Genomic DNA, 144179 nt, shown 5'->3' with positions numbered 1-144179 from the left:
GGGCACATGAGCCTGATGAACAGAAGTGAAAGAAGTGAACACAGGAAAGAAGCCAAGGCCCAAAGAAAGTAGATCTTTAATCTCCTGAACCAGCCCTCGCTTCTATCAGCGATTAATGATTTGTCATTGGTAGAGGCCATTGCCCGTTGCGCAATGGAGCTACACTAAACTGGCAAATAGCGGATTGCTGAATGGCACGCCTGTTAATGTGTCACCGTTCATACTTTTTTCAAAACCAGCTTTTCAGGTTCTCAGTCGATTTCTTTCTGAAATGCGTTTACTTGCTATTACAAGTACACTGGTCGATGTTGCAATACTGGACACACTCCGGTCAGAACTGGAAACTGGAGTGGCAACGTTTGCGTCACGGCAATGCAAACAGCCAATTATGTCTATTTTTGCAAATTCAGATAAAACATCCCGAACTATGTAACAAACTAGACTTCAGAATTATCAGTTTAATCCCATTAAATCTTGAGGACAACACCAGAATGCAAAGTGCAGAAAATGCGCACATCACAGTCGGACCATGATAATTACGCACTCTTGATTAGGACATTTTAAACCCCCCTCTTTTGTTGTGAGTACATGTGAGCATTTGCATATGGTAAACGGTCTGCCTCTATATGATTTAATTAAATCTATAAGCATAATCAAGACGAGATGTGATGCCCATGCATATTTGAATACATAATTTGTGTCTGATTATGTTCACAGTACTCTGCTACCACAGTACAGTCATTAACCACCAAAAGTAAAGGTACAACAAAGTCAAAATTTTTAAAGCTTTCTACCCAAATCCCCTAAAAGCATTTTACAGTGTGGTGGAAATGACGCTAAATCCATGGGACAGCAGTTCTTTATACAATAACTAGATTAACAAGAATAAATATTAAGATGCTCAATATATTTCAGAAAATCATTTGTATTTTAAATCAAATTGCTTTAACATTTCATTCAAATTGAAGCAGAGTTCAAGGTCCCAACAACAACAATCATGAGTTCAAGCCTTCACCAATGCAGACGAGCCATGAAAATTACAACAGAAAATGTATGGCTCTCTGCTGTGGAAAGATCTGAGGGAGTTTTAGTACCTGGACTTTTTTTTTTAAGCCGGGCGGGTCACTCTGACTCCAGACGTAGCTGCACCGCCCGGTCGGGGCTGAAATGAATGGAGCCCGGTGTCTCGGACATGAAAGGGTCTTGATGCAGTGAAACTCAACGCCGGGGCCACCCCAGCAGATCTGAGTACAGGCATCTACCTCATTAGCCGTCTCCCTCTCCTGTTCCCAGCGCAACAATGCACTTTTGTCTTTGCCCGTGCTTTGATCCTGTCACAGAAACACTAAGCTCTGGAAGCGTGTAAGAGACGACTAATAATCCCCTGAGGGCAGAATCTTGTCTACTTCTTACCACCTCTAGTCTGCAGCTTGCAAGGGACGCTGCAGGTTTTAGATTCACGGGGCTTTTGTCTCCGGCCTTGTGACACTGAAGCAGTGATATCGCGACTGTACAGACGTCCTCCAGCGTTCCATTGGTTGAATACATCGGTTTTCTTCTGATGCGCGAATGGAGCCGGGAGGAGTTTTGAAGAATATGTATGTCAGCATATGTATGTCACGCTGTGTACTTTTTGGACAAGGACTTTATGACCTGGAATAGGATGCATGGTGGATAACATTTGATGTTTAATTACTCTCCACCATAGCGATGCATGTGGTAGAAATGTTGAGGAAATGGGGTAGAGTTTCCTTTGTAAACATTCAAATCTAAAATGAAAATCTGTGAGCATTACTAAGGCTCAGAATAATTTGATCTGTTGGTCTTACAGAATAGGAAAGATATTCTGTTTGGAAATGAGACTCAGTGTATATAATCTTCATTTAAACAATAACTAATCTTCTCATTATTATATGCATGAAGTCCACCATATGTCCACCGCCATTTGTCACTCTTTCAAGTTGACAGTACTTTTTACAAAAAATACTCAAACGTGAATAAATATTTCATGAAATAGTGGGATAATCTTTTGTTTGTATTTGAAATGAAGTGTTTTTAACATGAAGCAGAGATCCAAAGTCTGGTCTTCAAGACCAGGTCCATAGAACAACAACATCTGACAACAACATAACCGCATAAATATGGGTGAAGACACCACTGTAAAGGGATTTTGAAGTCTTTAGCTGTGGAGGCGCAGCGTGACCCCATCTGAAAGTGGCTTCACACTCATGTCTCAGGCCTGTGCGTGCGGATCCAGGACCTTTCCTCTGCGCCGTGTCCAATTCGGCGGGAGTGTGTGCTTCAGGACTTTGTTCTCAGCACCACCTTGAACATTCGACCTTCAGACAGTACATCAAAACACACAAGCCTGGGACTTATCGGCAGTCCCACACAATAGCCGTGCCCTGGGGGGAGCAGCGTGACGCAGGCAGAGTCGCGTTGAACTGGCCGCTTTGCCGGAGAGCTTCCTGTCTGGCAGGAAGTCAGGGGTGTCCCGGGACAACATTTGTTATCACCTTTATGACACCCCTCACTGAAACGGTGCGTGTAAGCAGAGCTGAGATCCTGCTTTTGTGGAAGATTCCACATGTCACCACTGGGCGAGATTTATCTCTGCACCTGGTCTCTCCGCACAGGACACACAGTCGGCCACACAGCGAAAGGAGACAGATTTCTGTGCATCTTTCTGTTTTCTTCAATAATACAAACGTTAATGATCCTGATCAACGGTAGCAGTTTATACCAGAATAAGCAGATTTCATCGGAGAGTAGCTCCATGTCTGTCAGGCCATCTGTGTCCAACTGGAAATGTCCCTCCAGATTCCAGAAAGCTCATGCCAGTCATATCTGAGATTGTTGGCCTTCCACATGGTCCCGGGCTCACTGCTGAAGGAAAAGTGATCATGTGACACCCATACATTCAGTGCATGCCTTTCTGTCAGCTGTCTCACAGCCTGCTGCCCTGAGACGGTCAGCGGGTGGAAGAAGTGGGTCAAGTCAACGGCGGAATTCTAACTCCAGCAAATGTCTGGCGAGAAACAAATGCAGATTGTTCCATGCAATGAAATTTTGAACAAAAGTTCAGATATGAAACCTACATTGGGGGGGGCAGTGGTGGCCTAGTGGTTAAGGAAGTGGCCCCATAACCGGAAGGTTGCCGGTTCGAATCCCGATCCACCAAGATGCCACTGAGGTGCAACTGAGCAAAGCACCGTCCCCACACACTGCTCCCCGGGTGCCTGTCGTGGCTGTCCATTGCTCACCAAGGGTGATGGTTAAAAGCAGAGGACACATTTTGTCGTGTCACCGTGTGCTGTGCTGCAGTGTTTCACAATCACTTCACTTCCACTTATGTTCCTTCTCCCTAGAAGCTACTATTTTTGATAAGGGCCAAGCCAAATGAAAGCGTCAATTATTCAGGGGAACATTTTGACATGCCAGAGGGTAATTTCCTGGATAATGATTTTATTGCATATATTCACTTTTGGTTTGCACTGATCTCATTGACAGTCATTAATTAGCAGTGTTCAGTCTGAATGGGGAAAGTTGACTATGATTAATTCAATTATTCATTTACAGAATGAAAAAAAATCTCTTGATATAAAAAGATCAATATCATTGTTGAAATATAAAATAAAAAACACAACATATACATTCTTATACATACACACATAACTTTGACATAAGTGGTAATGTTTATTCACGTGTGCCTGTTTAATGTAATGCACCACCGAAAAGATGGTGGCTAATATAAATTTGGGTTGTTGGTGCACCATTTGCTAATCATCACATTTTCATTATGTAAGCCCATGTAAACTGGCAACAGCATTGAAAGAAAACGGATAAAACATGATAAAATTTCAAAATAAGTATTTCATGTATTTTTCGGCCACATTCATTATTTCCCACACGGTGTCGCTATAAACACGTCAATTATTTCTCTCTCTTACTCCCTTTTATTTCATTTACAGATTTCATTTACAGATTAGTAATTGAAGAGGATTTTCTAGTGACAATTTTTGTGTAAACAGGTTAATTATAAAAGGATATATGGGTTTATATTCAGAATTAATGTATTGTCTTAATTTTAAGTAACTGAAAAGTACAGTGTGAACTTTTTCCTAATCCACAACTGGTCAGAAGAGAAGACATGAAAGGACAGGCCAAGAACATGTTACCATATAAGGACACGTTTGTCTCAATACCCTTTTTTGCTCTATCGTCCAATCGTTGCGTAAGATGTAATGCATAATTACATGGTTGTCGTGGCCTAGTCGGTAACACACTGGCCTGTGAACCAGAAGACCCAGGTTCAAACCCCACTTTCTACCATTGTGTAAAGCAAGGGGGGACTGTCTCTGTCAGTAGCAAAAATGTAATAGTGCCAACCATCTTTGGCGGTAGAGAACATGGAATTTAGGATTTAAGCAACGCTGAGCTGTATTTGAAGAAAATTCCACCAATTTCAGCTGCATTCGGATGCTGAAGTGGGTTTGCGATCCCCTAGTAAACCCACTGGGGCTGTTGTGAATGTTTTATATCTTCACCAGGACACAGCTCCTCCATTCGCCCCAAATGAGGATGTCTTTATTTGGAAGCGGCCTGTCCTGTTTGTGTCCTTGCAGCTAATTTTTAGCCAGAACACTAGCATTTATTAAGCACAAATTAAAAGATTTTTACAATTTTAACAAGCCATGCTTTTGAACGTCATTATTATATCTACATATTACTATTTAATCTGAAACACTTTCCACATTTCCCTCCACGATGTCCGACTGCCGCCACTTTCCAAATCTACCAATAGAGGGCGCTGTAGCATCACTGATCAGATCTCTTCTAACATTTTCAATAAAGAGGTTTAAAAACTCCACAACCATCTTCTGAGAAACAACATTTATCCTGGACACTTTCTGAACAATTATTATGTAAAAGGTGTACACAGGGACAACAATTAGTTGATAAGATGTGCATATATTTCAAAATTTTACCTGGTATCAAAAAGGACTAAATATTTTAAATAAGTTTTTTGACAAGGACTAATATTTTGTTTCATTCAGTAGTATAATTTACTAATTATAATTACAGTTCATTGGCCTGTCTCAGTTATGTGAGAAATTCAGCCCGTCACATGGCAGCTCTGGTCCAAACAAGCCTCCAGCGTGAGCGTTTCGCGGCGGCCTGCTTGGTATGCACGCTCACAACCGCGCGATGGGCCGCCACTGCCTGTGAGCGGCGTGATTAATTAACATCCAGTTCATAACCCCCTAAATTAGTGCTGGAGCACAAGGGCTAATGAGCTGACTGTGAGTCGGGAGGTTACAATAACAACACCTCCCCATCTATCAGGCCCACCCCTCCGCCTCCGGGAAGCGTGCGCGCCGTACGCAGGTCTGTGGAGACGGTGAGGCACGGGCCTGTCTGCCACCGGCGACCACCGCACCGAGGGCACTCTATACTGCGAAGAAACTGAAAAAGCATGAAAAAAAAGGTCTAATGACATCGGTCGTGCCCTTCCATGGGTTGTCCCTGAACGCTGTCGAGATGGTACGGGCGGACATGTTTCTGGGCCTGTGTTCGATTTTGCTCCTGCCGGCTTCCCGTGGCTCCGCCGCCGGGCGCCGGCGTGGTGTGAGTCTGAGCGTGAGGTGATGATAGAGACGTTGGCACCAGCCGCACCTCGGGCGCGGCCTCCGCTGTTGCCTGCAACAGCCGTGTCTGTCCTCGCCCGGCGGCCTGTACTTGCGGATTTAAGGCCTAAAAGCAGGCTGCTGACCTGGCAGAGCGCAGCGTGGCGGCGACGGGCTTCGAAGTTGTCGAACTTTTGAGAGAAATTCGGAACACCGCGCCCCGGGGAATGATAATTGGTCGCGTGATTATTTCTTCAGCATTATTTAACATTTTCAGCCTTTGATGTTGTTGTTTTTTGCGACGTGGCCGCCAGCCATCGTGCTACATGTCATCCCGAGGTGATCTCCCCGCCTCAGAAACTTGGGCGGTTGGAGCAAATAGCAGCGACTTATTCCACCGAGTCTGCGCCGACGTCAGAGTCGTCATTTCACCCGTCGGATGGTGCCCTGAGTGCTGCGCTTGGCTGGAAAGTACCGAACAGATGCACACGTGGCACGAAGAAGGTCTGTGGGCCCGGCGAACCTGCAGCTCCGTCAGCGGCTGCCTGTCTGTGGCGCTTGCATTGCGGACCTGTTTGTTTGTTTGTTTGTTTATTTATTTATCTCTGTTCTTCGGGGCCATTTAAAAAAAAATTATTAAAAAATGCACAAAGTCGGTCTCGGGGACGGAACACCCCCTTTCTTCTTCTTTTAATTTTTTTTTTTTTTTACAAAGTGTCCCGCTATATTTATAAGATTGTATTTATAAACACATTTGCATATATCAAGATGAAAAAGTTGTTTGAATTGGGGGCAATTTGCATTTGGTGAAACATATGGCGCAGCCGCGGAAGCCATGGGCCATGCCTTCATTAACCGAGGCTCGTTTCATCAGCGCCTCGTGCTCCCGCTGTGATCCCCCATCGCGCAGCCTTCTGTCCCTGAGGTTTTGGTGACAGGGGACAATATGTCCCCAAGGTGAGGAGCCGGGGGATGTGTGTATGTGTTTGTGTGTGTGTGTGTGTGTGTGTGTGTGTGTGTAGGGGGGGCTGTATTCGTGAGCACCTTGGCTCCAATGATTATTTCATCAGACGTTTTTATAGTGCCGTGTTTTTTTTGTTTTTTTTTTTCTGCAGGAGAGCGATACAAAGTGGGCACTTAGCCATCGATTAAAACTCAGGCAAGCGCAGGTGAGGGGGCGGCACATGTGCTGTCCTCCTCCCTCCGTGTCCCTCTGTGTCCACTCCACACCTCTCCTGTTATCAAACCACGAGCACGAAGTCTCACACACACACACACACACACACGTCTCTGTCCAGTCGCCTTCTCTTCCTGGACTGTAAGTGGACGGGCCCCACACACTGTGGTCAAAATGTCCCCCCGATCTGCAGCGGTATTTTTAATCCAGGCTATATGCTCTATACATCCTTCTGGCTTGTTATATGTTGTTTTATTTTTTGGACATTTCGTAACTACACTGACCGCAGTCTAACCTGAGCTTTTTATTCCATGTGCAAACACCCAGGCCAAAAATAAGGATCTTCAGGATTTTATAATAACAGCGCAAACAGGGGGTCAGTCTGGTCATGTGACGCAATCACAATATACATTGCACAATGATAATAGTAAAAAGTTGTCATCCAAAAAATGACTCAAGTAAGAGATCAAAGATATGTAGTGATAAGTACGGATTTATTTTTTAGGAAAGATGCATTCAGACAGAAAAATATAAATGTGCTAATTCTGTTATCTCCTAATAATAATAATATAATAACCTCTTAAAGTGTGATTTGTAGTAACTAATGGATTAAATCTAAGCACACAAACTATCTTATATATGTGTTAGCATTGATACATAAAATAAAACAGCTAAGCGATAATGCTAATTCCCTCCTCTACAGAAATTGTGTCTATTTAGCTTATGTCACCATTTAATAAAAAGTGTACAAAAGCTAAAAGTGTCGATATGAAAGACTGGGACTCTGTATTTTTTCTGTAACCTTTTTTGAGCTCTGGAGACAGTCGCATCTGCCGTTTTTCATTGTGACAAATTTGTGCCACCACGCTTTGTGTTCGGTCATGTGACCGCCTGGCTACGTCTAATTGGTGAAACGATGTCATGTGATTAATGTTGCTCTGCGTCTCTCTGGCAAAAATAAAGCATGGAAACATTTTATTTTTAAAAAAGTAACCAGTCGAGTGTTGCCCAGTGTAGCAAAGTAAGAGTCTGTCATAATCTGTTTTTTATTCACAAATGAAATCAAAGTAAAAGTAAAAAGCATGGCGTTGTAAGCCTACTCAAAGAAGAACATTTTTTTTGTCAAGAAAGTTATTCAAGAAAATGTAATGGAGTAAATGAAATTTGTTACTGCCCACCTCTGGTACAGTCGTGCAATATAGAGAAAAAAAACGACCTCAAAGTACAAAGGAAAATTAAATATATTGGCCCAAACACAATTTTTTTGAACACTCATTAAAACACAGGCATCTGAATTGTGTTTTTGTCCAAATTACACCACTTTTTGAGGTGTATTCCGAGACAAAATATCTGGCCAACATCACAATATCACTGCTGTTTAAAACAACACAGAACATTAGTCTTTTACCACCGTAAACCTGCAGTATTGGCCTTTCAACACTTACACTGCACGCCAATATCAGGCAACTTCGACCCCACCACTATTATACAACACACACTAATTTGCAACAATATTATGGAATTTTGCTTCTATTTTAATTTTATGTACAGTGTTGCTTTTTATACTCCTTTTTGTTCTCTCACACATACTCTTATTAAATTGTGCATTATATTTGACACTTGACCATATTTATTGTGATATTGTGCTGAACTAATGTTAAATTTTAATGGTCGTAGAGGAGCGTTAGGTAAGATTTTGCTGCTTTTTGAACATTTGGCAAAATCCTTTACATCTTGAATATACCAGTATTGTATAAAACTAAATTTGCCATTTTGATTAGATTATTAAATGTAAAATGTGGCATGAAAGCAAGCTATACAAACACTACCCAAAGCTTGTTATTATTTATTCTTTTAAAGTGCATACCCTTTTTTAAAACCAAATTTATATGGAATTATTTTGTATTCCCGCAGGACCAGGGAAAATTGGCCAGCATTTTGCCCAGGCCCTGGAGAAATGAGGTTGTTAAATAAATTGGGGGCCTAAGAATAATGACTTCTCTGTTAAGTACACACACACAAAAAAAACTATCTCTAAATACTAGCTTAATTAATTTGTGTATGTTAATGATTATGTACAGAACCAATAAATAGACATTTACTCTCCTTTTTTTCCTCATGCAGCACAGAGTAACCCCAATATTTTCCAGGCGTTTAGTGAAAGTTAAAATGGGGGCATACAGTATGGCGGCGTTATTAAGCCACTCGTCGACACGTTCCAACTGGGAGAAGCATCCAGGTCTTTAATAAGTAATGATCGCCAAAGATCAGAGGAACCTTACAGTACAGCAAAACAAGTTAAGCATAAGCTTTGATAATGACGGTTAATAATTCAATGTGTGTAATTATCCCTTTACAGGAAACAATAGTGGCGAGTTGCTGAAGGGATGCTGGCAATTAGCCGGGAATCGGGGTCAGCAGATCAGAGCTCAGTGTTGCTGACCGCGCGGGGGCCGACGCCCCTCAGATACACTCCGCCGTACGAGCCACGCCAGCTGAAAACTGTCTGTTAGAACTTCTAACCCAAACGCAGCTGTGGATTTCAGGACATTAGCTAACATTTACATGATCCTGACCCGTTTCACAGGTCACAGATGGTTGAAACAGGTCATACGATACAATAAAAATATATCCCACGCGATACATGAAGAATATGTCTTAATACTGCAGATGACAATAACGAAGCAATATGCAAGTAAGATCTTAATTACGGGCAATACAGATGATGCGCACAATAACATGCACAAAGTGCAGAGCGTAAGAACTAACTTAATGATTGGAATCAGTCCAATGCGGCCTTGTAGTCTGAGGGGAATTCATGGTTTTATGGGTGAACGTGGCACCAGGCATGGAACAGCTGGATGCAGGATGAAGGCCTTCACCAACCAGCGATGGTGAAATTTGCCTAAATTCTCAATGATGGAGCACCATGTGGACAGTATACAAATGCTGCAGGGACAGAAATGGAGGTGAAATGTTCCCTCGAATCTGAAATGTCCCCTCCTTTTAAAGCAGGTTAATAAAGCCGCACAAATGAATGAAGCAGCCACCATGGCGGCTACGCCGCCATTGTACCTCCCACCAGATGCCAAGGGGGTCATTTGATTATAAATGGCAATAAGTAATGATCAAACAGTTGGTGACCCATGAGCTTTTGTCTGGGTCAGGGCTTTATTGAAACAGGATCTAAGTGATGCAAAGAGCCCCGAGTGAACTTTTGAATATGGACAAGTTTCGTCTTCTGTTCCTCGCTGGATGTAAATAGCATGTCGAGCCACGCGCCATTAGGAGCCCCACTTCCCTCGGCCTGTGTGCGGTTTGACCACTTTGCTTGACAAAGGGGTACCTTGACCCCGGGCTTCCTTCTCTTTTGTCAGGCCTTGATCTGCAAATTTGCCACTCAAATGGTTAAGATGGCGTTTTGCGAATCTCCGAATTTATTTAAAAAAAAGAAGAAGAAGAAAGAAGCGCCTTCCATCTGAAAAGCACCAATCTTCCTTTCACACGAGGGGGGCGTTGCGAGACCTTTTTTTCTGCGGCAATTGTCTGGTTAAATGAGTAATCATGACATCGGGAGGGATGAAGCCCACTGCGGTGTAATCGACGACCTTTGCGGCCCTCTCCGGGCGGAGGGTTCACTTCGTTTGTACAGCAGGAGGTGCGCTTTTGGGCCGCAGGCGTCGCGAGGATCCTCACGGCGTCTCCATTGAGGACGTGAGTGGCGGCCGGCGCTGAATCGCGGCGGACTCCGGCGCGGTGGTGGCGGCGGCGGCGGCTGGGCCTGGGGCCAGCGCGCTCACGCGTCCTCCCTCCCCGCCGCTGCCGCAGGAATAAGATCATAATCGCTCCTAAAGCCCGGAGAGCCTATGAACCCCTAATTGCCAGATGGCGGTGAATATCCCCCCCCCCCCCCCCCCCCCCCCCCCCCCCACAAAGTTCGCTTTTCAAAGTCAGACGGCATTAATTGTGGGTCTGCCCGGGGGCTGAGCCGGGCTGATCAGTGTGACAGAAGCACCCTGACCCTGATTAGATCCTACCCCCAGTTGGAAAGGAGGCAGCGAGGGTGGCGGGGCGTGGAGTGGAGTGGCGAGGGTGGCGCCCGGGAAGGGGGTGGGGGATCAGACACTCACCCAATCATTTGCCTATTGCACCACCTGGGCCTTCGCTCTGGGTGGGAGGGAGAAGAGGGGAGTTTCTATCAGCCTGGTGGATGTGAGGGCTCGCGGGGTGGATGAAGAGGGGGTTCTACAACATTCCCTGACTCCCTCCGCCCCACCTGCACCCACACCCACCTCCACCTCCCTTCTCCCGTCCTCTCCTCGTTTACATATCTCCCAGAGATGTAATTGAATTAAATAAAGCCCCTCGATTCTGGAGGGCAGCTGCCACAGCTGCTGTTTATGGCATGTGAAGAAGGCCCGCCACTCTGGGCGCACTTACATATGCTCCAAATTAGCGGGTCAGGGAGGCGGCGGGGCTCAATGACAGAGGCCGACGCTGCCAGCGCAACAAGGGGCCCTGCAGCTGCGGGCAATTGACGAAGAAGAGGCTTTATCAGCGCCTCATTATGTCTCTGTTTGGAGGGGGAGCCGGTGCGGGGCTCCGGGGTTAAGACCCTGGGGGAATTAGGGAACATTATCTATCCTATTAGGCCCCAATAAATGGAGGTAGATCGGAGTCGTGGGGGGACGTGCCAGCATCCACCCCCAGTTCAGAGGTCCCCTGACCCGCGCTTCCACGTCGTCCATTTCACTCAGAACTTTGTCATCCTGTCATGTCCCCCCATGACGTGTTTACCCACGTCAAGGGGTTTCGATTGAAAACTGTCACTTTTTCATTGTGTCATTAGTTTGCATAATGATTCATAATAGCCTGTTTTTTTATTTGGAGTGTGTGTGTGTGTGTGTGTGTGTGTTTCCGAAGCGTCACTTTTGCATGCAGCTCACTTTGCCTGTGTCTCCACTGCATTGCGGTGACATTTGAATAATGCTTGTCATAGGCTAATCAGCTGTCGCGAAGAAATACCTAATGACTTGTCAGTCAAAGCCTGTTTGGCAATTATGTTTTTTTTTGTTTTTTTCTTTTTACATGGAATTAGATGGTGTTTATGACAAACGAACTGTTATGTAATTGCAGTGAGTGTTCTCTTAGAGGTGCGCCATTTGATTAGCCACCAGTTTGATTGGGAGCTCTGAACAAATTGGCTCCGAAGTGAGCAGCATGAGAAAATAAGCTAAACGAAAAAGAAAGACGTTAGCAAACGTTAGGAAAGGGAATCTTGTTTTGTCTTATTATTATGAACAATAATAATAATTTTAACATGCTTTTGATTTGCTTGAGCTCATATCTTAACCTTTAAGCAGCACACAAGGGGATGAATACACTGGCAACATTCACCGATCAAACTTCAGAAAAAAAAACTAAAAATTTGCATCCGATTTGCAAAACAAAAAAGACGCGGTCACTGTTATTTTCATAAATGCTATTAAAAGCCGTGCCCCACTTTCTTCTCCCTCCCCCTCTCCGCTCTGGCCCTTTAATGCTCATCCCTGTGATCCGGTGGAAAAGTGGCCCGCCACGGCAGGTGCGCGCTGCAAACTTTCTCCCCTTCCGCGGGTGGTAGTATATGGGGGGGTCCGGGCCTGGACCCGGCGAGGCGTTTGGGGAGCTCAAAAGTCCGTGACTCAGCTGTTTGCGTTGCCACATTATAAAATAATGGCTGCGGAGCCCGCACCAAACAGCGCCATTTAAAAATGCATGAGCGCTACCCGAGCCTCCCCTCTCTCTCCTTAGAATAGAGCTATCACTGGTGCCTGTTATCTCCAGGACCCCCAGGTAGAAAATGGTAATGATACCACTTAACATCACTGCACATATGGAGGGAAAATGGAAATGCCAACAGCACCTCAACTATAAAGAAAATCAAATTGAAATATTAATCCGCTGATTAATATAACATTATGAGGGCCCATTCTCTTTGTTGTTTAACAACAAAGGGTTGCAAAATAAGCAACTGCCTAAGAGGTAAGGGGTTTAAAAGGGTCCCACAGAGGTGCTAAAATCCCTTTCAAACATCATTACGGCGCATAATGTATTCGCTTCCACAGTGCTGAGATTTGATATTGATGTTTACTCATTTATTTTTTAATTAATGTCCTTTGTTAATGAATTCTTTGATGAGAGGCGTTTTGTAAACCCTCACGCCCGATAGAAAGAAGGAGAGGGGGGGCGGCTCTCAGGTCCAGATGTCAGGACTGAAAATGTAAGGTGTAAGGGGAAAAAGTTGGGGCCTGAATTAATCAGATGATGTATTTTTATTAGTTTTGCGACTGCAACGTTCGTTTTCGCGTGGGAACGGCCCTGGCCAGGCGGTGGGAATTGCCAGGGTTCCAGAGGCGCCTGTAACGGGACTAATTAGACAAACTCAGGGATTTCAACGAGACGCTCTGGAACAAGGCGATGGTTCGTTGCGTGAGCTTTCGGCAAGACCGCTCTCTTCCTCTCATCAATATTGATCATATGAAAGGCATTGATAGAAATAATAGAGGCAAGTGAAAGGGTTTGTTTTGCTTGTTTGCACTGATTTAAAGTGAAATCATTACATTTCGAATACATGCTTAATGGACCCATTATTTCTGGACTAATAATGTTAAAAATATAATCAATGTTAGAATTTAAATCTGGCTGAAAAATTTAAGTACATGCCCTAACTTTTATTTGCATAGTTTTACTCTCAGGATTTTGTTCCTGGGGGTGACAAACTTGCATTCATTCTTTTAAAGGTTCTTCTGCACTAAGTATATTCAGAGACAAGCAATTTTTTTACATCAGAATATATATGATTTATGATAATGCAGTTGCAAAAGAAGAAAAAAAAAACCTTCAAAATCTGATCCCATTTTACAGTAGCATTGCAAATTAAGCAAGGAGTCGTATCTCTCAGGCATTTGACTCTTCGGAACAAAGAAGTCGACTTGCTCTGCCCATAAATGACTGATAGTGTTTGCAGTACCTCACACATCACGCTGCTATTTTTCTTTATAATCCTTCAAGCCAGTTTAAATGAAGCCAAGCCGCACAGCCTTAAAGGAACATTCATCACAGAGTGTGGAAGCCTGGTGCAGATGTTACGCAAGTAAATGATTGCTCCCACTTTCCAAAATTTCTCAACTAGAATTAGGGCTTTTCATCAGCCAATATATTTCACTTGTGATTAATTGCAACACTCAAGTTCGGATCATTTTTACACAAGAGAGAGCATTTTTGCTTTGTAAAATTGATATAAAAGAAATGCAAATCATTGGCGTTCTTGGCACCAAACATATGCTGCCACAATGCCAACAAGCCTGCCCCTGACAATCCCAGCTGGGGGCTTGTAAGACTTGCTTTTGGCAAAAGACCCCCCCCCACACACACACACCTCCTCTTTCCCTCCACCCGTTTTGCAAATGATCACCAATTAATACACAGAGCGTTCAAGTCTTAACTTGCACCTGTTCATATTTCACTCGAGATTTTCATATTGATTACTGTTATTTGTGCGACGGGCCTTTGACGAGCCACAGTTTATTTATTTTGCCCGAATGTGTACAGTTTTATTCTTTTTGTTCCCCACTGTAGCAGGAGCTGAATCGACGTCGAACCTACAAAAAGTATGATGCCGTATGTAGAACATCTTGGATTATATGGAAAGAATTGGCTTTGCAATTCTTTCAATAATTCAATTTTTTTTTATTCAAAGCCAAACAGAGCCCTTTGAGAAAGGTTATTATATTGAAGGCTATTATAAAGAAAACTAGCCTAATGTGCTACGTCCAAAACTCAGCAAATACTCCCTTCTTTATTCTTTGCTTTTCATGAGAGAGACATTTTGGGACGTTTTACTGTGTGTTTTGCAGTGGAGAGCCTATGCTGCTGGATTCACTGGGATTTGCAACCACAGATGTTCCGCCATTGAGAGCAGAAAGTAGCTCTGCGAGATACAGCTGGGACGGTCCTTTCATCCCGTCAATACGCAGCAAATCACATTCGGTACTGATAAACGACATTATTCTCTCCATCACAGTGTTGTGAAGCGTCTTCATTTCAATGTGCGTTTGCCAACTCAGTAGCATGAGGTGAGGTCTACGAAACCACTTCATATGTACAGGTACACAGAATATGACTGAACCGAACAGACGTATGTGCAGAGGAATATCACTACGGTGTTACAATAATTCACACGTTATAGCAATTATAGAGCCGGGTGAGATTCTGCACGTGTTTTAAAGCCTACGAGTGTCGTGACGGAGACAAGTGAGACTGTAAATGCGCAGCAGAACGCACACCTTCAAGTGAATTATTGCTGTTAGAACTCGACTGTTACCTCAAATTACCCCCGCATTCAAACAGTAAGGCAGTCGCAGGTAACTGGGGCAGCTGGATGTTGAATATATTAATATGATTTTGCACTCTGTGGGTTGTGGGCCTGGTGTAAATCTTTATTGCTGTAGGAGGGCTGGTGTTTTAAAACAATTCAAACACATTCTATAGCTGTTAACACTGGTAATAGGTTTCTGCTCGATGCGTTAGCTGTGTTGCCATGGCTACATGGTTTGCTTCACTACAGCAGACTGAATTGAAAAGCATTATTCTCTGTATTAAATACAACAAAATTTGAAGCGCTACTTCCTGACGATCCAAGAGTGTGTGTGTGTGTGTGTGTGTGTGTATATATATATATGTAGCAATATACACTGTGATGTATTGCTCAATGTGTTAATGTACAAATGTAAACGCATATACATAGTACAGTGAAAAGGTTCTAGTCAAAGGCGATCTGACCCAACAGTACCTGTATAGTACGAAATGGTTCAGGAAGGAAATATGTAAAATGTTACAGCACACAAATATTAACGAGTGGCAGTAATTTCATGTTGTTGTGTAGAGATGCTATACTCCCAACTCTGCCAACTCTGTAAACTAATGACCGATCTCTCTACAGATGGAGTATTGTACCAGTATTGTATTAACACTCAGAGACATATTTGATCAATGTAGTTTTTTTGTCAGGTTAACAAAATATTTTTTAAACAACGCTTGTGTTTCCACTGGTTCATATTGGTGCCTAAGACTTTTGCACACAACTGTATCTTTAGCATTTACAATTCTATGATGTAGAATTATGTGCGTTATGTGTTTTTGCACTACTTGCAGTGTGTGGCTGTGCATTGCATGGCTACCAAAAAAAATCAGTAACTAGTGGTGGCAATTAAAGCGTCAACTAAAAAAAAACATTACTTTTAAACAGCTTCTGAAATATTAATGCAGTATTGTGTGTTTTCCTGTAGTTGTAGAGACTGTGGATTAGTATAGGTACTGGATGAAGCCGTGTGCTAAAGCTTCGGGAAAACTAATGATTTGACCAAACCAGCCCTTCATAGAAAATGTTTTATTATATTTTTGAAATTTGGTCAATGGTAGTCATTTATAAGAGCACTAGATTCATCAATGATTATTGTAAAACTTTGTGTATTGAAGCCTACAGTGACAATAAAAAGTGTTGATAGATACTTAGCCAAGAAAACTGAAAACATTCATTTAAAGGTGTGCACACTTATATAACCAGCAAAAAGTGTTTTTGAGGTCCTTTTTAACTGGGGTGCGCATACTTTTTCATATCGGCTGTAGACCCTCTAATTGACACCATTTCTTTAGCTAGAAACACAACAGTGTTTATATTACTACACATATTACTAAAATATTAATGATCCCTGGACTGTGTAGTGGTTATTTTCTGCAATATCTTGAGGACACTAAGCTGCATAATATTTACATTTAATTTACAATTAATCTATTCAGTTTATTTAGACTCACTTTATTGAACTTCCATTCTCGTGAAAGTACCCGAGGCGTGGAGCCCTGATGTATTTAGCCACGATAGTGCACCGTTGGGTGGAACCGTAATCCGCTGATCCTTAAACGCGCCTGCTCCGGATCATGGCTTCACACACGACTGGGCCGCAATAGGTAATGATCCTCCGCCTGGCAGGCTGATCTTCGCCATACAACTTATGATGGATAGGAGGTTTTAATGAGCTCTTACAAGCAATTAAGTATAATCAGGCATCCCTGCTGCTTCGCGACGAAGCCTGGGAGAGCGCTGACAAACGGTGGGCCATCAGTACGGTAATCAACAGGACACACACCACAGCCAACCCGCTATTTTCAACAAAGACGACCAAGGACAGACACTCTTCCCCTTATTCATAATAATATAAAATGTTTCCCTCGTGATGCCTTATGGAGGAGTGTAAGTTACAGCAGAGAGCAGTTTAAGGGGCTTGTTTACATGTTCCTCGCCGGTCTGGGGGTAACATGAAAATAGTCGAGTAGAAGTGTGGTGTGTGTAGAAGTAGACCTAAAATATTATATTTAGGCCCACTCCATGCAGCATAGCATCACGACCGAACGTCATACCATGACATGATAAGGTGAGGAGCAGTCCTGTCACATATATTTAAAACACAGGGTTCCCTTACCTAAGTCTTGTTGGAACTGTGTATTACAAATCGGCCCTTTTACATTCCAGAACCAGTCTTGGTAATCAGTAACATGCACAACTCCTCTTTATTATTCATTAATTACACCATAATAAATGAAGAAGGAATTTAAGCTCATGAAGGGTCGATGTGTATTTTGCTTTAAACCTGTAGAACTCACGCCCCAAAACAGTTTCTTAATCAATTTGTGACATAATAAAAAAAAACAAAAAAAAAACCCAGCATCTATGTTTAATTGAAAGATGTTGAGGTGTTTGAAACAGCAGGCTGGGGGCTATGTCATGTGACGGTGGGCTCTGATTTCTCAGCGCGCTGTTCGCACCCGTTGCAGGCATCAGGAGCACCCCGGGGTGCTGCAACACCTCCCTCAAAGCCGTGACTTCCTAATGTATATATTTATATTTAGGCAGTTTATCCGACGGAGAGGCGGAGCGAGCGGCCTGTGCAGGGGGTCTCTGTAAAGACGAGGGGCGCATGGTGATTATTAATAGGCCGGCCTGGGAAGGAGGGTTAGGAAAAGCCTGGCCAGCAGTGTGATGCTCTCTCACGTGTGTGAGAAAACTAAGCTGAGGAAGCAGATTTATGAGACAGAACTGGCACGAGTTGCACACCCACACCCACCCACCCACTCACACACACACACACCCACACAGCACGGACACCATTTAGGCAAAACAAACAGTGCAGCGCCACCCTCGCGTCCACACGGGCACGCGTCCGCCTCGCGACTGACCCCTGTCTAGCGTCACCTCAGAGGGGCGACAATCAAAACAAGCCGCAAAATGCTTGATATTTGCATGGTTGCAAATATCAACAACAAAGTGTTGGCCGGTTACCTTCTGTTGCCATCCATCTGGCTGGGTGCCACCTGGAGTGCGCCCGCTCCATTGGATGCCTATTGGCTGCCACCCGAATGCCTGTCTGTCCCGTTTCTGCACCCTCGCTGCACCCAGATATAATCTACATCCCCACGATCCCTGGATATGAGTAAATGAATGGATTTTGTTTGTGCCCCGTTTTCAGGTCTAAATTTAGTTTCAATCAGCGAGCCCAGTAGACAGCAAACTTGTCCCCAGCCCCTCTGATTCCGTACAGATTGCACGAGCTAATTATGATCTAATAACTGGCAGACTGTCTGTCTCAATATTATTACAGGAAGAGGAGCTTTAATTAATAGCTCATCATCTGCCCTCAATATCAGTCATGTTGTTTTAATGATCATAATTCCGACATTAAATCTTAATAATATGTCAAGATCTTAAGGGAAGTCTGTCAATTTGCTGCTTCAATGAGAATTAAGTCAAGTATTGTTCAACTTGGGTCTGTTTTTCAGGGAGGTTAATTTTGTTACCGTTGTGCACGACATAAAAACAGGGCAGGCAGAGATTCCCGGCATTCTTCTGCTCCTGTCGGATCTGTGGAGGAGAATTGGACAGATTGTGCGTGTGGTTCTTTATGTGTCCCAAGCGCCTGACTGAAAAAAAATCATCAGATTTGAGGCGTGTATTTTATTTCAAATGAATGATTTCCAAACTAAATGCTGCATTTTCAGAATTTAAAACATGAGCACATTTAGTGACAATGTGCTATTTGAATTTATGACATCCCAAAAAAAGTCAGAGAATGTCACATGCCTCGTTTCTCCTTTCTTAGAAATAAGCTCAGTTGGGCTTCTCATCACGTTTTGGGAAGGGGGAAGCCAGCACGCAGCTTTCTTGCAGCAGCACACAACGTGGGAAGTGGGACTTCAGAGCAGAATCCAGAGCAGCTACCTGAACGATCCTGGCGTCATTTTCACATCTCTGTATGTGTTCAGTTAACTTGCATTTACATGACACAGCTACAAAAAATAAATACATTTAATGAATGAATGTATCATTTTTTTTTTCATTTGAAAAAGACAAAATCGTCAACGGTAAATTGTTGACAGCGACGCTCAGAGAGCCACTCGTGTAGAAACTGCCAGGCGCGTGGCTGGATCTGGGAAATCGGTGCGGAGATTTGAGGTAGAGCTCTGTCTGGGCGGGGGGAACCCGTTTCCTCCCCCCGGCTCTCTGTTTGTGGTGGAGGGGGCTCGCAGCTGAACAGGCAGAAAAGGGGAGAGGAAAGGAAGAAAGTAAGTGTGTGTTTATGTGTGTGTGTGTGTTTGAGTACGAAACAGTCTTTCAGAACCCGTAATGAAGCCGTGTCATCTGGTTCTGCTTGGTTCAGCTCCATATATTACAATGGAGCTAAAGAACAGCAGAGATGCGTGCCCGGAAAGGGGAAAGGCGGTAACGGGGGTGCCATCCCCAGAGGACGGGTTATAGGAAGACGGGCAGTGCTGAGGGTTAAATGGCCTGATTGTTAACTGGATTGTCCAAGACGAGCTCAGTATCATGTGCTGCTGCCAACATGCTGTAAGATTGATGTCCTTTGGCCATTGTGTCCAAGAACTTACAGACTCCGGATGCAGAGCACCTCATTGTGCGTCTGTGCGTGTTGTTTCGTCCTTGTCATTCTCACTCACTTGTTCGAGTCGCGAGGAAATGCATCTATTGTTAACAAACCAGACACAATTCATTGAAATGGTTTGTAATGGTTAGTGTAGCAGAGAACCCTTTTTTTCAAACTCGTGCCAAATACGGTGCTATGTGCCTAGCATGGGGCTTGGGGTCAGGCCAACTCATGATTTACATAGATACAGAAGAGACGAATAAGAAGATGACCCAGAACATGATCTTTAATGATAATGTTTTTAAAAATGGGAGGAGCCAGATTATTGACAGCTCTCACACATGCTACCGGTATTCAGTTTTAAAATAACATAATGCGGTGCACATTTACAGGCTTGAAATTTGGTAAAACATTTAATTTTTAACTTATTTAAACATATTTTTAGAGTCTTTTAAATGCCAGACATCCATTCCTTGTATTTATTTAATTTTTCACATTGAGTTTAACGTGTCTATGGTACTGATCCCTGGAGAATGAAAGGCTTTAACTCTCTTTTTGAACATAAATAAATCATCTCTGTTATTAAAACCTGTTTTTTATTGTGAAGCTTGTCTATCCTTTTTTTATTATTATCTGTAACAAAGCCTTCGTCGCCCCTTGCTCAAAATAGGCGCCCGACTAAAATAGCACAGTCATTTCACCTCTCGCAACAATTGATCAATTGTAATTACCTACCTGCAGATTAGGCCTGTGGTCTGGCTCGGCCCCTGGGGGCCTTTCTGACGGTGCCGGGGAGACTTCCAGTAACAGGTAACTCCGTGGGACGGTGAGTGGAGGGCACTTTTAATTGCTTTGTGCAGTGCGTAATTGAAGGTTCAAGTGTGCTGCCATGAGGAGTGTGACTCCACTTGGCCCCATCTAATTAGTCCCGTCACATGAGCCTTCTGTGTTCAATTTTCACGTTTCGCTCTCGTTGTGAGGTGAGAATACAACTGGAAATATAGGTTGGTGACTGTATGCCACTCACTGTGCCACATGCACACACATCTGAAGCCATACGGGGAAGACGATTCTCTTTCCAATTCCAAGTGTTGGATGGGATTGGACCATAAACAGGCGTGTGACTCACGCTGAGAGGTCATGTTTGTTGCCGTTGGTGCCGGCGTGGTTTTTCAGGGCCCTGCTGTCAGAAATGTTCTGTTTGTTTCGCATTTTCTAATTTCGAACCACAGAAGCCTTACAAGGCCACACATTCGCACATTTTATTTAGCCCGCTTTCTCAAGATCTCATGGAATTCATGTCATTGTCACAACTTCACAAATGTTGCTTTTGCGTGATAATGAGTTATTTGTTTTTCTTGTGATCTGAAAAAACTTTTGCCCATTTACATGGGCTAAAGAACGAAAAAAATACTAGAATAGCACAAAACCTATATATGTACGCACTGTGCCGTATGAACCACTGGTTGTGACGGGATTTGCAGATTCTCAGGAAAAAATTAGTTTGTTATGTTGAGATCTGGAAAAAAAAGTATTATCACACATCATATGAAATCTTGAAATCTATTATCATCACAAGGAAGTATAGTTTTGTTGTGTCAATATCTTCATGGGAAATTGTCATGGGAAAACTGAATTTTTATTTTTTCTCGCAATCATTCATTTATTTTTCTTCCCACAAAGAAAATGGCTAAAGACATTTTTGAATTTTCTTTTTTTTTTTTTTTTTTTTGTAGATGCAATGCTAACAGCATTCAGAAACATGATGTTAATTCTTTGTGCGCGCTGCATTAGCACTAGCATAGCGTTCATGGAACCACGTGCCGGACCTGAACGTTCTGGAAGGGCGAAATGGCTCCAGAACAGAGCGCCCCTCTGCCACTCGGCAGGCTGGAACGGTGAAAGCCTTGGCTGACATTTCAGCTCAAAGAGACGCGATCATCACTTTTCTTCCCCCTCGCGTTTGCATGGCGTTGCGTGCCCGGACTTGGGAGCGAGCGTGGCCGACGCCCATTGCGAACTTCTCCGGCCCGCGAGCCTGGCAAAAAATGGAGGAGCGACAGTACGCGCCGGCCGGGTTCCATCTGAAGATAGCAAACTGCACTGTTGCTCACACCCCCGATCCCGGTGTTGCTGCTGGATGGCAGCCACCAGCAGCCAGCCAACCGAGTTAACAGACACTTCCGTTCGGCGCGCACGGAACCATCTGCTTTAAAGGCAGCAGATAAATAAATAAATGGATAAACGGAGGGATTAAATATACAAGGAGCGAAAGAAACAATGAAAGAAAGACAGAAAGGTACTGATGCTGGTGCGCCTCCTGGTTCCCCTCCCTGTACCACACAACCGCTGTACACTTCCTGTCTGGTGACGAGCCAGAAGCTTTTCTACTCTGAACTCCGATGTCACCACGTCCGGTCGCATTTGAAATCCCTTTTAGAATATTCAGGTTGGGACCAGAGGAACAGCGACAGGGAGGGTCACGTACACTGGCCTTCCTTTTTTGGGGTGCAGTTTCACGCTCCGGATTTAACACAAATGCAGTTTACCCAGCATTACATCATTCGGACGAAAACAGGCACGTGCTTATTTAAGAGCAGCACAATTGCACAACTCCTCGGTGGCTTCGCTTGTCTCAAACAAGGCGCCTTTCTTTTATTTCCCTATTTTCACAAGGACGTCCTGTGATAGCCGTCTCAGAGGGAATTTTGGCTAGATTGCATGTTGTTTTTCACTCTATTTCGAGATGTTTATGGTGAAAATCCCGCTTTCAGGGCAGCACAACTTTCACCCGGGGGCTTGTGTAGTACGACTTCCCTCAAAGCGTTGCCTTACAGCACATTCATTTCCATCATTAAGGAGTTAAGGTGCATCGCCAAAAAATGCATTATTTATCACAGTTGGTGCTGGGGCTGAACATTAGTATGACACTTTCCAGGTCTCTATGAAAACTTAGGCATAGCTGGAAATGAAATGGCATTTTTCACCGGACCTTCTCTGCGTTCCCGTTTAAAAGCTATTTCAGGAGCTTGGGAAGGATATAAATGCTCGTCAGCCTAAATATACCTCACTGGCATTCATCACAGACCAGTAGAGGCGGTAGAGGCGTAATTACTTCGGCCTCCTGGCCTGAGAGCAAATTTGCACGCCTGAGACATTCGAAGTGATAATGGTTGCACGAGGGCCAAAACTGTAACAAAACAGAGAAGAATTGAGAGCCCCGTGTTGCCCTCAGATGGCGTTGACTTCTCGGCCTGCGACGACAGATGGCCCCCGTACCGCACCGCAAACCTCACATTTAATGTGGAAGCGACTCTGCCCGTCCGGCGAGCAGAGATCAAACGACATTGTGGAAGGTGAAGAGACACACACGTCGCCAGATTCGCTGTGTGACACGTGGCAAAAGGAAGGGGTCTGCGGCATCGGTGGGGCTGATGGGTTTAACAGCCTCCTGCTTGTGTGTACAAAACGCCGGAGCAGATTGCTGGTGCTGCGCGCCAGACTCTTAATGCATTGTTTGCCTTGCTTGTGTGAGCGCAACCTCTCAGTCACCCCAGAGACCGGTCTTTAAAAACAGGGGAAAAATTCTACCTAGAACAAACAACAAAGAACAGAACTGTGAATAAAAGATTCAAAGATAGATAGATAGATAGATAGATAGATAGATAGATAGAAGTTATGTGGAGGATAAAGGCTGTAAGAACATGCCTGTACTTGAACTGTTTATGTTGTTCTTATAGTTTTTATATTTATTTTATGTTGTTCTTATAGTTTTTATATTTATAAAAAAATCTTTCTTTTTCAAGTTCAATTAGAATATTGTCATTCATTCAAATCATTTAATAGAAAGGCAAACATTCAAATGTTTTGGGTCGTTTTTATATCTTATTTAGCCAGTTGATAATTGAAAAAATGTTTCTAATAATCAGTGGATAACATTTTATGCTGAATTATTACCATAATTTTAATTAAAGTATGACCACAAATGAAGCCTTTTGCAATATTTACATTTATTTAGATGGACTAGTAATTTTTCAAGAGGATGGTCCTCATTCCTTAAAGGCAAAGATCCATCGAATTTTGGTTGCCTGGTGTTCTTGACCTTCCAATTTAAGCCAAAGAGGCGTCTTTAGATGCTGCACTGGCCGTTCTGCAGGAGGGCGTGGCACTCAGCAGCTGAGTGGCACCTTGGCAGCTTGGGATTCGAACCAGCAGCATTCTTCAACTCTGCGCTCTGATCATTTTACTTTCGCACTCCTACATCGGCCCACCAGCCCAGCGCTGTTCATGTGCGGTTGAGCAACGCGGTGAACAGCAGGGAAGGGTGTAATGGGAGTCCACCACAGGCCCTGCCCGGATGCGGCGCCAACACCTTCCTTTCAGGAGTTTGATCACCTGCAACCAGGGGCGATTATTCAAACGTACCGGGTACAAACCGGTGGCGCGTGTTGGCCTGTAACTGAGCCTATTTCGGTTGCTCCTCTGAATTACTTCTGAAAGATTGATGTGGGCCTGCTATCTTCACAGCGGCCGGGGGGGATGCTTCATATCGTGGCTTCTTCATAGGCAAACACATGAGAGCTTAAAAAGGCAAGTAAAGCAGCACCAAACACGCCGGCCACCCCGAGCAGCCATGTTTCATTTCACTCGCCAAACACGTCACCGCTGCGGCTCTCGGGGCAACAAAAACCATTTAACCTGGACAAACATGCAGTGTCATAAACCAGCCAACCCCCCCCCCCCCATCCCCCAAAATACAAACAGCAGCCCGGGCGGGGCACCTTCCAGTCGGGTAAGGCCAGAGGAGCGGTAAGGAAACGAGGGTCGGCGTACATCTGGTAGTCACACGGATGCGAACGTGTGTGTTATTAGGCAGACAGGCCGTGAGGTTCAGGGTTCACCACAGCCAACATTCAGCCCACGTCTCCATTTTACCCCACAACGCGTATTTAGTCTTTGCATTTCTCAGCCCGTATGGCTTTCTTTTTGCATCGATTTTAATCGTGCTGGTTTGAATAAACCACCGCATTTGAGTCCTGTCAGCGGGCGTGAAGTTCATCTGAACAGACGATGCTGCTGTCGATCGGCAAAATAAGCTTCCATTTACTGTAAGTACAGAACCTGAGAATATCACCCAGCTAAAAAAAATGTAAAAATGGCACTGATGTCACACCTCACACATCTTTTCGTCATCCTTCTGTCTCTTGAGAAAATAATTAGACCATGCAACCTTGATTTTTTGCTTCTGTTTTAGTTACAGGAAGAAAGGCAAAAGGAACTTTTTTTTTGCAATAGAAAACATTTCTGGTTGAAAAAAAAATAAAAAATTAATCGGCTAATTGTCTCCACATCGATGGAAAGTGGGCTGGCCCATCTTTTCAGTCCATCAGTGGGAAATAAATAAATAAAATCCACATAATATTTCACTGCCATAGAAGCCAGTTTATAGACCGTAATTGAATATTCAACCTTTAGGCAGGGCAACAAATTGGGCATGAATGAACTCAACGTGGAATCAAATTAGGCAGAAATGAGCAATCATCATTTGTATTACAATGCTATTTTATTACATAAAATAGCATGTGCATTCGGCACACAGCACGATCATCAGATCTTCGCCCCTTGGAAAGGCAAGAGGAACGCAGGGAGTAGCCACTGGATTCTGAACGACTATAAAATGACATGTAAATTCAGAAGCAGGGTATTTAGAAGTGTATTTATATAAATGTACATATTTTACAGAGAAAACATCAGAAATCTAAATATTCACCCTTTTTTAATTAAAATATGTTTTTTTTTTTTTAACTATCTCCTTTTCTAACTTAGCAAATAGCACAAAACAGACAGACAATCTAGCAAACAGACAGGCGAGTTTGATGAGTTATTAATAAAAGTCTTTGTGGGAAACTGATCTGTTTAGACTTATATTTATTTTCTCAATGGTTGATCTAAAATATAGGAATTGGTTTGAGGTTTTAAAGCTGAGATGAACAACTTGAGATGAGAAAGGGGTGAATTAATGAGGCCGTGAAACTTCGATGGCATGTGCAAAAAAATCTACTGCCGATGCACAACTCTGTGTATACTTTATATTTCTGAGCAGTATCGGAAATATGTACAATGGCGGATTCTCAATACTGGTGTTTCTGTACCTGATAGCAACTGTATGGCTCAGTTGTTCACCATTTTTTTTTTTTATAAAACGTTTTCCTGCACCATTTTAAATCAGAATTTATTTCACTTCATCAAGAGCGTGGTTCCAAGGCATCTAATTCCACACAACTATGTGGCAAAAATACCTTAATAAATTAAATTACAACACCAGACAAATGAAAATAATATGTTAAAAGGAACGGATCCTAAACAATCAAGAATCGCTTCTCAAGGAGATTCATATTTATTCAGTTCAAAATGCTCCACAGTCCCACGTGTCTAGAAGGCTCCATGAGAATCCCCAAAAGTCTCAGTTCCTGTGAGTATGTGGCATGCTGCAACAACCCCCTCCCACCCCTGGACCCCCAGTCCCTTTTAGTAATATAAACACCAAACCAACATCTAGCTACGCCAGTACACACTCCCGGTCACGGTCCATAAAGTGCTCACTTTGTCCTGGTGGGTGTGGCAAAGTTGTGGGATGAACCAGTGATTACAAAAAAAAAAAAAAAAAAAAAAAAAAAAAAAAAAAAAAGTCAAGTCTTTCCACCATCGCCGCAGCAGGAAAAGAAGACGTGTGCCGGGAGGGCGCGGCGTCAGTAGACGTAGCCCTCGCTGTAGGGGTGGGGGTTGCAGTAGGGACCCTCCTGCGCGTAGGCCATGCTCTCGTCGAAGTGCGACAGCGGGACCGTGTCCTCCTCGTTCACCTGACGCTCCATGTCGGTCTTCAGCACGGGCCGCTGGTTGTCGGGAAACGCCATGGAAAAAAGCGCCTCGGGGTCGCACACGAACTTGTAGACGTATCTCTCACCTGCCACCTTCACATCCGGGAAACGTGCAAAGCACAGCAGTCAGCACAGTGGAACCGACTACAACAACATTTACACTGCACACATTCACAATGCGATCACAAAATATATATATATAAAAAAAAACAAAAAAAAAAAAACACAGAGTTAAAAATGATCAGAGGCAAATGGCCCCTGTCATGGCTGCCCACTGCTCACCAAGGGTGATGGTTAAAAGCAGGGGACGCATTTTGTTGTGTCACCATGTGCTGTGCTGCAGTGTTTCACAATGACAATCACTTTGACTTAATCTCAGTTGAGGTGCTATTTAAATGACAATAATATAAAAAGACCACAGCAAAATCTTTCCCCACTTATTTTTCAACTAATTACAATCATGATTCCAACTATCATAGAAAACGTTTTGAAATAAAATTTGATTAAAATAAGTAATTTATATCTGTTTTTGTTTGACCTTTTCATATGATAAATTATAATAAAAAATGACTGACTGTAGCTTTTCTACAGAGTTGTAGAAATACATGTATGCCTCTCAGTTGCAGTCAGTTGTATTTTATGAATAGCTACACCCTTTACCATCGTTACCATGGTGAATGCAGTATTGTACATGTCTTCATACCTTCTGCATGATCCCTTTTTCATAGTAGTAGCGCAGCGATCGGCTGAGTTTGTCATAATTCATTGCTGGGCGGTTTTTCTGGATGCCCCAGCGACGCGCCACCTTTTAAAAGATAAAATACACAAATCATACGGAGCAATTTCACATATTACCGGCGGCATCATGTTACACAAACCACCATCACAATGTTATACTTTAAAATGTGTTTAATGAACGCCAGTGGATGGTTGTCTTGCCCCCGGATTGGCCGCGGCGTGATGTAAAAGCGGCGTAGAAGCAGTGACGTTTGGGGACAGACGGCGATTTCCAGAAAGGTGCGCTCTCCAGCAACACCCTCGTCAGCGCGGCAGATGTTGCGCCGCTCGTCTGCGAGACCCCCTCGCGACATCCTCCTCCGCCACGCACTCCGTCTGTCCCGCTTTCTGTTAACACTAAACGCCTCCTCTCCTCGTTCATTTCATTTTCTCCTCTTTTCACACCTGCCGGCACCGTGGCGGCTGAATTTACAGCCCCTGGCCGCCCGGGGTTCGGCTCTCGCCGGGTCACCTGGTGGCATGAAAGACCCCCCTGTTCTCGGCAGCTGCCCCGTGGCCCGTCGCCAGGCAGCGCGCCCGCAGCGGCACAAACGCGTCACTGTTCCCCTCCTTCAAAGGGCCTTTTCCCCGGGGGAGGGACGGGGGGCTTGGAGACATCTTGAAATGTTCTCCGGGACGGACACCCAGTCTGGTTAAAGCCAGAACGTTTCCGCAACGCGTTTTCACCCCCGTCGTGCCCCGGTGCCGTACCTCCTCCGGCTCGATCAGCTTGAACTCCATGCCCCGGCCCGTCCAGGCGATGAAGTGAGAGTTGGCCGGGTCGTCCAGCAGGGCCACCAGGAACTGCCAGAGCTGGAGGGAGCCGCGGCGCTGGTAGGTGGGTCCCTCGCGGTACAGACCCGACTCCTGCTTAATGTCACCTGTGGCAGGGCGTGGCGTACACAAACGCAAACTCAAACCATGTAGCATTCATAAAAACACATTCTATTATTACAGTAATTGTACTGACTTATTTCTCAGAAGTTAGGAGGCCTCACCTTCCAGCTTCTCAGGTACCACGCAGGTATCGTCGTAGAAGTGCTGTGCGACTTTATCAAACATGCAGCCTGCACAAACACACGTTAAAAGAAACGTTAAATCCCGTCTGTGCTGAAATATCAAAGTGGGGTAAGTCTCCGTACAGCGTTGGGCGCGCCGGTGCAGGTACCTTCTGCCCTGCTGGAATGAGCCAGATAGCCCTCTTGCCTCAAGTAGACAGAATGGCAGCTAGGCACTTCAGCTGGGCACAACAAAAGGAGGTTAAAACTTTGCGACTATGGTATTTCCATACAGATTTGTGAATGATAAGCGGCAAGCGTGAAGCAGTTTCGGTTATCGCTCCGTTCAGGTGGGCCGATTGAATAAGGAGCCCGGCAGCAGTTGCTAAGTGAAAGGGCCGATAAAAACGGCCAACCTTCTGCTCTGCCGAGGGCCCATAAACATTTTTTTTTTTCCTGAGCTCCATCACAGTAATGGGCTTGTCGGGAAAATTGCGGCTAATTTAATTAGCCGCTGCCTGCCCCATCCTCCCCAGAGAGCGCAGGCCGGCAAAACAAGCCTCCGTACGAGTGCTAATAAATTCACCCGAATGGCCGATCGGAGATGCAAAGCATGTCACCGGTCCCCGCCCATAATCTGATGTAGGGCGACTCTGGACGGGAATTAGCACGGGCGGGGATGCTGCGGCGATGATGCTAATGATTGCATTAGTCAGTCAATCAGCATCCGAGCGCCGGGGTCAAGGGGCGTGTTCTGCAGGACCGACAACACCACAAGTCAGTTGGACGTATGAAGATACGAGAATTAAAAAAAAACAATAGAGGAGGAAATGAAAACCCCCCCCCAAAAAAAAAAAAGAGGAGCGAGGGAAGTGGCTCTCGCAGCGTGAAGGGCTCTCGCGTTTCTCCGGCCGGCCCCGTGTTTATTAAACCCCCGCCGGCAGGAAGCAGCTGCGGAGCCTGGCGGCCCGCTCCGCTCCGCGCCGCTCTCCCTTTTTATGAATGGACTCGCCGGCCGAGCGCGCGCTTCATTCATGCCCGGAGGGGGGGCAGGGCCGGGCCGGGTTAAGCTCGGCTGGGCCGGGCGGCCGGCCCAGGGGCCCCAGGGGAGCGATTAGGGGCCCGGTTCTCCGAAAGGGGTGACCAAACAAAGCCAGGCTTACAGGAAATGAAGAGCCACACCGAGCACCAGACCCCGGTCCCACTGATAATACTTTAATTCTATCAGCGAGAGCTGCAGCCCTCCGCCAGCCGCCATCTGGATTTCCCGCTCACTCAAAACAGGGGTTTTCATTCACATGTCACCTCGCTCCGCGCGTCTCCACGCAGGACCGGAACGTTCCGTGGTACCTGAGTCGTAGGTGAAATCCCGCGGCTCCTGCTTGATCATCATGGAGGGGTGGTACATCTGCGCCAGCGGGGTGCCCGCCATGGCCGGATGCTCGAAGAGCGGGTCGGGGTACTCCTGCTTGAAGCCCTGCGGGGGGAACGGGAGGCTGGGCTCGGACAGCTGCCTGTGGTAGATGGGCCGGCCGTCTCGCGGCACGGGCTGGGGCGAGGGAAAGGAATGGCAGGGCTCCGACAACTGGCGCCGAAACCTGCATGGAGAAACGTCGCTGGCATCTTATTGTTCTGTTACGATGCAATCAAGACCCCTGTCCTGAGGTACTGGCAGCATTCATGCAGATCATACAGATTTGTAGAGTATATTAGATATGTAAATCGGTTCGGTATTTGCTCACATGTGTAGAAGCATGTGTGATAGTGACCTGTGGTCCATGGCGTAGGCGCCGTCAGGGATGGACGGTGCAGGGAGGAGGTGGGGGTACGTTCTGTCAGGTTTGGGCGTGGGCGGCGCGGCTGAGGGGGACACATGATGCAGTGGGGACACAGGGGTGCTGCAGGGGGGCGTTGTTGGGCTGGAGGGCTTCATTCCTGCGAGATGCTTCTGCTTGTAGGCACTGTGAAATGAGAGAGAGTGCGACAGCAAGATGAGCCCACAGGCACGAGGGCCCCGGAGGTAAAACCCGGTCAGGCCAGAGACAGCCGCGACAGATCCTCAGGCTTCTCACTGCTTCACCGCCCCCTTTAATTTTTTTTTCCCTACACCTCACTTGTATCATCTAAATGCATTTTGTTCTTTGCCCTCTAAGTAGACATATTAAAATGTACATTCTGTAGTCTCACTGTTTTTCATTCTGAGACATTGAATGACATGGAAAGAACAACAACTTTTTTATATGCTACAAAAAAATTATTGTATATCTAAAACATAAAAATCTATACGATAAAAATCTATTTTAATAAAAAAAAATGAATTGAATAAAATGAATTAATAAAATACATGGGAAAAATATGACAACTTTAACTGAATTGTTTATTATAAGAATATATTCATTAGACATACATACACGCACACACAAATTTTACTTTATTAGAAAATATAGGTTTAAATTCAACCATTTTTTGAAATTCAGAACAGCTCCATCATAACAAGAATAATGCCTTACAGGGCATGATTTACAGGGCTGAGAATGTATAATATAAAAAAAAATAGATTTAAGGTGTGCCCTAAGAGCTATGTTTACCTCCTGAATTAATTGCCTTTGTTAATCCAATAACCATGATTTATGCACAAATTGTTGCGTTGTTTCATAGTCGATACCTGGTAATTAACACAACATATAGCTCAGTCTTTAACACCTTGGATAAAAACAGAGTTTGAGAGGAAGAGCGCTGATTAGACGAGACGATTGTCTGAATAAAAATCCTGAAGAAAAGAATTCAAGAAAATGCACTCCTGCTGTCCTCTCAGGGCCCGCCTATGAAAGCTTGTTTAAAAAAATAAAAAATTAATAAAAACTAACTGTCAGGCTGTACCCTTTTCACGTAACCTTCAGCATTAACCGAAATAAATTGTCTATTGAAGTTCAATACGCTCATAAATGGGCCTTTAAAAACATGCCGCCTTTTGATCGGGAGGGTCCTGATGACTTCCAGGCGCAACTTTCAACAAGGTGTCATCACTATTATGGAAAGCGGTGGCCTCGTTCAAGTGCTGTTCGACTTGCGCAAGTAAACACCGGGAAACCAAATGCCATAAATCTCACGCCAAATCAATAGCAGATAGACCGTAACTTGGCAACCACATTCGGCATGTGTGCTTTTTAGTGCTTTCGGAGGGGGGAGAAAGCCATTTATTGCATTTTGTCAGGTAATTTGGGTTCTTATGTCTTTTTTTTTTTTTCAGGTGCGAGTCATTTAGTGCATTTACAGGTGCACCTGCTATTTTGTCTTTTTTTGAAAATGCGTGATTATCCACTGACATGTGACTGCAGAAATCAGGCCATTATTCTGCGTTTATTCAGCTGAACATAACTGATCTTGCAAATAATGGAGGAGGTGCGATTTCCACCTCTGAACAAGATCGCGGTGTGATGCCAAGCACCTCAGTGAACAAGGCCCAGCATGTGATCCAGCATCACCGTTCTATGACATGCATGAAATTGTGAGAAAACATTACAGTGCGACATCATAATGTAACAGAAATCTGTAAATCTGCCCAAAGCCCCGCCCGTTTTTTTTTTTTTTTTTTGCTTGTGTTTGACCGGCACCAACCTGATGTTGTACAGGCACTTCTCCCCATAGTGGAGCTTGTAAGGCCGCTCCTGACTGCAGGCAGTGCCCAACTCTGTGCAGGGACTGTGCGGCTCCTTCTTAATCTTCAGCTGCAGACTGTGGAATGCCACTGCATTGAGAGAAATGTAAAATAAATAAAAAAATTAAATATAAAATGTAACAAATTGAATCACATCAGACGCCAGTGGTGAGTCCTGTCCAGCTGACTTTGGACCAGGGCCCTGGGTGATGAGAACCTGCAGCTCCCATTGTTCCTACTCTCTCCAAATCTCATTTGTATCGCTATTGCATAATGGGAGCCTCTTCCTGAAATGCGATGATCTCCTGGCACCGCCGAGCGCCTCTCCGCTTTCAGACGTTTGCCAATACTGTCCAGACAACAAGAAAAGCCATCGATCACGGTGGTACCTGCTCATGCCATTCCCACCGAATGCGAAATACTGTTAAGTGCCAAATTATTCCTGATTAAAGTCCCGTCGTATTGGGCCGTGACTGCGGCTAATTCGATTGCCCTTGAGCCGACGCGCCCTGAATGCGTCTGAGGTGAGCTGAGAACAAACGCGGCTCTCACGTGGGCTCTCGGCACGCCGGGCCTCCGGCTGATCCTGATCGGCGCTGGGGCCCCTGGGAAACATTTATCCGTCTGCTTCGCTACGCAGACCGTCCTTAACTACACATCTGAGCACGCGACGCCTCGACCGGCCCATCTGCACCGGCACCACAGGCCGGTAACAAGAACCGAAGCGGCAAAGCCAGGCAGTGCAGGTCTGAGGATACTGGATGTCAGAAGAAATTAAAGAGCGTATGTTGCTCTTTAAAAAAAAAAAAAGGAGGTACAAAAATAAAAATTAGATTAATTCACAATTATAAATCACATATTTTAAAACAGAAATGTTTGGTGAGTGAGTGCCCTTTGCAAATATGAATTTATTTTTTTTTTTTACATATATATGAATAAATAATAATGAATAGAAATCTGCATATTTAGAAGATAATATAGGCTTTTTTTGTCTCATTAAGCTTGGAAAGGACAGATGCCATGATTGCTCGGGAGCATTTCCCCCTCCGACCGCACTCGGGTAGTTGCTAATGCTGCAAAATAATGTTAGCTGTGCCGTCGTTGCGCACAGTCACGCCTTTGTCTTTCGCACCTCCGCCTCTCAGCACCCCGCAAGTCTCAGGTAACGCGCTTGGCACCGAATTCCGACCCGGTTTCACCGCACTCTTTCCACCATCACAGGCTTTTATGAGCTTTTCGTTCAAGTCGTTCGCCGTCGTTAGCGGTCTAATAATAAATGCCGATTTGGTTGGGCTGATGGTAACTGGCATTAGCGGGCTGCCCCTCCCCCGTCAACAGTCCGCCTCCATATGGAACTACGGTGGCCTGAGCTGCCGGTTCTGAAGCCCAACCACAGTGCCCCTGCCCTCCCGCCATCTGCTTCTGCCAGCCCAACCTGCGCCCACACGCCAACGAGGGCTCTCGCGCCGGCCCAAAAAACGCACCAAACTGGATGCCAGGCCTGCGGGCCGGACAGGTGCAGGTTCAGCGGTCTGAGTCCATGTCACCTTTTTTTAAACCCTAGAGAACGTTCCCAGGCCGGGCCGTCCAGGCCGTCCAGGCCACCGAGGACACTGGTGCGCCGGTGCTGAGAGCAGAGCTGGAGGCCGAGTCTGAGAAAGATAAGCATGCGTTTTGAAGTCCATCCAACGCTGTTGGATCGTCTGCTGTGTTTCTCTTTCACAGTCACGAAAAAGGAAAAGTCACGTTCCGTCTTCACAAAATACTCCTAAAACAAAACCCGATCTATTTATACGGATATTCAAATGTCATCTGACAGGACAGGACTGGTACAGGCCGCTGGAGATTAAAGACAGACGTATATGGGCAGGGACGAGGCAGGAGAAGCTTCCGGAGACAGGGACAGAGCGCCCTGCGCTTTGATCGGCCGTGGAACGTGCTCCCTCTTGGCTCATGTTTAAAACATAAGCTCTCATCACACCCCGCCGGGCCACTCGCAGTCCATGCCACTTCCGACGCTGGCACCGCCTCCGCACTGACCGCCGGCGTGCCAAGTGTACTTCCTATGCCCATTTAAAGGAAAAACACCGTACTGTCCTGCATTCTCCGGTCGAGCAAATCCGGTGCGGAACGCCTGCCCAAACTTCCCGCTTTCCTTTAAAAAAATGATGGGAGATATATGGGAAAAATAAATTCTTACTTCTGTATATAACTTTCTTGGCACTTCTGATAATGATTCGGTCGTAAGTGATCGAGGAAAAAAGGAAAAGGAAATGGACAGAAGGCGACAAAAGGAGGTTGGACGACGCCAGGGTACTTACAGTTCTCACTCTGGAAGTCCGGAACAAACTGCTCATCATTGTCTGGAACTTGAGCTGAAGGTCAGAGACAAAGACGGCGAGAGAGAGAGAGAGAGAGAGAGAGAGAGGGAATAAATCAAAATGATCCTAATCATTCTTACAAACCCAGTAACACTGGATAACGTACCTGACGCAGAAAAGCACGATTACATCTGGTGTATAAAACAATGGATTCTTTATTCGAGAGAAGTGACTTCATAAGCTGGAGCACCCTCAATCTGATCAGCGCAAATTCCTAAAACCCGGTCTGACGGTGACTGAGCATCTGAGCCCTCGACTCGTACCTGCCGCTTCTGGCGAAGAGCGAACGCCATCCTGCGCGCACCGTTAAGGTGATGGAGCCTCCACGCAAGGCTCAATTAGCCGCGAGGGTGTTTATGTCACACGTATTTACACGCAGACGGAGCTGTTATGTCCCCAAGTTCAAGCCGGCAAATTGGTTGCAAAAAAAGCCAAGATGGGCTTTTCAGGCGCACAACACTATTAGCACGTCAGATTCCCATTTTCACGGAAAACAATCACATGTTGAGACACATGCATGCACACACGCATTGTTCTGTCTGTTTTTAACAAGGCAGAAAATATCTCTGTCTGCTCTCTCAGGAGGCTCTCGGGTCTGTCGAGGGGAATGAGGAAATCAAAAGAACTCGAGCAAAACAACGATGGGACAAAAGTACCGAAGTTCTGTACTGTGAATCGCTTGAAAAATGTTACAAATTCAGCATTAGGCCCACTTACGTTGTTCAATTCCACATTAAAGTCGAATTTTGATTTTATTTAAGTGCATAGCCTATTTCGTCCAAATACTGATATTTAATGGCAGCTGCAGTCTGGTTCATTTGAAAAAGTGCGGTTTGTGTCGGCGTAAGTGAGGTGAGCGTGTGTGAGGAGCTGAAATGAAAGGATGAGGGGATTATGAGGAGGAGAAGCGAGCCTGGTGCTCCTGCGCGCTGCGGTGAGAGGTATGAGTCAACATGTGAATGGGACAGCTGATCCTCGGCACAATTCCTGAGGACACGGCGAGAACTGGAACTCGGCCACCATTCACAAAAAAAAAAACAAGTGCGGAAGAGCGAGTAGAGCAGCAGAGACCCGGGCGCGGGCCAAGCCTGCGCTGGGGTTTCTGAATCAGCGTGGCGGGGGTGAGGCAGGGCCGAGCCGGAGCCTCTCCTATCGCTTCCTGTCGAAGGTGTCGAGTTCTAAAGCATCCGAGCGAGACTTCAGAACCCCTCCGCCTACCAGGATGTGGACGGAAGGAACGCATGACACAGCAGGGGGGATTTGGATGGGTCCGACAGAAGGAAATTTAAAACACATTTCCCCACCAAATCCAAATTCACACACACACACCCCCCCCTGACCACTGTTCATTTACTTTACACATTTTATACTTATTTTTGCATTTCGCCAACAATAATGGACCAGTGCGGACACACCTGTCAGAAGAGACACCCATCAACCCCTTACAGTACGCCGTGTCGGAAATACGCTCCCGCTCCCATAATTCTCCCCTATTTCCAATTACCTGATCCAATAAATCTTCCGCATAGGTGCCGGACTGTGGATGTTCCTTTTTATCTTAATGGACAGGAAGTCATTTATTAGATCTACAGTATGGCTGATGTGTGACGGCGGACTGTAGATATAACTGTAACTTCTACATCATGACCCGTTTTTTTTTTTTTTTTTCCTCTCCCCTGACCGAGACGATAAAATATTTAAAAGAAGACATCTTATTCTTTCAGAAGCCCTCCGGTACATCCTCTGTAATACAAACTGGCGCCCGGATGGTGAAGTATTCCCAAAAAAAAATCTATTTTAGCACACGTTTCATTTTAAAGCCCTACATAATACAGCAAGCATTTTTAAAGCGTATTAAAGAATGGATGAAGTCAGTCTAAGGTCATCAAATATTGAACCTCTCTTTCACCTATAGATAAGGCAAGTCATACATTTTATTCAGTTCTTTAAAACAAATGTAAAAAAACGACACACATAATGAAGTATTCGAGAATCTATAATGATAATAGTGACATCGGAAGAGAATTAAGAATAATTTTCTTCATATCATTTTAAACATATACAAAAGTATAATGTTTCTAATCATTTTAAACACACATCAACCTCTAACATATCTGTTATAGGTATTTCCTGCTATAGGGATAGAAATACGTCTTTCAGGGATACGTGTCAGGGAGGGCAGAGACCTTCACACCATTTCAATTAGTAGCTCCATGGGATTTACGCCTCCTCGCGTGGTTATATACCTGGACTTCACCTTCCAAAGACAGCTGCTGCACAAACTTCGCCTCATTCCTAGATCTTCACACTTAGTGATACGTGACAGTTCGCCACACGTATACACGTAACATGGCAACATACGATGTATAATTATAGCAAATATGAAAAAAACAGCAAACCAGCAGCTTGTGACTAAGCATCACTCATTTAAGAAAAGGTAACATTTCAAATGAAAATCACAGAGCTCAAAATTCTCCCATTTTACTCGACGACTCTGACGTGAATCACAAGATTGGGAACTTTGCTATCGAATTCAGATGATATAACCTTAATTAAAATTCTTCCCATGGACAAGACTGGAATAACTTTCTACATACCTTCTACATGACTGATCTCTCAGTGCATCTTCAGACTTTCATCAGATAACATAATACGTCACAAAGTGTAAAACTTACAGATCATTTAACTTAAATGTAATTATTACAACCTTAAGACACATATTCAAGTTTGAAAAGCAACCAGAATTATTTTTTCTAATAAAAGAAAAAATAATTACAATTCCCAGAAATTTTGTTATAAAAAAAACAAAAACAAAGCAAAAGTACTTTAGCGAATAAAACTCGAATTCTTCATAAAGTGGAGTCACGCACGGCAGAGAACAACTGAGAGGCAGTCCGTAAAATGAAAATATCAATACTCACTAACCTACAGGTCTGTGCTGCAAACAGGGTGGGAAGAAGACGCTCGCACTTAAATCCTGAAGCATCACGTCCAGCAGGACTGGCCATCAGAGAGCGAAAAACCGTGCGGGGAAACGACACTCCAGCCCAACCACCAACACTTTTCGTGCAAGGGTAAGAAAGAAAGAAAGAAAGTAAGAAGGAACGGAGGAAGGAAATAAAATGAGACGAATGCTGATGACGAGCGGCAGGAGAGACGCTGATGCAGGCGAGGGGGGGGGAAAAAGGTGGAAAAGCGTGAGAAAAAGTGAGCCGGTGGACAGCAGTGATGGAGTTCCGCCTTTGCCAAAATGTGAACAGGAGAGAGAGAGAGAGAGAGAGAGAGAGAGAGAGCTGTGCTCTGCTGCGCCGCGCCGAGATTTCTCCTGGTAATTTGTGATGACACTCCGGCTCGAGCGTTCTCAGTCTGCAGCTCCGAGACTGGCACTCGCCTCTGCCTCTAATGTATGCATGACACGCGAGGTGCCTCTTCCACCAAAAGCATTAATTGGACCGCACATTAGGAATGTTCCTTCAGGCTCATCTTCCACCGAGCAGCCAGCCTACCTTCACCCCTCCTCCTCCTCCTGCTCCCGACACCACCGACACCCACTCCCGTCGTTCCAACTCCCTCGCGCTCCCGCCCCGCACTTCTCCAACTCTTTTCTTTCTGAACAAAGCGCGCTTGTCGGGCTCGGGGTGCGCCGACAAGCCCGGCCGGCCGTCGCAGAACACCTACCTTCAGCCAGCCAGGTCTCCTGCAGCCGCCGGAGGTCCTGAAACAGCTCTGGAACAAAAAGACCACAACACACACACACACACACACACACACAGAGAGAGAGAGAGAGGGGAAAAGATTCGATTATAACTAAGATACGCAACTTTCCCCGTCTGTGAGGTGCAGGCTAGCGAGACGTCTCCACGTGGGAGTGGGGACGGAACGAGGCTCTCTGAAGAGCACCTTCAGAGGCACGGGGCCAGTAATTGAGAGCGTTCGGCTAACTGGGAGAGTGCAGGTGGCCGCGGCCAAATTGCATTTGGCGAGATGTTAAGAAGCCGTGAAATGAACTTCTTGCAGCCTTGAGCCTTACCCTCAGTGTCTAACGCCAGGTCGGAGTTAATGAATTTTCGTTTTCTGTCATTTGCCGCTCTCGCGTTGGATGTCTTCCCTCGCGGATTCTGGAGGACGGAGTGGAATGGAGGATGAGAGCGAGAGAAAGAGGGACAGTGAGAGAGAGAGAGAGAAAGAAAATCAATTTTCTCAATTAAAGGTTTGTGTTTTTGCAGCTCACTTCGAAACAACTTCAGAAACTGTGAAAAGAAGAAGTCTCATTCTTCCAACTGTGTAAGATAACTGTTTGGATAATGTTAACTTTAATTACTTTATTAGAAGATGGCAACTTGGCGTGAGTTATTGATATGACTCTATAATGTCCAACTCACATGGGATTTACTGTGAGGTACTTGTTGGTCGTAAAATCCGTCCATTCTGCAACGCTACTGCTCTGGGGCTTAATTGATGGGCAATTAACTGGAGCTCTTCTTTCAGCGTGCAGTCCGATGGCGCTCTAAAATGACAAGATGGCTTCAGTAATTTATTGTAAGAGGGACAGAGGGAGACAGATGCAGGAATAATGGCAGTAAATGAATGAATCGATGGATGGATGGATGGATGGATGGATGGATGAATGAATGAACTTTCTGGACGGGCGCGTGTAATATTGCTCCATTCAAAAAAGGCGCGCGTGCGCTGATAAACCGCAGCAAAACTGGCAACTTTTACCACTGAGATAAAAAAAAAAGAATCATTGTCGTGTAAAAAAAAAAAAGGTTTAACTGCTGAGACAATTAAAATAATAACCAGGAACGAGAGCCACTCACCCGCTAACGCGCAGCGGAATTCACTCGGCTGGTGTCCGTGTGACCGCGCACCACATTCGCTCAGCTGGGTCCGGGTGAAACCCGTGCAAAAAGGGAAGCAATGCACACTCTCACACACACACACTCCTATACACACACTCCTATACACACTCTCACACACACACACGCACGCACACTGGGGCTTTGAGGTCTCGCTGGCGCTCGCGCGGGCGTCTCGCTCTCCGGGGGCCTCCCAGCCAAACAGTCTGTTGCCAGGTCCGCCTGTTCTAAGCGCTTCTACAACCGCGGACGTTTTATGTGTTTTGCGTTTGACTGAATGTAGTATCACCACGGGACGTTTGGGCCCAAGTCCTGCGTGTGATTTTATCACAACGTAGAGAAACGATGCTTTGTCAAAGAGAGTACACAGCAGGCGCAGCACACGGTGCACCCAACGAAATGTGGCCCTGGAACCCGATGTGCATGCTTGGTCCTAAAGCCACCATGTTACGGGCTAAATTGCGCAGTCCGAATCGGGTAGTGGGGACGGTACTTTGCTCAATGGCACCTTGGCGGTTCGGGTCTCGAACCGGCAACCTTCTGATTACCTGTCCGCTTCCTTACCCGCCAGGCCCCCAGATGTACTTTAAAGGGACTGGTTTTCAATGCTGTGTAATCTGTACAAAAACATTATTTTGCTGTCGTACTATTTTGGGTTGAATTTGTTTAAGTGCTTCTAATGTTTTCCAGCAATGCGTTTTTGAAAGAACACCTTCTCGCCCGATCTGGCAACCTCGCCCGACCAGCGAGCGCTCGGGTTCCTATTGGCCAGATCCCATTCCTGCCTGTCGGTCAGGGCCGCTTTTCCCCAGCAGCCACTCTCCACGCTGACTTTTCAGCTGCACCTCGAGGAAATCCCACTGGCATCGCTTTATGCCCCCAAAATCAAATCCGTTGTTTACAACATCAATGCTACTCTAAATTGGTTTTGAATGACAAATATAATTGTCATCTGTTACCAGAGAAGCCCCAGCCTAACAAAAGGCTGAGCATATGAACAGTAATTCAGGCCCATTCAGACGCCATGGCTTTAGAAATGGCAGAAGATGGGCTTGTGAGGGACACATGGCACAGACAGGTAAATCTGAGCGAGTCACTGACCTGGAAGTGATGGTGAGGTGAATGAGCAGAAAGGTGGCATCACCCCAACCTTCATGGATCCTCTGGTGATGACTTTTTTTGATCAAAAGACTGCTCGCAATCGCAACAGTGTTGGAAACATCACGGCTAATTAAGATATCTAAGAAGCCTCAGTGGCAGCGATGCAGCCACGGACACTGAGAAGGTCCATTTTTTGGGGCCGTGAAGTAAATGAAGTGAAAAGACGTCACCAGAGAGGCATCTTCCTCCCGGGTCCAGGGAAGCACAGGTCAAGCAGAGGTCTAAAGGTTAAGAGAATGGCTGTCAGTTATCATGTGCACAAGCTGTCACCGTCGCGTTCATACGTGCCAACAGCCATAACTAATCACTGTCACTGTCACTGACTTCCACGGCTGATGTTGGAACCCGCTGTATGTCATTTATTTATTTTATTTCTATTTTATGTCACATGAGAACTGTTGTGTTTTTTTTTTTTTACCATGTAGTTTAAAGTGTTCTACAAATAAAAGATGGACTGGATTAGATTAGAACGTTAAAATAAATGACTACAATTGTGCAAGTTACTTATTGACATGTCTGCATTACTGTGTTAAGGACAGGCTGTGCGTTATTTGACACCCTTGCGTACAGTGCATCTTAAGGTCATTGCTTTGTCACAGTGTCTTGGTACTGAAGCTCAGAAAGAAGAATACATGACATAATGGCCTTTGACAAGTGAAAGAGTGCTTTGTGTTTAACCTCATTTTGTTTCTAGGCTTGCCCTTTTTAATCAGTTTACTTTAAATGTCTTAATATTCTTAATATTCAAACTGGTACCCTGTCAGGTGGTCAACTGGAACACTTTACAACTCTGATTTAGCAAATGAGATACACGTTATCCCTTGTTGTTGCTGTGTTGTTCAAATGCAAACTTCTCATTTTGGAATTAGTGGAATTCTGTTCGGTGTGTCAGTGTGGCATGTTGAAACTTGCAGACATCACTAATTCATGCATTAATTCGACCTCTCTCTGTGTTGAGTAACAGTAAGTATAATTATAGTATTTAGTGAAATGAAGAACTGACTGAATTTGAATTCTTCTTTTTCAACTTTATAATTACATCATAATTATAATTGACAACCTTTGGATGACCAATGACAGAAAGAGTCCATAATAGGTATACAGTATGTATGGATCTCAAAATATTTATTAATAAATACGTATTTTGATTATTTGAAAAAATAGGCAGTTAGGCATTCATTGCTAGTTAAAAATGACCAGTAAACATAAAACTCAATGAAACCAAGATTAGAAAGCATCAGTAGTGTGAGAACGCTACAGCGTTGGAAATGCTTCATATAGACCACATTTAGTAGGACGTTGCTGAGAAAACAGCAAAAAATATGTGAAAGCTTCTTCACTTGATCGCTTCAAATTACAGAGAATTCCCTGACTAATCAAGACTTTGCACAATATGCTGCACTACAGCACGTAAACACTGCAACACTGTTTACAATTAAGACATGTAAGGGCCATCTACTAAAATGATGAAAACCACGCATGTATATATGAATAAGTTCACTCTTAGGTCCATGGAAATGCAATGTGGCTGTAAATGGACATCGTTGTTTTGTACCACAGCCAAAACGAGCCAGGGCTTGAAACACACACCCACAGACTGAGCAATTATATGTACAGGAATTACATACATTACATTAAGCTGTAAGGTTGTGTCTATGAAGTTTAATGACATCCTCTGGCAAAGTTTGTCATTTTATTTATTTAAACTTTTGGATCTAAGAAACTGGATGTTACTGATCTAGCACCAAGATTGCAGTAACATATTCAATAATCACTCAGCTCTGATTTTCGCCCCTTTGGCAAAAGACGAAATGTCTTTATTATATTGAAGAGGATTTTTTGCTCTGGATTTTATTTGGATATGTGGAGCTAAACAAATTTGCATGTGTGATAAAAAAAATGATTCAGATACAAACCAATGACACAGACCTCAATAAAGACTGTAACATTCACATCTTCATTCAGAACATCTGGAACCTGAAGTCAAATAAATGTAAATGTGCTGATATTGGTTACATTATGCTAGCAGTGCTAATTCCAAGACTGGTCGCAGGCAGCTTTGCAACCATTTTTAATATTTTTATTCAGATTTTACCAAATCTACCATAGTACTACAAACACATATATCTATACATCAAGAAAATGAGAAATGCTATCCTTCTTATACTACGATGCTAACAACTATTCCATGTTCATTCCACGTTGAGTGTCCTCTACTTTGTCTAATTCTTCTTTTTTTTTTTTTTTCCTCGCCGTCGAGGTTTTTCAATTTCCTTTCGGGAGTCAGACTGGGAAGTGTTTTGTGTGTTTTTTTAGATTAGTTCTATTGATCTGTTTCCTACTGATTTTGACCATATCTGAATTTGTGGTTTGGTCAGGCGAATAATCTCACCAGTCCCTCAAATACGACGGTGGAGTTAACGCTTCTTTATCACAGCCTTGTTCAGGTTTCTCAAACTCTCCAGGTTTCCAGGATTAGCAACAGGAGAACAATGGTCCAATTTCATGTGAGAATTTCACAGGGCTCCGACGTACATAACATCTGGGGTAAAGCAGTCTGGCAGCAAAAACACAACTAAGCATCAAATCATTAAGCATGAACGTAGCAAATATCACCAAAATCAGCCGCACAAGCGTAAAGACAGAAATGACATTTGTATTTCCTGTGTGCGTAGATGCAGTAAATGGGCAAGTTTTGAACACTGGACCAGACATTTTGAACACTGTGCAGTGAAGGGCCAGTTCAATGCTGTGCGCTGACGTGAAAAAAGCCCATTATTTGCGACCTTTGCTAATTTTTGCCATTGATTTTCAGGATTCCTTCTTCCAATTTCACGGCCGGTCCGTCGATGACCATTTTACATGCTGCCTATCCGGGTCCCTGTTTGCTGTTGCTGCATGACCATGTGCATATGGAAATCCCAGAAAAGGCACACAAAATCAATGAATCCTAGAAGATCAATGCTCACAGCAGTCGGCTAATGCACTCAATATACAACTCTCCTTTTGAAGTGTCTGTGTATTTACAGTACAGTAAACTGCGTGGACTGACAGTGACTACATGACATGTACAGGTAACACGTTGCACACCAATATAACATGTAACTTGCATACAAATTTCCATTTAAGCATTTCCATGTGCAGTTTAATTCATCCAAAACAACCTACAGATACTGAATTCTAGCCACATGTCAAAAGGCATTCTCTAAGAAAAAAACGTATTACACTGACATCACCTCCATGGCCAAGTACTATGGCATGCAATAATGCATTAACTGTGCTTACAAAAACAGCTTATCATTTTTTTATTGCCACAGTTGCAGGTCCATACTATTTGCAGACACAAGCAAAATCAGTGAACTCATGTAGACACAAATGTTGATGGAGACCGTAGGCTCAGAAGCATGCTCGTTTCACAGTGCATGGCCCATCTTCGCCTGGCCACCACAGGAGAAGGGCATGTGGCAGTTTCCGCAAGGTGTAAGACACTGTTTTGACAGCACAGGTGTTAGGGCGACACAGTGAAGTTTAACAGCATACATGGCAAGCCTCTACACACACAGTGTGAAAGCGGTGGCATCTTCCCGTACAGACATATGCTCGCTCACTCTTTGCTCTCTCGACATGTTCTCCGGAGAATGGAGGAGAAGAAGCCAGTCGCTTGGGGTGGTCCCATCAGCATGCGAGCCTGGTTCTTGTGCACAATTTCAATCTGGTGAAAACAGAGACAAGTGGCAGCGTGGCATAAGTCAAATGTTGGATATGTTTAACAATAGAAAAGTAGGTAGGTGTAAATAGAAATAGATTGCTCAGGAAACGTTCTAAATACAACGTATTGTGAACTGTTTTTAAACTGGTGCTAAGCAAGGTGCTCTGGAGCGGGGCGGGTGTTGGGTTTGTTGGTTGGTGTGAGGTAAGGCATCCTTAAGAAATTATAGATAAGAAAAAAAAAAAAACACTTGGTATTTATCTGTATCGTTTTGCTGGTGTTCAACTGTATCGGTCACCTAGAACCTATTTAATTTGGAGGAGCCCGATGACTGACAACTCTTACTGATGTGAAAATACGTCAAATACTGTTTTTATTCTTTTGCGTGACCAAGAGTGAGTGACTGAGTGTGCCTGCAATGTGAACTGATGTATTCAGAGCTTCTTGGTTCCACAGAATGTAAGAATAAAATCCAGGAAACCAAATTGTATCATTTTTTAAGAACTGAACAAAAAGTCGAACATTTATGTCTGTTTTACCTTAAGTTAGAAAAAGCATAAAGCAACTTTTCATGATGACAATGGTGAACAAAGAAGTCATGAAGGTAAAAAAAAAGATTCATCAAACATACTTTACCTTATTAATTCAATTAATAATGAGGCTAATGTTCTCAGAATATTAATGTTAATATTCTGTTATCTTGAAAAACATGATTGTTTTTAATTATCATTAACAATGTAGTTTTTTTAATGAAACTTCTGAATTAGAGTCTCCCTAGCACCCTGGCTTCTTGTTGATGTCCTTGTGTTAATGAACCTGCCAAAATCCATAAACAAAGAATGTGCAGAAACAAGCAGGTATGCATGTAGTTTTGACAACATTGCATCATATTTTGTCATCTATGCAAGTGCAAAGGATGGTTGTGATCTATTTGCCACCAAAAATTAATATTTTATATTATTCTTGGTCAGATTCTGTTCAATGCAGCTAACCTTAGTTTCCAGTTCATGCCCCTAAATACGTGTTCAAATATGTCAATTCTCTTCTGAGCATAGTATGCATGACTTTTGCAAGCCTTACACCTCCCTATACCCTGGCATTTTTTCATTTTTGGGACCTCTTTTTTTATTTAAAATTAATTATTGTTTACTTGAAAGCCATGTTGCCATCTATGCCTATGCTACCGTTATGAATCAGACATTTTGGTTGGAAATTGTGTAAGGTGATGTTGCTCCACTGGCTTGGCTATATGGTGCTCTGCTCAGATCACATGCATTTGTCAGAGATGTGTTCGATTTAGCTGAGAAAACTAGAATAGTAAAGGATAATTGACATGCAGTTTTGTACAAAGATCCCACATCTGGATTGCAGAACAGAACCACAAAAAAAAACAAGAACACTCACCTGACCAATAAGTGTTAATCTGCCTTGTGTATGAATAAGATCATGCGCAGACACCTAGCAGGTATCCTATTTGAATGCACATCCTGGCTATTGATTGCTGGCCACTATCCCATTTGAATAGTGACGTTGCACAAGCATTTAGCAGGTTGCCTAATTCAAATTCAGCCTCATGCCATGGAAATACTTCAGCCCCAATTGTGTGCACATCTGAACCTAACTTTCGTTTCGTTCGAATCTTTACTGAGAGGTACAAGAGCACTTTTCAATTACTTGTGTTGTCATGCTTCCTTTTACAAAACATGGACTGAATGTGCCATATGTAAATGAAGGCTGCACTTCAACAAGGACGCTTTCAGCAGACCGCGACTTTTAATTAGACACAAACACAACTTTAATTACAGCAAACAAAGTGATTTGACTTTGGGAAAGTGAACAGAGTGAATGGCGATGAATGTAACAGTATCTTTTTTTTTTTGTTGTGGCCGTGACATTGTGATTGTGACAAGGGTTCCATTTGAGTTGTGCACAGCAGCTCAGGAAAAGTTCCTTTCTGCCGAACAACCTTTCTTTATAATGGCCTGTCATCAGAGCATGTTCACATGTCAGATGGCCACTGTATTTAGGCCATTGGCCTGTGGACAGTGGCTGGTTGAGCATTAGCAAATGCTTACCTATTATTGCTTCTAGTCACAAACAGTTCTATAACAACATTATTCTTCTATTGTCTCTACAATAATAGCACTACCAAGAAAAATTCCCTACATCAACTCTTTACTTACTGTACAGGGGCTCTGCATCCAGGGCTCTCCATCAATCTGCATGGGAAGGGATTTAGTGGTCCTGTCAAAATAAAGCAATGCATTTCTATATTGGGGCATTTCCAAATGCCTTTCTACATATGTCCGGAAACATCAATTTCATATTGACACAGATTTGAGCAAATGATTTTAATCACCAGTTAAAAATACTAATTGCCACATACAGTGCATCCATTTTTGTTATTCCAAAATGGATTCAATACATTTTTTTCTTAGAACTCTACACACAAGACCCCATAATGAAAATTTGAAAAAGGTTATCTTCATCCGTCTGAGAAAGTCTGAGGAGCAAAGATGTTTCTGAAAAAATACTTGATTTTACATGATTTGGAAAGGCAGACATCTGTCTATATCATATCTGTCCCACATTTCACTTGACAGTTAATGTCAGAGCACAAACCAAGCATGAATTCAAAGGTGCCTGTAGGAAGTCAAAGGAACTGCCTGGGCAGGATTGTCTTGAGGCACAAATTTGGGGAAGGTTACAGAGAAATTTATGCTGCTTTGAAGGTTCCAGTGAGCAGATTGGCCTCCATCTCCATCATCTGTAAGTGGAAAAACTTCTTGAACTTCTAGAAGGTCCTCTGTGGACGGAGGAGAACCTTCTAGAAGGACAACCATCTCTACAGCAATCCACCAATCAGGCCTGTATGGTAGAGTAGCCAAACGAAAGCCACTCCTTAGTAAAAAGCACATGGAAGCCTTCCTGGAGTCTGTCAAAATTCACCTGAAGGACTCTCAGACCACGAGAAAATAAATGCCAGGCGTCACGTTTGGAGGAAACCCATCACCGCTCGTCACCAGGCTAAAACCATCCCTACAGTGAAGCATCATGCTGTGCGTTTTCAGCTTCTGGTACTGGGAGACTAGTCAGGATAGAGGGAAAGGTGACTGCAGCAATGTACAGAGATTTCCTGGATGAAGAGCTCCACAGTGCTCTTGAACTCAGACTGGGGCGATGGTTCATATTGCAGCAGGACAACAACCCTAAACAAACAGCCAAGATATCGAAGTAGTGGCTTCAGGACGACTCTGTGAATGTCCTTGAGTGACCCAGAGTTGAATCCAATTGAACATCTCTGGAGAGATCTTAAAATGTCTGTGCACCGATGCTTCCAACCTTATGAAGCTTGAGAGGTGCTGCAAAGAGGAATGGGCCAAACTGGACAAGGATAGGTGTGCCAAGCTTGTGGCATCATATTGAAAAAGACTTGAGGCTGTAATTTCTGCCAAAGGTGCATCAACAAAGTTAAAGAGGTGAATACTTGTGTGATTTTTGACAAAATCAAAACAATTATTTTCATTATGGGGTGTTGTGTGTAGAATTCTGAGGAATTTTTTTTTTAATCAATTTTAGAATAAGGCTGTAACTTAACAAAATATGGAAAAAGTGATGCTCTGTGAATACTTTCCGGATGCACTGTATTTCCACATTTCTTAGGCATGGGAATGGGATTCTACTTAATTCCATTCCCCGCAGCGCAACTGTTCTGGCCCCACTGCTGTTTTAGAGACTTATAAACAGCATGGAGCTTTAACTATACAGCTTTTCAAAAATGAACTTTTCATAAAAAAACAAGCAGATCAAAAATCTTATTCTCAATAAAGTAATTCGCAAAATAGCCAGTAATTAATTCCCCCTACTGTCAGTAAGGTCTCAGCAGAACAACAAGGTACATCGTGGTCACAGACCTGATGGTGACGGAGGAGCATTGTGCCAGCCGCCTTCCTGCACTTTTTAACCCCGTGTAGATCTGCCCCATCTCCATGGCTCCCTCCAGCCCCACCACCTCAAGCAGCTGGTCCGAGAGGTCTTAGGGACAAAGGGGAACATGAGCCGAACACGTCAAGGTGGCCAAATTGCCTTATGAACAACTACTTGGCTCGTCCGTAAGCTTTGCTACAAAGGCTACTCGGGTTTATAAGCAAATCCAGCCTTGAGGTCAAATCGGTGCAAATGGAGTTGTTGTCAAGGTTCAGCTACCAGAGATTAAGCCTCTGAGCCATGTTTCAAGTGGCTGAGTACAATGACATCTTCATACCCGGGAACAGGACGTAGCGAGCATGGGACGCGTCTGTGGCCACAGCGAAGGTATTAAAACAGGTGCTGGTGCTACATGCAAAACTACAGCATAGACATTTCGCTTCCATCAAGGTGATGAGAACAAGAAACAGAGACATGAAGACAGTGGTGATGAGGAGGAAGGTCAAAGAGGAGAGAAGTTGTTAGACAGAAGTGTGGAATGGGGCTGAGGGGGCTTGATTTAGAGCATTCACAGTCTGCCTTCAGCTCTTTAAAAACACAAATTGTCTCTGCTGGGGGAGGGAATAAAAAAAAGAGAGCACAACAAGCCACAAACGAAACACCTATTAATTAGATTGTGACACTGTTGCAAAGCAATCTTGTGTTCCCATATAATTATTAATTTCTTTTTTGTTTTGAAGTTATGAGCATTGATTTTTCCCCTGTTGGAGGCCCAGTGTCGCGCTGGGACCATCTGTTCAGCGTGGCACCAAAGGCCCTGCCTCTCCTCCTACTCGCAGCCTCACACCCTCGACTGAGCGCGCAGCCAAGGAGAGCTGCAGCTAACTGTTCATTTCAGACGCCCATCGGTTACGTGCCGAATTTTACAGCCGCTACTTATCACCCTTCGGCTCTGCAAGATCCACTTGCAGAGTCACAGGAAGCACTGGTTGTCTTCAGAAAGGATAAATTGTTCCCTTTTCTGACCCATTGTCACATATTAAATATACCTACATCACCTGATGTGGTTTTATTTTATTGTATTTATTTATTTATTTGATCTAAAAAAAAAAAAGAACAGCAAATTCTAGTCCATAATAAAGAGTAAAACATGCAAATTATTTCTTGTTTAATAATTCATCTTGTATAACAGTTAATAACCTAAATGGGAACCAGGCCAACTTTTATCCCCACATTTTATACAGCTCCTACTTTCATAAACACTGTATTTTCACTGTAGTTACTGTTGACCTGATGCTCAAGAACTACTATTCTCTTTGTGAGTTTCCATGACAGCTCCAGGCTCGTATAATATAAAAAACTATATATTTAAGATAAATGAGGTGTCACTGTACAGTTAAAGACGTTTTACTATTAAAGGTTTAATTCAGGTTTACTTCTTTTGTTATTATCTGTTTTCTATCTTGTTTTTAATTATTTCGTGTGTATTTTATGTCACACTTGGTCCACTGTGGTTATGTAAAGCTGGGCTGGATCGAATTGGACTTTTTGGGGGCATTGCGAGTGTAGATATTATAGTCAGTTCCTCTGTCACACAACTTGTGACGTTGATCAGAATGCGATTTTTGAGCATGCATGGAAACATGGCATAAATCTTCCGCACAGATTGCGTATGTTTAACAGCATTTTCCCATGTGGGTGAGACCATGAACGCTACACCTGAATTTAGGTCCATGTGACCTTTAGCCAGGATGCGCTGCTCATGTCGCTGGCATCTCGTTCCGGCCTTTTTAAACTCTGCCGGCAGGGTGAGGCAGGGCAGCCGTGCCAGCGGTGGTGACGTGAGGAACACTGTGCAGCTTAGTGTCCAGGTGAGTGATAATAGTGTTTCCGTGTCCAAGCCATGTCTCTGACGCAGGAATGGAAGGCTGCGAGTGTCTGTCGAGCGCGCCTGACACACGCGGAGTGACAGGTCATGGGCTGGCGTGGTGGGGGTGCCCACTTTGCAGCGAGGGATGGAGGCAGAGGCCAGGTGAATAGGTGGGGTGGTCCTCGCTACCGCCCGTTGAATGGAAGGTCTCGCACGGAGCGTGTCAGAGGACATCAGTCCCCTGGCGGCCCGGCGGCCGCGCTGAATAATTCAGAGCGGCCCGCCGTACGGTTTCCACCTGAGGGGGCCTGTCTCCTGGCGTCACCCACGGCGGAGGCTTAACAGCTCGCGAAAGGTCATAGTTTAGCGGGGCTGATCCCGGGGCTAATGCACTGAGTGTTTACGGCCCCTCCATTGCGCCAGGACTCTAACCTTCAGCAAACTGCTGCCAAGGGCACGGGCGCTTTGGACACTAAGTGCCTTTTCTGGTCTGGCCTGAATCGTCTCTCATTTGTTGTCATTTCTCGACACGGAAATCAATAGATTTGATTTCTGGGTTTGTTCGTGTTTAATGGAGAGGGATCAGAACAGTCTGGAACCACAGCCTGAATTGTTGATGGGCTTTCTACTATTCCACAATAATAATAATAATAATAATAATAATAACAATATTATTATTATTATTATTACACCTTTGAACTGATCGAGGCTAAGTGGCACTGCACACCCAATACACCAGGACATTTGGACGGCTTGTTGGCTGGAGTGGGCTGCCAGGATGAATGTTGCTTCAGCACATTGCAGTGAAGACGCAGGATACAAATGGGGGCATTTATCAGCCCATCCAGCACACTGGCTGAAATGAAAGAGAGTGTTGAGGTGGGGTGGGACTCCACAGCGATCCTTACACCAGCTTCTGTATGTTTAACCAACTGCGGATGATGGTTAGACATGAATTCCTCTTATTGCATTTTTTTTTTAAAATAAACTGGTAGTTTTCTGTACTCAGCATTGCTGGGAAAATCTCAGGAACAGCCTGCTACACTGACAGTCCCTTTCAAATACATGATATCTCACTGGGGAAGCCCTGCCAGGGGTGTTTGAGGATCAGCTCTCTCTCTGTCTCTCGCTCTCTCTCTCTTTCTCTCTCGTCACGTTTCATGCCCATGTCTGGCTTTCCCCTGACACTTCCCACTAGAATCTCTGTGAGAGGAAAGAAGATGCTCTAAAGTGATCAAAAAGGGCATAAAAAAATCTAAGTGATTACCTGCCAAACTGTAACTAGAAGTAGCTAAAAGTCACAGCCACAGTTACTAAATTGTTAAATACAGTACACACCAAAAGTCTGGACAAACCTTATCATTCGTTGTGTTTTCTTTATTTTCATGACCATTTACATTGGTAGATTCTGACTGAAGGCATCAAAACTAGTCGCTCTGACTAAGGGTGTCTGATAAATGCCGTAAAATGTAAAACTATGAATGAACATATGTGGAGTTATGTATTTAACAAAAAGTGGAGACCAGACCTCCACAGTCACCGGACCTGAACCCAATTGAGATGGTTTGGGGTGAGCTGGACCACAGAGTGAAGGCAAAGGGGCCAACAAGTGCTAAACACCTCTGGGAACTCCTTTAAAGACTGTTGGAAAACCTTTTCAGTTGACGGCCTCTTGAAGCTCATCGAGAGAATGCCAAGAGTGTGCAAAGCAGTAATCAGAGCAAAGGGTGGCTATTTTGAAGAAACTAGAATATAAAACATGTTTACAGTTATTTCACATTTTTTGTTAAGTACATAACTCCACATGTGTTCATTCATAGTTTTGATGCCTTCAGTGAGAATCTACCAATGTAAATGGTCATGAAAATAAAGAAAAGAGAAGGTGTGTTCAAACTTTTGGTCTGTACTGTATGTTGTGAACATGTATGTATAATTAGATCCTTATTTAAAATCTTAAGAATGTAGACTTGTGCAAATTCATCTGTTCAGCAGCATGTCGCACCTTGTGCCATGACAGTGCATCAAGGCCGGCATCTCAATCTGCTCTGATTAGGCGTGTATCCCCGCAGGTACACACAGGCCATTACTGCAAGGACGGCAGTGTGAAACAGTGACGTTAAACACTCCTCCTTCAGCCCAAACAAAACCCGAGCCCCGTGATGCGTCTTGTCATTGGTGAAATATTCATGGCAGAGGAAGGTTCCCCGAGCCCAACACGGACTTTTAAGAACATGATCATTTTAGTTTCTTCTTAGGGGACTTCAACCAACGACGAAGACTTATAAGGTCATCACACATTTGTTGTCAATTCTAGAGGCTGAAGTGTATATGTCACAATGAATGAGACAATGAAAAGACAATCATCTCACATGAGTCTCATTTACACAAGGCAATGAGACCATAGAATCTGCAAACACGATGTGACAAAGGTGCAGGTGCAAAAATTATTGACAAAAAAGCTGTTGTTGGTAAGGTGAGTAGCATTTGCAGCGATACCTTGAATAGCAAACCTGAGCTCCTTAGGGTCCACAAGTGTCATCTTCTTCTCAAGAGTCTTCTTTCCTGTCCGATGATGGCCCCTTCTTTTCTTGCTCTCACCCCACAGGTTAGAGCCTCCATGCATGCTTGGAATATTCAAGATGGCTATTCCCTCGAGCGAGATGTTGCTGAAGTCCAGAGTGATTCCATCACACTTTACACAGGGTAGTGTAGGGGAAAAAGAGAATATATTGAATTTCCTTTAAGAATTGTGTGTGTGTGTGTGTGTGTGTGTGTGTGTGTGTGTGTGGGAGTATGTATATACATAAAAACTGTATTTTGTAATGTTTTTGAAAACATGCCCTTTCGGATGAAGGATACTCAGCAGTAAATGGTATTTGTGGGTGGGTAAAACAGAGCTGCCGTGTTTTAAAGAGAACCTCAGAGTAAGATGCTGATGAAATGCAAGCAGATTGCTAGATTGGCAAAAGATGAGATCCAGATTGGGCTGGAGGCAATTTAAAGAAACTGGAAAATACCAGATTAAGAAAAAATATATAGATTAATTGGCATCATTTCTAACAGCTACTACCAAAAATTTGTCTTCTAAAAAGAAATAGAACCTCAAAGTATCTGTCAAATCAGTTTTTATTCTCTAACGAATGTGAGAGAATAATACAAACAATATTTTTGTTGTTTTAATGTTGTTATTATTATAATAACAATTATGATATTATATTTACATGTCGGGTCAGCCTGAAGTCAAATTCCCAGCAGTAAAAAGTGAATGTGATGTCACACTTGTGACAATGTTACATAAGGTGCAGGATGGAACAGCACATTCCAGATTGTCCTCCAAATTCATACAAAGTGCACCTGACAGGCAGCTGTCACAACAGAGGATGACTTCAAACATGGCTGCCTTGTTGAAAAGTTGCAGAAGGACCACACGTCCAGAAATAAAGTCGGCCTATACTGAGCTGAAGTGATCTGGGCCTGGACCAGGCCTGCTGTAAGAGGTGTGGCCTTCTGATCGCCCGCATTCTGGGGTCAATTGGCCCCATCAGACGATGTGACCTGCTCCCTGTAGCTCCGTTTGAAGAGCTACAGTAACTAAGTAATGAAGGACTGAAATCTGACTGCTTAAACAGTGCTGAGATGGATCAGGCTTCATTATCACTTCGTATCGCACACAGCAGGTCCTACGCAGATAATTACCAGGGCGCTAGGTGAGTGTGAGTGGATGAAATTTGCTAATGTAGATTAGAGATGCTCTAAAGTGCCCTTACCCTCAAACTTGCTCACATTAGAGACATTAGCAGTAGTTTTACCATGCCGCGCACCACGTTTTATTATGTATGAATTAGCCCTGTGACATCTTAAACTTAAACCTAATTGAATTTTACAGGCTTGTCCCGTCGTGCATCAGGATATAACAGCCTAGTATCTTTAACAACCTTATATAAAGATACCTCTGGGAGATTTACACAAGCTGCACCACACTTTGCATCAGTTAAAATGTATGTTAAATAAACATTGACTGCTGCAATTTATAGAAATTTATACTGTACGAAGTAACAAGAAGTGGAAAAAATACATTAATTTAAAAGACCAAATTAAGACAAAATGTCCTTACCTCTACTTCAACAAAGTCATGAAGCTTCTTGCATGTTGCTGAGAAGGTCTCTGATGTTCCAAACTCAAAATACCAGAGTTTGTTTTTCATTCTGAAATGAGAGAGATGTGAATCTTTTAAATAACATGAAGTTACAAAGAAAGCTTCCAGCATCCAGCATGATGAGATGCTGAATATCAGATCAATCTCACCAAGCAAGAAAAGGTTTGAGAACCACTGCTCTGCACTGGGCCCTCCTGTTCCATTCTGTTTTGTCTGTTTTGTCCTTAGTTTATTGGAAAATTACTAAGACAATTAACTAATAAATAAGTGAAAAAGAGAATATTAATGTTGCAGAACTGAGTATATGTTGCAGTCAGGCCTTGTGATCCAAACTTCATAAGGACAATGGCACCCGGCCAGCCAATTTGAGAAGGGAGAGACTGCAGCACACGGTGCCGGTCTTCACCATTAACAGGCCCAGCGAGGGGCAGGAGAGGGTAATGTAACTGCCCCTTCAATTAAGTGTGGACGGGGGTGCAGGACCCCTGGCTTCCTCGAGCACATGGTCTCCATGATGAGTTTGATGATCAATGACCCTGTTAAAATAAGTCACCATCTGTCCCGAGTGCGATATACAATATTATAACACCGTGCTTGAACAAACATTCATGAAACACTGCCATGTAAAGAATAAATGTAAGACAGGTAAAAATTGTGAGCTGTGTGTGTACATATATCAGCATTTTGATAGAAAAATTATTATTTTGAGTAAAGTGCATTGGAAAATTCTGAAAACACACAAATTTGTTACAAGGATCTACAACAAACACATGTAATACAATGTAAGACTATTAGATTTCCACTAACAGCTACAACCGACAGTGATTTTATCAATCAAAAACAGATGAAATCAGATGAAATCATTGCTTCTGATGCTGCTTATGATAAAAAATGTAATTAGAAAAACATCTCAGAAAACATGCTGATGTGCAGAAGAGCAAGAGTAAAAAAATGGCTTTTCCCTCGCCAGAATCGGACCCTCAACCAGGATGTATTAGTATAAGCGGAGCAACAATTACTGAATTATTGATTTCCTCATTAGACTTTTTGTCAGAACCATTTAGTGCCTTTAAAAATGAGCTTTCATTAGCCACTTGCTGCAGAAACAAACGGCTTTGATTTACAACGTGCAACGTGGTCAATAGGTAGCAGAGCGGAGAGGGAGTTTCAGCATGGAGGGGCGGGGGGGGGGGGGGGGGGGGGGGGCTGCGGGGGGGGGCGACACAGCAGCATGCTGCGAGGGACCGCGCTGCTCAACAACACACACCTCTCGAACACGAATTACAACAGCTGCTCTGGGAGCACAGTGCAAACTGCGCCATCAATCTGTTTACCGTGCACACACACACACACATTCAGAGCAGCAATAGAAAATCTGAACAGCAGCGTGTTTCTGGGACGCGGTGTGGCCTTAAGTGCTTGTAAAACCTGGGTATTTATACGGTGGGTCATGTTCCAAAGCCGAGGGCAATGGCTGCATTTTATTTGACCTTTATAGAATTCAACTATTGAACTTCAGTGGTCAGCTCTAAAATTAGGTAATTACGCTGACTTGAGGCCAAATTATAAGGAATAAACGAATGGATTGAAGGTCCATTAGACTGGGGTTTCTGGTTAATTATTATAGGGATTATGGATGTGCAGAGCATCTACTAATTGTATTTGCTAGGCATTTGTATTTATAGAACTCATATTCGCTACAAGTAGGTTCAGCAGACTGATCATTTATTGTGTTTTTTCAAATCCATGTTGTCCTGAAGATTTAACGTCAGACATACTACCCTGACAGGAACAGAGGTAATTCAATTTTACATAATTTTTTGCCAAAACAAATAATGCTCAAAATTTTTGTCCAAAATAAATATTTGTAAACAAATCTGATTCAAATCATTAAAAAAAAGCTGATTCAAATACACAACATTTGAAAACTTCTATATCATTAGCATGTGTAGCATGGTGAACCTATGAGACACAAAGCTCTAATTGGCTTTTCCACAAAGGGGCAGACTGGGGGGCAGTCCATATTTCCACCGGGGTGCAAGGCCCGGAGACGGATGGATGAAGTGCAGATCTAGGGGCTGACTTTCCTCAGTCGATTCACTCCACTTAACCTAACAAGAGCGTCACTGCGACAAATCACGGGCCGATCACCCAGCTCATTAGGTGATTAGGAACGTCCCATCTCCTGAATTGGATTTCCATCCGTTCCTTTCCCGTCCGATGCTCAACAGAAGCCAGGGCCGATGAACAGGGGATCTAGGCTGACGGCAGCCATTGACTCCCCACCTGGGGATCAATGGGAAGCCACTTCAAGAGCTGGAGGGCTAGATTTACACATCAGCCTTGTGTTTGTGAGAGTTGTGTTTGTGACAGATTCATGATTCCAATAAATGACTTGCCTCTGCCATCTTAAAGTAAGGATGGCTCAAGATTTTTTTTCTAATACAGTTTGGGAGAATTTAGTGTTAATGCAGTGTTAAAACTGCATTCCCCTGATTTCACCTCAATACCACTAGCAGATAATTCACATAAAATCTGTTTTTGCAGTGTTGATGAATCTCTTTGTAACCCCCCCTGCCAGCTCTTTCTCACCTTGCATCACTTAACCTTTGGTCACTCCTAAGCACAGTAAGCACCAATATTTGCCAACTGCAAAATACATTCAAGAAATCCAGGTAAGAAATGACAAAACAACTGGTGCTGTCAATTACTAATTAATTGCATATTTAGCAAAGATCTAATATTGATTCTTAATTCTAATGACTATGGGTTATTATAACATTCCTAACTATTACAGAGACAAGTGTGGGAAAGAGGCTCAGGTTATAGGTCATTCGCGTGTACATGCTGAAGAAATCAACGGAGGTAGTTCCCATTCACTTTGAATGGGGTGGCATCCTTTGCCATTGTGGTTCCATCGCTTCACCTTGCTTGCAAAAGAAAGTGCTTAGCAAGCATAGGTCAATGAAGTCCATTTTTTCAGAACGTGAACCCATTTCCCAGTCGTTCAGGATTATTCAGTCGTTTAAGCCAATGCTTAAAATAAACTGATCTAGTTAATTTTGACAGCTCTTACATAAAATCCAAGATTGGTAATACTGATTCTATCAAACATTTACCTTCTGAGCATTTAATAGAGTGACTTACAATGGTTCATAGACGAGTTTACACACCCAGATGTGGGACGAAGAGTTTCAGAAGGTCTTTCCTGCCAGCCTGACAGTGGAAGTTGCCCACTAGGCGACTACCACCCAAATGGACCACAAGAATTTCTTTTGAGTTCTGAACAGTTTTCTGTCATTGTGATACACACAACACAACACACAGTGCACACAATGAAATGTGTCCTCTGCATTTAACCCATCACAAAAACCCCGAAGTGGCACCTTAACAGCTGCACATCTTCAATTAGGAGTTCGCATTCTTACATGCTAGACCACAACTGCCCCACATATTGTATTGTAACACTAGCTTAGTACCTCCATGATGGAAAACATTATAGCATTGTTAGTCTGAGATGTTGCATTGTCAAGCATGCCAAGAATCTTTAAAGATGATATTTATTACCTTATGGCTTAAAAATTTTGAAAATAAACTGCATTACCAGTTTGTACTGTTGGCATGTTTTGGACAAAATCTACAATTTTTGTTTTGTGACAAGAGTAGTGAAAGTAAAGTGACTGTCATGGGCAGCCATGACAGGTGCCCGGGGAGCAGTGTGTGGGGACGGTGCTTTGCTCAGGTGCACCTTGGCAGATCAGGATTCGAACTTCAGAGTACAGTGTAGTGGTTTACAGTATTCTCTTATGCCATACACATTTACATGTCTTCAAATGAGACCTTTTCTTATCAGAAATCATGTTTAGGCTAAAGTCTCTTCCTCCCCAGATGTGGGACAGAGAGATTCAGAAGGTCTGCCAGGCTCTACAGCAGCCACACACAAACATGCACATCCAGTACACCATCTCCATTTGCAATATGTGTATATCAACCCACTCTGTATGTAAAATATGACATTTATTTCTTTTATGTATGTACCGACATATGTTTTATTTTTTCTATCCAAGGACTATTTATTTGCATACATTGAATCTTATAGTATACAGTTGTCATAGTGTCTGTGCTATTGTCTTTTGCTGCTCTTATCTTGTGATGTCCACTTCCTGTCATGACAATGTAAATTTCCCACTTGTGGATCTATTAAAGGAACATCTTATCTTTTCTTAACTTAAATCAAAGACTTGAGTCTATCCACCTCAGTCTGTACTTGTTCATTTGGAAGTCCCTTCCTCACACAAGCTTTCTGTGAGGTCAAGGCAGCATATAATAAGATGATGGGGACAGAGGCTTCGCAGCAGTGGTGCCGTCCCCAGGGCAAGGCGGACGCTTGTCGCTTTCTGCACTCGTCCACGGACAGCGAAAGGCGCTCTGTCATTGATTTTCCCCACTGACACTTAATTTAACCTGAGATGATCTATGACCTTATTTTCGCACTAATTTCTTCTTTATCAGAGGTGATAAATAGCGCATCGACATAAGCACTTGTTTGTGTGTTGCATCAGTGCGCTGTTTTGTATAACATGACAGCACCCTGAGCGGTGGGCACCGCGGCCACGCCTGTTGACTCCGGGGCAGCTGGGTTTATTTTTAACACTGCAGTTAACTCATCTGACACTGTTTTAATATGAATTAAACAATGCAAAGCTGCTTACAATTATGCACAATAGGTACGATTACCCCTTGACTGCAAACGGTGCATGATGAATGCTGCTACCCTGCTGTTCATCACTAACCCAAAATTGAAAGGGACCCGCAAGCTGTTTAAATCAGCATCATCCCACCTCTCAGGGTCTGAAGATTGTTCCTATGGTGGTGTCTCACCGACAGCTGGGGGCTCTGCAGGAGCCGGTAGGTTGACCGGGGCTGCTGCGATCACAGAGGCTCGGGGGTGAGGGTGGGACAATGGGATGTGACTCTAAGGCAGTGTTGATAGGGTTTAGGTGATGATGCTGCATTGGAACATACGTAACAGCATAAAATGACCACAGGTTACATGTTGTTTATTTAAAAAAAGATCTGCCAGCAGACATTTGGATAATTCTACCCGACTGTGGGGCTAATTGACCTCTGCCCTTTTATGTTCCCTCTCCACCTTAGTCTTTCCTGTTACAAAAGAATGGAAAGAGGTAGGGCTAAGTTCTCCCATTTTAGTTAATATTAATACTCCTAATCATTCATAAATAATTAATAATACTTGTAATAATTGCATATAGGACATTATTTCTTGTTTTACACACTTGTAAGCATATGATTGTCCTTCCTTGTGCTTGTCCGCTGTTTATTAAAAAGGCCATGTATTTATATTTCCCATAACTTGCCAGGTTTTTTAAAATTATGAATTAATGTCTTTTCCCAGTTATACGAAATCATGGTAAGAGGAGGAATGACTGTCTACCATGTAATCATTTGCTATGATTGTGAGAATAAAGCAGATGGAAAACATGCCAGAGAGGAGCTACAAGATGAGATATATTTACAGAAGGTTGTTTCTCAAAATATGATAAAACAAAGTGCAGCATACTGTATATCTCATTCATCTCACCACTTACTTAGCCAATTAAAGTATGCCTCGCTAGGGATTCTGCAGCATTGCCAGGGGAATTTCTTCAATGAGTCCCAACATAATTTAACAGCAGCAGGCCTGGGCAAGTGAGTCTGAAGGGCCAACTCTGCCACAGAGTTCCTGGAATTTCAGTTAACGGTGACCATATTCGGAACAATTAAAAAGAGCCCCTGCTTTTCACCCAAACATTGGCGTCATAAGTGACAATTGGATAAAACTGTTAAGATAAAAGTAGGATAGTTCAATTAAAATAGAATAGGTAATCAGCAGTGTGTATGGAGAAGTTATATTATCATGAGGAGACTTTTATCATGGTGTCTAATTTGCTTGATGGAATTCACCCTTAAAATGGTCATGGTGGCATGTTAAGAGGTGGCACTGGCAGGGGGCAGGACCACAGGTGAGCCCTCAATAAATTACACTCTCGAGTGGCCATTAATTATAGATGACACCCCGGTTAGGCCACTGGCTTCATCTGGAATGGGTGTGGGATGTGGTGGGGAAATCAGTGTGAGTGTGAGGTGTGTGTGTGTGTGTGTGTGTGTGTGTGTGTGTGTGGTCAAACTGGTTTGATGTGGTTATCTTTTTGATACTATTCAGACTCCCTCTGATTCAGCAAAAGGTTAATTCAAGAATATTTAAGGACTGAGTGCATGGGGATGCCCACAAGTAGCCAATCACTTTCTGTTATTTTGTATTGCACTATGACACATCAGTAGATCACAAAACTGTGTAGTCACAGCATGTGACAATTTTAGAAATGTCACTAGCAATCATTTTTAAAAAAGACTATTGTCATTTTTGCCAATTTACCATCATAGAGATCCAAATCAGAAACCGCAACTGGTACAAACCTTTGTGCTCTTTGTATTTGAAACTAAAGCAAAAGAGGTCAAAAGTCAAGAGTGGGAAGTTCAAACAAAGAGAAGCCTTCCCTCTCACGCCCTCTTCCCCCAACCAGCATGTCTCAGAGGTAGAGATTATGGTTTAATTACATGTGGGATCAGAGGCAAGAAGAACAGTGTATTTTAACAAGTGTGAGAGTCGTCATTGGCCGACCGATTGCCTGCTTTTAATCCGCGACCTCATTATCACCTCCCGGTCCAGCTCCAGCAGTAAATGAATCTATCTGCAAAGTGTCAAATCTTCTCACCTTCCCGCTCGTAATCACCCAAGGTGCAAATAAAAGAAGGGAGGCTGTCCTGTGCTTTCATCAGCATGATCTGCCCCCATTGTAATTAAAAAGAAAAAAAAACTCTTAATATTTTGTTGCTAATTAGGCTGATCAAATATTTATGTATTTTTAAGGTCACCTCTGTGACAAATGTAATGAATGAATGTTTAATCTGGAAATGGTGAAAATAAATAAAAGGACGAATCAATGAAGAGACATGGTTGCCCTTTGTTGCATGTGTGAAGTTTGTAGAATAAGCCCCTCCCACTGATTAAGATTGATTTCTATTTTTAGAACTCAACAGGTGACACTTTAACCCCTTAGTACACTAGGAATCAGCAGTGGCGACAGCTTTATTATTCAGTGACAATGTCAGTGGTTTCATGTGTGTCCTATAGACTCACCATGAACATAAATGTCACAAAACTCTGATAATAGAGCAACGACAGTGCACAGTGCAGTGCACATTCATTAAAGCATTCTTAAATGTTAAATTGTGGTGAAAAATGCCACATTAAACTTAACTTTAAAGAAAAAGTCCAAATATACAATGCAGGCTAAAATTTTTGACACACCTTCTCATTCAATGTGTTTTCTTTATTTTCATGAGCATTTTCATGACCAACACACCAGGCTTTGTAAGGGCTATTTGACCAAGAAGGAGAGTGATTTGAGTGCTGCGGCAGATTTACATTACATTACATTACATTTACAGCATTTATCAGACGCCCTTATCCAGAGCGACTTACAATCAGTATTTATAGGGACAGTCACCCTGGAGCAACTTAGGGTTAAGTGTCTTGCTCAGGGACACAATGGTAGTAAGTGGGATTTGAACCTGGGTCTTCTGGTTCACAGGTGAGTGTCTTACCCACTAGGCTACCTACCACCACTAGGCTACCTACCACCGGCAGATGACCTGGCCTCCGCAGTCACCGGACCTGAACCCAGTCGAGATGGTTTGGGGTGAGCTGGACCGCAGAGTAAAGACAAAGGGGCCAACAAGTGCTAAACACCTCTGGGAACTCCTTCAAGACTATTGGAGAACCGTTTCAGGTGACGACCTCTTGAAGCTCATCGAGAGAATGCCAAGAGTGTACAAAGCAGTAATCAGAGCAAAGGGCGGCTATTTTGAAGAAACTAGAATATAAAACATGTTTTCAGTTATTTCACATTTTTTGTTAAGTACATAACTCCACATGTTCATTCATAGTTTTGATGCCTTCAGTGAGAATCTACCAATGTAAATGGTCGTGAAAATAAAGAAAACACATTGAATGAGAAGGTGTGTCCACTTTGATTAACAAAAAAATCTATAATTCAGTACATTGGTTACAGAAGGAAACTGCATTTTTGGATGTATGGAAACAGAAATAATAAAAAAACAGCTGAAATGTGTAGTTCTAGCGCAGAAGGGCTCTTTATAAAGTTTACCGTGCTCTTCACTGTCCTCCTCTTGCTGCACTCTCAGAAGATGATAGTAATTCAAAGATTTTCAGAGGGGGAAAGAGCACCTGTACAAATCCAACCAAATTTGCATTACCTCCCAAAACTATTGCCATGCATTATTCAGGCGAAAAGGATAGTGTGTAATAGAAAGATCCTAAAGCCATTCGGCCTGGTGAATAATTCATCAGATTCAAATAACAGATGGCATAATTTTCTTAAAATATCTCAATCATTTTTCAAAAGAAATAAAAGTGGTATGAAACAATATCTTTTAATTCACCGGTAAGTATGCTTTTCTGTGTTTTGGCACTGTTTTAAGAAGCACATTGTATTAGGGCTAAATCAGAGTAATCTGAGAAAAAAAAATCCTCATCCCTGTTTACCATCATCACGACAGTCTTGGCCTTTATTTTGCTTGTTTATATTTAAAAAGAATGATTTTGCAGAGTTAATCTATGGACCAGAGAGGACATATGCGTTAAATATGAACATGAGGAGGGAGATGTGACAATATGCTGAGGGTCCCGCTGTCATCGGCGTGACAGACAAATGATGTCAAACTACCCAAGCAAATTCAATTATGGAGGCAATTACTCCCCATTACCAGTAATGACTTATTGGGATGTGAAATATTGATGAAGTCGTAGATACCAAATTTGTTCATAGCATGTAGGTGAACACATCTTGGGCTAGTCACAGATGTTCCACATCCATCAAGTTTATATTTCGGGTGGTGGAAAAAAGGAAAATAGAGTAAAAAACAATGACAAATGCCATTTGTTTTACCAACCCAGATCAGTTATAGATAGACAGACAGACAGATAGATAGATATGTAAAAAGAATGCAGAGTAAGAGACAGTAACCTGTTTTTGGAAACTCCTGTGAAGTAATATTATGTGGCTCCTTCTCTGCAGTTACCAAATGGCAGTAAAATCTAGACGGAAACACTGCGGCAGACGTTAAAGCGCCCTAACCTGAAATCAATCTTCAGGCAGCCCCAACATACAACAGATCAATAATGGAAATACTTAAAAATAAATATATAAATAAAACATCCCAGTCGGACCGCTGACCTCTATCTGTAAAAACTGTGGCTGCTCTTCATCAAATACATCAAAGTTACTTTCCAGTTAAATCTATTTTTATTATCCTTTCAAAGGAAATTATAAGTAAATAATGATTTTTATATTTCCTGTATGTCACTTGTGAAGAAAAATAAAAAGTGCACATTCGGGATTGGAATTCCTTTTTGTTTTTTTGTTTTTTTTTCATATTGCAACAGGATTTCTGATCCTCACAGCTCTTTAGCTCTATATATATTTGCATGTGATCACTGTACAATGAGGAAATGTGAGCACTAAGATCTGTCAATCCATCAGAAAATTCCTGGTAAACAGAGAACTATTATTGAATCACATAAAACTTAAATAACTTGACAATATTAACAATTAGAAAGACTTTGTTAAATTGTGCTTCATTAAATTATTGTAAAATACAGTGGTTGCTCCCATTCCATGTAGTTACTGCACTGATGACCTGTAGTTACTGTATAATAAAGCACCATTAAAGTGTTGTAATGGTGCTAATCACTGTGGTTTTATATGGATAAAAAACAAATGTAGTATAGTAGTGTTGTGCTCATATGCATGTAAGTTGTGTTTCTTTGTTCAGATGGCTCACCACTGCTACAAAATACAACCATAGTGAAACCATAAAGCTCATCAGCTAATCACACCAAGCACAATGTAAAGAAACGAATCCCTGGGGATACATCGCCGCTGCAGCTGGCAGCCCCTTCTAAACAAGAATGTCACACACAAACACACACACACATATGCTCACAAAATACACACTAACCTTACCTGCTATTAAACCTTTCAGGGTGCTTCTCTCTCATGAGATGGAATCGATGTGCAATGGAGGCATCCTGTGGAAAAATCAAGGAAGGGTGGATTGGTGGATTCAGATTAAAGTATTCAGAATATTGATATATTATATTATATATTACATTATATTATGTTCATTATTGTATATGGGTTGTGTTACAAGTGATAATAAGCAATGAGCAATTTGAGTGGGTGCATCTTGTAATCCGTGGATTAAGGTGGGGAACACGTGACAAGATAGGAACTCAATGCATATTTATGTCCGTCTCCCAGATCAACTGTTTGTGATTCCATGCCAAGCCGCGGGTTGCGGTTGGCGCCGGGGCGCTCCGGCGAGGAGGCTGTGCAGCGCTGCGCAGCATTGACACGCCGGCTAATTAATTAAACACACATTGCGCACAATCACAGCTCCAGCCACACAGGATGCTGCCGGCTTCCCTGGCAACGGTGCTGTGTTTGCTCTCTGACCCTGGGGCTAGGCTCATGGTTACGCTGCGGGCGTGTCGCTCATACAGTTGCCATGGCGAGACCCATGGCGATGCCGCAACTGTCATATCATCAGAAGATGGGGGGGGGTGCAAACTGTTCAAATACAGATCATGTTAATGTTCTCCATTAATATATGGCATTTATATGGGGCATTTAGGTCATTTTTGTTAAATGTATTGTAGATATGGGAGATGTGAGCTCTAACATTCACCTAAAAGGACCCGAATTTAAGGAAACTTTTATTTCAAGTGGGGGTGCGGTGAGTTTAGATGTTCTGCCATGGCCAGTTCCCTCACAAAGTTTCTCCATTGAAACTAGCCACGGGGAAGACCCCCTGCTAGCTTACAGCGCAACACTTCAGGAGTGAGCCAGAAAAACAAAATCAATTCCTCCCCTCTTGATGTCTTTTCAAGACGCCGTCAGACGAAGACCAAAAGGATTCCTGTGAACCCCCAAGGCTGTGTTCTCTTCAGAGCAAACAAAAGAGGAGGCAAAACGCTAGATATATCATAAGTGATTGTACCTCGGTGCGGAGAACGAAAAACAAGAAAGCGAAGGGGATTAGATGCAACGTCTCTGTTGGTTTAAGTCCCAATTTGAGCCGGGATCAAGTGAGAAATATCCACTCCGCTGCAGGGACACGCCGCTCGGTCTTCGCTTTTCTGCTGAAGGAGGCCTTTTCTGTTAGCTTCCAACCCACCATGCATTTCTGCTCCACATAAATTCCTCAAACTTTCGCCCCACTTCCTGCCACCAGGCTACACCGCCCTCCAGTAATTACCACAGGACTACAACCGTGGCCGGAATTAATAACAGACGTGTATAATGTCCTCCCATAGCTCACCATTTAGTCCAATTACGAGTTGCCAGGGCAGATGATGGTCGGGCAACGGGAGAGTAATGATTTTGACGTGAGAGCAGGGTTATTAGCAGACAGATGACATGATCTTAGGGGTTCCTGTGTGATTAGAGATCAGTCTCGACATCCTTGACTAAAATCATTAGTTCCTTCAGAGGGGGACTCTTCAACTTTACTATTTAAAATGGTATCTAATTATCCAAAACACACTTGGCAGAAGATCAGTCACAGCTGATTATATCTACCTTTATCAGAACAAGAGCAGGATTTTAGATTATTAAGGATATTATGCAGCATTACAAAAACATTCTATAAAAGGCCGATAATTTGCTTTTTATTAAGCCAAATTTTCCATCAAAGTTTCAAAATTACATACTGATTAACATTTCAGCACAGAAATGCATTGGATGAATACAAAACCAGATGAATGTGTGAATTTCAATTTATTATGTTCTGTAGTTTATGCTCCAAGTTCTCCTAATGTAAAGGTAAAAGGGGAGCCATTTTAATGAACCAAATTATTTGCACATTTTGGAATCAAAAGCTGTGTGTTTTTATATTTTTAAGATGTTTTGTCCAGACGCAGGCACATCATGGACACCTTTTGACAGTCCTAATAATTGTTAATATTATCATGAACCAACCCAGTATTTAAAGTTTGTTTAATGATAAAGCAACAGATTTCTTTATAGATGTGATGCCTAAGTGGCATGAATCACAGGTGTGCAAGGGTTCTAATAACCCATGGGTGCCACTCATTCAGTGGGGGTGACTAGAACCTTTCATATAACAGACTATGTGCAGCACAGGGTGTCGTGCATTTTTGGTTTGCCTGTTTGCCTGATACTGCCCGTATGATGCATGTTTTCTTTTGTCTTTGGGCCACCTTGCCTCTTTTCTTTTCTTTTATTAAAGTCACTCGTTCTTTGAAAATGTCACCCTGTTCTCTCTCACCCTGTAGCATTACAATGGATTTGCACATTCACGTCGCATTTTTCTCATTATCTACATCACATCTTCATTCTATATGCTTAATCTGGAAAGTAATTATGAGCCTGACTTGTATCTACTAATCTCAGTTCCATTTGTTTTCAGTGGAAATACGAAGGGGGGAAATATATCACACTCGGTACTTCTGAGGCTTGAGTGGGTCTCTAATCCGCAAATAAACAGCTTCATTTGAAACAGCTTCACCACACATTGCGTTGTGTCTCATGGTAATGTGGTCTGATGTGAAACTAGTTTCATCTGAAAAATTATTGTTGAAAAAAAATGTCTGAACAAGGAGAGAACGATGCATGCTAATATCTGTGTCCTATGTTATAATTGTGAGAAAAATAGAAAGAAGAAATAATACATTGTGGAATATACATGATCGGCATGTATTTCGTCTAAATCGAGCTTAATCTGGTTCCAATCCACTCCCATGTGGGGAACGTGCAGTGCACCCAATTACCATCCTTGGCTAATGCTACCTGCTCTTCTGTCTCCTATTTCACATCTAATCTTCACGTCGCCAACGGGCTGCCTCGGCGCCCAGGTTGTGGAATTAGGCCTAGGCGTTATTTGAATAACATTTGTGAAGGCATGTGCCCCTCGTTTGTCTGCCACGCGCGAATGTCACGCTGCCACGATGACGCCGTTTTCAAAACCTGCAAATGTCAATTACGGCATTTCCCCTGACATTTCTCCTTAATGGCCAACATGAGTGAGGTGTAATTTGCATCATTAGCTTTCAGGTGGACAGGGACGTTGGGCACATCCACATCAACAAGCAGATTTGAACGCTCTTCATTGAGAAGGCCTCACTCACGACTCAGGCGCTCACATCTGCATCGTGCTCCTGAAGCCTGCGAGAAGCTGTGGGGTGGGGAGGTGTTCATGAATATACAATGTCCTCTCTTATTTATCCCATTTCAGCTGATTTATCCAATTCAGCCCCTCATACGCCGACTAAATCTTTTATCTAAACAGGCACAGTGAACCCCATGGTACAATTCATCAAAAAAAAAGAAAAGCTTCCATATGCCAGTAGGTCACATTTCACAGACGGATGTATAAATCAGGGAGATCTAAACAACAACTGATATCATTTTAGTCCCTTGTATTGGCCTGAATGTAATTTTTTCTCGTTGTCTTAGTCTAGAGGTCATCACCATCTTAAAATGCATAACAAGTAAATAGTGTCAAATGTGATTTTTTGTAATCTGATTTTTAATTAGTCTTGCAAAAGGGTCGTGTTGTATTCTGGCTATTTTTTTCAGTTTGTTATACCATTAGCTCTATTTGGCTCGGCTTATTTAATTATAAGACTTGTGTTGTTGGATGGATGGATAAGTTATTGATCTCAGTGAAAACAATATGCAAAAAAAAAAAAAAAAAAAAACCAGTGAACAGACAATGAAACCGTAAAAGGCACGATAATGAATGTAGTAGAAAGGAACAGAATGCTGTGTAAAAATAAAATAAAATAAAACAGAACTGTTACCGAATTGTCACAATCCGGTCTGGCAAGAGACACTCCGGGTCGGGAGTTCGGACCAGAGTTTCATGTTGGTCCTGTGTTATGTTTCCTGATTGTGTTCACCTGTGTATGATTGTATAAAGCTGCCTTGTTCGGGTCATTATTTGATGATGTTTCCCTTGTCCTGTCCACCATGCATTAAACCCCTGTTGTGTTTATGCGTCCTTCTTCCTTGCCATGTCCAGAATGACCCGGTAATTGCCAGTTTCTTGCCAAGGTCCATAGCTTGTTTTAACATTTCCCCAAGCAAGACAGACTCTCGGCGGCCTACGAGAAGATTGGTCACGCTCTCCATGTTTCCCCTGATGATTCCGTAAGCTACCGTCTTCCTTGCCATATCCAGCCATTGTGACAAGAATATAAATGGGGTGGTAGTAGATTAGTGGGTGAACCAGACAACAAAGTCACAGGTTCAAACCCCACTTTCCCTGAGCAAGACACTTAACCCTGAGTGTCTCCAGGGGGACTGTCCCTGTAACTACTGGTGGTAAGTCACTCTGGGAGTCTGGTAAAAGCCATAAATGTAAGAAATTAGCTAGTAGCTACAGGACCAGAAGCATGGTTGCTGTATGTATGATGCATGCGGCTTTCGTTTTTTTAAAGGCACACAGCACTATAGAGGCAGGACTTACCACACCAATGGAGAAGTAGTTATTCATGATGCTGTAAGGCACAGGGTCTCCTCTCTCCTCCTTGTCCACGGGGGAAACATCAATCTTCCAGCGGTCCAGCATCACCTCGCTGCTGTTCTCAATGTCCTTCAGGATCTTCAGCAAACTCTCCCCCTCATACCCTGTAGCGCAGCACTGGTGTGAATTACAGCTGCCAAGGATCAAGGAAGTCTACCATCTCAAATCTGATCATTTGTGTTATTGTCTCTGAATATCAGTCATCACATTAATGACATATTATTGAGTCAAGTCAAAGATAAAAAAGATTTCTTATAAATACAGACATAACTACGCCTTTACCCACCGTGTGTAGTTTCTTACACATTACACATAGACATGCATTTGCTGGAAAATGTCTATGAAAAGTTGCTGCTCTGGGAAAAAAAAGGGCTTCAAGTACCTCCACCCCAGCGAAGGCACCTCGCCAGGTCGTTTCCTGTGCCAAGGGGAAGTACACACACAGGGGGGTTCCTGTCCAGGTTGGCTTTATCTGCAAAACATTCCGGGCCAAATGTAACATGGGATTGTCCACAGCCCTACACTGACCACTATAAGCTTGGAACACAAGTGACCCTTCCCGCCGCAGGCCACTGCCGCTCCATCTGCGGAGGCAAATCCATTATCAGGCCCGACCTCGGGAGAAGTATTCACGCTATTACCTTGTTTTTGTTTTGATTGATAAAAAATTGAGGCAATTTTTTTAAAAGGCTAAAGAAGACACAAAAAAAAAAACAATCCTGCAGGAGAGGACAGAAAAAAACCTTTCTATGGGTACTGTTTTTCAAGACAATATTACTAATATGTCACTTTTGAAAAAAGGTAATCATTCCTTTTTCTGCCTCAAAAAAGCTAAATTTAATAGGCCAGTTTCATTGAATGATGAAGGGCATTCAGCAATTTCTCCCTAAATAATAAGAGCCCTGTTTGTTTACAGCACTGTCACAAAAACAATGAGGGCATTTTTAGAATATTGGAGGGGGGAAATAGTCCTTTTGTCTTTTCAAGCAAGCTTCCTGCAGCCTCTTTATAATCTTATGTTTCATAATGTTCTGTGCTATTATTGCATTTCACATTTTTTTGTTTTATTTGCTTAGATTAGAATTGGAATATAAGAACAGCACAAAAGCTTTGTTTCAAACTTACCAATAAAATCAAGAATCCACCCGACCGTACCATCTCCACCACAAGCCAGCACCCTGAAACCGGGGACGTCTCGGAAGAAATTCAGCCTACGGCGTGATAAAGACCACATCAGCATTTGGTGTATTTTTTATTTTTTTTTGGTAATTAATCCACTGTGACGTTCTGTATGAAAACCCAAGGAGTCAAGTGCCACAAACGTACACCAGAAGGCACTGCGTCACGAGCCTGTTGCACTGGCATGGCTCAGCCAGGCCTGGCACTGGGGAGCCACAACCAACCATCACTCATCCCCAGAGTGAGCCTGCTCAACAGGCTAATCATATCAAGACGGACTACACTCAGTCAAGCGTCTTCCGTTCCTTCGCTGTAATAAAGCCCTAACTGGATGAGGAAGCCTTGGGTCATCGTATGGCGGATGAACGCACCGCTCAATTACGTCCCAACTGGGACGCGCAAGCTGCAGCAAACCCTGTTAGGCTCCGAACAGACGGCCGGCGACATGAAAGGCAACTTTGGGGATGTTTAAACACTTTATTGTGTCAGAGCGCTGGGTTCATGATCAGGGGTCCATGCCCGCGGGTCCAGTCACCTTGTTAAAGTGAGTGCCCTGCATTACGTCCGCTTCACCAAATTCTGACGAGGGCCTCAGCAGCAAGGTCACCTGACATGCGCCTGATACAAGCTCGACTCCGACTCTCAGACAGCCGATAGGGCGAGACTCCAACTACCACCCTGCCCTGCGAATCGATACCGCCCCATGGACGGCGCAAGAAGGGCACTCTGACTACTTGTGGACGCCCGCTTTCTGTCGTTTTGCTCCTTTGCCTCCCACTCCATTCGGATTTCCTGATCAGGATGGATTAGCGAGAGATATTCAGAGTCGGGTGACGGCGCCGCACTCAAAAACAACGCGCGCCGCGCCTCTCGCATACAAATGGGAAAATTCATATTCCCAATCTGCACGAGGAGCGTGATGCTTTGGTTGGTATGCGTGGTCACATGTGCGTTTGGAGAGCAGGCGCCGCGTCCGAAGGCCGCGTCTGCTGTTGTTTGCGGAACTGTTTGTGACGCCATGACTCACCTTCTAATCATAGCGCCGCTCGGACTAAATTGGACTGGCAGAGATGCCCCTAGCATGAGCTTTCCAACATTAATGTCTGACTACAGCAGAAAGCGGGGCGATATGTAAACCAGGGTGGGGTCATTCGGCCGTCACATGTACATATAAATAAAATACAGCTGTGAATACAATGGGTGAACAGGAAACAAAATGAAACATCAAACATCAGGAATTCGACGTCGCATTCTAGTTCCAGTTTAAAAAAACATTTTTATTGAACCATCTTCACACTTCCGAACAGCAAATGCCATAACTACACAATATTAAATGGATTAAAACAACAGTGAATAACAGAATGGTTTTTAATTATTATTTTAAATGCTTAATAATTAATTTAGTATTAGACTAATCTAGTGCAACCTGTTAATGATAATAAAAAATATAGATGCACCGGTATAAATATTACTTTTATTTCAAATTTCCATATTACAATATAAAAATCGATTTTAAAAACCACTCACCCCGGCATCGGGCCACTTATGGCCAGACTGTACACCTGTCGTGGGTTCAGCAAGTACTGGAATTTCCTGTATATCCTGTGCAGGGGGAAAGAGAGAGTTTCACGATTACAGAGTGAATGTGAATAATGAATAAATGCGTTAATAAACAGGTAGATGCGGCACTGCACGTGTGTAGAGGGGGAGCAGGGTCCTTGCTGATGAAGAACGAAGCCCGACTGGATCCTGAGTCTATAGTGTCAGCCACAATTCTGCCTCATCCCCTCAGGAGGAGCCATTAGAACAAGCAAGAGTAATTCATCCTAATTTCTATTTCATTATAACAACTGGGCCAAGTCATATTTTGATCCCATAATTTAAACAGATGAGATGTTAAAGTAATAAGGAGGGGGATGAATATGCTCAGTAATAACCCAATTAGCCTCGAGAGAAAGGAGGAGGCCTGCAGCTACAGAGGAGCTGAGGAGGTGACAAGATGACAGCGTGACCGGGAGCCGTCATGGTAACCGGCAGGGTGAGTGAGAGAACAGAACGCCTCAGTTCGTTGCCCCCCTGCCTCGGTCAGTGATCAAGTAAAGCAGTACGAACACGCCGTGGTCTGGAAACTGGTCAAACTTGCACAACTGCACATAAAAGGATTCAAATCAGAACAGGGACAACTGTGACAAAAATGCGACCCACTGTTTCAGTATTCTATTTCAAATGACTGCTATTTTACCGCAAGTTTAACCTCAGAACCGGCATGAAGCCCAACCCCTGTGTGTTTTAACCGTGAGTGTGACGTGCACATGGTCCTCACCTCTCCCCCTGCTTCCCACCACTCTTGGGGTTGACAAACACGAGAAGCGGATGAGTGCCCTCTAATGTTGTAATCTGAGACAAAGAAGACGACACAGTTGCGTCAGAACGTCAGATTATAGTTTTGGCTATTGTGACTTCAGGCCATCCCTGTCCTGTGTTTCGTCCGCTTTGTTTGAGTTCAGCGGATCCATCGGTCATCATTGTTCAGGTAATGAGATAACGTGCGGTATCAGTGCTGACAGGCCAACAGGCCTCGCGGAGGAAACCTGAGCTCACGCGAGGAATAAACAAGCATAATCCCAGGAATGCAAGTGGCCTTCCGGTTGACAGTGACACAGACGAAGAGCTTAACTCTGCCCGTCTGAAGTCCCAGCGGGCGCAAGTGAATTAATGAGCCTCCTGTCCGATGCAGAGTGATCCATTACTTCCTGTAATTATAAATAATAATCCTGATTATTACGCTGGTTAGCCGCCACGAGCAGAGATGGATGGATACACCTGAATATGATTCATCATTTTTTTTTTTTTTTTAAAGCTCCCGCATCCACGCTGAGACGGCCAGTCGCCACAGGGCCAGGCTTTCCATAGATCTCTGCCCTCGGTGCAGCTTTTCCGGCGCTGGCCACACCCATTCCTCACGGTCACATTTAGTGGTTCGATAGATTTTATTATTCCATTAGACAGAGCGATTCAGCATAGTTAACTACAGTTAAACTACATTTAACCCATTTTATTTTTACTTATTAAATAATTTCATAAATTATTTACGACAATAGTCCTTACGACACAGAGACAATCTCTACATGAAGATGTGAGGTGGGTTTTAGGGCTGGTTCGGTTGTATTTTCAGATGCAGATGTTTCGAACACAGTAATGAGTTTGCCCGCGATGCACCTTCTTCAGGCAAGTAGAGTGTGGAGATCAGTTCTGGTGATCTGAACATTTCTTTCTTTACCTGCAGGCCTTGGCCATCGAGGGTTACAGAGTTCCCTCTCAGCATCTTGACTTTGCTTCCTGACTGGCTGCTTCTGGAGTCTTTCCTCACCGTAGATTGTCTATCCTGCACTCAAGATTTACCAGGGAAAACAACAAATGCCCACTCAGATTCCTTTGCATGCATGATTTCTTATACAGCCTAGAAATGCACATGTAAGAAACTCGGAAGTGAACACCGCAGGCTTGTCTTGCAGGAGACACTCACCAGCACGACGGGGCAGATGGTGTTGGGGGGCAGGATGTGGTCTTTCAGTGGCCCACAGTCACATTCCGGCTTGACATGGGATGCACACTTATTATGCAGCTAAAACACGGAAACGCGGGGGTTTGAGATGAATCTACCGGCCTCCCCTTAACACATTCACTTTGAAAGTAAATCGTTATTCAGTATTCACTAATTGTATTCTAATGAGCTGTGAAAAATATTTTTTCGAGTTATTTAAAAAAAGTATTTTGTACATGTGGAGGCAATAAAAAAATTGAGCAGAAGCAGGACATACATACGCAGGCGTTGTTAGCCTTTAATATGATTACAAAATAAAGCTTAAGCACTCCCTCGAGACCCCTGCTAATGTAGTAAGGTAATCCCTGCTCATTGTTACGGATTCTGTACATTATCCAGTTGAACTCGATGAAAAGGGGAAGCGCTTGATCGCCACTCACGGTTATTTGGCACCACACGCAGTGAAGGCCAGTCAGGCCCTGGTAGCACTTGATGGTCTTGTGGCACTTGTCACACTTGCTCGGACAGTTCCCTTCTACCCAGAAATGATGCATGAGCTGAAATCAGGATAATAATCAGGATAAAAATTCAGATAATAAATAAAAAGCTTGAAAGAAAGAATAAAGGAAAAACGGGGGGAAAAAAGAGAATAAGCGAAAGCTGGATAATCTGCTAATTAGCAATGCTCTGAAACTGAATCAGTGGTTAATTCCATTGAGCTGAAAAGGGGGCCCTCACTTTAAGCCCCGTGGAGCGGCGCTGAGCCAAGCGTGTGGATTGTTAAACACTACAATTTGACGCACCTCCGCGTTTTTCTTGGACTTAACATAGGTCTTGATGCACGACGGAGGGGCCCGAGCCACACATCGCTCGTGCACTGTGTACTTGCAGACTGCAGCAGAAGACAGGAACCCATCATAAAGTTAAACATCACAGAAACGATTTGCAGTAGTCTACATGAACCTTTCATTAGCATTTTGGTTGAATGTAACATGCGTGTGTGTGTATTTGTGTGTGTGTGTGTGTGTGTGTGTGCCTTAAGAAGAAACTGACATGAACAGCAGAGACCCTGTTTGCCCAGACCAATCAGCATGTTCAGACACAGGTTGCAGTAGGCCGGCTTGTTAAAGTGCTTCAGCCTCCATACATGATGTCCATCATCTTTCACATTCTGTAATGGAGGCAGAGAGAGAAAGAGAGAGAGAGTAAGATCTAGAAAATGCTTATGTGTATGAATGGGAAAATGAGAGGGAAAAAGAGAGATCATTCTAGCATTCTGGAAGGAGGGCTGGAGGACATCAGACTATGTCTATGGCTTTGTAAAGATTCAAACAAAAAATCTCCAGTTCATCAAACACCAATATTCTCATTCACTTTTAATCCACATTTCACTAAATGTTCAGTATTGCAACATATGAATAGAATTATAACATATTAACAATTAAAAATAGAAAGACTGTGTAAGAATTTGTAATCATTTCTTTTTAAATATATTGTTGCAAAATACCACAAACTTACAACATAGCCGTGATTAGCCAAATTTCTTATATGGCAGAATGAAGTACAGTTTATTTCAGTGTTACAAATTCATCATTTAAACATCAAATTCGACTTTTAAACAAACAAAAAAAAAACTCTGAAGCAAATTCTTTGTCGTGCAGCGCCATCTAGCGGACAGATTTGGGCTGAAAAGATGAAGGTCGGGAGTTTGCAGTAAATGGGAATCTGCTGCTGTGATTGTCGGTGAGATTCGAGGTTTTTTTTTTTTATGACGGCGGGGCTTTTCGTGCCTCAGCTCGCTAATTACTTCCACCCACTGGCTGAGCAAATGCAGGTGCAGGAGCCCAGCACTGAGAAGGACTCGGGAGTGAACTTCCTAAACCTTTACTCACCGTTTCTAGCCCCAGAAGTACTAGCAGAGGAATGGTCGTCATTCCACCTTGGATCCATTCCTCCAGGGACACGGTGCCGTCATTGTCGTAGTCGATCTCCCGCATCATCTCCTGCAAGATCTAGATGAAATAGAGCTAATATGGGAACTTGTGTGTAAAATACACCTTTCTATGACACCAGGAAGCCAGAAGTTTTCCTGTTCCGTCCTACAGAACTTGAATCTGTATTGGATTTCTTTATTGTTACATGATGACTATTGGAGATTTGGGGGATTGAAAACACAGAACGCCACTTACTGGTTTCAGTTCGGTGACGTCCCATTCCAGGTATTCAGCCACATGCATCATTTGAGAAATGATGTGCTCTAATTCCTACAGCAGGACAGAGTGGACATTAGAACAGAAAAATATCATTATTCTCTCATAGCACATCCATTAAAACCCAACTAAAACCGACGGGTATAACGCAAATGTTACGTGAAAAAAGGCATCTTAGTACAAAAAGGATGAAAAAAGAAAGAAACGTTAAACTCTGCAGTGACACTTGACAAGAAGCTGCGTGAAAACAAAAGCTACAAGTCTGATGATTTAATTGCCATGTTTGCACTGCAAGAGTCCAATTAGCTGCAACTGATGACATTGACAAGCAGCCGAGGGGAACTAAACATAAGGTGCACCTTTAGCACTGCCTTCTGTTTGTACTTTTTTCTAAACCTCGACAAGTACCTGCATCAAACACCAAAACTCGCTTCACACATAGACTCCATCGGGCCTTCTACAGCTCATTTCAGTAATCTCGGCAGTAATCAGCTTTTTTAATGTCTTAATTCACGATCACAATGATTATGTGTCGACCTGTTTAGGCATGGACTCCACTACACCTCTGAAGATATGCTGTGGAATTTGCTAACATCCACCCAAGGTTTCCCAGTAGAACATTGGGCTTCTTCCTATTGTGCACCCTGGTGCACTAGTACATTATTGCCAAAGTCAATCAAATTCTTACGCTTGTCCCTTGTTTCTGACTCAAACACATCTAGTAGACGCCCAGTAAGTAACACACTCGCCTATAAACCAGTAGACCACAAAGTTACAGGTTCAAACCTCACTTACTACCATTGTAACCCCGAGTGTCTCCAGGGGGGACTGTCCCTGTAAATACTGATTGTATGTCACTCTGGATAAGGGCATCTGACAAATGTCATAAAATGTAAATGTACTTCAAGAACACACGTCCTCTGTTTTTAACCATCACCCTTGTGGGCATCCATGAAAGGCGCCCGGGGAGCAGTGTGTTGCTCAGTGGTGGAGAACCAGCAACCTTCCGATTACTTGACCACTTCTTTACCCGCTAAGCCACCACTGCCCCATGGTTTATTCTTGGTTCACCGATATAGACAAATTTCTTTAGTTGTTAACTAATACTGTAATAAGGAAAAATATAGTTGATCAGATTTATTAAACTGAGGAATTTATGCACATGATCATTTTCAAGAATCAAAGAAGGAAAAAAGAAATTACCGAACTGTCCAATGAGCCATTTCCATCAGTGTCATAAAGTCTGAACATAACTGTGAGATGAAGAGAGAGAGAGAGAAAGAAGGAAAAATTGTTAATTTGATCCCAACATCATTCATTATTATTATTCATAATATTATTAATAATAATAATAAACACTGCGCCCCCTTGGTCACGATATATACAAAAAATGACAAGTGTACTTCTCAAAACATGAATCCCAATCTTTATAGAACTATTCTCGAGTACTTCACAGGTTCTTAAAAACAAGGTTTTCAAATTGGATTAGACACCCGACACCTGGTGGATGTTAATATTAATATTAATAATAATAATAATAATAAACATTGCGCCCCCTGGTCACGACATATACAAAAAATGACAAGTGTATTTCTCAAAACACGAATCCCAATCTTTATAGAACTATTCTCGAGTACTTCACAGGTTCTTAAAAACAAGGTTTTCAAATTGGATTAGACACCCGACACCTGGTGGATGTTAATATTAATATTAATAATAATAATAATAATAAACATTGCGCCCCCTGGTCACGACATATACAAAAAATGACAAGTGTATTTCTCAAAACACGAATCCCAATCTTTATAGAACTATTCTCGAGTACTTCACAGGTTCTTAAAAACAAGGTTTTCAAATTGGATTAGACACCCGACACCTGGTGGATGTTAATATTAATAATAATAATAATAATAATAATAATAATAAACATTGCGCCCCCTGGTCACAACATATACAAAAAATGACAAGTGTATTTCTCAAAACACAAATCCCAATCTTTATAGAACTATTCTCAAGTACTTAACAGGTTCTTAAAAACACAGTTTTCAAATTGGATTAGACACCCGAAACCTGGTGGACATTTACGTTTTAATAGGAAACAGAATTTTTTTTTTTCCAAAATAGTGATTTATTTGAAGTAACAAAATTAGTTTTCATTACAAAGCCATTAATGTGAATTACTATGTATGCTAAATGAAATATTAATTTTAGCTCGTAATAAGGCCCTCCAGGTTGCCTCCTCTGGAGAAAGAAAAGATCAGCAGAATTAGAAAAATCCAGAAACAGACAACAGAGGGCGCTGTAGCCACACCGTAGAAAGGTGCACAGTGACTGCTGCGGCAGATAATAATAATAATAATAACAATAATAATAATAATAATGTACACACACTCAAGCTTGTCCTCAGGCCGTCCACCTTCAAGCAGTGACAAGTAACAGATGATGTCCTTGAGCTGAACCTGATGTTTGGGCAAGTCGAGCACCTTCAGTGGAGTGTTGCCTCCTTTAATCAGTTTGATGCCTGTCAAGAAATCAAGAAGAACATCACTGAATGTTTCACTGCTTCATTTGGAATATTAATTTAACCCATAAAGGCAACATCCATGCTGCGCCCTGAGCTAAGATCAAAAGGAGCGCCTATAAAACCAGAACATCTAGTTTTAGGTGTTACAGTCTTCTTCTACCAGTCTACACACGCTAATTTAACTGTATTTTTATTTTGGGATGTTATGCGCTCACCACTGAGTCGAGATTTGTCTGATGATGATGGACTTGGTTTTGGACGCTTTCCACTGAATGACAGAAAAAGATGTTGGCAGAACTGCTCTGGCAGCTCAGTCTCCAAAAATGTCTGCATGAACACCCTGAAGCCGTCAAAATCGATTTCCTGAAGGCCAAAACCGCTTCGGTCAAATCAACATCTAATTCAGTTATGTTCACAGAATGACCATTAGCATGAGGATTTTACCTGATTAAGAATCTCCTGGTTCTACGCAGCATTGAGTTAGAGAATTTACAGAGAATTGTAATGAATAAGGATTTCTAATAAATACAAATTTACGAAAATCAAGAAAATATGTCAGAAATACCTCCTCTGGGTTGTACTTGGCCAAGACGCCGTCTCCATGAAACTCCTGCAGAACATCCTTTAGCTTCTTAGTTGTGTCTGGAGTCAGATAGAGCATAAATGAGATTACAAAACACAGACATACGCAGTGATGACTTTCAACAGACTCACCACATTATTACATTAAACAAGTCACTGAGGACAGATTTCAGGATCTAGAGGAAACAGTCAGGCCCAACAACAATGAAATAGTGTTTAATAGTGTATAAATAAATACATATTAAAACGTATATATTTAACATTTCTTTCTTAGTGTTCCATGAAAATCATTAAATATCCACTATTTTGATGTTCAGTGGCCCAGAGTCCTCTAAATAATATACCTTTGTTATAATAAAATGCATTATGGAATGTGTACAGTTTTCTCAAAGTACGTATGAACTTAGATATTTGTGATTAATTTAACAATTACAGAAATCACACATTTCATATGTTGACCATATTCATTTCCATGAATCTCTATGAAAAAAAAAGCCTGTGAGTTCAATGAGCACATAACACAGTAATCCTGACCTTTCCCCTGTCTTCTGATGTTTGGTTCCGATGCTAAATCAGTGGAAGCCTTGATTAATCACAAATCAGCAGTGTCCAAATCTTCCACGTTTAGTTGCCTGTGTAACCATGGATGAGGATGGCTAGTGTATTGAATTAGAGTTTAAACAATAAAGTGAAGTGATTGTCACTTGTGATACAGCACATGGTGCACAAAGTGAATTTTGCATTTAATCATCACCCTTGGTGAGCAGTGGGCAGCCATGACAGGTGCCCGGGGAGCAGTGTGTGGGGACGGTGCTTTGATCAGTGGTACCTCAGTGGCACCTCGGCAGATCAGGATTCGAACCGGCAACCTTCTGATTACAGGGCCACTTCCACCACTGCACTATTGCCTTTTGCATGAATTGTCCAAACACAAATTTTAATAACAATTTATGGCATACACAAAGGAAAAATTCTCCTGCACTGATCAGATTATCATCAGGCACATTATTACAGACTGAATGGAACTTGTGCATGTTAGAATTTTCTTAGATAGTCTCAACACAGGTTGTGGTGGAAACTCCATAGTTACAGCTTCACTGAGGACAGACAGAACCAGAGCATCACGAAGATGTCAATCTTACCCTCTTTCAAACATCTTTGTTCATTTTGTCATGCAGAGGGTTTAATTTGTATCTGGCTAGCAACAGACATACAGGCTTCTGCCCGGCATGACCGTCTGGTATGCGCCAGTCCCTCTGGAGACACTTAATTAACAATCATGGCCAAAAGGTTTGAGAATGACACAAATACCGCTTTTCACCACTTTTACTGCAATTTGTCACTTGTTTCTGTGACGTATTGAATTCGCCCTGGCATGCTGTCAGTCATCTTCTTTGCCAAATCCTGGCTGATGCCGACCCATTCCTTTATGATCAGTGCTTGGAGTTTGTCAGAAGTTGTGGGTTTTTGTTGGTCCACCCGCCTCTTGAGGATTGACCACAAGTTCTCAATTTGATTGAAGTCCGGGGAGATTCCAATTTCAAAATTCCACTTTTTTGTTCCCCAAACCACTTCGTTCTCACGTTGGCCTTAGATGGCCACGATGCTCCATGATGCTGGAAATGGCATCATTCTTCTCCAAACTGTTCTTGGACGGTTGGAGGATGTTTTCTTTACCATTCTTTATTCATGGCTGTGTGTTCTTAGGCAAAATTGTGATGAGAAGCACTTTCCCCCTGAAATGGTCTCAGCAGGTCCTTTTGTGGCAGGGCAGAAATGCAGTGGAAATGGGTTTTAGGATTAAGTTAATTTTCAATGCAAAGAGGGACTTTGCAGTTCTGCTGATCACTCTTCATAACATTCTGGAGTATATGCCAATTGCCATGATTAAAATGGAAGCTGCAAACTTTGTGAAAACTAGTATTTATGAAATTCTCAAAACTTTTGGCTACGACTGTATATCAAACCCCTTATGGCAACACAACACGACAGCAAAGACAAGTTTATATTTCTATCATGTTGAGTTGACATGATGATCGGTCAGAAACAACTGTCAGGAAAGCGTGATCACACCTTCTCATTCATACACGCTCCCATGAACAGAGTCATGCTATGCTCTAGTTTTTTCCAATTTAAATACTTATCTAGACCAATAAAGCTCAAGAGATATGGGACATATGTCAATGTTTCTGTCCTGCATGGACATCTGATAATCTGTACCTCATATTGAAGACTATCCAAATTAATCATAACAATTTTTTATGTTCTAAACACAGTGGTCACTATGAATAAAGTGCTGAAAGTACCTCTTTTATAACACTGTACAGATGGCAGATGTGATTTGCATTGTATGTATATGTAATATTTTGTACAAGTTGCTTGCCATATAGAGTTACTTAATATTATGCTACTCTGTAATTTATTGTTATGAATGCGTAAGCACTTGATTTACTTTAGTGAGTAAAATTGTTCTGAAGATCCTGAAGCAGGGTGGGAGACAGGGTGGGAAATTTGACTGTCAGGCCCTCCTGGTGCCTCTGAGTCCCCAAAGCACCTTGGCAATGCACGGCTCTTGGTAATGCAGTGCCAGGCTAATGATGCAGGACAAGCTTATGATATATGATGGATATACTGTAACACCCCTGTTAAAATGCCAGGCTTTTGTGACATAAGAAAATGAGACCACCATAAATAACACATTTCATGTGACCTATTACCAGTACAATGTAACATATATGTTAGGGAGAAAAATTAACAAAATTTGTACAACAAAGTGGATGCCTCATGCTTTGTTGAAGCACCTATTAAATTACAGCATTCAGTCCTCTTTGGTTCACAACTGCAAACAGTGAATGAGTCTCTGGGATTTGAGAATCAAATCTTGCATTTTAATAGGGGTGTGTAAACATTTTTATACCCAGTGTGTTACAATTCTACACTAACCAATACAATTGTGTTGGTGTCTATGGTGAGTTTCATAAGTTAGTACGGTGTTCTATATGACAGCACCACAAAAAAGTCAGGAATCATTCTGATGTATTTATTATTCCCATGGGTGATGTTGCTCAGTTGGATGACTTAAACAGGTTGGATAAACAGGTTTTTGGAAGTTAGCTTAAGGATGTACAAATATAAATAAAGGAGCATGATGGGCCTCATCACATATGATACAGATGTCATGGCCGTGATGAGTGTGTAATGCAGGCGAAAATAAATATAGAAATATTTAATGATAAATAGAAACAAACGGAACATGGTAGCAACATACAGAACACCCGACAAATATGTGAACACAAGAGAAAAACAAAGATAACAAAGGCATGAAAACTGAATAAAACAGATGCTGCATTAAAGTGTAAGCCATTAGTTTTTTCCTAGTAAACCATGCTTCATTCAATTACATTAACGATTTTTCTGATTATAAGAGGAAATTGAGTTTCAACAATTTCGTTCTATTAACTAAATGTCTATAAAAATACTTGATTAGATCATTTCATCTACATGACAGTACCAAAAAAAAAACATGACAGTACCATAAAAAAATTACTATCTACTAATGTCTTGACCTGCATCATGTTTCTATGACACATCAAATTTTGAATTTCACACTCATAATCACAACACCATTTGACCATTCATAATTATGTTATTTCCAATTATGCTTGATTGCCGCAAATCCCTGGGAAAGGAGGCACAGGTGAGACACGTGAACACCAAATCACCCCTTGTCCAAAAACAGTTTGTCAAAGGTCGACCTCTAGTGGACAAGGCCTGCCAGGGCTGGGGTGTGACTGAAAGCTGAAGCTGGGCCTTCCTCAGATTCCTCTACTCTTAATTCATAACTTATATGACAGTTGTACAAGGCCCCTCCTATTCACACAAAAAATGCATTGTTTCAAACTAGAAACTTTACCTAGCCTTGCCACATTAATAATTTGTATACTAATTGAATCATTGTAAAGTAAAGTGAAGTGTTTGTCACATGTGATACACAGCAGCACAGCACACGGTGCACACAGTGAAATTTGTCCTCTGCATTTAACCCATCACCCTGAGTGGGCAGTGGGCAGCCATGGCAGGAGCCCGGGGAGCAGTGTGTGGGGACGGTGCTTTGCTCACTGGCACCTCAGTGGCACCTTAGTGGATCGGAATTCGAACCGGCAACCTTCTGATTACGGGGCCACTTCCTTAACCGCTAGGCCACCACTACCCAACATTGGTTACGGTACGCAAATTTATTGGCAATAAATATTGTAAATGTCAGAATGTGCTTAGTTATTTAGATATTACATTTGATTGGTTACGTTTTGTATTGGTGGACAGGTATGAATGGTTTCTTTTAAAAAGTTAACTATGTTACATGTTAACATGTTGTGCTAACTGACTAGTGCAGCACATAACTGCTAAGAAGTGATAATGCATTTCTAATGTATACTAGTGGAGCAAACAAGTCTCACAGTTCCCTGAAAGAACTTCCTCTATGACTGTGATTAGAACAAATAAAACCTTTCACATAGGAAACATGGGATGTTCTCAAGATGTTAAAAAAAATCCACTTATATCTGATTATCTGGGCAGGACTAAATGTAAAATGCAGAAACAATTTCACCAACACACTTTTTCACATTCCATTACCGCTTTTTCCTAAACAGGGTCCTAAGCTGTCGGGGACTATTGGCTGCAGGTCGAGGACTCATCAATAAAACAATCTCCAAACAATTAAGCCTGTAGTAGTTGCTATGCCGAGCATGATATGCTGACACGAGAACATATGCTTGAGCAGCAGGGGAAGCCTTTTAGCTGTGTGTCCATATAGCTTGGGGCTGGAATGGTTGATTGATATAAAGACAGATTAAAAAGCCAGTGCAATGACTGTATCTCGCCCTCCTCAGATTCTAGTGGGCTGATGGGTGGGATTCAAACTGTGTGAGAAAAAAAGACATTTGTTCCTTTACGCAGACCAGCCTTTTCATGAGCGACAGACTCACCACAGAACTGGGTGCAGCTACTGGAGAGTTATATTGTTGCACTGAGCAATTAGCCCAAGGACTGTCACGACCAAGAGGTAAATATTCAGCCACATTAATTATTCACATTTGCTGCTCTGTCTTCTAATAAAAGAGGCTTTGGAGCAAAACTCAGATGAAGGTCTTGCATGCTGCACGGAAGCACAAAAAGAATTTTTTTTAAGTAATTACACTAGGCCAGTTAGGCGATGCAGAGTGACAGCGCCCAATTGTGCATGAATGTCTAAGAGTGGGAGAAAAAAATTATAAGGAAATTTAACGTTATCACAGACGTACATATAGAAAATGGACATGAAACTCGTGCTGATCTTGATCCTGCCTGGCTACACTGAGTTTTAGTTCCTCTGTATGGATGCTAGACAATGAGAAGCTTGTTCACTCATGAAACAACGGCAGAACTATGAGAAATCACAAAAGAAATATTGGGTTCTTTCTGAGAAACCTGTAGGACATAAAGAACATGTAGTGCAGTGTCTCTGTATTGATCAATGTGTTGACTGTATTGACTCACTTCATGAGGTTGCCATCGATACAAGATATTTGATTTGCATGCAGTACCAATCCTTAAGGTGCTTCCACTGACTATTTGGACTGCTGTCCCTCGAGATGCTTTACTGACAAAGATTTGAATGCAGGCCCTGGAGCAACGCAGGCCTTTATTGAGACAAGGCCGTAACCATGGAGTCAATACTGGGGAGAAACTCTAGCTGGTCCGGTGGAGTCTAGTTTTTCAGATGGTTCTGCACATGCCTCATCTTCATGATGACAAGATGTCTCTCAGTTCTTGACCATGACCAAACACCAATGTCATTTCACTTTTAGCATAAGACCAACACCACCAATGGTTTCAGGGATCTGACATAATCCTGACACCATTACTGACAAATCAGCCAAGATCAGTGACATATCTGCATATAGGCTGGTCTACAGTTGACGTCATTTCTTCTGATCAGTATTACATGTGGTGTACACCTGCTTACACCATACTGCACATGCCATACAGAAAATGAATATCATATACTGGAGTTTAGATGATCTTACATTTTGCATAATCCTGGAGAAGGGAAAATTCGTCAGGACTCAGTGTAACCCAGTTGTCTTGATTTGTCATTTTGTCGTTTCTTCCTTCCAAAAGAACCCTGGAACAGAAAGGGAAGAAGAATTTTTACAGCTAATACATTTAAATTGTAGTACAACTGACAAGGAAATCTTTTTATAATAGCAAATATGCTATTTAAATATGAATTAATATAAAAAATAACCATTTGGAAGCAGTTATAGAAGTTTTAATCAATTCATCAATTTAATATGACAACGTTTAATAAATATGTAACTTAAATGTTTTTACCATACGTTACCAAGTTTTATGATTTTTATGATATATAGTGATTCATAGAACACACACAATAATTCTAGTTTTATTCAATAATACTGATATTGAAAATTGCTAATTGTTATTGTTGACTTTATTTGTAAAATAGTCATGCACTTTTGTGATACTTTGTGATACAAACAGTGGCATGCCAAAGTTTGTTCTAAATCTTCTTCTCACTGTTTTCAGATATTATAAGCAAGGGTGCCCAAACTTTTGCATGCCAGAATTTACATCCCAAAAAAAAAATATTTGTATTTATTATATATTACTAGTTTATACTAAATTTACATATTGTGTTCTGTTCTGTGCATTTTTAATGATAAGAAGCTTTGTCAAATGTTTTTGTATTTCAATATTTTAAACAACTTACTTTGAAATAATTGTTCTTCTCTGCTGTTTATTCCCAGTACCACATTTATATTCCTTGTAGTCCAACACACTTTATTTCTTATTACTATTCATCATCATTAATGTTCAATACAAAAGCCAAACATAATCAGAGGCCTGCCAGGATAACTAGCTCTTCAAGTTTAGTCATACGAGTTTGTTCATTTATATGTTTTTGTGTTTGTGAATAAGCTTGAATAAGTTTTTCTGAAGACAGCCCAACCCATCACACATGAAGAACTTTAATTATGACAAAGCTTTTATCAACGGTTTTATAGATGCGCCTCGCATTCCCCTAGCCAGGAATTTGGGCTGTTCGTGCTCGACGTCCAGCAGGCTGCTATAGCACTTGGCCGGGCTGCGAGCTGACGGCTTCTGACGCCTGAAGATTGGCTCGTGGGCCCTACAGAACGACAACACAGTGATGGAGCACAGATAGCAACGGTCCACGGCAACGTGGGAGGAGATCATTGGCAGCAGAATGACAAGTCTTGCCTCAGAGGCAGACGAAAAGCAGCCTGGATGCTCTCCTGGTTAATCTGTTACCTCTCTCGGTAAAGGGTGCTGGTTAAAGCCCCGTCTGTAATATTGTTTACGATATGTGCATATGTGCCTGCGTTCAGGTCTGGGGTCCATTTCATCTAAAACATGGTGGCACGGCACACAAGGACACCGCAACAAGTGATCACATGCTGCTGATGCACATGAAAAGCTTTCAATGGCCCCCTGCACTCCGCTGAAAAGCCTCGCCAGCCCTGCTACTGGCCCTGCATTCATCTGCAGTGTTTACCTTCACAGCCCGGCTGTCGGCGAGCTTGCCGGGCTCTTCCGTATCACCGCTCCTCCTTTTCGGATGTTAATTGCTGCCGCTGTGAAGAATTAGCTTTGCACTTACCTGATGCTGCGGCGCAGAGGTGATCTGCTTCTGGGATGGAGGGGTGTTATGGTCTCCAGGCCAGATGTTCACAGCTGTTGCATCACAGCGCTCGCAAGTGTGCACTGTAAGGTGCTCATCACCTAATCCAAAATGCGGTTTCCCTCATACGTCCCTCCTCCTCCTCCTCCTCCTCCTCTCAGGGATGAATGTGTGTTGAGTGCGTGCGTGAAATTCCCTGTGCTGGAGAACAGGAACGACGTGCAGCCTCGTTCGCAGCGATCGGTTCCTGTACTCCCACACACGTCACCTCCCCCTCTCTCCTCTCCTCTCCTCTCCTCTCCCTCCCTCCCTCTCCAGCAGGAAGCCTTCCCTCTCCCATCGGGGCTGATGTGCCCGCAGCTACAGCACTCGATTAGCACACCGCTCGGCAGGCGGCGGGCGGCTCGCTTGCGTGGGATTACCTTCCACTGGGTCTGATGGGATCTCGACAAGAGGCCATATTCAAACACGTCTAATCAGACACGAGCCGCTTCCAGTCTTCCCTCATTTAAAGCCACCCTAGAGAGGGAGGGAGGGGCCTGGAGAGGGACAAAAAACATTTAAATATTGCAGAAATGTTATTTATTTGTAAAAAGTACAGATGTGAGCAGTGATGCTGCACACCCCACCCCCCACCCCCTCGTTTGGAATGTGCTGCCATTATTGCGTCATTAGACTTCTCTTCTCAAGCACTAGACCTCAGAGAATTTACTCAGACGGCAAGTGAGGCTCATCTGCCATCACCACTAGTCCTGTGCTCCAAAGCCTCAGAAAGCAAGATTTCAACCTGAAATTAGCTGTTGATATTTCTTCTGAGTAGTGATCTTGCATAACAGAAAATGCAAGATTATTCCCATTGAATGTCTTTTCAAAATGATTCCAAATGGCATTAGTATCTCCTTTTTGGAATAGGATGTGTCTTCCAGTACTGCATGTCATGAACGTCACATCATCAGAAGATAGCAGTGAAACTGTGAACAATGCAGAGACATTTGTTTGCGACACAGAGATGATTTAATGGCACGGTGAGGCTAATGGAGGATATGTAAAAGGATTCATTAGTTTTAATTGCTTTGTTCTCATCAGTGGCTCACTACACCCCAGTAATTACTGTAGTAATGTAATTGTAGTGTGACGGTGTGTAGGCTAGTTGTTGTCCTACATGTTTAATTTATAGGACTGTGTTTGACTCACCAGAAAGAATCATTCTAACACATTCATAGAAATTTTTATTAATACAATATTTCTAACAGTAAGATTTATTGAAAAACTTTGTCACCGTGCAACCATGATGGACCCTGTGTTGCCCAGACCCTGGTGTTCGGCCCTTTCTGGGCCTCAGCCCCCTTTGTTTTCTGTTTTTGTGTGCTCGCTGTAATGAAGAGCTTTTTGGTGACACTTGCAACTGTGCCTGCAGCGTGACACCTGCCAGAATTCTTTCTACGGTGCCTGTCACCATGTAATGATGCACATCTCTGTTTGCGCTGGAAAAACCAGGAACCGTTGTTTGAAGTAAGTGGATGCTGCAGATGAACTATGAATCAAACAGATAAATGTGCTCATTTAGGGCTCACAGAAAGAACTCATTCAGCGTAGGTGAAACGAACTGCTTTAAATCATAGGGACAAAACAAAACATGGGTTTTGGACACATTTAATACATCAGTACAAATGTATTAAAGAAGGACCGGCTTGGCTCAGTCGCGGCCATTTGGTGGTGTGATCTGCTGTCAGCGTACATGAGTCACTTGGATGGTTTTGGTGGGCTGTCACATCTGTGGAGTCAGTGGTCCATCTGCACACATTATCTAATGACAGAAGTATTAAAATCATACACAGCAAAATTATCAAGATCTCTGACAGTTGAATTACATTGTAAAGGATTCACATTCCAGGGGAAAAGTAGTTTCTATATAAAGGTGACACGATCCTGAATCTGGGGGGTGCTCCGATGGCTTGTTCCAGAGTTTCCTGTTGTCACTGTCTTCGTCCCAATTTCCTGCTTGTGTACCTCATTGTATCTAGTCCACGTTGGGTCATAATATGTGTGTATCCTGTCCTGTCTGAGGTGCATTGTTTCTAGTAAATCTTCTGTTTTTGTGAAGTTGTGCAATTGCGTCCTTTTCTCCTGACCTGTCCTGCTGCCGTGACAGAAAGTCACGATGTCTACACAACAATTTCACCTTCTTTGACGTCATATCTTAGATGTCATATCTTCCACGTGAGTTTTCCAATGAATCCTTGTATCCAGACAGGGTGGGTTTGGAGCTATATGATGATCCTTTGTTGCGGCCGTTGTTTCTTCTTGATGAGAACTGATGATCCAGCATAGATAAGATGAGTCCACAGGTTATATAGTTTCCCGATATCTGCAATATACTTAGCACTCATATGTCCTTTCATTTTCTGTTCACTGTTTTTGTTTAATTTCTCGTGCCAGATCCTTTGGCACAGGTTTCCACAATAATTTTCCCCCCAAAAAAAGAAATATTGGCCAAGTCAAATCACAATTAAATCTCCTGCAGGATAAATCTTCATAAACAACGTCTTTTGAAAACTTTGGAGACCTGTGAGAGAATTGTAGGATGGCATCACCACAGCATTAGAAAAGCATCAGTTGGTGTGGCAACTCTGGATGCGTTGATTTGGCCTCTGTTGAGTTGCAACTGTTTAAACTGAAAGTGAAGAGATTGTCATTGTGAAACTGCAACGCAGCACACGGTGACACAACAAAATGTGTCCTCTGCTTTTAACCATCACCCTTGGTGAGCAGTGGGCCCGGGGAGCAGTGTGTGGGGACGGTACTTTGACCAAGGGGACCTTGACGATTCAGGATTTGAAGGACTCCGCTTTCTTACCCGCTAGGCCACCACTGCGCCCAAAGCAATGCGCAAGGAAAATCCGTAGATCAGGATGTGCCGTGGCCAAGATATATCCAACCGGTAATTGCTTAATCAATGATGGCAGCTACTCTGTTTGCAGATCGGCCATGTCACCTGAACCTCATTTATTTTGCACTATATCTCTGGAACAGGAAATCTTTTCCATTAACTAAAGACCTTTTATAGATTCTACCTTTTTCCAGACTTTTGCCTGACCGTAATCCACATCAGTAAAGCTCTGCTCACTGCCACTTTGAGACTCCTGTTCTCCTCATCCACATAGATGTTCGTAGTGAACACCTTCTGAAGACCATACACGTTTTCGATGCATTTTGTAGCTGCGTTTGATAAGTGCTTCACAAGTGTTTGCTTCACGCTGTTCTACACTCGTCACGGTTTACTGTTTGTCAGGATGTTGCCAGAAATTGACACCAACAAAACATTACATGCAGCGTTTATTTGACACCACCCGACAGCGGTGGTTGTTATAATTCCCTGGATTAGTAGCTGAAGATATTTTTGATGGCCCTACCTGCAGTAATTTGAATATAAGTATTTGTTCAGTTGTATCACATCCCTATGCAACATAAGAAATGCACATTATACCCCTCAATATCACAAATTATGCAACATGTGAAGATGTTTACAGACTGATTAAGCGCATAGTTAATACTTTACCTATAGTTAATAATACTTAGCCTTGTATAGCATGATTGTTTAACATGTAACAACAATACATTCATGCAATCATTAATAACTATAATAAAGTATTTTTATCTTTATCAATATTTGTTATTAAGGGCTTTGGCTTTCATAGCATATTATGTGTGTGCACCGTGTGCTGTGCTGCAGTGTATCACAATCATTTCACTTTCACTTAGTAGCGGCTGCGAGCTCCTGCAGAGAAAATGTTCAAAATCGGACTTCAGCACCAGCACTGTTCTTAGTTATGATCTATGGGTGTAGTGTAACATTAAATTGGACGCTTCCATCGACAATGTCCTTGTCTTTTCATGCTAACCGCAGAGTAGCAGTTCTGTAGTACAGATCCCTGTAATTGCTTCACACTTCAGAGGAGCATCTTGCCACTGGGAAATAGTTCTGCAGCCCACTTCTTCTCTTGAGTAAACAGTGGCATTTGACACACACACACACACACACACACACACAAAAAAAAAAAAAGGATGGAGCAAAATCAAACTGGCCCCAGGGTTCCCACGAAAGAAATCACACAGCCAGCAATGGTTGTATTAATAATTCACACCACTTCTGCAGGGAGGGCCGTGAGTTTCAAGAGGACGAGAGATTTCTGCCAACATGAGGCACTGAAGGGATTCTGAGACATAAACACATTGCTCTGCAGAGCTCAACAACTACAAGATGCTCATATTTCCATTTGTCTATAAAGGACACGGTGTTTTGCAAGTAAGTTTATGGGTAACATTCAGTCGTTTGGCGCCGCCTCTCGGATTTACAGGGTGTCCTTTTAAGGGAAGATATCTGGACTTGGACATCGGGAGAGGCTCCGATCCCTGTTCCAGAACGGAGTTTGTATCGTGCATATGTGTGTTCCTCATTTCCTAATTGTTCTCACCTGCCATCTCTTCGTTTCCACTGTGGTCATTTTATGTATTACCTAGTCCACGTTAGTGTCCCTTGTGCCATGTATTGCTGTGTTTTGTCCATGTATTATGTTTCGTCAGTACACCCTGTCCTGTGAGGTCATGCATTTGCATCCATGCCATGTTGCCACTGTCATGACAGAAGAGCTTGGTCTCCCTATGTATCATGACAAAATTCTATATGGGCAAAGTATGATTTCACCCACAGTCCCATTGTCTCCTCACTGAATGTTCTGTTCTGAAACAGGTATTTTGGATTGCAACATTTGTTGTAAGTTATTATATTACTCAAAAGACATTATTTTATGTGTTACTGTATTACTGCCATCAGCTTCAAATGAACAGATTTTACAAGAATAGAATAGCAGTGGCACGTCTACCTGCATTCCTTGGCTTTTTATGAATAATAGGAAGCATTTACAGTCTTCCAACTGAGTGATGAAATACTGTTGTCTTTCCTGAGATGATTATTAATATATCATAAGCATTACAGATGCCTACTGTGTGCCTAATTCCTGAGAGGGTTACAGTAGCGACATCTAGTGTTTATACCGGGGTACTGTTACTTTTTACACAGGGCACATTGCAGTTTGCTTTAAATGATTCCTTTATTTAACTATATATCTTTTTTAAAAAGCATTTGGTATTAAAAACAGACTTTGCATTAATTTCAAGGTTAACAAGTTGAGACAGGAGCATAAGGAAGATAAAAAAAAACAGACAGCATTATTAGTGAAGAAAACTCTGCAAAAACAGAGTTTTTAATATATCAAACAGAGTTTGATACATTAAGTTCTGAAGGTATATAAAGCAACTCCCAAAAATCAATCAGGTGTTAAATTTGAGCAACATGCGACGTGAGTAAATTGTGGGGAGGAAATGGCTGTGTAAAGTTGAGGGTAAGGGAGCTGTGCGCTGTTATCCCATCATTGCTGTTTTCTCTTGCCGACCATCAGATGTGATCCAGATTGCACAGCCCAGTAGAGCATGGAGAGGGAGGTGAATGCCTAGAAACACACACATCCCCAAAATAAATAACAGTGTGATGCAAACGCCCTGTGCTCATTTTCCTGAAAGCGAAAGGAAAATTCAAACCTGTGCGTCAAACATCTACATGGTATGTGTGAAAGCAGAAAACCCAGCTGGAACTTTAATGGACCCTTTGCACCCCAAACATATCTTCTTGAACTTATTTACTTAAACACACCCAGGCTTTAGTGTCATGTTCGAGCCCTAACCTTTTGGCATGGCCAATGCTCTAAAAATGAAATGCAAAAATAATAAAATGCAAAAATGCAAAAAGATGGGCCAGTCAATGTCCCATGATGCATCCTGCTCACAGGTTTTGGAGGGTCATTAGTCATCGCTGCATGTGAATGGACCTCTTGGGAGTTCTGGCAGAAATGCTTGCCATGTCAAAGCCACAGTTTCCCTCTGTTTCGGGTTATAAACTGCATCCTACGTCGCAGCACAAGCCAAGCGAGAGTGCTGTCCATCACCGCCGCTGCATGATGGGAAAAAAAGCCAAGCGCTTCCTCTGTTGCGGCGCAGCTGTTCTCCTCAGAGAGGAACCGCACCAGAGATGGAATGTCCCTCTCCTTTCACCCACTACCTGCTCAGCCGCCCGGTTCCCCGCCAAGGACTGAGAACGCTGGGGTGGCGGAGTGAGTGAGTGATGGGGAGAGAAGTGATGGCGGGAAAGAGCGAAAACAAGTGTGGAAAGAAACTGAGCAGCCCCAGGTAAATTTGCGCGGCCCGGACATTTAATAGCCCGTCCTATGGCACGGTTTGTAAACTGGGGCAGGAGAACGTGAAACTGCGGGGGGGAGCGCTCGTAAATCACCTGTGCACATGTGTCACATATTTATTTCAAAGCCGCGCGTTCAATGGGAGCAGAAAGCAGGCTCTTAGTAAAAAATGATGTGATTGTTGCCGAACAGGCCGTGTAGCCGGAGCTCGCTGGCCTTGCGTTTTACTGAGCCTGCTCAGGGGTTTGTAGTGGCTGTTGACCTCACTGAGTGTCCACTCGGCCGACGAGTGGAGGTGGCAACAGAGAACATCAGATGGGCCCATCCCATCGTGGCCAGTGCCATTCATAGCCAATAAATTACGTTTAATTAACAAATAACGAGGATGACACAATCTGACCAAGTCCTGCTACAGAAGCACCACGTCTTACTTATTTCTGATGACTTTCATCTGAACTCAACTGTCCCTGTGTGTGTGTGCGTTTGTTAGTGCTGTCAAAATGAATGCATTAATCACTTAGCTTTCAGTTTAGCTTTTTGAATAAAAAAAAAAAAAAAAGGTTTGTTCCATTTTGTGTTAAATAAAGGCCACTTTGGCACCAGCATAAAGTGAAGTGATTGTCACATGTGATACACAGCAGCACAGCACACAGTGCACACAGTGAAATTTGTCCTCTGCATTTAACCCATCACCCTGAGTGAGCAGTGGGCAGCCATGACCGGCGCCCGGGGAGCAGTGTGTGGGGACGGTGCTTTGCTCAGTGGCACCTCAGTGGCACCTTGGCGGATCGGGATTCGAACCGGCAACCTTCTGATTACGGGGCCGCTTCCTTAACCGCTAGGCCACCACTGCCACGCTAGGCCACCACTGCATATTTATTAGTAGATACTGTTTGTAAGTTAATGATTAATATTTTAGATTTGTGTGTACTTTGAATCCCTTGCAGATCCCACCTGACCCACCAGACAGCTGTGGTTTTTACGTAACTGTGGGCATGTTATTCATACACATGGATGTCACATGACACACACTGCTCAGATGAGGTCACAAACACACACACACACAAACACGTGTAGGCACAAAAGTTCTGTGTTAGGAAAGGACTGAGCTTCGCTCCTGTTTCCCTGCACCGTGTTGGCTGAAGCGAGGGCGGGGCTGGATGGGGGCTGTCACGGTGATGATGTATGACTCCTGATGGGAGGTTTCCAGGCTGCACTGGCCATGTGGTGGACTTAAGCTCACACACACTGCCTACTGAGCAAGGACCTCGGCTCACATCTGCAAACCAGGACTGAACAGCACTGCTCTCGTTGCATGTGCAAATACACACACATGCATGTGCATGTACACACACAGAATTACAAAGATCATGAGCTTTCCCGACTATTGCAAAACGCCCCCTGCTGGGCACTTTTCTTCCTCTCTCTTTAACAGCCTCTCCTGCAGCCGTGGCCAAAAGTTTAGAGAATGACACAAATGTTGGTTTTCAAAAAGTGTGCTGCCTCAGTGTTATATATATATATATATATATATATATATATATATATATATGTATTGTCAGTTGTTTCTGTGCTGTATTGAGCATTTTATAAGTTTCAAAGGCTTTTGATCACAATAAGATGCAAAAGGACGATATTTGCAGTATTGATCCTTTTTATTCAAGACCTCTGCAATTCGCCCTGACATGCTGTCAATCAACTTCTGGGCCAAATCCGGAGCAATGGCGACCCATTCCTTCATAATCAGTGCTACGTCCTTTGGGCCGTAGAGTGGTTCGGGGGTGCTCTGTGTTTGGTGTTTCCCTTTTCAGGCTTTTTGGTGGGTGGAAATTGGTATACCTATTCCCTCCTCAACAGTCAGCCAATCAACTCAGCAGACAGGAGCACTACGGGGCCAATGGGTCATACAGGGCCCATTGTTGCAGAGCCAGAGGAAGATAGAGAGGAGAGTTTTGAAGTGTTAGAGGAGAGCCTGCGGTCAGTGTTGTCAGTTGTGTTTTCATTTTGTAAACTGTATAGTCTCTTCTTTTATGGTGTGTTCCTTGTTGTTGTTATGTAACGCACTCTAGGTTTTGTGTGGTTGTTCACTCCTCACTGTAAATAAAAGCACAATATTATATATACTTTGGCCAGGAATGTGTGTGTTCCTGCCTCACACATCGCTCTCCTTCGTTCTCACGTTTCCCATCCCCTAGACGGGGACGTGACAATCAGTGCATGTAGTTTGTCAGAATTTCTGGGCTTTTGTTTGTCCACCCGCCTCTTGAGAATTGACCACAAGATCTCAATTGGATTAAGAGCAGATGCCCTCACACCTGCCTGCTGCTCATTCCTGAGCAAGCTCTGCACTGGTGGCACCCTGATCCTGCAGCTGAATCGTCCTGTCGCTTGCTGAACTTTCTTGGGCTCCCTGAAGCCTTCTTCACAACACTTGAACTTCTCTCCTTGAAGTTTTTGATGATCTGATAAAAGGTTGATTTAGGTGCAATCTTAGCAGCAGCAATATCTGTGATGCCCTTTTTATGCAACGTAATGCTGACTGAACGTGTTTCCTCAGCAGGTCTAATGTAGCAGGGCTGAAATGCAGTGGAAATGGGTTTAAATTCATTTTCATGGCAAAGAGTGAATTTGCAATTCTTCCAATCACTCTTCATAACATTCTGGATTATATGCAAATTGTTATAATAAAAATGGTGGCAGCGAACCAGTATTTATGTCATTCTCAAAACATTTGGACACGACTGTACACCAAAAACAAGTAAAGCTAAACTAACTGGAGAGAAAATGGTGCGTATCTAGGACTTTTTTGGTACTTTCCTTTATACTGCTAATACCCATAATGCACTTGGGTGGTTTATGGCAACTTGGTCCACAGACGAGCTGAGAGGGCTGGCAGCTGCATGCACCCATGAATGAATAAAGTTGGGTGGGTGGAGGACCTCTGATCTCGCAAGACTTACTCCTTTGATGGCACAAATTAAGGGAAGCCACGTTTGGGGCTCCAGCCTCTGCTGGATTTCTGTAAATCAATTCCAGGGAATTTCACAGCGAAGGCAGGCAGGGCCAATGGCTCCCAGTGGACTTGTAAGTGGGCGATGGCCCCCCTCCTCCAATCCACAACCCCCTTCACCCCAACGCCCTGTGGTGGGCCAGTTAGCAGAGCTTAAGACGCTTCACTTCTTCTATCCTCTTTCAACACCACACCGCCCTCATACACACTTGAAAGTGTTTCAGACGCCTCACCCCGCCCCCTCTTTTACAGTCTCAGATATCACCATGGAGACGTCCAGGAAATTAACTGGCCCTGATGAGTAAAAGCCTGCTTTTGCTTTGGAAATAAAGAAAGGAAACAGTTCGGAATCACATAAAATATTACAAACAGCAAAAATTCTATAGATTTAAATACTACTACATCTAAATACGAATGCATCTTAAAACAAATGAAAATAAAATGTATTTTTCAAAATGTAATTCAGAAAAGGAAAATTTCAAGTATGCTATATTCATTACTCATAAAGTGAAAAATTGTTGTGCAGTGTTGACAATGGATGAAAATCTAAAATTATTAGAATATTGCCTATTATCAATCATAAAGCATTCACATTACTGAAATGTACACAGTCAATCCTTGGTTGGATTGAAGATTGAAAGGTGAATGTTTTGAATTAAATTGCAGATAAAAAAAAAATGACATTATGATATTCTATTTTTAGATCATGATTTCCTATGAACATAAAATCTGTGTAATACAGTCATGATCTTATTACAGATGCAGATTAAGATTATGTCTAAAGTGACTAAAAGCGAGTACAGAAATAAATAAAGTGGGAAATCTGGCATGATTGGGTTGCAGCAAGGACCCAGTGGCGGCCAGGAGATAAATAATGCAGCACAGCTTACTGTGGATCCTCTGCAAAGGCAGACCTTCAACTCGGGTGTGTGCTTTAGTTGGAGAGGAAGATGGGGAAAGGGCTTTTTTATAATCTGAAGGAGACATTTCCTGCAGTTTCCTGTGAGGTCTCCAGTGATACCTGCACAGCCGGGTTTCCAAAGACCCCCACACACCCACCATCCCAAAAAAGAGGCTCCAATAACTCACGTGTTGTCAGCCCCCGCGCCGAGTTCCGACGCTCAAAAAGATCCATGGGAAAAAAAAGAAAAAAAAACACACACACACACACACACACACACACACACACACACACAAACACACAAATTTAAAGTTGATCATTCAAGTCAGGCAGTGGAGCTCAAGACAGACCGGCGACTATAATCTGTCTGAAAGACCTCACCTGGTACGAGAGTCAGGTTTGGAGAAGGATAAGGCTGTTGTCTGTTGATTCATGCTTTGTGTTGTGCTGAACGTGATAATATTATTCTGACCCCTTTTCTTAAAAAGTGTCTGGCCTGATTTTTACCATGTAATTGCATTTCCATTCCACAAAAAGGTAGATAAATATTAGTCTGAATGGAAAGAACTCTGGAAATGTCTCTGTTTTGGTTCACCTGCCAAGGGACTAGACTTATTTTCACTGAGATTACATTTGGTAGCTCAAATTATTCTAAATTATTTTAGGTATCAGAAAATAATTAAATTACACAACAAATTAAGAGTAAAGCAGGAGATGCATTGAATGAGTATATAAGTATATTGTAAGCATTATAAATAAATAAATAGTAAATCTGAACACATGGCCCCCACTCTTAATTGTTAAGTGGACCTTGGCACATCTCAGAAATATTTAGATTTGGATCCTACACTATATAATTCTACACTGTAGATGACCCCATGGGTTCATGTCAAGCTATTGCTCAGAAAAAAGAAAAACCTGACGTGCTAAAGAAGTATGGAGGGGGGTAAGAGGGGCTTCTCGCCGTGCGGGTTTACAGGTCCGTCCCGCTGCTTTATAAAGCAGCTCTCTGCAGCAGTAATAAATGCCAGTGTGAGTTTTAAGGGTGCTGTATATTAGACCGCTGCGTTTTTAACGTCTCGCCCTTGCATGCATATGTGTACTTCACAGATCTAAAATGCAACAGTACTTATTATGTAATTAGTTATAATATGTTTACACATATTTAAAAATATACATTTGTTTAACACTTTGTTATATTATACGACATAATAAAAATTGTTACATTGAATCATTTGTTTTATTTTTTCTTTTAGACTAAATAAAAGTAAAAGAAGCATTTAAATGGTGTATCTTATCGATGGTGATGGTCAAACTAAGTGCTCACTGCACGCCTACTTGAAGAATGGAGAATCCATTTGCTCTCAGCTATAAAAGACTATTGTTTTATCCTGTGGTGATCTCTGAGAAGGGAAAAAATGCTCCAGGCTTTTTAACACCTGAGGCCACAGATGTGCAGTCACACAATTAAAAAAAAAGGAAAGAAAAGAATGGGAACAGTCCTGGCCTTGCATGTAAAACTCATCTGCTCTCCCCTAGTTAGCCGCAGACATGTCTAATTGATTCCAGAAGTGTTACTTTTACTTAGACCCGACCATACGGAAAGGAAGGGAGGGAGGGAGAGAGCGGCTGATGAGAAGGAAGGAAAGAATATGTTGTGTGAAAGGGTTAGAGACTAAAAGTGTGAGTGTGTTAGACATAACTGTAGAATAAAATCATTACATACAGGTAGTTGGACAGTTAAAACACTTATGTTGCATACATACATTTCAGGAGGCTGCCACAGAGATTTTAAAAACACAACAACAGTGTGTGTGTGCGTGTGTGTGGGTGGGTGAGAGACAGCGGGTGAGGCAGTGTAATGAGAGGTCAGCCGTGATCTTCACCCCCCTCCGTCGCAAGTGCCAGAAACGCACAGCAATTTTATGGTCAATTGGGCCATGCATCTGGAGCCATACATCACAATGAGCAGTGCAGCGAGAGGTATAGCCATATCACACACACGCACACACACACACAAAAAGAAGAATAAACACACACTGAGAGCACATATGGCTGGCTGTAATGGCCCCATGCAACACCTACACACACGCACGACTTCAATGCAACGTTCCTCTGGGCCTAAAGTTTCTTAAGGCATGCTGACAAAACTGATAATCATCAACAGTAGTAGTATACACACGTATATGCACAGTTTATAGTCACCAACTCTTACCCTGGTACACGTGACAGAGCGTCCGTGACACTGATAATTCAGTCTGATGGTCAGTACAGGGTTTCAATAATTCATCATAATATAATAATCTTACCTCAATGGGGACAGACAGGGAAGCCACCAGTGGTCTGATGAAACCATATCTTTGCAACAACATCATGAGTGCACAACGGAGTGTCTCCACAATGGAGGCATTAGGTCTGTGCAACAGAAAAATAGTTTAACAAGCTCTTAACACCAAACATGATAATAAACACATTACAACATTACACATTTACGATCTGAAATATGGTTATAATAATATTTCATTAATTTCATTCAATGCATTTCTTATGACAAGCATTAGTATGCCTAATACATAATATTAACGAGGAGTTGCACATAGTTTATCTACTTTAAACAGCATTATGGCTACATTAGGGATATGCTGGACAGTACCGCTGGTCAATTATGTAGCCCAGGGATGTCAGAGAAAAGAAGACGTAACTGGTGACGAGCAGCACGGTCATCTGAGAGAGCATCTAGAAGAAAAATATGAACAATGATGTGAATTTGTAGAAGGAGAGAATAGACCTCCTTTAAAAAAAAACATGTTCCAATGAGGTCCCCTTGATCCCCACACACTGCTCCCCGGGCGCCTGTCATGGCTTCCCACTGCTCACCAAGGGTGATGGTTAAAAGCAGAGGACACATTTCATTGTGTCACCGTGTGCTGTGCACAATGACAATCACTTGACTTTCATATTAAATGCTATTAAGGCAATATAGCAGGCAAGAGGACAATTCCTTCAGGTCTCCCCCAAAGAAGGAACTAAGAAGGTGTGTGTGTTTTTCTCATTAAAGTTCCTATACACGGATCCATTCCTGAAATAATAGGATTACAAGAAGAAAAAAAAAAAAAGATCACCGACTACAACAATTCCGTCTCAGCACTAAGGTTTTGTTTTTTTGAAAGGTTTATGACGTTTATGGTCTTCCTTGACTCCTTTAAAGTGTTACCTCTTGCCCCTTTCATTTCAAAACACCCCCGAATCCCAGCTCAACAGAAGAAACTTGCTGAAATGTGTGGCAGATGGAGATGCTGCCAACGCTGCTGCTCTCTAACCCAAACCTGACAGCAGCGCCCCAGGCTTCTGGTGGTTCACGTCTGCTTTAATCACCAGGGGCTCAGCAGCGGCCACATTATAAAGACAGGGTCCATATGTCTGCTCCATATCCCGTATTCACTAATGACATCCTATATTAGATGTATATATAGCATTAGCTGTAATTGGCCTATGGGGAGGTAATCTCTTCATCCCGAATATCCATAAAACTTAAAAAAGGACACAGAAGACAGACTCTTATAGTAGAATACATGAGACAAAGGAAATGTGCTTATATTCTTATCTGGGCTGATGTTGAGGACTCCACCACTGGTGCATGGTAAAATGGCCACATTTACACCATGGTCCCATGAACCATGGTCCTTCACAGCTCTACTCTAAGGTACTGGATCTTTGGCTGTAGGTAGGCCCTCATCGGCTGTTTTTCTAAAGCCAGTGACTTCATCCTTATGGGAATAGTTTAGGTGGGGGGAGGAAAACTGTTTGGATTTTTATGCCCTTTCACTGTGCTAATTTTTCAACTCATTCCCATATCCCGTTTAAAGCATAACACAATGCCAAAGAGAGGAGAAAATTAAACATCTGCCCCTTTCATTGAGCCACAGGCTGATTGTGTTATTGTTTCCACATCCCTTTAGGGACACGCAGATTGGGTTATTACCGTCTTTGCTATTGTCATTATTCTAATTATCACCATGAAGAGGATGGGATTCTGGCGTATGAAAACGGGCTGAGATCAGAAAAAAATCTGGCTAAATTTACTTCGAAGAGCAAATAATCAGTACAAAGCTTCATCACAAATGAGCGGGCACTGTGCTTAATGGCATAACATACCGAATTCAACATTCGTTGCGAACACTGACTATTTCTTTCTTTGTTTGTTTTTTACCAAAAATAGTTCCTTCACAACTACAGTCACAACACAATGTGACAACAAAAACAACCCCAGAAATCCAATTAGGCAGAATTTTACACCACAAATGACCCCAACTAAATCCTGATGAAACTGTTATGTGTATTGAAATGTCCAGAATGAGTGAAGATGAGATGTTTGAGCAAATGAAGGCAATGGGATTGTGGATGTGACTTCAGACGGTGCAGGGTTGACCGCAGCAATTGCAGGACATATTTCTCTGGGCAGGAACTCTTGCCCACATTGACTTACACGTGAGGAATGGCACGAAAATCCCAGATTAATTTTGAGAGTGGATTAACGGCAGTGATGAAGGGTGATGAAGGGCTTTACCGCTTTCGAGGCGAACAGATCATTGTAGACACCAAGAAGGAGGAAGAAGTGTGCAGTCACGTAGGCTTGGGTGGCAGGCGACCACAACGAATCTAATGGCACCTCCTTTCCAGTAACCTAAAAAAAACAATTAATTTAAAAACTACAAACGATTTGTTCCATACACACTTTACTGTATAGATTAGGCTCACCGTACCATATCAACAGTTGGCAACAGTTGGCATGATGCATCACAGTGCTAAAGGCTAAGCGTCCTCAGCATTTACATAAATAAGTGCGTTGAGATAATCGTTTTCATTTTATTTGTTTTAAATGTAAATTTTTATCTTTTTTCAAATCTGGTTTATTGTTTTGCTATTTTAATTAAATGTTTTATGGTTTGCTAGTGTTTCCCTCCAAGTATTTTTGTAATAATTATAAGAAAGGACCACTTATCTGTATCTAGAAGAAGTTTTATTTTTTATTTTTCTGTTTTTTTTTTATTTTATAGAATTTAAAATGGGAGGGGCCTAGTGAGTGACAGCTCTCAGGTACACAACTTCCTCATTCAGGACAATTTAAGCCCACACCCACCAATTCATCACACACATGAACACTATTTAACATTATGCGTCTTTCTTGTTTCATCAATATATTTACACCTTTAACCACTAGCAAACATGCTACATGGTTAGCGTTGTGTTTAGCATTTATTTATTTTCAGGGCTGTCAAAGTCAACATGTTACCGGAGTTACTAATACGCAACACTTTTAGATTTAAGGAAGTTAAATCTAAGTTAAATCTGGAGACATGTGACCGTGTGTTTCTTGGTGGCAGTCACAAGCCCAGGTAAATGGTGAGGGGTCAAACAGACAGACCGCTTGGTCCGCTGTGGCCACCCCAATTGGTAGCAGCTGAAAGGAGACAACAATAAAGGTAAAAGGTAAATAACAAGTGACGGTGGCGTATTTGTTGTGCCACTTTTATTCAAACAGACACATTATTAACCAGTTTACTTGATGTGGCTCCCGTTGGCTTTGACAGTCCTTGTTGCTCACACTCCTAACATCACCTATTTATTTTGTAACTAAATACTGTCCTCTCTGCACTGGCCATGTGTTTGACCTTTCGGCGAAAGAGCCCCAGCGGCCCTGCAGCTACTCCAGCTCTCGCTCTGCTTTCCCTCAAAACCCCAACAGGGCCGGCCAGAGCGGTCCACCCCGCTGCCCCGTTCCCTCCCGCTCAGCGTCAACATGTATGTTGGGGCCTTTCAAGATATTTCGGTCGAATTCCTAAGCTCTCCACATGTTTAGAATCACTGGGTCCCGAGCACAAGGGCAGCTTTAATTGTGAAGCTTGACTGGCAGGAATATGCGCCGCCGTCAGCCCGGATTTCAAAGGCGGCTGCGACTCTCCCGGTGAGGCCCACTCGGAAAACCGCCCTCTTTTGTCTGCCGATGACAGGGTGGCGTGTTCACGCTGGAGCAGCCCGCAAGTATGTTATTTAAAGAGAAATAGCTTATTGTGTCTCCCTTCAAAGAGAAAGGGCCTTTAGTGTCTCACTTGGCTTGGTTTTGGCCCATAAAACGTTGGGGATATTTGGCAAAAAAACAAAAAGTCAAAATTTAGGAGGCATTTTAAATGACTTTTCTACTAAAAAAAACAAAATTGCGGGCAATAAACCATGAGGGTGCCAGTCCATGACCCTGAGATCTAAATGTATAATAAAAAAGTACAACTACAGAAACACACACACACACACACACATACACAAAGAGAAAGTTCTGACCTTGGGAACTTCAGAACGATCTCCTAGTCTTGGCAATCCAGGTCTCCAGCTTGGTCCTTTAAAAATGGCACTCAGCTTGTGCACCAGGCCCTTGGCTCGCCAGTATTTGCGCCACACGTACGGGTAGTAGTGAAACTAGTGGGGGAATGATGCATGATTACATCATACAGTTGGTTTGCACTTTTAACGTGTTATTTCTTAGAAGAAATATTACGGTTTCAGCGCTAAACGGCGCCTCCCGTCGCCCAGATTATGTTGCTTATGCTCTCCTTTGCCCAAAAGGTAAGAGCAGAGAAAATAATCAAACACAACTTTGATTTCAGCTCGCCGGGCACTTTCACCTCCGTCAAACGGCTTGTTTAAAGTGGAGTAATAATGTTATGGTTAGAGTCGGGCTTTTCCACCAGCAGAGAGACGCGAGGCGGGCCTGAGCTTTCACTAGGCTTCTACTAGATATTTACTTTCGATGCCAACACCCGCACTGTATCAAAAACCCGTTCGGGCAGCAGAATGAATCAGTTCTGCCCAAATGTCAAAACAATCAGGAAACGGTGGCCGCTGGGACGAATCGATCACTGGAATGTTTGGGTATTGATGAGGCCGGCAATCTGTAAAGTTCACATCACTACACTGCGGCGAGGACAAGCTGCTTGCTATCAATTTTTGCCACGTCCAAACATATAGAGCCACGTGATTTCATCGTCATCGCTTTGTCTGCAGCACTGACCTGGACGGACAAGATGTCGAATGAATGGACTGGATGCACGAGTCCATAAACCACCTTTTCACTCTCAGGAGCAAATGTACCTGAGGGCAGGACCGGATTGTTATGGCGGTGAAGAAGTTATGAGATCCTTTAACACTTTAATGAGAGCATGTTATTGAATTACACTCACTCCCTATCGCTCACCATCCATAACCACTGAATCCAGATCAACCCCAATCCCGGGAAAAACCTGCTCCCGCATGGGGAGAGGGTGCAAACGGCATACACACACAAAGCCGAAGCTAGGATTCAAATGCATGCAAAAACCACAATAATAATTATAATAATAATACATTTACCAAAGAGTCGGTCCCATATAATGAGTGTTCCTCCATAATTCTTATCAATGCAGTATGGATTACGACCTGCCATAAAAAAAAGGTTAAAACTGAGTCACATATCACATACGGACGAAAGCATTAGAGGTTATATTCCACTTCCAAAAACAGCATCTTACCATGATGCACTCTGTGGTGACTGGGAGTATTCAAGACCCACTCTAGAGGGCCCAGGTCTCTGACTACCTAGTGAGAAAACAGAAGGTTTGTACATCTGGCCGTGACCTATGGTCACTTTCTCCAAAGCAATAACCGTTTAATGTCACCCAAATGACAATGACTGGATTACAATTCCTTGCGCATTAAGACAGTAAAATCTAACAATGAATACGAAAGATTCATCGCCTTCATCCAAACCTGTGGTGCCAGATGGCAGTACATCAACCACCTCAACCACCTCAATTCTGCACGTAGACATGAAGGGTCCATGCCAGACACACGGTCACGGACACAATAGAGCACAAATTCGTCCTTTGCATGATTTGTCGTTTCTTTGTTTTGGCGGGCAAAGGCCCTAGGAAGAACACTGCACTCCGGGGACATTTGAGGATTTGTGGGCTTCAGACATGAGCAAACGGGGTCCAGTGTGAAGCATCATTTATAACCGCTCAAATGTTTTCTTATCTGATGAGCTCGGCTTTGGCGCCGCTAACTGCGGAAAGAGGGAGACCGCCATTTCCAAATGGAAAGAACAATATTTATGGATTAGAAGTAAAACAAACAATGGATTGGATGAAAGTGCCAGTGCTACAAAGAGGTTCTATCATGGATGATGACTAATATACTCTAACTCTCTTCTCTTGGGTTCAGTGTTTTATATTTAGTTGGGTCAGGGAATTGTTTGCTAGTGGTGGAGGTGATTTTTTATTTTCTTTCTGAATCTTGATATGGTCCATTACAAACGAGATGGACTTCTCCTCAATCGGATCTCTGGACCAGCTGAATGTGGGTCCAGCTGAGCTTGAGGTACAGGTGTCTCTCTGAAGTGATGTTACTCACCTCCAAAAAAGAACAAATAACACCTTTGGGGTCAGATCCACTACATATCATTGTGAACATGGTAAAACAGGGGTTCTAGAGCTCTGGGGAGCGTTCCAGGCTCTGCAATCAGCATTAGCACGTCCAGAAAACTCTGAGAGAGGACATCTGGCATGTTACATGCAGGAAAGCCTGCAAGAGCTTTCATGAGCTTATATCGAATACCTACCTCCACACCCTCTAGTCTGTGCTCAGTCTGGGAGTGTAGGGGGCGGGGCGATGTCACGGCCACCTCCCTTCACACGTCTCTCCAGGCGGACCCAGTCAATCAAGAGAACTCGAAAACGCCTTTGACCCATTACCCACCGTCTGCACACGCAGACACACTCATCAGCTGATGCTTCATGAGGTAACACGTGTTCACCACCAGAGTGTGACCTCTGCCTGCTTTATTGGTGTTTGATTGTATACATCCTTTTGGATTGTTTGACTTGCGCCTAGAATGTTTTTACGATGCAATTGGATTACATTCTGGCTCAGTGCCATTGGTAAATCACGTCCAAATCACGTCCGAAGCGTCTTAAACCAACATATGCAGTTATTTGTAGTAAAAACGCTTAAGTAAGCTGTGATACCATCCTAGACCACATGCAATCTGATTAATGCTTTTACCTCTGTGTGAATCCAGAACTGGTACAGCAGATTGAATTGGACGTGAACCGCAAACACTGATGGTGGCATCACCAAGGCCAACGGGAGGTAAAATATCTGAAAAAAAGTCCATTACATGTTGACACGCATCCCTTCATGCGTTTCCCTGCTTTAAGTAAATGTTCTTTTAGCACAGTATTTATCACTGTTTCTAAGCATAACATTCATATTTAACCTTTTTTTTTAATCTGGCAATTTACACAGAGCAAAATATTTTATTTGCAGGGGTGAAAACTCCATTTCACCCCCTTCCTTCCGATTCTCACCCCTCAATTTGTAGCTCCTTAACACCAGCTGGTTGCCCTGCTGCATCTTATTTACCAACAGCAGCAGCATATGGAGACAATTTCATAGCTGCATGTGATTTAAACACCCCAGCAGCACATACAGAAGCTTGGCCCTTACCCATGAGGCGCACTGCTGTGTGACTGACTGTCTCAGTGCTGTAGAGAGGTTGTAGTAGTCAGAGCTGTGGTGGACCTGGTGGGCAGCCCAAAGAATATTCAGCTCTGCAGAGGACCAAACATACGACATGAATGCTGAATCATAAGACATTAATATATGATTCATTTAAATCATTCCCAAATTAAACTGCGCCCCAAAAAAGCCTTTATAAATCATTATAAACATTGCCTTGCATTAGGTAAATGTCAGGGTAGACAGAAATGTTTCATTTTGTTTGGAATAATAGACCATAATGAGCCAGTGTAAAATCTATTGGCTAATAAATGAGGCTCCATCTAGTGGTGTTTCCTTATATGACATAAAACTAAATCATTATTTGTGTTCATCAATTTGTTTAAACTTATTTTGGAAAAATATTGTAGAGAATGAAACGAGCTTCACATGGTAAAGCCTTAACTCTTGTATGTTAATACTATTTGTCATTTTACAATAATACAGTGTATGTCTTTTTTTTTTTTTTTTTTTCATCAGGGTTGCTGAGTTTTTAAATGCCTGCGCCAAACCACTACTAACCATTCTGGCTACAGCTGGGCCTGTGTCATTACCAATATTACAGCATAAAAAAGGCTACTGAATTACGGCCTCCAACCTTTCAGTCTCAACATTTTATACCTCCCAGACGGGCTGTTATTTTTGCCATATTCATTTCTGCTGAAGCCCGGGGATGCCAGCATCTGAAAGAACATGCTCGTTAAGTTTCACGCGACTCAGTGATGCCTCTGGACCACCCATCTCTCTGGCTTTTTTAGCACCCAAAACACACGCCCGCGTCGAAATTAAAATGTAAAGTGAACACACAGGGAGAAAAGGCACGTCTCAAATTAAACTGGAAGACAGAAGCAGGTCAGAAGCAGCATCAGAGTGTCAGAAGAAACGGGATTAGGGCCGAACAAACATGTGGAAGTCGGTCCTGCTTGCGAGCAGTAAAAGCTCAGTTGTCCAGCCCATGTTTTGCTACACTTTAGCGTCTCACACCTTTGGGACGTTTCCCAAAAACATGTCAGCTCCTCTATCAAGGAACAGCCGAGCCAGGAAACCCCAGTGAGTGGCTGCAGCCCAGCTGAACAAACACGCGGCCGCGTTGCACGAGAGGGCCGAGCGCCTCTCCCTCCTCTCTGCAAGCCTCCGCGCCCGCTGCCAGCGGCCCGGCCCCAGCCAGACATTTCAAAATCACCTGGCTGCGGCTGAGGGGGAACACCCAGAGTCCAAAGGCCCCGGAGAAAAGGCCCAGACGTTCCATTCACAAAAGCCCAGCCCCTATCTCTCACCATCTGCCCCCGCCCCAGAACTCCTCCCAGGAGGCGGAGGTGTGGGCTGCGGAGGAATCCAAGGATCAGGTGACGTAATGCAGCACGGAGCCACTCGGGTTCATGTGGGAAATCAAGAGCTCAACCTGTTATAATCTGCTGCTATGACTTATTAAAAACAAAAAAAAACATTATCATGCTGTTCGTGACAAATCGACTACCATTTTGTCTGCTGTTGCTCTGATAAAATGGCATCGATCTGTCAGAAATCCGAGCCGTGTTGACAAAACTCTTGAAATGGAATATCTCCTGTGAATGGAAGAGGAGTGAAACAACCTGAGATAATCCACCCATTGTTTCCTTGCCATCAGAGCCTTTTTTCGCTCCTCCTCTTTGCAGGAGTGCGGCAAGATTGATGCGGGGTGTGACTGGTAGGAAGTATGAGCCGCTAGGCCTCATTGCAATCCGTGTCCTCAGCCTCCGCAGGACACCGCATAGTTTGGCAGGAACTATTCAGTGGGGAAGTGCTTTAATGATGAGAACCAATGCCACAGAAAGCCTTTCCCACAACGGCGAAATGCTGCAGTCGTCAGCTCTTCTCCCCTCCGTCTTGCAGCTTTGCAAGCGTACGAAAGACGGCTCTGAAAACTGATAAGACAATAAAGGACACTAATATAGCAACGGTTTAGACTCACTTACTCTGTGGAGGCTAATTCAAGGAATATGTCATCATCATAAGGGTGTCATCATCAGGGTGGTAGTAGCCTAGTGGGTAACACACTCGCCTGTGAACCAGAAGATCCAGGTTCAAATCCCACTTACTACCATTGTGTCCCTGAGCAAGACACTTAACCCTAAGTTGCTCCAGGGGGGGGACTGTCCCTGTAACTACTGACTAAGTCGCTCTGGATAAGGGCGTCTGATAAATACTGTAAATGTAAATGTAAATAAGCAGCTTGTTGTGATGCTCATTAACGTGGATGAAGGAAAACCCGCCCCATTTTACTTGGTTGAAAGAAGATGAAATTCTGTCCTCACAGCAAAACGTCCCTGCTCTGAAGTTTACATTATGCGTTTAATTTTTAAACAGTTGCCCGTTCGTTTTCAATCTACAGAGGTTGTTCTTTAAAAAAATTAAAGGTTGTCTAATATTAACCCCAAAAACAACAGTTACATGCTAACTGAAAAAACTACAGTAGCTCCCCTCCTGATCCAGCGCGTTAGTAGGTCCGGCAAAGGTCAAAAGTTTTTGTGAAAAAGCCCTTACATAAGATGCATTATGCAAATAAACACCATAAAGAGCAAAGTTTGCAGCCGCTGAGTTGATACCGGGGCCCTTGTCCCGGTGAACCATGTCTCTGTTGAGTAATTGTGCTTTCGTCCTTAACGATGATGTTAGCAGTTTTCTTGAAGGCCACGAACTCAAACGCAAGGCCCCCTGCAGCAGGGGCAGAAGCAAGATGAAGAAGTTGAGACGAAGTATTTCACAGTCGTGCTTTTTCGTAAGAAATGGCCTCCGCACCAGAGGTGGCTCTGACCAGTGATGAAGCGCCACCCTAGCGGTTCGGCTGCGTCCGGCGCCAGTCGAGCCGCTGCTCCACGCGGTGTGCCGTGTCACTCACGTTATCGATGTGGTGTGAAAGCCTTCAGCGGCGCGGCCAGTTGGGCCTTGCATGCGCTGCCAAGCCAAACAGCGGGCGCATCCCCGGCCAGGCAACTGGCCGTTTCCCGCCTCGTTCCCGGCACTTCGCGCTGTCCGCACTCCCGCAGCTTGAGAGAGAGAGAGAGCGCCGAGGAGCTTCCAAGACGTCCGGCCCGGGCAGTGATGGCTGAATAGGTACAGAAGGTAAACACCAGGCTGGAATTTGGTGAACTTTTCCTGCAGCAGGCGAACAGTAAGCAGGGCCTGGTGGCCCGTGACACCAACACCCGACAAGCGTCACACACAGTCTGAGGCTGAGAGCCGACGAGCGGTTTCTGAACGAGAACTGGAGAGCATGTCCAACACGATCAATTCTGTAATCAGTGAAAAATCAGCAAACAAATTTGGTAGGTCTTTAAAGTAAACCAGAAGCTGGGCTTTATTTTCCAAAACCAACAGGACCCTGGGAACAGAACGATGCTGCACAGTGAAGCTTAACCAGAGCACAAACCTAGAAACTATTTATACATTAAACTGTTTTTCTTTCATAGATTCGCTTTAACTATATTGTAAATGCAATATGGTAGAACATAGAACTATTTTGTTTGGAGAACTTGCCTTCACAACACGTGAGTTTGGGGTGTTTCATGGCACGATAGAGAAAAACGCAACAGAAATAATCTATAAAGAGACACTTTCCCTAGTTTTTATTCATATTTCTGAGAGGTTCACAAACTTTCAAGTACCTCTGTATGTAATATCAATAAGTGCAATATTATTGATCAAGTCCAGTTGATAATCATCCATATTCCTCTGTCACTACCAGGCCATGAGCATGTGACAGGACGAGTCCACCGCAGCGCTTTCACAGCTCTCAGAGACCAGTTCTCATGGATGCCACTGACTTTTACACAAACGGTCCTATTGTATTACGTCTGTGTCATGTTCTGCACAGATATGCTGCACAGGGGCCCCTACGTAAGGCGCGCACACACACACACACACACACACACACTCGCACTCGCACTTTCACACAGAAACATGCAAACAGAGCACATGAGGGCAGCAGACTCCGAGGCTGATGGGGTACAGAACTCCCAACGCTGCAGGAGACGTCCCACAAGCCTGGCCGAGACACCCACACACACACAAACACACACCGAGACGGTGAAGGACCGAACTGCTGTTGCCATTGTTGATATTATTGCAGGGTCCCAGAGGCACAGCTCTCTCGTATAGAAGCGGGGCCTTTCACATCCTGGCCGGGTTGGTTCTTTTGTACAACATCCAACCTGCACGGCCAGGAACTTCCAGTCCAAGTGCGAGAGATTTATGGAGCCCCCGCCACTGGCCGAGCCGCGTCGGCGAAGGATTCCTTCTCAAAACAATAACATCCAGCCAGGGCTCCTCAGGGAGCGGCGCTCGGTGCAGCCTTCGTTCGATCTGTTTGTCTTGACAACTGCTGCTGTCTGCAACAAGAGCTGCAACTGCAAGCCACACTCACGGCTGCCCGCACATCAACCGCACAGTCACAGCACGGACAGAGCCGCTGGAACCCAAAAGAACCTCCGTGAATGGAACCATATGCAATAGAAATAGAATTGTGGGCAAACATCTGTATAAAAAGCATTTATTTAAATTCCTGGTAACAGATATAATGTTAAATATGTAACTGCACACAATTTACACGTATTTAACCAATAAAAATGAATAAAATAGAACAATTCTAAATTCTAAAATAGTATTAAATAGTCTAGGTGGTGAGCAAAATATATTTTCTTGTAGGTGTCTTGGCATCAAAATACCCTCACTTGAGCTGATTCCAAATCAATGCAGCCCAATGAGACCTGAGCATTGGCCGTGGATATTACATCATTTAATAACTAAACCAACAACCTGGAACAGGCCACCAGTTCCAAAACCTTTCATTTGGCTTGTGTCCATGTCTTCTTTTGCTTATGTTGTTTGCCCCACTGTATTACCATAATATGTTTGACCTTTATGTTTCTTTTTATTTTGGGGTGTTTCAATTTAATGGGCTCATGTCTGTAAATGTAGCCTGTTCTTTATATTTATATGACTTCCAATCACATTTGAATCCCAGTTCCAGTTGTCACAGTTGTCGTGTTGAAAATCGCAATCACTTTGCAATTTGATCATCTATTTAGTGGCTCATCGTGTTTAAGGTGTGCTGGTGTTGAAATTAGAATAAGATGCAACAGAAGCAGAAAGACAGTAATTTTTTTATGCGTATTATCGGCATAAGTGACTTTTTGGTCAATATGTAGATAAAAGGATATGAATAAATTCTTAATAAGTTATTAAAACACAAATTAAATGACACTCAAGAGACAGAAGCAATTTGCTGCCAAAAAGGTGCCATTTAATATTTTTGCTACAAAAAAAATATGTTTTTTAATAAAATATTAAATATTATCCATGTGTGTAAATAAATGTTTTGTAAAAAAAATAAAAAACACAAAGTTACAACAACATATGGTAAAATCGGCAAAATGGTTCGCCTCCCTCAATATGGCAGATATTTTTTGTCTGCATGGCAGTCCGGTCTACAGTTTAATATTAACTATAGACGTTCAGAAAGCAGAGTAAACAAGATGTTTCAGGTTGTTGTTGTCATGATCAGCCGATGGTGAAGCGGCACGATTGTTGTGCCTGTGGGCAAACGGGCTTAAATATAGTGAGGGTGGAACTCGGCTGCAGGATTCCAGGACTCCACAAGAAAGGTGGCATCGGAAAAGAAAGAGACAGATGTTTTCCCTGGCAGCCCGTCCCTTTGTTCTTTACACAAAATAACGACCGAGGTCCCCCTTTCAAGTGCATGACATGAAGGGTGAAATATGAAAAGTCCATAAAGACTGATCAAATAAGTGCTCATATTTTACAGCAGAACTAATTAGGCCCTACATTGTTTTATGGCGGATATATTTCTGCCGTTTTGTCCCCAATTTGCTTATTACGCTCTCCACTTCAGAATCCAGATTTATGGCTCAAGTGTCTGTGTGGAATGGGACTCTAGGTCCACCACAGCATAAATTGAGAAGTAAAAACCATTCTGGGGTTATTAGATCCAAGCAGGTCACATGAGGTTAGCACCAGTAAAACCGGACAGGCTTGTGTCTCAGAAGAATGGCGTTACTCGCTCGACAATAAGATCCTGAGTGTAGACAGACACTTTAGGCTCACAAAGCAAGTCTAGTCACCCCTCAATGATGCATGGCTTTATACAGGGGAAAGGCGCGTTCATATTAAAGCTTTGTCTAGAACCAGCTGCTGCTAAATAGAACTCTTGAACTGTTTTTTAGACACAAAAAAAATTTTTTTTTGCTGAATAACCCATTTCTGCGCTGGACAGCCACAAACACTTCATTATTCCGTGACTCCTCGCGGAAGTATGGAGGGACGTTATTACAATAGCGTCATGGCAGGAGGAGCTATTCATGGCCTTAATTGATGCAGCATATGGTGAAGCGTTGATGGCCTGATACTGAATGTACAGGTCAGTGATGCTCATTAACCTTGAGGATGCAAGCCATGGCACAGAGGTTCAACTTTTCAGACATACTTTTCCAAGCGCTGTTTATTTGTTCTATAACAAAGCGGTGTCCAAGTATCGATCGATGGACAGGGTTTCTCATGAAAATACAAATGCTGGTTCAACATTATCTGCAGCCGAATACAAACAAAGCCAATGAGTTCCAGCAGGATAACTTGTCTGTCGGAGACCTCTGAAGCATATGTATCTCTGTGTGTGTGTGTGTGTGTGTGTGTGTGTGTGTGTATACACTCAGCAGGCATAAGTGACCTCCTTTTATGCAACCATGCAGTTATGCAAACATGACCGAAGCAAAAATCAGACAGCATGGCTGCCATTTTGCAGGAAAAGCAGACGTCAGGATGGGCCAGCGTTCATTATGTAGTAGGAGCGACGCCTGGCATGCGCAACACTTTCACAGGGGCATTTTTTGGTTAAAAGTTTACTATAAGCGTTTGTGGAGAGTTTGTGGTATCGGAATAAAATCCGCTGAAAAAGAACTGTTACCTACCATGAGCACAGCGATGGACCCAGTAGTAGCAGAAGTCCACACCAAGAAATCCCAACCACCACGTCCACGCTGAGTCCCAGGGAAGCTCCAGAACATGGAAATTCTCCCAAAAGTAAACATAAGTGGACACCTCCAAGCTTCTGATAAAGAGGCTGCAAAGCAGAGCAAAAGATTGTGATTTAGATCGGCAAACCTGCCACGATGGTGTCGATTTCTGTCATGTGGGTATGATCTAAAAAAGATACAATCAAACATAATCTGTTATCTGGCCGCCATGTTACTTGGCTGGGGGTGAAATTGGTGAACCTTCGAGATAATCGGATTTCAGACTGTGGACTCACTGTGGAAGGCGGGACACCATCCCTGCAGAAATGGAGGTGGTTCCATCACTGACGCTGCCAACAGACCTTCCCGTCTTCAGCCAGCCAGCCAGCATCTCCAGCAGAATCAGGCCTATGAAGAACGGCGTGGCCTGCAGGACCATGCAGCAACATGTCTTTCAAATTAACATTCAGCCAGGCAAACACAACTCAACCGTGCTGGTTTGGTCCAGTTATAAAACATCCGTGTCATGATAAATAAAATCAGGCTCAGCAACTGTTGCTGGAAATGCATTAGAATTAACATGCAAACTGGATTTCGGGTTCATTGATGCACGTGCAGCTATTTATAACATGTGTCACGATGATTTATGGATGCCGCTCTGTATAATGAACAGTTAAGACTGGGTACCTTCCATTCGCAGCGCTTCCGTTCACAATACCTTATAATTAGGCCACTAGCAGGCTGAAGGTAAAAGACGGGATTTGTCTTTAAAGAACAGCCATTGTCCCTTGGGGAAAAGACCTGGACACCCCCCCCCGTGGTAAAACCGATATATGCTATTGCCAGATGAAGCAACCTGCTGGCCAATCACAGCATGAGGTGGTTTATAGGGGGGGAGAGGATGTAAAATCTGCAGGCCAGGGTGTGGCGGACTGGTCGGGTGGGTGTGCGGGGTGACTGCTTCGCAGGTGGATGGGGAAGGAGTGTGTGTGTGTGTGTGTGTGTGACCGCCAGAGACCTTAAACCCCCCCAGCCGAAGTAAAACAGCACCCCGCCCGACCCTCAACATTCCACCCCATATGGCAGAGGGCGCGGCCACGGAGAGTGGAACTTCGTGCTCCTTCTGATTGTGTTTCTCTGTCAAGAAATTTGTGTTCGTAAGACATTTTCGCTCGAGCCGGAGCCACAACACAAGCTTCGGCCACTTTAATGGCTCTTAACCCACTGCCTTCCACGCTCGGCAGCAGAATATAAAGGAGAAATGCGGACGGGCGTTTCAGGGCCAGAAACGTAGCCCGGGCTCCTATGAATATATTGCCAGGGGACTCTTTAATGCTTCTTTTTTAATACTGTTTCAGGACTTGCCAAGCAAATGACATTTGTGGAACAGATGTTTGTGTTTTGACCTTAAAGTGCCATTTTGTTTTAGAAGTCAGGTCGTGGGCGGGATCCAGTTCTAGACTCTTCGCAAAAGTGAAAAAAAATTCTTATTGTTTCACGACCGTCTTACGTGTCCTGCGTAAGACAAACGTCTTGAATAATATTGGACAATTGCATTTTTTGCAGGAAAATCCGACCAGGAATGAATAAGTCTCGGGAGTCCTCCTCTCTCCTTGAAACGCGTGATGCGGCGGGGACGCGCGTCTTCTGTCCACGGGGGACACGGCGGTGGAAGTGGGCGGGCTCGTTTTTAATTAACAACGAATTGTTGTGTGTACAAATTCATATTTTTTTTTTTTTTTTTGGGGGGGGGGGGGGGGGGGGGGGGGGGGGGGGTGTCCATTGCAAAAAAATTATAATAATAAAGCGTGAAGCGAGGAAGACGCCGCTCACCTCCTGCACGTACTTGGGCACGTCGTCCTCGCGTGGAAACGACGTCTCGTTCGGCGTGACGAGGTAGAACATGATCCTCGCGCCCTGGAAGAAGCCGCCGTCGCGCCGCGCCATCGCCATCGCCGCGACCCCCGAGGAAAGTGTCCCTGCGTCGCGCGCAACGCGTCCGGCGCGCTCGTGCCGGAGACCTTTATGTCGCCGGCGCGCGCCCGCCGACCTTTGAACCCTCGGTCAGCGTTTATGAGTCGCGCGCGTGGCGCCGCGTTACGTTGCCGCGAATTACAGCGTGACGGGGGGTTGGCAGGGACCGGGACCGTGGGTAATGTGGCGTTACAGCGCCCGGAACCTGTGGAGAGGGGTCGCCGGTGACGAGGGACAATCCCGCCCGTTCTCCTCCGACCCGAACGGGCGCTGAATGGACGTTTTCCGCCTGTTGAACCCACGTTTCTTTTCCACGGGACACGCTGGACCGAAAAAAACACCTTCCGACTGAATGTTGAATGCAGGTGACAGGAAAATTGTCACTTTGCGTACTGTATGTACGCGTGACTCTGGCAAGTCATGGTGCACCACTGTGTAATTTTTAATCAGGTTATCGATAAGCACACGTTGCTGAAACAATAAAGGACACAAGGCATCGCTTTCATTATACAAATTCGTTCCAACGTGGAACTAACTTGACGAGGGGGGTCACAACGTGACTGAAATATCATCTTATTATCCTGTTCTACTGTCACAAAAACCGAGACGACCTGGGTCGGAATACACAGTTTTAATCCTTTCCAGCATTCAAAACATCAGATTAATACTTCGATTTTCAGAACGGAACAACTTTTGTCCAATTTAAAAACCTTTGTGATAGGACTTCATCAGAACGTCACTTTGCAGACCCCACCATCGCTGATCATTAAGGTAGTACAGTCCCTGTCAGGAGGTTAGGTTGGGTTGGGTTAAGGTTAATGTTATGTTAGATTAGGGGTTAAGGTTATGTCAGGTTAGGTTAAGGCAGTTTGAACCACAGCAATTGACACTTGGAAACACTTTGAAAACCATATAGTATGAAATCAGGAGCAGGTTAATCACTAAAGATAAATTCAAAGTTTCTCAGTGAGAGGTTTCAGCCAGAAATAAATGTTAAAAGGAAAACCGGGGTACAGTCACACCACCACAAGAGCCTGTGATCTCTGACCTTGCTTCATTATTTTCGTTATCGAGTGCCGGTTCATTTGGGCCTTCTGCCTGATGAAGTCGCTAAAGAAATCTAACCGCTGAAACTAGTTGGGACATGAAGGCAGTTCTGGAAAACCTTGCTGTTTTTGACTTTGCGCATTTTAAACACATTTTTTACGTTTTCTTTCCCGTTAAAGGAAAGCTTCTCTCAAAAGGAGCGAGGCGAAACGAGGTCCGAAACAGAGCAACAGATAGCGAGACGCCTCGGCGTATTCCACACTCAGTTTTACAGTCACACTGAGCAAATACTTGACCTGCCAGACGCAGACAGCATCTGATCGCAGGATTCCCAGGATCATGGCAGGTTGCATGCCGCTGACCGGCACATGTGCACGGCGCTACGGCACCTACTTAATTAGAATGCGTGCGCACATGGACGACGACAGAAAGCTCAGGCCTCAACGTGATTTTCTAATAGAAAATGATCCTTTTGCACATTCGCCTCGCCATTTCTGGCAGGAGTCCCGACCCTGCCTGGGGGAAGAGTCGAGTTTAGCCTCGCCTCCGCTGACAGCGCGCCGCTCTTTCTGCGATGGTTTATTCATGGCCAATCAGCACTGGGGCCAGGCATACATTAACACAACACTGAATAAAGATTTGATGCACGTTTGGGTTTGGCCAGTCAGTATAGCTTAGCTGAGCGATTATAGATTTGTCAAAAAAAAGAAAAGGATATGCTGGGAAAACCATATTTTTATTACTTAGTAAGTGGAATACAGTGGTTTATAAGAAAAAAAAACATTTTTTTGTTAACAATATTTACAATAAATTAACTGTATTTGATTGTCCTGTAGTTTTTTTTAATAGTTACAATTTTTAAAAATATACAGTAGAAACCAATGAAGGCAAGTAATCAACAGTGCAAAATCCAAAGCAAAAACCTGCCTTCTCTTCAATAAGGGTGACAAGCGATGTGGAATGTGTAACACTTTCACCAAATCATGTTCAGCTCGCCACGTCCACACAGTTACTTTAAACAAGAGAGAGTTCACATTCACACAATGTCTATTTTTTACGTAAAAGCATCATCCGTAAACAACATTTAAAACCCTGACCTTCTGAAGGCACCGTATAATATAAAACGTATTAATTGTGATATGAAACATATATCTGTTCAACGCCTGTTTTCTGTGTATTTTTACGGGTCATTATCATTCTGCTACAGGCCGCGAGCGTTCGGAGGGCCCTTTCAGGACTCGTCCTGATCCGCGTGCCAGGCCGGGAGGGAAGCTTGGCTCGCTTTTTTTCTATTTCCCACAAGAACGGATAGAGGGGCCCGTGCATCATAAATGGGCGTGGTCGGAGCTCTGGTCGCTGTCGCGGCTGTCTTCGTTGGCGAGCGACTCGGCCGGGTGGTGGAGTCCCGTGAGGCTTGGCAGTTCGGAGGGCAGCAGCGTCCCCTTTTTCACGTTGACCAGTTCCTTCTCTCGCGCCATGGCCCCCTGTTGACCCCCCTTAACACGTTTCCACTTCATCCTGCGGTTCTGAAACCACACCTTCACCTGAAATGGCAAGCCGCAGACGCAGGATATCAGCCAGAGCACAGGAGGCAAATACAACGTCAAACACAGAATTGTATTTATGCACATATCTTTTTTTTATTAACATTATCTAATTTTATTAAGTTTCCAAAGTGTAATTAAGATTTAAAATTGAATTATGACCTGTACCATGACCCCTGTGTCATGAAACCGGTCGTGTCATAAGTCGCTGAGTGTTAAAAGTGACAGTGGAGGGAGGGGAGCATAATTCCAGCAGGATTCGTGAAAGTCGTCACAGCAGTGTGGCTGGATCTCGCGCGGTGACACGTCCCTGGAAATCTCATCCGCGGCGCTGGCAGGTGGCCGCGCAGTAAAATTAGATGTGGTGCCACCTATTCTGTGGCACGATGCTCAAAGTCAGGGAAACTTTTGCTGCTTCCCAAGACGTTGGGAGGAGGAGGAGGGTGAAATGGAGGGAGCTGAAGGATTCTCCCTGTGCAGCTATTTCCATATCGGAAATAATATGCCGGTCCCATTTCTGCTCTGCGGCACCAGGCACTTTCTGCTTTTCCTTACTCAACAAGTCCCTCCGTATTTACGTCCCCCGAGAATGATGATCAAGCTGTTGCTTAAAATGTTGGACGCAGTCAGGACCACGTCTTAGCCACTGGGGCTTATTTTAGGGCACGTCGTGGGCATCACATGATCAGGACGTCAACATACAAGACTAATATTTGCGTTTAGAACCGGGCTCCTGGTTCTCTGCCCTCGTCCAATGGCTTGTTGTGTCTCGGTGCATTTTGAGACGCAACAAAGTTTGTTTTTTCAGACGTAACACGTCTGGTCGGCCTGGGAAAAGGTGTGAATTGTTTTGGCTGAAGCAGGTTTACTGTAACTCAGCTATCAGTTACGATACAGACCACCCAGTCCCCTTAACGTCAATACTGTAAGTGGACTGTCCTTAAAATACTTCTGCAAGCGTTGCAATTTGCAGCGAGGGCCACAAGCTCCGCTTTTCTGCAGGGCTGCAGCACGTTTTGGCTACAGGCTCGATCGTTAACGATTGAATTACTCCGTGTACCCAGACCTCCCTGCATGCCGGCGAGACTTGATATTCGCATCGTTGCGGGACAACGGCGCCCCGGTAATTTGTTTTCGCGATCGGGGCCTGGTGCAGCATGTTAAGTCGCAGCTCCTTTTGGTGCCATTCGCCATGTTTTCCCCCTGCGGGGCTGCGCTGAGGGGCCCGCGGAGGTTCGCACAGGGATCGCATGGCAGGCAGGCTCACTTACAGGGCGCCTGTGGAGCACACGACCCTTGAGCAGAGACCGGGCAAGAGGGTTAAAGAGAAATACCACCAACGCTGTAACAAGTGAAAAAGCTGCTAACCAGGCTTTTACTGCACTATATTAATCAGATAGTGATTACACTTTATTAATCAGTAAGTTAGACAGTAAAAACAAAACACATCTTTGCACCACTTGGATTAGGAGTTGTTAAGAGGCGGAGAAATGACTTCCTGTGAACGAAACATCTGGAATATGGTACAGTGTGGGCTCACACAAAGCAAAAGCTGGCGTCCAATGGGCCTATTGGCATTGTGGTATATTTTCCCAGTAGTGTAATATCACCGATCGTCTGCACGTTCGTAGTGTCCATGGCCCTGCGATCTAGAGAATAAAAAACTGAGGGGAACCGTGGAGAGAGCGGGGAGACGGACGCTGTGCTATGCCTTGGACTGGAGGGGTTTTAAATTGTCTAAAATCAGGAATTAGGGTGTGTGAGAGCTTCTCCCAATTTAAAGTTGTTTTTTAAAATAATATTGAGTCTCAGTGATAATTACACACCAACTAAAAGGCCTTGGTGGGTACACTAAAAAAAATGATTTGTTGGATTAACTTAATTTAACTATGACACCTATTCCCACACATTTGCCATTATGCTTTTTGCCATAGTTTTGAATATCATAATAGCAAATAACATAATTGAATGAAGTTAACCCAACGAATAAATTTTTTGAGTGTAGTTAGTTGCTTCTCTCCCAACTAGCAAGTAGCTCTTTCTTATTTGGATCAGTTTATTTCTGTAAGTTTGGACCAACCTGTCGTTCTGTCAGGTCGAGGTTGACGGCGATCTCGTACCGCCGTAGTCTGGTCAAATAGTTGTGATGAGCGAATTCCGCCTCAAGCTCACGTATCTGCTCCTTGGTGAATGCCGTCCTCTCCTTCCTAGGCTTGCTGCTCACTTCCGTCTTGTAACTCCCATCTTGGGACTCTATGAAAACCAAGCAGAAGACGTTTAGAACGGCGGCCAAAACACATGCCGTTCCTGGAATGATTTGGAAGCCGGAAATCGGTTTTCGGATGCTGTATGTCACGTCGAGGAGCAGGAAAAAAGCACCGCGAATGTGCTTGAAGGTGCTGCCACTCATCGTTTTACGGTCCAGACGTTGTTTATGCAAACTCAAAGTAGCGGGAAGGCCCCAGGAGTGAGTGTTCGCGCGTTGGCTCTGCATCTCCCCACACCCCGCGCCAATGTGGAGTTCATTTTACTTACACTTAATGGAATTTGCCTGCTGCCCTCACACTTTTAATATGGAACCAAACTGTTCTGCAGGATCTGTAAAAAGATACGTTTCCTTCGTTTATTTATCCCAAAATCTTTACGAGCGCGTCGAGTCGCAGGCTGCCAGCTCTGTGTGTGAGTGTGTATTCCCCCTAGTATAACCCACGTTATATTGTTAGAAACTGTAATAGTGGCCCAGGCTGGATGAGCGCCTTTAGAAACAGGTCCAGCAAGAATGAAATGGGGAAGAATGAAGAGAAAAGCGGACTGAGGGTGGGTGTTTCCGGGGGTGGTGGAGCAAGAAATACCGTCACACCTTGATTCATCCGTGGCGGCAAAAAGGCAAACTGTAAATAGACCTGAATGTGCAACGGCTGCATGACACCTTATGACAGCTCAAACATGGCTTTCAGCCAACCTATCTGTCAAGAATTTGTCCGCAATGTCAATCCAGTCTCTTAAGACATACTTACAATCAGAGAAACACAGTCATAGTGTGGGAAAAGACGGCCGGGCCGAGTTAAAACAGAGTCCCCGGCTTTACGAGGCAGCCGCTACACCACAGCAATTAGGGCAGCACTTTAACTTTCATCTCTCCACAAAAAGAGCGAGGCGTCGGAAAAAAATACGCCACTCTCATGAGCCGGCCTGAGCACCCACCGCACTGATCCCAGGTCAGCCAACACTTTATTATTTAAGCACCACCTGGGAGGGGCTGCGTTCGAAATGTGAAACACGCTTGACAGGCCCGTACTACTGATGTGTGCGGCGAAGTTTTCAGTGGTCTTTTTAGACCTTCGGGCACCGTTCTGGAATTATCACTCTAACTTGAGTAAAAAAAAAAAAAAGTGCGAGTGCCCAGATCCAGATGCCCGTTCTCAATTACCATCAAAAAAATCTTTCCGTTGTCACATTTTCCAGAACATTTGAAATGTGCGGCACCACAATTTCAGCAGATCTCCAGGATCTGGAACTCCCCCGTCTCCCGTCCACACTTTGGTTTTCAGCTTCAGTGTCAGTTACGCAACAGCGCTCTGACCTACTGAGGTCACTGAGAGCACAGTTACTGACACTGTATTTATTATTCATAAGTATTCCATAATGGGACCGGAATTAGCTGAAAAATACGTTCTGTCTTTCTCCGCTCACGTGTAAACAGAATGACTGACTCGTGTTAATTAGTCCAGAATAGTGGGGAACAAGTGCAGGAGGAAGCTGCTGCAAAAATCTAAAAAGGATGTAACTCAGATGCACCCCCTGGGCAGGAGCCCAATGTCAACACAGGCTTACCAGCAATATTTGTCCCATACGAAGAAAAATCGACCGGATGGAGCCGGTTTTACTTTGTTAAAAGCATTTTAAATAAATGTTCTGTTATTGAAAGTATGTTACAAATACTAATTATAATATATTTAACTAAAATATATACAGATAGGTAATTAATATGTTTTATATTTAGTATTGACATATTAATTAATTGCTAATAATAGTAATTATTATTGCTGTTGTATTTATTTGCAAAACCATTATTATTATTGATTTGTTATTATTACAAGTGTGCAGATTGTTGTGGCAAATTTCCCATGTTTTCCGAACACAAAGACCAAAGCGAAGGAAATGTCGGGCATCTGGCATAAACATTTTGCTGTGCGTGGCGGAGAGGCTCTTTGAACGACTCATTTGTCATGTGCCGTGCACCGTAAATTCCCTCAACTACATCCTGTAGACCAGCGCTGGGCGCAGAGCGAGTGCGGGGCTCCACCGCGGCTGACGACAGTTCATTACGGGGGAAATGTCAGTCAGTATTTAAGTGGCGCTGCTCCACGGTGGGTCGTCAGGTGACGAGCACAATGGCCACCCCAGCATGCAGAGGTCTAGGCCACGTTCCACCAGACGTCGTGGAAAAACGGCTTTCCTGACACCGTCAGACTCTTTCCATGTCCTATAATTTCCATTCCTCTACATTCCTTTGTACGTTACGTTGTAAATGTTACGTTTGTTCAGTTTCTTAGAATTACAAAATTGAAGCAGGCAGCCGAACTGGCTGTGACAGAAAATCTCAACAAAACCAAATGAACTGAAGTCATCAGTTGTCAATGTCACGTTGGAGAAGATGTGAGATGAGTTACCCTGCATCGAGATGTCCTTTTTTATTCATTTTCTTGAAGCACCACATAACTGTTATATCCCACACCCTCCGCCATAACGGAGGCGTCTGATCTCATGCCTCTGCTACGATTTTACTTTTTCAGTTTAAGGCGCTCAAAGTCTCAGGCGGGACCACGGCCCCTGAAACGCTCCTTTTTGAACTTTTTTTTTAAGCTCTTTTATGGTTTTGATTACAACTGAGATTTAAGTTAAACTCATAAACCGCAGAGATTACATTGTTTTTATATCGATTTGTTAAATGTGTAGAATTTTGTTTACTTAAAATTACTTAATTTCACAGTCTATTTAAATTTTCCCACCGTGACACAACTTTCCATTCAAATAAAACCTCTTGACAACCTTCCAGCGCTCCTTCATAAAACGAATCCAGTTCATTTTCATCTGTAAAACGAGTTTTTAAACCGACATCCAAAAAACTGACGTCGCCACAGAATTAAATGCTTAGCAGTGCTGACTCGTCTACAGTTTATGTTGTTTTTTTACATTTTTTTTTTTTTATGTACCGTGATTCTATTTTCTTCAATCAAAGTCAATTGAAAGGATATAAGGATATTGCTTTACATTTTTATGTATTCTACTGATTAAAACAAACAAAAAAAAGCATCATTTGTGTTGGGTTTTTTTTTCTGAGGGGGGGCATGCGAACAGAATGCCACACCCCAGATCCATACCTGAGTTGTCACATTTCCTTTTGCCATTTCTCTTCTCAGCCTCCGCTGGGGACACCGTCTGCCGGCCGAAGTCCCCGGAAATGCAGGAGGTGCCCGTGGGTGTGTTGCCCCCAAGACTGGGGGTGCTGGCGCAGAGGCTGGGGGTGCTGGGGCCCATGTCCGACGGCGAGGTCCCGGCGGCAGCCTCGGAGCCTGGGAGGCACAGTTCGTGGTGGCGCCCGGCGATGGGCGAGGAGGAGCTGATGGGGGGAATGTGCCAGGCAGACGGGTGCTGCTGCTGGTGCTGATGCAGAGGTGGAGGATGTGCGGCCACCGAGTGGTGATGGTGGTGCTGTGGCCCCAGAGGTCCCCCGCGCTGGTGCTGGCCCCCATCATAGAGACCCTCATCGCCCGGGTACCCGGCGATGATGCAGGATGAGGATGAAGGGGCCGACATCGCCAGGTCGGGGTAGGAGGTGTGGTCTGAGCGGCCGTGCAGGGTGAGCGAGGACTGGGCGAAGGCCGGGTGCAGGGACTGCGCCGACACATGGGGGCTGCGCAGGCAGCTGAACAGTGTGTGATCCATCACACACAAACCCCCCAACAACCCGTCCGGCCTGAGAAAGGTCAGCGGCGTTCCCCAACCACGCAAAAAAAAAACGAAAAAGTTGGAAAAGTTATAAAAATACCTTGCAAAGTAAATGACCCGACTCTTCACCGCATCCACACCCGCGTCCTGAAAACCGGAGAAGTGTGTGCGTATGTATATATGTGTGTGATAATCCCAAGCGTGCAGGCAGTTGCCAGGCTGCGGCCTGTACACAGTGGAGGCCAGGAAGACTCTCGGATGACAGCAGGTCTGGCGAGGCGGCGGTGGTGGCGGCGGAGGCAGGAGGAGCAGGAGAGCGCAGCTCGGCAGCAGCCGCTGGAGGAGACGGAGACTGGTTCCCTGGAACAGCTCTGGCGGGGCGAGCCGGCAAGAGGGACCCTATAAATAGTGTGTAACGTGAGAGGGGAGGCTGGGTCACAGACGCAGCGCTACTGACCACATCCATGCACATGATCGCCTGCACTCCAACCCGCCACAATAAATCTGCACCGTTATAAAATGGGGGAGAAAATATGGATGTATGTATAAAACAAATGGAAAGAGGACAAATGGAAAGCAGGGCAGAGCCTGAATGAGAAAAGTGCGTTGTTTTAAAATTGGGGTTAGGTCCAGCTGACCCCTGCTGTCCTCACTGAGCCCCCTGCATGTAAAAACAAAGGCTTCATCTGTGTGTGTGTGTGTACATTCAGAGGTACATGTTGTCATTGTCGGTCTCAGACATTCCGGAAGTGGAAATACCATTTTATCATCAGTGCTCGGTGAGGAAAGTGGAGAACGGTGTCTAATAGTTTCATGTGTTACATGTTATGAATCACGGTCACCTGCTAAGCACAGAAATGGAAACAGATTGTGGCAGAACTCTTGCCCATCTTTATCCATATGATCATAAAGAAAAAGCATACATATAATCTTACTAAATGTTTCACTTAATAATGCTATAAAAATGTTTTTGTTAAATTGTCACATTATTTAGAAAAATATATACTTTCACTTAGCAGAATATGTAGCAATATTCTTAAATATAATAATGCAATAATATGTAATATTACAATAGTATGTAATAGGTAATAATTCTGTAAAAGTGCATTACAAAAGTGCATCAAAAAAAATATTTATTCTTATTTGTTCCTTCCCTTTTTAACACACATAGACAACATTTTATTACGTATATGGGACAAAACGATATCAGATTAATTTCAGCACAAGACTGTCCGTACTGAAAGAAACGACGCCTCGGCTTTGCTCGGAATGGCGGCTCTGTCCCACATCCCTTCAGCCCGTGCAGCAGCCATCGGGGAGTGAAGCAGCCAGTGGCCCTTCCAGCTCAGGACAGGGGCCCGTGAGAGAGGAAATGAAACCCTTTCTGCAGGGGGAAATGACTTTAGCAGACGGACGAGGCAGGCGTGGATGTGCAGTTAGGCTCGGTATTGCAGCGTGGTGTCTGTCTGACGCTCAGAGAGGGGAGAAGCGAGGTACGTCTGTCCGTCTGTCTCTGGTTTGTACTTTATCTATTAGGAGGAACTAAAAGAGGTCAGGTTAAGTGAGATGTTTAATCTCAGCCTCAGGCCTGCATGCATCCAACATGTTTTGGTTCTTCGTGCTGGTCTTCCCTGGTTCTGAGCAGCAAGCGTCTCAGTCCCAGATTCAGCATGGAACGGGGAGTGGTGAAGGCGCAGGGGGAGCGGGACGCACCTCGCCTTTGTCTCCGCAGGCCTGTCGATCACGCAAGGCGAGAAAATGGCGGTGCTTTGATTTGAGGGGCCTGTATAACTTCCAGGGCTTTGCTCATTTTTTAAAGATGACAGGCAGAGCGAGACTGGCACAGGGCATGAGACTGGCCATTAGGAACCATCTGTGGCTGTCAGTCACCCGCCAGGAGGGGTGAGCAGGCGGCACAGTGCCGTGACCGCGGGGGCAGGAGGACGATTGGTGCCCACTGACCTTTATTTTCTATTTTTCATTTAGAGAAACCATTATGTCAATTTATAAAAACTTTTTGCAAACTCAAGATGTCACTTATAATGAATATGAATGAATGAAGTTTCATTCAATTGAAGTCATTCCTTCCTCTTCAAATTTTATTTAAAAATATTCAAAGAAAGGTGTTGGAGCATTATACAAGATGAAATATAATTAATGTTTGAAATAAATACTGAATTCACAAAATAAAATAAAGTTCCTTTTAGTCAATGTAGAATATGAAAAATTAAACAGAGAAAAAACGTTTTCATTTTGAGGTGAGATTATTTGTTCACCTTCTCGGTTTTATTTAATTCAAGCTTGTTAAAACACTTAAAGCATCAGCATTTATACAATGAAACACAGATCAGCTTTAAAAAATTAAATTGATCAATTTCAGAGGGCAAATATGACTAGAGAAATTAGTTTGTTATTTATTCATTTGTATTAGTAACAGTAAGACAGTAGTATATGTTCATTAGATTAAGTTCATTAATATTTGTGTATATTACTTTTGTATTTATGTATATAAAATGCATTTAGTTTGAACATTTTATTGTGATTATACCTCTACTGAATGTTGATCATTGATTTTATGAAAATAATATTTTTTTTAAATAATAATGGACCTTGTATCTTCAGCAGTGTGCATAAAAGAGTTTATGATCAGATAGAAAAGTCACTCAATACTTAATTGATATAACAGGGAAATTTAAGATTTAGAATATGTTCATCATTAAATTTAGGAATATTGTATTTTATTAGTTTCCATACTGAATGGCAGCTAATACAGTAAATAGTTTGACAAATTATTGTATCTTGTGTGTACCTTAAATTTCAGTTTTATATTTTAAATATCTTAATATTCTCCAGCATTTTAAAAGAATGAATAAATAGATAAAATGATTTTTAATTCTTCAATCAAGTTAAGTTTCTGTCTTAGTTTTTTTTTTTGTCATCAGAAAGTGCCGATGACTGAACTCAGCCAGCAGCCATTTTGGAGACAGACACTCATACAGAAGTACAAGGGACAGTGAAATCTAACAGAGAGGCTTCCGTGACCAAGACCAAAAACAGGACGAAAACATCGTTGCATTTCTGCGTATGACCTATAAAACCCATGGTTGTGTGAATGATGTGCAGTTACTGTGGCACTAATCTCACCTCCTAATAGACCTGCTGCTGACCATCCTGTACGACTAGAGGTTTCCAGACTTCAGATTTGTGTAGGATGGCATTTGTTTCTGTACAACTCAATATCACTTCCCCCAAAATCAGTTCCACAAATACAATTTGTTTTCCGTCACCCGTAGTCTCCCCTCGGCGTGGCCGCGTAGGACCTGGCATGCTGGATCACTCAGCTGCAGACCTAACATACTGTTTCAATAAGGCCAATCATTTCTCGAAGCGAAGTCAACGTTTTACTGTTTAATGGCTTCCCTCTCTTTCCTGGTTCCGATGGTGCGGTCCAAGTCCCCCAGTGACAGCGTCTCTCTATTGAGTGCTGCGTTGGGACATTTCTTCCCAGGCCTGACTAATGGTTTCTCAATGTGCTGTTGGGACCTCATCAGAAATACCTAACAAGCGGCGCTGTAATCCAGAAAGGATCGCAAGTCCACTCCATCGCTCAAAATGTGACTGTAATCGGCCGTAATCACATTTCAGTTCGAACGAGATCAAAACAAATTTCTGATAAATCTCAAATGTTAAACATTATCATCAATCCACCGATAAGTAAAAAAGCCCTGAGTCATTCCAACGCTCATTCCAACATCATCTTATGTAAAATATTCATGTTTTATACTTAAGGGTATTTCATTTCAATGTGACTTACAATAAGTGGAAGTGGAATTACATTAAGTGATGAATATTTACTTTACTTTACTTTATTTATCAGATGCTTTTATCCAAAGCGACTTACAAGAGGAAGACACCAGCAATTCTCGTTCGATTTTGATCAAATTTGAATATGAGAAGACTGACTGCTTTGAATATGAGAGGCTTTATTTGGGTGAAATCCTGACTTTTATTAAAGTGATTCTATCCGTGCCTCGAGCAGCGAGTAATGCAACGTCCGCCAGGCCACTTGGCTCCAGGACCGTCCCCGAGGTATGGGCGTACTGACACCTGCTGGAGGCTCTGACAAGTGCTGCTGTCATGTTCTGACTCCGCACGGTGTAAGGTGTTACCGGTGGATGGAGATCCGCTACTCGGAACAAGTTTTTAATTTTCTTATTTTTTAAAAACTTAACCGGGATGATACAAATAGACATCATTGCACATTTTATCCTAAAACAATGATGTGAAAGCCTTGGAGTAATTCCATTTCTTCTTGGGCAAGGATGAGTTGATGGTTGAGCAGGGTCCAGCCGCACTACGAGTGTTACTGCTGCCTGTTGTCAGTCATATTTAGCTCAGGCCCGGCAGGACTGCGTGACCTCTGCATAGTTCTCCGTTGCTGAGGTCACACACCCGCCACTGGGGAGCACTTTGCTCCGCCATCTCCTCTCACGCTGCAGGAAGCGAGGTTCCCAAACATTTCCCCATCCACACAGGAGAGGTCCAAACAATCATCTCATCTCCTCCGAATCAGGCCCATCCAGTGCTCCACCGCACGGCCAGCTAATGACGTAGTCCCCCGATCAGGACAATGGAAGGATATCAGGCCAGGCTGCCTGAAATCTTCCCGCAGCTCTGCCAGTGGTGCCGTCCATCAGAATCTCTGCTCGTGTGGGACTTCTCCAGTTCGAAAACTGAAGGGCCTTGCATGCCAAGTGGCGTTGTGTGGAGTAAAGTTCGCTTCTGATTGCAGCTCTTCTAACGTTGCTCTGCAGTAGTTTATCTTGGAGCCTTCAGACACCAGGCAAACACTGCATGTGACTGGATGTTGAGAATCAAAGCTGTTTTTTTTTTTTTTCAAATAACACAGAGGAATTCAGGGACTGTTTAAAATGTTCCGCAACCCATCTACCACAGGGAATTTATAACGGAAGTACAAAGATGCAGCACATTCCACAAATAAAAATCTCCGTACTCAGAACTTTTCTGCGACTGTGTACGAATTGTAAGAAGATAAGTTGAAGAAGGACCCTGGCCGGTCTGAGGAGGTGAGTTAGTGTAGAGCGTGGAGGGGAATGACAGGGTCTGTGAAAACCCTCCTCCAATATCCCAGGAGAGCCATGAAGGAAAGTGAGGTGGGGAGGGATTTCCTGCAGAGGCCATCTGCACAGAAAAAGAAAGAGACAGAGTGCTAATAATGGTTGTTACTATTCAAATGATGAAATGAAAAAGGAGCTGCCAAACAATGACTTGTAACTTAATTGTAATTTTGGACAGCATACAGCGTGTAAGAGTTTATCTCAGGTCTCTGGATGAAAGAACGACTTGAAAGGCCAAGTTGCACTATATGAAAGTCTTTAGGCTGGAGGTATAAATCTGCATGGTTTAAATCTGATTTGCATTTATTGGCTATTTCAAAACAATATAAAGGTAAGAATACTGTGAGTAAAAGGTGCATAAAATATCGACACAAATGGGGAATTACAATATGCACATTTATGAAGGGTTTATTAGTGTAATGGTGCAGCAATCGACTGAGTGTTAGCAGTGTAAAGTGATCGCCACGTACAGCATTGACCTGGTTTCGAAACCTGATGGATAAAAGCTCCTCCTGAGTCTCTCAGTCTTATCCATAATGCGTCTACAAATCTTGCTTGACTTCGGCAGCTGGAAGAGTCTATTGCTGTGGTGGGAGGAGCCTTTGCTAATCCTGGTAGTTCTGGCCCCGCCCCTCCTGGTGTAAATGTCCTGCAGGGACACTCTGTCTATGGAAGATTTTCAGCACAAATATTAAACTGGAAATAAATTTGACATGCAATTGTCAATTCAATATTCAATCAGATATTGTAATTTGATATTACATTTTGCAATTGGCAATTCAATGTGCTGATGTGCTTAAAATCTTCCATAATGTCAGCATATGCTGAAAAGCTTGTCTGTGTACTAGGTCACACCTGAGAGCATAGACCACATATCTTGTACCAGAACTTCACCTGCTGTCTTTATTTGAGGTTGATAGGATCATTATCAACTTGATTTTTTTTTTTGCATTATAGATTAAAGTTTGATTTGCCCACCCATATAAGGCACTAAGTCAGTCATTAACAAGCATAACCACACTATCTTCTAATATAGAAGAAAAAAAATAATAAAATAAAATAATAAAAATTCCCTCTACAATGAAAAAAAACGTAGAAGACTGAGGAAAAAGACAGTTGAGGATGGAAGGAGCTAAAAAATTGTACTTCAGCCATCCAACAGGGCTCGTAGACTTTTTCCAGATATAAGTTGTGGTGTTTTTTCACCACCATTGCTGTCGTCCCCTCGCTGTCTCCTACTGTTCACCTCTGTATCTGAATAGTGAATTGTGCATTGATATTTAATGCGTTTTACTGTATCAAACGCCTGAGCGGTGGGCTCTTCAGCTTCTTCTCTGCCGCATTTATAAAATTCCGGACTCAGGTCGAGAAGCCTGGATCCCCAAACAGCACAATCAACACCGTGATCAGTCCTTGTGTAACCCCACACATCGCTCACCGCACGCCTGGCCATGGGCCGCCAGACCCTGATGTTGTGTAATCAAGGCATCGTTCCCCACCCCGCTCGATAAATAAACCGAGCCTGGATGCACTGTGTATGCCATGTGTGTGTGTGTGTGTGTGTTTACAGGCAAGCACATGTCTTTTCAGTATTTTGTGTAACTGATAAAATCGTGTGCATGTTTATACAGATAGAAAAGTTTGTGTGTGTGTGAATGCTTATATTAGAGTGCCACACACCGGTTTATGCCAGTAGCACCGCGCTCCCTGGAGACCCTCTTTTTTTATGTGGTGACTCATGTAAATAGCCCTGATCAAACAACCGCGGATCCCACTGCACCATTTTCTCTGTAAATGAGCTGTATCACACCGCCTCGCCATGTTTACCTCCAACCAGATTTACACTCGCTGATTACTGCTCTGTGCTAATTACAACCCCCCAAAAAAAGGTCGAGAGAGAGGAATAATGGTAGACTCGGGCACCCACGGTGTTCGGCATGTGCGTGTTTACGCGCCGGCTCTCTGCTGAGGTTGCATGGGATTTAATCCAATCACTGCCAGGCCGTTTCAGGCGTGAAAAGAAGAAATCTACCCCCAGCCCGGCAGCCTGAGTAAAACAGACTTTTACATTTACATTGCAGCAAAATGCTGTGTTGTGAAGAAAGCTCGGAGTTGTGCTGGGAAAGGGGGGGGGGTCAAGCTCTGCTAATATAGACCAAGGTGGGAGTCACCTCCATCTGGAGCTTTTAATAACATGAAGGGAGGAGGAACAGGGAGGTGAAAACCACACGCGTTGATTTCTTTGAACAGGTGTCTCGGCGTCTCAACGTCACAAATATTTCCGGAACCTGGTGTTTAGATGAAAGCCCTTAGATGAAACAAACATCTTATAATGTGACTTTTCTGCTCTGGTGAGGAGCTGGAGGGTTGGGGGAGGATGGGAGTCATGCTGTGGTCCATCTTGGACAACGCCTCACACCCCCAGCATGAGGCTGTAGGCCCTCAGCACCTCCTTCTGCAACACACTGCTACACACACATTGTGAGAAAGAGCATCAGTGCCTCTATGCAGTTCCGTCTCCACCACCACCACCACGCACCTTCCAATCATCTCAGGTCAAGGTCATAATTCCTGTTATCATTTTCCCTGCTGTTATTTATCATTCAAAATAAATATACATTTGTATAATCAATGCCCACATTTAATTTATCTACAATAGTAACATTTATTTATTGTTTGGGTGTCATCAAGAAAATAATAAATGTATATATCTTGGTTTTCTTTTAATTATATTGGTTTGTGTTTACTGTTTTAAGAGAATCACCTGAATTATGTTGAAGTATAAAATATTGTGTTTTTTCAATAAAGTTTCTTTGTGTCTTATATCATCATACATATTATGCCAAATCCCAGGCCACAAAATACTGACCAAATACCAACACAGCTACTTCACACGTCTAAATCTCAGGTATCAATGTAGGGAACTGCTGCAGTAACATAATTTATCAGACACCCTTATCCAGAGCGACTTACAATCAGTAGTTACAGGGACAGTCCCCCTGGAGACACTCAGGGTTAAGTGTCTTCCTCAGGGACACAATAGTAGGAAGTGTGGTTTGAACCTGTCACCCACTAGGCTACTAAGACCTTCTTTGTGTCTTCTTTTAGACCCAGCTGGACCTCCTGACAACTCTAGGAAGGAACAAATCTAACTGCAGAGCTGGACTCTTGGACCTTGGACATTGTGGGCTGCCATCTTGGTCAGGTCATGTGGCAGAGCGCTGAGGTTTTTCCTCACCCGTTGGCAGGCGGCTGGTGCGGCTTAGGCAGCAGCCATGTGTCTCAGATTAGAAATTTCTTTAAGAAGGCCTCCCGTGAGTCACTATGTGTTTGCGACCGTGGGCCTGATAATTAACTGTGCAGACCCCCATTTTCCCAGGAGACGTGGCGTGTTTTATTGACGTAGCATGGATCGGGCCATAAGGAAACCATACTTTCCACTAGGCCCCACCTCACTTACAATAGCATAAAAGGCAGTCGCGACATAAAACAAAACTATTAGCTCTGACAGTCGGGGGGGGGGAGGTTTGGAGTGCCAGGGGAGCGGGTTGGGGGAGGAATAAAGGCGTCAGAGCCAAAGCAGGCCTTTATGATCACTAGCCCTCTCTGAAAAATCGGCAGATTTATTTCGGCTCGCGCAGCGGAACATAAATTACGTCAAAATCTTTTTCAAGGCGCGGTGATGTGGCCATCTACAGAGGCGGGGATGCAGGTCCTCCGGAAGCATTAGCAGCTCAGACGTTACAACACTGGTGCTTGTGGTCCAAAAGGGGCGGCTGACACTAAGGGAAGACTGTTCTATGCGTATCGCTCACGTCTCTTTACCAGCGCTTTTAGGAGCTGGTCGCCTTCCTCCTGCCTGTAATTAGATCAGACGGGTCCCCGTTGCCGGGCTCCGCTCCCTTAAATGGAGTCTCCGGCTGAATTTGGGATTTCTGGGGACGGTACCACCAGAGAGGCGACACAAGAGGGAGCGAGGGGACAAGATTTACAGCCTGGCTAAGCGGAACGTGCGCTCGCGACCATGGTCCCGCCACACTGCGGCCGGGCCCAGCCAGTTGGCCGGCATCAGCTCAGGGTCAAGTCCAGAACAGCCAATTATAAGCGCCAGGCCTGTCGCAGATCAATAAATTCCACCCGAGCGTGGCGCTACTTCAGGCCCGAAGGGTTCATTTGTGAGGAAGAAACGTCCGGATGTAGGGAGTGTGGTGCAGACCGCTGGCTCGGTTCCTGTCCGTTTTTACTCCACTAGCGCCTAAAGCTGGTGCAGATGATGGCATGCTGACTGGAACATCTACCCTTCTCTAAAATTCAGAGGATTCAGTGCACCAGGACTTGTTTTCAGGTCTCCTACTGAGTCTGATGGACCATTGAAACTTTACGCCTGGAGAGGAAGGCAGGAGGGTCACCTGAACCCAGACCTGGAAGAACCTGGCAGCGTCATCTACGACAGCTTCAAAGACCTGACATTTTTTCTACATGCCTCAATGTAATAGTGAAGTTCAGAAAAATGTGACATTGACATTTCTTTAGGTTTTTTGTTTGTTTGTTTTAAATGCACTTGTCTGTACTACTCTGAAAATTATAATGAAATGTAGTACAGTATACTGGATAGCATAGCACTCTTTGAAACAAGAGTTATAGTTATATAGAATGTAATAAAATGTATTTATTTTTTAAGTATAAAGTATTTTAAAAAGTCACTGCATTTCTTAGAAATCCACATGGTGACACAGAGTTAAAGAGAAGAGGAGCTGGATTTGGAAACTCATTCCAGGCATCGGCCTATTCCAAGCAGATCAGGTTGTACTTCACGCAAATCCAACATTTTCCATCTCTGCAGAAGTAAAAACAGCATGAAGCATTGAGTACTTCATCATCCTGCAGCATTCATACTAACGTCAAACGTTCCTCTCCAGAATTAGCAGCACTCGGTTTGTGCACACGTACGTGTCCAGTGAAGCGAGGGGAGCGTTTCTCCGCAGGCTTCGCTCACAGGAAGTGGGGAATGTGACTGATTCGCAGTCATAAATCATTTCTGCGAGACGCTGCCAGAGGGAGTCCAGAACATTGGTCCTGTTCAACAGGAGCCTCTGTCTCCCAGGGTATCTCACGGCACGCCACGCTGAAAACGGGCCTCCTCCTCTCCTCCCAAGCATCTCGAGAAATGTGACTGCACGCCACACCGAGAGAGGAAGAGGTATCATCCCCATCCCTTCGTCAGGACGCATGTCTGTGGAGCAGACGTGCAAGCACGTGTGAGGGTGAGAACATATGGCTGCGCTGTAAAGCGCGTGCTTGTGCGTGTACCAGTGCATGCGAGTGTGTTCATGTGAGAGAGTGAGAACATATGGTCGCGCTGTAACAGTATCTGTGTGTGTTTTGTCCTTTTTCACTCTCAGCAGGTGCCTGTGAAGAAAGGATGCCAGAGGAACAGAGAATAAGAAAGAAAAAAAAAACGAACCCCCAGGAGCTTGAGGGTGAGGGAGGACGCGGTAAAGTGCGCACATACATACCATAAGTCATCTGATGGTAGCTCAGGCGTCTATCGTTGGCCGGCGACGCCGCTGCCATCATGAATAAACATCTCAGGTGGTCCTTGGCCCTCCACATCTGTTTTTATTTCCGCAGACGTTACATCCGTTCAGGGGCTGTGTACAGAGAGGATGTGGTTCTGTGGCTGTAATGTGCAATAACAAATACTACTCTCATTACAATGTAACTAACAATGTTCTAATTACAATTAGAATTGATCGATCGATGAGGAAGATGCAAGATTGCATGTTTAGAACGATGAAATGTCAATGCTCAGACAGTCTTCCTAGGAACGTCTATTTCCTAAAACATGGTCAGAAGAGCATTTGAACAGAAACAAATGTTAGACACATGACTTAATCCAACAGTTGTCTGGTCCCATTAATCAACAGCGGGTCGTTTGAGAGGTGGAGCAACTTGGTCTGCACGGATGGGAGCCTTAAAACACAAATAATCAGCCCTGAGTGACTGATAGAGCCCATCTCCTGCTGTAATTATAATCACACGTAATCACGGAGGATCACTGAGCCCTCGCCGCCCACCCTGATTTCAGACATTGTTATCGCAATGACTCGGAGTGACAAAAAGGGAGAGAAAAGTGGCCATGTATCCACATTTTCATTTGCATCATTTCATTTAGACATTCAACTTTGTGGTTAGAAACTATTAAAAGATACCAAATATTGCCATGTATTATTGTATCGATATTTAGCTAATGTACGAAATGGGTAGTTTTATACTCTATTGGCATTTAATTTAGTCTGGAGGTTTGGATTACCTTCTCATACCTTGTCTACCTTGGCTATCAGGCCTCCCTACACAACACTAAATACTCGTAAGCCTTTGCCATGGACTTGTTAGGTTCCATCTACTAAGACATTTCTATTTATTTCTATGTGGAGCATGTTGATGTTTCGATTTTTTAGTTTAGGGGTGGTTCATGATTAATAAGACTGGAAAAGATTTCATGCCTTCCATCAATCCACAGTCAGACTGATAAAATAATGGGTTGTTGCAGACAAAAGGAACAATTAGGTGTGGGTTTATACCATACCATGCAATACATAGCTGTGGGCATGCTAGATAAACACAGCCTTAGTTTATTTCTTTGTTCCTGACTCAAACATACGTTAGAAAAAAAAAGCAAGTGGTTTTTATGGGACGCTACCACAGGGGAAAACATTGCTTCCAAACTCGGGTCTGTTGAAGACCAAGCTGATGTAGCACATAACCACTGGAAGATGCTCTGTGGACAGATGAGACAAAAGCTGAACTGTTCGGTAACCAAACACAGTGTTACGGAAAACGCATGCCAAAACCTCAACCCCTGCTGTTGATCATGGTGGAGGGGCTCTAATGGTGTAGGGCTGCTCCACTGCCTCAGGGCCTGGAAGTTGAATCAGGAAGATCTACAGCAAAAAAGTCCGGGCATCTGTCTGTGATCTCAGGCTGAAAACGGGATAGATCATGCAACATGTCAATGATCCAACGCAAAAGTACAACACAGCATGATGTCAGACCCAGCAAAAACTGTGATCTCAAGCAGGCCAACCAACACACTGCTCACAACACACATTTATATGACCAAAAAAAAATCAATAATCCAGATAAGAATTACATAGCATACGGTTTTAAACAAGATCATTTCCTTTGGAAAGGTGGTCACAGCTTCTTCTGAATCCTCTCTGAATCCACTGATGGAATACTTCTCAGATCTTTAGGGGTGATAAGAAATCTTTCCCAGTGCTGCTGCCATGTAACCAATCAGAGCCTTCAAATCTGATGTCAGAGGCCATTCAGGGCCCAGGAGAGCAGTCTCTCCCAAATTCATTCAAGGAAACCAGTCAGAGAACCTGGACCGGATCAGCCTGACATGATTCTTTTGAGAAATGTCTTGTACACCATGTACACTGGAACTAAGTACGAGGATGAAGGAGTGAAGCAGCTGTCAGGTGATGGAGGGAGGGCTGATCCTTGAGGCTCCTCCCACTCCTGTTATGAGAAACAGCACTAACTAGCCAATAACTATGCTCACATAGTTAATTACTGTATTTGCCCACCCAGACACCTTCAATTAAACAATTAAAGTAATTTGACAGATAGAATTAAGTATAAATTGTTCCAAATCTGTACTTTAAATTTTTTGACCTCAGATTTTACAAGCATATGGCACATAAGGGATCCTTTGCAGACTTTCTGCCTACCAACATCACCCACTAAATCAGAGCAAAACCTCAGCACTGCTTCCACACTGAAAGAATTCCAAGTGTGTGTCAGTAGGGGGGCATGGTAATACGCTGTAAAACGCTGTAATATCCCTCTGGTTCACAACATGGGAAACCTCATCTCGAAGTGAAAGTGATCGTCATTGTGAAACACTGCAGCACAGCAGATGGTGACACAACAAAATGTGTCCTCTGCTTTTAACCATCACCCTTGGTGAGCAGTGGGCAGCCATGACAGCCGCCCGGGGAGCAGTGTGTGGGGACGGTGCTTTGCTCAGTGGCATCTTGGTGTATTTGAACCAGCAACCTCCACTAGGACACCACTGCTCACAGACAGCTCCAGGAAACGTGGAGGATCGACAATTAAATTACATTTTAAATCGAATTTTGACTCAACTTGTACCGATGTTCTACAGCAAATAAAATTAAATACTTTTTATTTATTTTATTACCCGAGATGAACATTAATGTTCCCACTTCTGTTGAGAAAACACCACTATCAAACACCACTATCATTTTTATATCTGTCCTTTAGTTTTATCACAATGTACATGTATATTTATGGCATTTAGGAGACACCCATACAATCAGTAGCTACAGGGACAGTCCCCTGGAGTTAAGTGTCTTGCTCAGAGACACAATAGTAGAAAGTGGGACTTGAACCTGTGACTTGGTGGTCTTCTGGTTAATAGGCGAGTATCTTAACCCACTAGACTACTACCACCCTAAATAAAAACACATTATGATAAATACTGCCAGCATGCTCTGAAAACCTGATGATGGAGATTTAAGATCACAGTGAAATTCCCACTTAATGCGCAGAAATTGCAAAATAATCAAAGTTTTTATTTCCTGACTGATTTGAAGGCACTGCCAGATTGTGGTGGTCAGAAAGGATTAAGAGAAAAATGGCTGAAAACTAATCCACGGCATAGGAGAGTTTCCACCTTCAAGCCCAGTCCCGTAACTCCTGTACTTTCTCTTCCATTATCTCCTCATCAGGACGGGGCTCTGACTGACGTCTTGTATCTGGCATTTTCTATCGTGGTGTTTAAAAGCCAGAGTTGAGTCCATTGCTGACATGATGGAGGGGTCTGTTTACAGAAGGTTTACGAGCGCTGGACCAAGCGCCGGTCATTACTGTAATTGCAACCCGAAGTGCGTTCAGGGTTTCGTATATTTTCATGAACAGCTCCAAGCATTTGAAGACAATAGCAAACATCCTGCCACGGCCTTATACAGTACAACAGTCCGGAAAGCACTTTCTGTTCTCTGAACCCTCCGGCCAGAGATGTTGCACCACTCTGAAGTGGTTCTCTAATGGAGCCTAGGCATAACATAACATTTCACATCACAGAAACTATTTATTAACCCGCATACTTCATTTGCAGTGAAGTGAAATTCATAATCTTGAATCTGGAATCAGAATTCTATTGAATATAAATATTGTTAATATTCCTTTAGACATGAACTTGATGTTGAAAAGAATATTAAAAGATAAAATGATCCCACGAATTTACATTGTCACAGCAGGAAGTGGACAGTACAAGACAAGATGCAGCAAAAGACAATAGTGCAGACAACATGCTGACTGTATAATATAAAAGTTCACTGTACAATATAAGCAAATTAATAGTTCTGGAATAGCAAGATAAAAGTTGTAAAATTAAAAGCATTCATAGTTCTGTGAGTATAAATGGAGGAATCTTAATTTCTCACAATATACATGCCAATTAAAAGCAAACTGGCTCATGAGGAATCACGCAAGTTTGTTTTTCTATTTATTTAAAAAATTCCGAAGAGGCAATAATACAATTTGAACATCGAAATGAAGTTACTGGAAGGAAGTATTTTTAGGTTCTCAGCGGGGAAGAAACAGGAACGTGTGGGTGCCCCCATCTCCTGCTCAGTTTGGGCCCAAATGTGTCTGGCCCTATGCTGGTTGGAGGGTAATTACCTCATGCGCTGGAACGCTGTCACCAGGCCCCGCGAGGGAACGCCAAGGCCATAATCAGTGCCCGATCTGCGGCGGACGCTGAAGGGTGTCTGGACTTTGTTTTTTGCGAGGCAGACCAAGTCCGCCCTGTCCCCATCCACCGGCGCTGCTACTGCCACCCTATAAAAGCAGGTTATGAAATGCGGCTGCCAGGCCTCCATCTCTCAGACACAACAAATTACTGGGGTTGTGCTGAGAACTTTAAGGGTTCTGCCATATGAGAAATACCTTCTCAGTTTACTTTATTGGCTGGGAAAGACCTGGGAGCACTACACACTTTATTTACTATCCCTCAGTCTTCTAAAGGTAAAAAGTTTCAAAGTAAAAGAAGTACCAGTCAAAACATGTTCAATTAGCTTAGTCACAATAATAAGTCATGGCCTCAAAAATGAATATGATTTCCTTTTATTTCCGGAAAATAATTATCATGAAGTTAATCCTACAGATGAAAAGTGAGTAATAATACTGAGTAGATTCGGCAGTACTGTGCGCCGAGGGTTGAAGTGAAAATAGAGCGACTCCTGGTGGACACGTAGGTGCAGAGCAGGAGGAGTCATTTGAGGTTGTAGTACCACCTGCGACCGCACGATGTCAGCAGATCCAAAAACATTCTCCGGCATCTCTGAGGAACATCCCATTTACACACAGTCGTCTCAGTTGAAGATGTTGAAATTATCTCTATATACAACCTCCCGAGTAAATAAATAAAAAATAGCTAAATAAAATATTTAATCTTTAATGACAAAACATGGAAGCAAGAAATGCACACGTCCATGACTATCCCAGTCATGACTTCACATCTCTTAAAAATAATTTAAATTATAAACCAGCATTCTCCAGTGTTCTAAAACGATGTCAGCATATTCCCTGCATTATTTTGCAACATGATTTCTGAATTGACCGGAATTTGTACATCATTTACTTGATTAATTTTAATTATCCCTCCATTGACACATCAGTCTATTGTGAGGATAAATTCAATTGTCAGCATAGATAAACATTCCATGACGAACATCAAAAAATAAATCTGTTTAAAAAGCTTAACAATTAAAAAGCATGTGGAGGGCGGTGTGATTGCAGTCTTTCTTCAAGGTCTTCCTGTAAACCCTCAGGCCTGCAATATTTGTCCCGTCAGAATGGGGTTTCTGTCTCTGATGAGAGCTGCCGCGAGTTGAGATAACTTCGTCACCGACCTCTCCCACTGCTCCGGCACCTAGAACACAAAAAATAGTTCAGGATCTGATTAGGACGTTCTTATTAATTTATTGAGTTGCTGTGACCCTTTGGCAACGATGTTTCCGATTATATATCGGCGGCGCTGAATAGTGAGTCACTCAGAATGAGAGAACATCTGCAGCCCACGATACAATATGATCAGGAACTGAACGTTCTTGGATTATGGAGACAGATGTTGTGACAGCGGGTTCTCCTGACAGATGAAAGTGGACCAGGTTGTTTGTGGAGGATATCTGTGGAAAGAGGGGCTTAGAGCCCAAGTCCCGGTGTCCTCGCAGGGAAAAGCCTTGAAGCCGGAATGCATGCAATTTCTTCCATTTTCAATAATATAAACTACACAGAAAGAAGGCGATTTATTCTAGACGTATTGTGAGAAAAATACACTTTTTGACAGCATAGCTGACAGTAACACAGTGTCCTCAGCAGATTATAAATGAGCTGCTACTGATATCACTGGGTAAACTGGTAAAAACCCATCTCTAGTTCCCTCCTCTAACAAGGTCACGCCTTTAAAGGGGCAGAGGTGGCCTAGCGGTTAAGGAAGTGGCCCCATAATCATAAGGTTGCCGGTTCGAATCCCGAGCCGTCATGGTGCTACTCTGGTGCCACTGCGCAAAGCACCGTCCCCACGCACTGCTCCCCGGTTAAAAAGTGTCTGTGTCACTGTGTGCTGTTTCACAATGACAATCCCTGCACTTTCTTTCACATTATTTGCTGGTCTTTAAATATTTTTGCCTGCATGCAACATATGAATAAATCTGTAACTACTTCTGAGAAACAATCATTTTCTAGACTTTTAGGGCTTGGTGTGTGAGGCGAGAGATGCTGGCATCATCGTCAGTTCAGGTCGACTGATGTTCTGAGTGGAATCGCAGCTTTTTCCCGGGACAGAGTCCAGCCTATTTGCGAAAGCTGCTGGCCCCGAGGTAAACATGGGAAAAGCGTCCTATTCCAGCATTGGTGTCTCTTCTGAAGGCACAAGGGGGGCATAAAATCAAAATGGATTCGAGTAACATTCGGTGTTGTAGATCTAATTTCTCACACACACACGGCGAGGAACTTGCACCCCTTTCCAATCTGAATCGTTAAAGTCGATTCGATTTGCCATCCTCTGGCCAGGATGGCGTGGAGGTGTGTAAGCGCTCGGCATGGAATCGGAGTGACCGTGGCGAGCACAACAGCACCAGCGCCGGTGCCTCCGTAAGCACTTTTTAATGGGAACCAGTGTGCGAGTCATATGACGTGCATTTTCCACAGAAAGAATCCGAAAGTCGAAAGGCTGGAGGACGAATCAGCACTCCATTGATTAAAGGGACGACAGGGCTGCAGCAGAATCGGATAATACGATCGCTCTTGAACGAGCTCCAGTGCATGTAATTTCAGCATTTCCTGCGCCTACAAGTGTTTTTCTGTTTATCGCTTGGCCCCGCTTCGGAGACATCAAACGGAACCCGGCTTCCTGTTTTTCTTTAGGATGTGCCCTGGTCTCTGCTTTCTTACTTAATTATTGGTATGAAAACGTGGATAACGAGCCAATACATCTGTGAGCAGTCAGCAGAAGGAAGCAGAGAAGCAGCCCATGCCCCCAGTGCATGTGGTGCTTACATCCATGCAGCTCATATTCTACTAAATTAATTTGCTGAAATCTAATATATTGCTGTGATCGTGTACGCTAGACCCCACAGTGGAATGCAAATTTCCCGCCTGATCAAAAACACGTTTTCTGTACGTCCAAGCAGGCAAGAAGCCATGAAATTATTTTTGCATTCTGGTCATGGTATTAGTGCAACACAACTGGATTTATCCAAGATGTACTATATGAGAAGGACAGACAGACACACACACACACACACACACACACACACATATACGCGCAGTTCAAAATCATTAATGTGGGTCCAAGGTATCCACAATAAAAATATGCTAAATTAATTTCTGATATCATGATTCTAATGAACATTTACAAACCACCACCATGAATTACCATAATAAGTGGATGGTTTAGTGACAAACCTGGAATAAACCTTCAAAGAGTGAAAAAGAAAGCCATATGATTATTGTTATTCTGAGTCTACTGAGTCCAGGTTTGTCATTAAACTACATACTTGTAGTTTGTCCCCCATGAATGTCCCCCATGACACCTGGAGTGACCGAACTGTCTTACTGCTGTGTGTGTCAAGGAAAGTCAGTTGAAATGAATCTTTAAATCTGTAAGAAAGAAAACCTTACTTGATCAAGTAAAAACATAACACATGGGATGAGCCTAGTCATTACTGGAAGTAAGAAAGCTGCAACGTACTAATGTGCCACAGGCTGCTTTAATCCCATGTAGCGTGGAATACAGCTCCTTATGAACCACCCTGATAACCCAGTAGAACAGTCGGAACAACAGATTCACACAAACATCCAGGCCAAGCAGCTTTGACAAAGTGAGCCAGTTTGACAAAGTGAGTATATTCTTTGAGAAGAGTGTTCTAAGAGAACACATCAATATGGCAATAAAAGCCTGTTATACAGTATGGGTGTAGGTAAGGTAAATGAACTGACCGATTTTTACCAGACAGCAGTGACGTGAAATACCTTTACTTTTTACTTTTTTCTCTGTTTGGGGAAAAAAGTGATTTATGCTAAAATTCCAAATGCTGATTATATCCCTACAATTTACTGAGCATCACAGTATCAACAGTGTTGTGGTATCATCATTACTGTCAACAACATAGCAGTGTTTCTCCATGTCAGACCATGATGTGATTACCACTCCGAATACACACCGTGCAGAGTGTAACACGCCAATAACCATCCGAGTGAATCCAGACCAATTCATCTGCACACTGGACATCATTGGTGGTAGAATGAACTTCCCCAAGATATCTCAGATTTGTTGACTTCAAGAATTTTTACTGTACCCACCACCAACATATAATTTAAGCTTATGCTATATGTAGCCTGGGTTCTAGTGAACCAGATTTAAAAGCACTTTGGCTGCGGGCGTCTGCCAAATGCCGTAAATGTAAACGGTTGGATAAGGAACTCATCTATCAATCAACAGCGTACTACGTTCCTATTGACTGTCACTTCAATCATGCTGAGATTAGCTGCCAGTGGATATTTCGCCTGTCATCGCTAAAAATCATTCCCATTCCATGCTGACTGGTTGCCAAATCACTTGTAGCCCCTTCCTGTTGTTGAGCAATTCTGCAGGCAGGTATAAGTATAACCAGGTACAACGGCACCATGTCGGGCCAACGTCTTCTCCAAGCCGACCGCAGGGCCTGAGTCCATCACCATGTGCAGTATATTTCCACTGTGAGCTAAGCAAAAGTTGGGTAATGAGTGTTATTCCGTATCATTATTATGGACACACATTAAAAGAACTTGTGGAACAGGAATTTTAATTCAGACTTCAGCTATAGTCTGATGCAATAACTCCCCTCTTCTCACCAACAAGGTTTTCCACTGACGCTTGGTGTCTATTCCGAGGCTTTGAGAGATAGAACTTTCACTGGAAGACAAATGGGTCTCACACACACACACACACACACACACTCATCAGAAGGCTAAACGAAAACAACAGTACAATGACAAGGCCAGTTACAAGCAAGTGAGTGGGGTCCGGCTTCAGCTTCGCAGAGCACATCAATCCACGTAATTGTTTCAGTTTCTGCAGATGCTTAATGGCAGATCGTAAATAAGGCTGCCTTTCCACAGGCGAGGCCGAATTCGAAGTGAGGGAGAACGTGCCAGCAGACCACACATCGCGAGGTCGCTCCGAATGACGGTATTTTCACATGCCTCAGCTTCAATCAACCTTTCCATCGGCTGGAAACAACCAGCCAGCATGTGGCTGCCTCTTTGAAACCGTGGTCCAGGCAATTGGGAAGTTTAAGGTGACAATTTGCATGCCTCCATCAGTGACACCACCCCCTCCCCAACGATCACCTACTTCCTTGTGTTAATGCAGAATTCCTGTTTCATTGCCAGAAATAAGCTTTGGATAGCTGTGAATATTCTACAGCCAAGGACACTGGAAAGACCTCAGAACCGGATTCGTCACCTATTGGACAGCGTTACTCTTCACTTTTAATGGTCCAAAGAGAACACATTTATCCTTTTGTGTTGCCTATGAGATTATACACTAGAAGACATCATAGTTCATAATAAAAAAAATAACATTTTATTGCACAC

At 43.4% G+C, this 144179-nt stretch overlaps 5 protein-coding genes and 1 long non-coding RNA gene across 20 annotated transcripts in view; 1 reads left to right on the top strand and 5 right to left on the bottom strand.

Annotated features, from left to right (window-relative positions):
- Positions 1-26477: 26477 nt before the first annotated feature.
- etv1 (ETS variant transcription factor 1) lies at positions 26478-40521 on the bottom strand. Of its 9 annotated transcripts, none has more exons than XM_028978977.1 (13): positions 40434-40521; positions 38856-38980; positions 38504-38591; positions 38152-38199; positions 34414-34467; positions 32053-32182; positions 30177-30395; positions 29785-30032; positions 28605-28676; positions 28435-28503; positions 28148-28317; positions 27363-27464; positions 26478-26752 (listed from the first exon to the last, which is right to left on the bottom strand). In XM_028978977.1, exons 2-13 carry the CDS (start codon positions 38898-38900, stop codon positions 26531-26533), a joined length of 1467 nt encoding a protein of 488 aa, XP_028834810.1. In that variant the 5' UTR covers positions 38901-38980; positions 40434-40521; the 3' UTR covers positions 26478-26530. The 9 variants fall into 9 exon arrangements, with proteins under 9 accessions (XP_028834810.1, XP_028834809.1, XP_028834811.1 ...); XM_028978976.1 differs by lacking the exon at positions 40434-40521 and adding an exon at positions 39294-39498; XM_028978978.1 differs by lacking the exon at positions 40434-40521 and adding an exon at positions 39294-39495 and having other exon boundaries at positions 30204-30395.
- A 6-nt stretch (positions 40522-40527) lies between these two features.
- On the bottom strand, positions 40528-86835 carry dgkb (diacylglycerol kinase, beta). 3 transcript variants are annotated; one of them, XM_028978974.1, is made up of 26 exons: positions 86468-86835; positions 84957-85054; positions 78872-78948; positions 78751-78771; positions 78522-78669; positions 78172-78303; positions 76986-77035; positions 75762-75836; positions 75465-75584; positions 74626-74743; positions 74376-74464; positions 74013-74129; positions 73555-73653; positions 73309-73413; positions 72352-72425; positions 71556-71630; positions 69975-70060; positions 69232-69321; positions 68793-68953; positions 64265-64329; positions 54114-54204; positions 52496-52691; positions 48117-48237; positions 46386-46446; positions 44102-44205; positions 40528-40714 (listed from the first exon to the last, which is right to left on the bottom strand). In XM_028978974.1, exons 2-26 carry the CDS (start codon positions 85024-85026, stop codon positions 40660-40662), a joined length of 2400 nt encoding a protein of 799 aa, XP_028834807.1. In that variant the 5' UTR covers positions 85027-85054; positions 86468-86835; the 3' UTR covers positions 40528-40659. The 3 variants fall into 3 exon arrangements, with proteins under 3 accessions (XP_028834807.1, XP_028834805.1, XP_028834808.1); XM_028978972.1 differs by having other exon boundaries at positions 86573-86835; XM_028978975.1 differs by lacking the exon at positions 40528-40714 and having other exon boundaries at positions 42789-44205; positions 86573-86835.
- A 1476-nt stretch (positions 86836-88311) lies between these two features.
- Positions 88312-115405, bottom strand: agmo (alkylglycerol monooxygenase). 2 transcript variants are annotated; one of them, XM_028980419.1, is made up of 13 exons: positions 115181-115405; positions 113644-113774; positions 113303-113454; positions 106290-106393; positions 105846-105941; positions 104315-104381; positions 104157-104222; positions 103819-103898; positions 103092-103226; positions 101323-101439; positions 99409-99491; positions 99065-99170; positions 88312-88400 (listed from the first exon to the last, which is right to left on the bottom strand). In XM_028980419.1, exons 1-13 carry the CDS (start codon positions 115298-115300, stop codon positions 88362-88364), a joined length of 1296 nt encoding a protein of 431 aa, XP_028836252.1. In that variant the 5' UTR covers positions 115301-115405; the 3' UTR covers positions 88312-88361. The 2 variants fall into 2 exon arrangements, with proteins under 2 accessions (XP_028836252.1, XP_028836251.1); XM_028980418.1 differs by lacking the exon at positions 88312-88400 and adding an exon at positions 91822-92103.
- Positions 115406-117092: 1687 nt separating this feature from the next.
- On the bottom strand, positions 117093-124225 carry meox2a (mesenchyme homeobox 2a). The gene is made up of 3 exons (XM_028980765.1): positions 123297-124225; positions 119993-120165; positions 117093-117912 (listed from the first exon to the last, which is right to left on the bottom strand). Exons 1-3 carry the CDS (start codon positions 123859-123861, stop codon positions 117694-117696), a joined length of 957 nt encoding a protein of 318 aa, XP_028836598.1. The 5' UTR covers positions 123862-124225; the 3' UTR covers positions 117093-117693.
- A 908-nt stretch (positions 124226-125133) lies between these two features.
- Positions 125134-135073, top strand: LOC114790677 (uncharacterized). 4 transcript variants are annotated; one of them, XR_003749859.1, is made up of 5 exons: positions 125134-125357; positions 132111-132228; positions 133348-133491; positions 133719-134266; positions 134408-135073. It is a non-coding gene; the product is annotated as an uncharacterized LOC114790677 (long non-coding RNA). The 4 variants fall into 4 exon arrangements; XR_003749858.1 differs by lacking the exons at positions 125134-125357; positions 132111-132228 and having other exon boundaries at positions 132578-133491; positions 133719-133805; positions 133922-134266; XR_003749857.1 differs by lacking the exons at positions 125134-125357; positions 132111-132228 and having other exon boundaries at positions 132578-133491.
- A 4074-nt stretch (positions 135074-139147) lies between these two features.
- crppa (CDP-L-ribitol pyrophosphorylase A) overlaps positions 139148-144179 on the bottom strand; it is a 25295-nt gene continuing 20263 nt past the window's right edge. Inside the window, exon 10 of the mRNA XM_028979983.1 lies at positions 139148-139971. Coding sequence (XP_028835816.1) covers positions 139867-139971 — 105 coding nt within the window. The 3' untranslated portion in view covers positions 139148-139866. The remainder of the gene's footprint in view (positions 139972-144179) is intronic.

The sequence above is a fragment of the Denticeps clupeoides genome, chromosome 5, assembly GCF_900700375.1.
Source record: "Denticeps clupeoides chromosome 5, fDenClu1.1, whole genome shotgun sequence".
Taxonomy (NCBI): Eukaryota; Metazoa; Chordata; class Actinopteri; order Clupeiformes; family Denticipitidae; genus Denticeps; species Denticeps clupeoides.
This window is presented reverse-complemented; position numbering and strand designations above follow the sequence as displayed.

Coding starts and splice junctions, on each gene's coding strand:
- etv1 (XM_028978977.1), bottom strand. CDS start 38,900: ATGGACGGATTTTACGACCAACAAGTACCTCACAGTAAATCCCAT. Junction 38,200..38,503: donor CCTGGCGTTAGACACTGAGG/GTAAGGCTCAAG, acceptor TTTTTGTTCCAG/AGCTGTTTCAGGACCTCCGG. Junction 30,033..30,176: donor TCACACATGCTTCTACACAT/GTGAGCAAATAC, acceptor TTCTCCATGCAG/GTTTCGGCGCCAGTTGTCGG.
- dgkb (XM_028978974.1), bottom strand. CDS start 85,026: ATGACAAATCAAGACAACTGGGTTACACTGAGTCCTGACGAATTTTCC. Junction 78,670..78,750: donor ACCAGGAGATTCTTAATCAG/GTAAAATCCTCA, acceptor TTTGGCCTTCAG/GAAATCGATTTTGACGGCTT. Junction 64,330..68,792: donor ACTACTTCTCCATTGGTGTG/GTAAGTCCTGCC, acceptor ATTTTTCCACAG/GATGCCTCCATTGCACATCG.
- agmo (XM_028980418.1), bottom strand. CDS start 115,300: ATGGCGATGGCGCGGCGCGACGGCGGCTTCTTCCAGGGCGCGAGGATC. Junction 101,440..103,091: donor ATCGTTCTGAAGTTCCCAAG/GTCAGAACTTTC, acceptor TGTTTTTTTTAG/GTTACTGGAAAGGAGGTGCC. Junction 99,492..101,322: donor ATCTGTTCGCCTCGAAAGCG/GTAAAGCCCTTC, acceptor TTTTTCTTCTAG/ATGCTCTCTCAGATGACCGT.
- meox2a (XM_028980765.1), bottom strand. CDS start 123,861: ATGGATCACACACTGTTCAGCTGCCTGCGCAGCCCCCATGTGTCGGCG. Junction 120,166..123,296: donor AAGGAAATGTGACAACTCAG/GTATGGATCTGG, acceptor TGGTTTTCATAG/AGTCCCAAGATGGGAGTTAC. Junction 117,913..119,992: donor TCGACCTGACAGAACGACAG/GTTGGTCCAAAC, acceptor TTGCCATTTCAG/GTGAAGGTGTGGTTTCAGAA.